We start from the raw sequence: 144,179 nt of genomic DNA on the forward strand, positions 1-144,179 counted from the left end.
GACATGTACCCCAAGGAGGTCACTGACTTAACAAAAGAAAAAAAGATTCCACGTACCACAAAATATTTATGGCAGCACTTTTTGTGACAGCAAAGTTGGAAACAAAAGAGATCACTGGGAAAATGGCCTAACAAAGTGTGGTACGTGCATATAATGGAATATTACCTGCTGGAAGAAATGACAAATATGATGAATACAGAGAAACATGGAAAGATCTGTATAACGATATGAAGTCATCAGACCTAGGAAAATAACATTTTTAATGACTGTTGTTCAGCCATTCCCCAATTGATGGGCATTCACTAGTTTTTCCAATTCCTTTCCATTGTGAAAACTGCTGCTACACATGATGAATATGGAAATATGTTTAGAAGAATTGCACGTGCTTAACCTGTATCACATTGTTTGTTCTCTTAGAGAGAGAAAAGGGAGAGAAGGAAGGGAGAAAGAGTTGGAGCCCAAAGTTTTGAAAAGTTAAATGTTGAAAACTCTCTTTTCATGCATTTGGAAGAATAAAATGCATTAAAAATAACAAAAAGAGCTGCTACAAGCATTTTTGCTCATATGGGTCCTTTTCCCTTCTTTATTATCTCTTTGGATACAGATCCAGTAGAGACACTGCTGAATCAAAGGGAATGCACAGTTTGATAGCCTTTGGGCACAATTCTAAATTGCTCTCCAGAATGGCTGGATCAGTTCACAACTCCACCAACAATAATGCTTTATAGATTTTAAAGAAAATTAATAATGAAAACGATGGCTAACTTCATCTAATCCAACACTGTCATCATTTTACAGAGGAGAAAGGTAAGGCCTAAAAACCACTTGTCTAGCCTTTCCCGTCCTTATTGAGTCCAGAGCACTTTGGATCTGGAAGTATAGTGACAGCTCACAAATGCTGATCTGAGGAGTCTGAGAATTGGGAGGACTCAGACTCGTAGTGATTTGGGCAGGAAGGACATCTTGGGGAAAGCAGCAGCCGCCAGCCACCTTCTTAATTACAGAGCAAAGGCCAAGCCGGGGAGGGGCAGTGAAGGACTGATCACAGCTGAGCCTCCCCCAGCTCCGCCACCAACTTCTGTGCGTCTCGGTGCCTCAGTTTACCAGGAAGACGAAGGATCTGGGCTGGTGGAGCTCTAATTGCCAACACTGACCCCCCGGAGCTCCTTCAGCCCAAGCTCCAAGTTCTAAGATTCCTTCTGGCTTTGCCAACTCCCCTAACACGCGGAGGGCACAAGGAGGAGGTGGGGGGGAAGGGCACAAGTGCTGCCCTGCTCCTGGAGCTCGGGAGCTGCTCGATGCCTGCGTCCTCCCTGCGATTGGACACACGTCTCAGACTCCAATCAATCAAGTGTTTGTTATGAGCCTGTTGTGGGCAGGGCCTGGTGGAGAGACAGACAAAAACCATCCCTGCCCCAAGATCCCGTCCTTTGGGGGAAACACAAAAGCATTTGGAAATAGGAACAGAGCAAGTCTATATAAACATGCATGACTGTGGGGGGGCCAAGAAGCCTCGTGGAGGAGGAGGCGGTTTGAGCTGGCGCTCGAGGGCACCGAGGGCACCTGGGCACAGGTGGGGAGGGGGGTGCCCTGGGGTCCTGTGGGAGGAGCAGCAAGGCCAGAGGGCCCCAATTAATGCTAGAGTCATCTATGTGAGTGGGAATGGCAGGTCGGAGGCAGGGCGTGGCAGGCTTGGCGAGACCTGTACTGGACCCCAGAGGACCCTGAGCCGGGAAATGGCCCGGTCAGACCCGTGCTCCAGGGAGGACGATGGCGGGCGGCTCAGGACACAGAGCCTCATGACCGACGGTCAGGCTGGGGGAGATGAGACTCAGCCTGTTTTCCCATCTGAGAGGCAACAACCTCCCCCTGTAGCCCTTGTCCGTAATGAGTTCCTGGCTAACCAGTGACGGCTCTGTCATGACTGACGGGGAGAGGCTTGTGGCCGTCCAGGCTGGGGGGTGGACAGCGGGCCTTCCCCGGGGCCGGGCACACGCACGAGGTCACGGCTGTATCGGCAGGTCCAGGCTCGGCCTCCTTCCACCCTGGGTCAGGACCAAGGCCAAAGGCCAGACGCTTCTGTGAGGTTCTCCCTCAGGGTATCGGCGCCCAGGGTCAGAGGAGGAAAATGCTCCTTCTTTGCTGAAAGTTAAGGGGGCGCAGTGAACCCCCCGGAGGGCTCCTCCTGCTCGGCCTGGCCGGATGGCCCGGCTCTCCTTAGCTGCTCAGGAGGAAACAGGAATTCCCCGGGAGCTCTCTTGTAAGGGGCCTGAGGCAGGGTCATAGTCTCCTGGGCTCGGGACTGGCAGGAAGGGGGGGGGTTTGGCGCATTACTCTAAGGGTAGGTGGGCATTGTGTGGGTGCCCAGCGAGAGCAGTGGGGGTAAAGATGATGGCGGTGGGATGTGCTCTTTGACATTTTCTTTTAGATTTTGGAGAAATGAACAGAAATAGCCTATGCTTTATAATCTAGGTTCACCAATTTTCCTATTATTTTGTAGACATAAATAGCGTTTGGGGAAATCAGGAGGAGCCTCGATGGCATTTTAGTTTCTACTTGAATACTGACGAAGTGTCTCTTCACTCTGTGAAAACCTGTCGTGGGCAGCTCATTACCACCAAAGCAGGTCTGACCCATTTCTACTGCCCTGAAGCGGCCTATGGAGCTGCCAGAAGAGCCTCATAGAATCCTTTCTCTGGCTGTTTCCCTTCTCTGAACGGCGGGAGTTGGGCTAGATCATTTCTCAGGACCCTTCCGGATCCCCCCTTAGCTCCAAATTCCACCTCCAGGGACAAGCAAGATAAAGCCAAATCCTCTCAGGACAAGTCTCCTGTCTCCTTCTCGGTCTTTTGTTCCTTTACTTGGTCTCCCGAGGGCCCATCTCCGGCCTTCCTCTTTTCATTTTCCTTGGAACAAGCAAGTGTTAAATAACATGACCACAACCATAGCCGACTCCATCCAGTCTGATGCAGAAAAAAAGATTTATTTTAAGGATGATTTCACTTAACAAAAACCACCACAATGTAACATGATGCAAATAGGGGAGAGGAAACAAACCTGTTGGCCAACTCCAAAAACTATTTTCCCCTCACCCAGGGTTAATTCCATACAAGTCTAATAGAAATATATATTAAAAAAATAATTACAAAAATAAGCCACGATGGTTTACACAGTGTGTCCTTCAAGCCAGGGTTCTGCAAGCTAGTTCTCAGCCTGGAGGTGGGTCTGGAAGGTCAGTGGGAGCTCTGGGCTTGGCCCCTGCTGCTGCCAGGTGGACTCCTCCCGGCCTACCCCAGGCCCCCTTTGGAGAGAGGGGCAGCAGGGCCCTGTGACATTGGTTCAGTGCACATCACAGACAGGCCGGAGAGGGAGGGAGGGAGAACATGATTCTGCTGCGTCGGGGACCTTGGCGCCAAGCAGCAGTCTCTGTATTTACAAAGGAGCAAATGGGAAAAGCAGTCATCATCTTTTAGGAACGGAGAGGAAATCAGACATCAAGAAGATGACTACTTTTGGGGAGCTCCAGACATCTCGAGAACAAAAATCTCAGGGAGCCTTTGTCACTGTGTAGAAAGTTTAAAAACTTTGGTTTTTGGCCACAGATCCGAATGACTACATATCAATTTCAGTTCTGTAAATATTTACAAAATCCTTTAGGAAAATATGAGAATGACCAAAAGGAGGGGAAAAAAACTTGTTACCTAAAATCTTAAAAAAATTTTTCCCTAGTTCTTTCTTAAGGCACATAAGACTTGTAGTAATTATTTTCCACTGAAAGCTCCCTCGAAGGTCAGTGTGTAAGAGCAGGGAGGTGTCCTCAGAGGTTCTGCCCTGCTGTGAAAGGCTCTAGGTGATGATGGGGAACCCAAAAACGGGTCAGAGAGCTCAGCTACTAGGGCAGTCTGGCACCTCTGGGCTACGGCCAAAGAACTGGTTCCAAGGACTGGGGAGAAGCCCCTGGCCCTGCTGCTTCCTTCCATTGGTGGCTCTTCTGCAGGGAAACTGTTGTAGAGTGTCATTATGATTGTGTGAGAACCCTACCGTAGAAAACCTCGCCTGTGCTTCTAGTTTAGGTGTCTGAGAACCTGTTAGTGTCCCGGGGCCCGTGATGAAAGAGGTCACAAAGCAGCCCAGTTCCTCATTCTGGCCCCAAACCTGAGCCAACAACTGAAAAATCAAGGGGAGATGACAAGATTATATCATGTACCTGAGAACCCTTCAGCAGCCCCAAACATATTACTGGGTAAGAGAAAGGAAACCACAATGCAAACTTGTGAGCGAAAAAGGAAGCCTGCCATGCTTCCTGAAAAGGCCTCCAAGGGCGAGGAATATGTTTTCTGGTTTTAAGCCAGTATTGGTCAAGATTCGGGCTGTAGATCTGCACCAATGTGCAATGTCCCTACTCTGATGTCAGTAAAAGAACAGTTTTCCCTTTATCTTTTTATTTTTGCTCAAATGTAGAGGGAAGACGATCATACTCCCTTCACAATCCTGAGAAAATGCTCCATTTCCACCACTTCATGCAATGAAGGGATTTGAATTTATCTGTCTTTGTGGAAGGTTCCTGGTCGTGGCAAACTGCTCTCCTGCAATCAAATTCTCACCAGTTCAACACAAAAAACCACGAGCTTCCTATGTTATTTGTCTAGGGTGCAGTTAGAGAGCCTTATGAGAGACGGCGGGGTAGTTACAAAAAGTAGCCCAGGAGAGTGACTCAGTCTGGCCAAGGCTGACCGAAGGCCCCGTCTGGGGAGGCGCCCCCACCCCGAAAGGGACCCTCCTCCCAGCAAGTCTAGGGCGTGGACTCTTCACCTTGGAAGGGGGAAGATGGGAGATGGTGGAATTCCAAATAATCTTTATGGTTTTTAATGTGGAGTAATTGAAAATCAGGCTCTTCTGCCAATAAGGCTACTTCTGGCTGACTCAGTCTTGCTTAGGTAATCCCAGCTCTCTCCCTTCTTTCCAAATTGAAAGTCATTCTAGGACTCCTGGGGGTGCTTCTGGGTGACAAAGGGGGAGCCCAAGGCGAAGGACCCAACCCCCACTTCTTGGAGGAGCCTTCTCTGGAGTCTGTGCCAGGAGAGGAAGGGGAAGGGACTGGCCTCAGGGAAGAAGCTGAAGCAAAGGAGATGAGCCTTCCCAGGGCAGTCAGGCTGTCAGCGGGCAGAGGTCTCCCTGGCCAGTGACAGCAAAGTGACGGAGTGAGATGAACGAATACTGGCAGCCAGGCACAAACGTCAGGTGCCGAGTGCTAGGGGATGCTCCAGAGGAGCCTCATTGGTGGGGAAGCCTGGTCTCTTCCCCCTACCCTTGGATACTAGGGGAGGGCTGGGGAAAACAAACACAAACAAACTTTCAAATCAAAATGAGCAGAAGGCAGGGCACCCTGGCTGGACCTGGTGGGTGGGGGCCGCGGGCCACCTTAAGGCCAGTGGCTCCCAGAGGGGTAGCTGGGAACCGTGGGGTACTCGGGCAGGCTGCTGCCCGAGAAGTTGCTGAACTGCGCCTCCCGGCTGGGCGGGTTCTTCCAAGTTCCGGCGCTCCACTCGTCCTGGGCCTTCTGAAAGCTGCCGCCAGAACCACGGTAGAACCTGTGCACCTGCAGGAAAATGGGACACAGAAAACTGCTCAGTGCTGAGAAGCTCTAGGCTGCATCCTCAGGGGCACCAACCCCCAAGGCATCAGGGTGAATTTGGGTGATTTTGTGCAAGAAAAGGAGTTACCCCACTACAAAGAATTCCCAATCCCTCTATTTTTGTCCACCTGAATTTTTGAGTTCCTTCACAGGCTAATTGTACACTATTTCAAAGTCTGATTCTTTTTGTACAGCAAAATAACTGTTTGGACATGTAGACATATATTATATTTAACATATACTTTAACATATTTTACATGTATTGGTCAACCTGCCATCTGGGGGAAGGGGTTGGGAGGAGGGAAATGTTGGAACAAAAAGTCTTGTAATTGTCAATGCTGAAAAATTACCCATGCATATAACTTGTAAATAAAAAGCTTAATAAAAAAAGAAAAAAAGAAAAGGAGTTAACCCAAGATAGACTGAGTATGTGCTTCTTATATGTAAAGCTCCGAGCTGCTTGTGTGTGAGCGTGTGTGTGTGTGTGTGTGTGTGTGTGTGTGACTGTGTGGGTATTACTCCAATAGATTGTGCAGAGAGCCATGTGTGTCCAGAAAGAGAACTATGGAGACTGACTGGGGATCAAAGTATAACATTCATTTTTGTTGTTGTTTGCTTGCCTGTGTTATTCTTTCTCGTTTTTCTTCCTTTTGATCTGATTTTTCTTGTGCAGAATGATAAATATAGAAATACGTTTAGAAGATTTGCATCTATATTGGATTTCTTGGAGAGGGGAGATAGAGGAGGGAGAAAAGTTTGGAACAAAAAGTTTTGCAAGGATGTTATAAACTATCTTCGTATTTATTTTGAAAAATAAAGAGCTATTATTATAAAATACTCAAGTCTTCCTACTACAAAAAAAGAGATATACAGAAAAATGAAAGGAAATGCAGCTAACAGAGAATAGAATATTAAATAATATAATTGCCCTGAAAGAATATCAGTGATAAAGCTCAGGATAAGCTTTTTAGAAGCTGGATTAGAAACCAAAGAACAAAGAAAAGTTAGGAGTAATGATAATAGGGGATGAAGAGGAGATAGAACTGAACAATTCCTTTTTTGCTTCTGTTTTTCCCTAAAAAGCAGAATTATCTTCAGGACCAAAAGTGGTTAACAAAAAACTGAAAGTCAAGACAAGTGAGGAGAGCTGGTTATCAGGTCCAAATAAACCATATTCCAGAGCAAGGGAACACAAGGGAGCTACAGATAGTCTGGTAGGAGACCCAACATCATTCCAAGAGTGCTCAGAGATAAAACTGCCAGGAGGACAAAGAACAGGTGGCAAATGGAGAAAATACATCAGTGCCAGAGGAAGTTTCACAGCAGGACCCTGACAGCTCAGGCCCTCACAAAAGCAAAAGCCATCTCAGGGAAAAGAAAATGTCAAAAGCTGGGGAAAGAGATCTCAAATTACCTTACTGCCTACAAAGACAGGTGAGCGAACTTTAACAGGTACTGTTAAACCATAACCCTTTCTCATCTTTGGCATTCTTTAAAGAATAGTCTCCACAGAAATTGCGGGCATTCCTGGACAGAAGCACTTTGACAGGCCAGACAAGCCAGCCCCTCTTCTGTCCAGACAAGGACAGCCCATGTCCAGTCGCTGCAGAGCAACATGAGGACCCAGTGTCTGTGGCTCAGAAAACAAAACCCTTGCACCCTGGGCTCAGCAACTAAAGACATCACTTTAAGTCAATGGGGCTCTTCCATGCAAGAGCCCAGCCCAGACAGGAGTCTTTCCTAAGTGCAGCCCTAGGAAGAATTCTCTTCAATGATTCCCAAGTCAGTGTCCAGGGAATCCTGCACCAGGGAAGCAGAGCATACTTGTGTAGGATCAATGGAAAATGGCGAGATCTTCCTGCTGGAGGCCAGTTCGACCCATGATGTCTTCAGACAGAGAGGAAGGGAGAGAGAGAATTTGAAACTCCAAATTAAAAAAAAATATATTAATAGATTTTAAAAATAAAAAAGATTCACAGTAAGCACAAGGAAACTGCAGGGAGAAACAGTAGCTCCTGCCCACACCAGGCTCCTTATCCTCTCTGTGTCTCAGTCTCCTCATCTGTAAAATGAGAGGATGGACGAGATGGTCCCCACGGTCCCTTCCAGCTCTAAATCTATGAGGACATACGGCATACACGACATGGTCCTCTGCTCCTCTCCACTTTGGGGAAGGCCTCTGGCAGGGAGGAACACCGAAGGACCCGAGTGAGAATCTGGCAGGGGCAGAAGCTGCAGAGGGTTTATACCCTCCCTCCCTCTGGTGGGGCCTGAAAGCCCCAGGGACCACCAGAGACTTACCTTCACAAGGAGCACGCACATGATGGCTGCTGAGAGGGTGAACATGATGGCTGGGAAGAGCATGAACACGGCAGCCGCAGCATTGGTCTGGAAGAAGAAGATCGCTGACCACCAGCCGCTGAAAGGGAGAACAGGAGACGGAGGGCGTGAGCGGGAAGCCGGGTCTGGGGCTCCCACAGTGCACGGGACCCCTAGAGCTGGAACCAGGCCTTCTGCCGCCTACACAAGCACAGAGAAAGTAAGGGGGAGGGGGCTGGCCTGGCCTGCAGCCGCTACGCCAAAATGGTGTCATGGGCACAGCATCGAAGGGGACACACGCAAGGCTCTGCCCCCCAACCCAGTGAGCCACACCATCACAGCGGGCCCCGGGGATGGAGGCCTCTGAGCCTGTGTCCAGCCGCCCATAGAGGCATAGGGAGAAACTATCCACTCCTGTGGAGGTTCTGTAAAGAGACAGAACAGGCACAACAGGAAGGAAGGAAACAAGCTTTTAAGAGCCGGCTACATGCTATACCCATACAAATACTGTCTTCCTTGATCCTCATAACAGCCCCCATTTTATGGCTGGGGAAACGGAGACAAAGGTTAAGTGATTCTCCAGGGTCGCACAGATATTAAGTGTCTGAGGCTGGATTTGAACTCAGATCTTCTGACTCTAGGCCCAGTATTCTACCCAATGTGCCACCTAGCTGTCTCCAGGATGGTATTTGCTCTAGAGCTGTACTACAGGCTTGAATGAGGCATATGAAAGTAACAGAATGTTATTTTGGGCTGTGAGAAATGATAAAAGGGAATGTTCCAGAGAAATGTGAGAAGATTTGTGTGAAATGATGTAGACTGAAATGAACGGAACCAAGAGAACAATTTATACAATATAATATTATAAAGATAAATAATTGTGAAAACTTTAAGCACTTTAATTAATGCTATAATCAGCTATGATTCTAGGATGGATGTTGAAGCTGGCTGTCCTCCTGACAGGGGGAAGATGGGCTTTTTGGAAGGATAGGGCCAATGGGGAATTTATTTGGCTTGAGTACACGTATTTATTACAAAGGTTTGTTCCTTCATTCTAAAGGGAAATGGGAAGGTGAGAAGACCAAAAAAATTAGATTTCAAATTAAAATGTTGAAAGTTAGGAACTCTGATCTTGAGTCATTGTAGAAATGACCCAAGATAATTCAGCTCCTCTCTCTAGGACCGGTTTTTTTTTTTTTTTTTTTTAATTTTTAATTCTTTTTTTTTTTAATTTAATAGCCTTTTATTTACAGGATATATACATGGGTAACTTTACAGCATTAACAATTGCCAAACTTCTTGTTCCAATTTTTCACCTCTTACCCCCCCCACCCCCTCCCCTAAATGGCAGGATGACCAGTAGATGTTAAATATATTAAAATATAACTTAGATACACAATAAGTATACATGACCAAAACATTATTTTGCTGTACAAAAAAAATCAGACTCTGAATTATTGTACAATTAGCTTGTGAAGGAAATCAAAAATGCGGGTGTGCATAAATATAGGGATTGGGAATTCAATGTAATGGTTTTTAGTCATCTCCCAGAGTTCTTTTTCTGGGCATAGCTAGTTCAGTTCATTACTGCTCCATTAGAAATGATTTGGTTGATCTCGTTGCTGAGGATGGCCTGATCCATCAGAACTGGTAGGACCGGGTTTTGCCATCTCTAAAATGTAGGCTCTAATGGTAAGCCACCTGCCTCAGTATTATTATGAGGCAAGTGCTTTGTTCTGTTTTAGAACTTTTTTATTCTTAACTTAATACCAATCTCTGTTCTCCCCCTACACTTCATATACGTAACAGAAGAGGAGGAAGGTGCATAAAATAAGGGATCTGTCATGTACAGTTTGCTTCTCTTTTAAACTACAAATAGATTTGATTTCTAACTTTTCAAGCTGAAACAAGGACTTTGTAAACTGTGAAGTGCTCTGAGGATCTGAGTTATGATGATGACAGTGGATGACAGTGGGAGGAGGAGGAGCAGAGAGCTGGGGGGCTGCCATTCCTGCTTACTGAGGCCTCCATCTCTAAGCCTAGGACTGCTGGTGACCATCATGCTGGCAGCACAGGCCTGGGGCTGGGTGCTTGGGGCCGGTGGCAGGACACGAAGCCACAGAAGGGCAGCCAGTGACTTGGCACCTCACTAAATCCATACCAAAGTAGGGAGCACCTGCAGACCACCTGACGAGGGCCAAACCAAGTAGGCCAAAGCTTCCGTGCCTGTCAGTTGTGAGGGCCAGTGATTGGCCCTCAAGAAGTTGCTGCCCTCTACCTGGGAAGACAGGGCGGCTCCTCTGGCTGCTGGCCAGTGGCTAGCTGATGTTGGCTACTTGGCCCCAGTTCCACCCACAGTCCCAAACTCCATCTACAGTGCCAGAAATAACAGGAACTACTGATTCATCTTCATTTGAAAATTTTACATTTGGCAAAAGCTTTGGGTTCCCACTCAATAAAAGCTACCTATTAAGTGAATCCCATAAATGAGCAGCCGGCCTCCTGAATCCTAATAAGACAGATTTCATTTATTACTTTAATTCAGGCTCAAAAGATGACTTCATTCAGTCTCTGAATAGGCGTGCAACAAAGGCCAAGTGAATCAGCTGCAAACTGTCACTGAAATGAATGATGACGGCCCGGCTTTAATCACGGTTGGGGCCGCAGACACTCTTCTCAGAGCCGGCTGCTTCCACTACCCCAGGAGAACAGGCGGAGACAGAGTCCACAGTCCATTCCTCTGATCACAGGAGATAGGCTGGCCTAGCCTGTCCGGCAGTCTGACTTCATCCTTCACTTATTTAGAGGTTTGCTTGTTTTTCACCTAAGAGCAAGCCCTCACCCACTGCTCAAAGGGAGATGAGCCACAGAAACCTGCTCCCAGTGGAGGCCCGGCCGCTGCCCACCGGCTGCACTGAAGAGCCAGCTCTCCCTTCTGATTCCCGAGGTCTTGACACCCACAAAGCTTGCAAGTCCAGGGGGCCGCCTGCCTTGGTCCTGCAGGGTAGTGACCCCCTCTTCCTGCTGCGATGCTGGCACAGGTCTCCCCCCACCAACTTTAACAGGCTCCTCCTTCACACAGCCCCCCCCCCCCATCCTTTCTCTCTGGGTCTCCGTTACTTCCATAGGATTGATCCCCCCTCAGCCCCAGGGCTCTCCCGACTCCCCACCAGCCTGGCATGATGCAGTGGAGGCAGGGGGTGGGGGAGGTGGCCCTCAGTGACAGGGAAGTGACGGCCTGCAGGTCTAGCCTCCCAGAGCCAGGAGGATGGAGGGTGCCCCACCCCCAGCTGAGCCACCTCTCAGGACTTTCGGGATCCCGCCTGTTCTTCAGGAAGACTCTCATCACTCTGCAAACACAGCCCACTCCCTTCCTCCTGGCTGCCCTTGTCATCCTGCTGGCTCCCAGTCAGCCCTGACCCCTCTCTGCCTGGCCAAGTTCTACCCATCTTCTGTCAAAGCCCAGTGTAAGTAGGGCCTGGGAGCAGCAGGGAGACCCTGGACAATTGCTTTCCTCACTCTTAAAAGGGCCTGGCTCTTCCTCTCTCCTTGGGCCCCAGGCTCTGGTAGGTGACTGTTTGATCTTGGCTAGGACTCCAATCTCTACTCGACCCGACTTCTCTGGCCGAACTCCCCTATACAACACGTATGTTTAGCAGAGAGGAAACTCTTTGAGGGCAGAGCTGTCTTGCTTGCTTGTGCTTATAACCTCAGTGTTTCACTGTAGCTCACCCTTGGTTGCATTCACAATCTAAAAGTTGAGACTCAGGACACTATTTTTCTTCCTCACAGCAGGATCTCAATGCTACATTTATGGAATAAAATGGAAGGACCCCTCCATAGAAAACAGCCCTCTGGACATAATTTTTAGAACCTTTTGTTTTTGTTTTTTGCCCTTGTTTTCTTTTCCCTAAATAGGATGTGAGCCTCTTAAAAGCAGGAACTAGATTTTTAAAAAGTGCAATTTAACAGAATAAATGTAAAACCTTAAACTTGGGATTAGAACACCCCCTACTTCAGTACACAATAGAGAAGGAATGGCTAGATGACAGATCAGGGACTTCAGTGAATTGTAAGCCCAAGCTTGGTGCTCCAAAGCAGCAATCTGAAGCTGTAATTAGGGGGTGGGGAGAGGGATGAGTGAAGGTGCAGCCAGAGCTGGGAAGGGCGGCTGTGTCATCAGGAGGGAATGGAAGAAGAGAAAGAAAAGGGGTGGGTACTGATGGAGCAAGCACCCCAAAGACATGTGACATACCCACTGGGGTTTGCCCTAATAAGACTGTGCCTGGAATTCTGGGTTTAGTTCTAAACACATTAGGAAGAATAGCATTAAACCAAAATATATCCAGGCAGACAAGTCAAGATCTTGCCATACAAAGATGGGCTGGAGGAATGGAGGAGAGTTCATCTGGAGAAGACTAATATGTATGGCGGGGAGATGAGAATGGGAGTCAGTTGTCTCTGGGCAGTTGGGAAGGCTGTCTTGGAGAAGATGTTCTCTGCTTGGCCACAATGGGCAGAACAGAAACAAGGAAAAGATCAGACAGGACTTCCTCAACTCAAGGGAGAATATCCAGAGAGCTTTCTCAAGTGAAACATGGTTCCTATAAACAGGAAGACTTCAAGGAAAGGCTGGTAATGACCAGTTGCCCAGAGAAATGATACATTTTAGAATAAAAGACTTTTGAGGCTTCTTCCTCTAGGTTTCTTGTTCATCTATCTAATTTCCATTGAGAAATCTAAGCAGTGTCTTGTACACAGTGTATCTACTGAATGAACAAAACAAAGTATTGTTATATTCCAAATGGTTGAGAATAAGGTAACGGGGAACAGCAATTTGAGCTCTGAATTTGAGGTACCTCTGGCACTGGGCTTCATTCAGATATCCACCTGGCTTAGTACCCTGACTGCTCAGAAAACTCCTGAATTCACATAATCCATCAGCCTCAGCCTCTTTAGGAGCAGGGCTCAATGGCTTGTGCCATCATGTCTAATGCCCAGGTACTTCTTTAAGAATCCAAGTTATATACTTAGTTGACCATTCATAGAGATAAAAGGCGCACGCTAAAAAGTCCCCATATTGATGAAATTACAAATCTAGTGTTCCCCTCCCTCAAAGAACTTTTCCCTGGGAAATCAAGCTGATATTTTGGAGTCACTGCTGTGTGATAAACATCAGTTGTTGGCAAAGTGACAAATGCCAGAGTAATTTGATGTTTTTGCCTTCAAACACCAGTCTTAAATTAAGTGCCTACTATGTGTCAGGAGCTGAAGGTATAAGGACAAAAATTAAAATCCCTTTCCCTGATGGAGCTTACATTCTGATGGGGAGACAACATGTACCCATGTAAACATATCAAATAAATGAAGTAATCTGGGGTGGGGGAGGTACTAGGTCAGGACCTCCGTTTCCTCTTCTATTAACAGGAGGGGAGATGGACTAACTATGTTCTGAGGTCCCATCCATCCCTAAGATCCTATGACCAAACCCAAGAGTCCTTTAAAGGTATCCAGTTATAGGCAAGAGGAATCTTGGAAGCAGTCCAGGTCACTGTGGATCACGGGTCTTCTAAGGCTATTTTCTCTAACAAGATCAGCAGAGCCCCAGCAGAAAGCATGGCTCAATGCAGGGCACTATGGCCTCAAGGTCATTAGGATATGGCAAGTCAGCACTGTTCTGGAAAAACAGTGGAGATCCCTCCCCACAAAGGAGCTTCTTCAGCTCTACACTCAAAATGTAGACTCTATTAATGGCAGGGTAATATCACCAGCTTTATGTACCAAGAAGAGCATGAATACTAACATTTAAGAAAGCAGTCAATGAAAGGGATAAGTAGCAATTGTATTTTTTTTAGCCATATAGGACTAGAAATAACTCCTATCGGCAAGCTGCAGGTATAAGGTGTCAGATTCTCAGACAAAGATAAATCAATCAAGAGCCTCATAATATTGGAGAATTTGGCAAGTACTGAAATTTCAGTAAATGGTCGGAGCTACCCTGTGGGATGCAAAGGAAAGGGGGTGTTGAAATTTTAATCTACTTTACCTTACAAGTCATAAAAAGCAATAAACCCCCAAACCTTGGAGGCGACCTGTGGGGCTGCTCGCCAGACCAAGACAACATGCAGGATAACTCCCTCCTGGCCGGGGTGAGTTTCTCCTCTGATCTCCCTTCCATTCTGCCTGTGCATTTAATTGCATTCTCATCTAAGTTCCTCTTACTTCCCAGGTCTCACTGCCCTGAGCAGAAGGGGCAAAGCTGGAAGCTGGCGCAGACCCTGAAATCATCTAGTCCCCTGGGTAACACAACTGAAAAAAGGGCTGCCCTCGCACCAGCCATGGCGATTCAAATTCAGGATGGATTCCGAGGCCGGCAGGCAGGAAGGCTCCTCCCCTCCCTCTAGTGGCCTCTTCCTCAATAGCCAGTCTTCTGAGCAAGGGCCCTTCATGGGAATCAAGCCTTCCTCCCTGGCCCAGCGGCTCCGGGGCACAGGGCACTGCAGAGAAGCCCACTGCGTCCCCTCATTGGACAGAGACCCAGAGAGCGCCAGTATCTCAGCAGCCCTTGCAGAGGTCTGGCTGGAGCTCCCCAGGAGGCACCCCCAGATGTCCTGGGCCCAGGTCGGGCTCTCCTAGAGCACACCTGGCAGTCCCTCTGGGAGTCCTGAACCCCAGCACATATTATTTGGATATTAAATTCTTATTCAAATTTCCAAAAATTTGAGCCTTTCCCCCTCAACAAAAACAGAAGCTCCCAAGGGAGAGGGACTATCCCAAACCCCCATGCATCTCCTTGTGAGGTCTAGGAGGTCTGACCCTGCAGTCCTGGCCATCTTCTCCAGCACTGACCAAGCACCGCTCCCCCTTCTCTCCATCACAAACACTCTGATCCTGGAGAGGAGGTTGGAATATTCCCAGTTAGCCAAGAGTCAATTCCAGACTCTTTTTGCTGAGACCAACTTCTCCTTAGAAGTTTATGCCATTAAAATTTTGCACCTTATTCAGGCTCTGATGGCCATTAGATACTTCCTTTAATCTTTACCTTCTTCCTGACCCACCTGCTCCTTTGCTCTTATCCATTTCTATGCCTATTTCTTCACCCAAACCCTCCCTGACTTTTGTCTCTTCAGCTCTCAGCTCATGTCTTTCTCTCTTTCTCAGCCAAACTCTGTCCTTCCCTCCTGGATCCTTTCTCCTCTCTGGGATTTTGTGATATTCCCCTCTGCAGATAGGGCAGATAGGAGGCTGCCAGGCCTAGAGTCAGGAAGACCCTTCTTCCCGAGTTCAAATCACCTCACGCTGCTTGCCTCAGTTTCTTGTCCACATAATGGGCTGGAGAAGGAAATGGCGAGCCGCCGCAGCGTCCTTTCCAGGACAACCCCAAATGGGGCCAGGAGGAGCTGGAAAGACAGAAAGACTACGGGGGAATGAGAAACTGTCTTCTGGTTCTGACGTGAACATTCCCCACGGCTCTCTTCCCTATATCCCTCTCTTCTTTGGTGACCTTCAGGCTGATCTATCCACGAAGTGTCTCCCCCTGCTTCCGTCACAGCTCCCCTCTGGCTCACTCCAAGGTAAACATCTCGGAGACGCCCCAAGTGACAGCGCAGCCAAAGGCACCACCCTCAGCCCCACAACCACTACCTGCTGAATCTTCCCATTTCTCTCGCCCTACATCGCTCCCCTCCCACTTCAACACAGGCCCCACCGCCTCTGTTCTAATGACCACGATGCTCCTCTTCCTCGAGTCCCTGTCTCCAGTCTCTCCCAACCCCTGTCAGCGAAGTAATTTTCTTACAGTGCAGATCTGCTGTCACTCTTCGACTTAATAAACTCCAATGACTTCCCATTGATCGTAGGATTAACCATAAACTTGTTTCGCTTTTAAAGCCAAAGACAATGGGGCCTCCACCAAGTTTCTCCAGCTTCCTTCCATATTACGACTCTTCCCATATTCGGGGATGCAGCCACAAGAGTCTCTGTTCCTCACTTAGAACTTACTCTCTTCTCCACACCTCGGCCACAGCCAGTCCTCACACCACAGTCACCTCTCTCACAGAACCCCTTTCTTCCTTCACAGCACAAGCATCATCTTTTATTGGAAGCTTTTCTCCCTCCAAACTAGCAACCCTGTAACTAGGTACAAGATATAAAAGAATAAATCTAAAGCGTATTTATTTTTTTGTGGGCTATCTCTCCTCATTACAAGGATGGCTCCTTGAGGAAGACATTGCTTCTTCCCTGGTAGACTGCCTGCCTGCCTCTCAGAGTTAATGTCAAACATGCACCTTGTTCTAACAGGATGTGAAGAGCACAAAGAAAAATAAATCTGTCTATCCCTAGATATATGAGGCGGGTTTCTATCTCTGATCTAGCCATATTGTACCATCCTTACTATTACTGGAATAACTACAAAATTCTCACTACTGCAGCTACTTTCTAAAATAGTTTTGGTAAAGTTTTTTCCCAAACATTATTTATAAATATAAACATTTATGGAAAATTATAAAAAAAAATCCCTTCCTTAAATTCTCCTATGAGCAATAATACACCAGGCACTGGGCCAAATAATTTTTGATCATTATCTCTCTTCAACCTTACAACGACCCTGGGAAGTAGATGCTGTTATACTTTCCATTTTATAGGGGAGGAAACTGAGGCAGGTAGAAGGGAAGAGATCAGTGTGGGAGGCCAGAGTGAACTCAGATTTTCCTGACTAGGCCCAGCACCGGTGCCTCTATGACTCCCAGCAGTATCTCACAAGCTCCCGGGAGCAGACAAGAAGCCTGAAGCTTGCCAAACCTGCTGTGCATGGAGGCCAGGCCCAGCCAGCGTGGGGCAGACAAGCGACAGAGGCCCAGAGAGCAGGGACGTGTCCACAGCGACCAAGGCGGCACAAGGGGCGGTGCTGGCCTGGCCTCCTCACCAGTTTTTGCATCCGTGAGGCCTCCCCCCAATCAGGGTGAAGCTCCTCCAGCTCGGCCTCTCCCCTCGATATCCTGCAGCACTGTGCTTCTGCACAAGCACATGGTGGGCTTGCCCTTCCAGCTCCCAGAAGGCAGCCCATGAAGAAGGGACACAAAGTCACTTGCGATCCAGGCCGCCATGCCAACCCACTCGGAGCGCGCTGTCTCAGGCCCTCAGCTAGAGGCAGCCCAGAGGGATGGGGTGTGAATCTGAACGCCTGGATGTTGTCTCCTCTGCCAAGGGGCAGGGGCTGCCTCCCTGTGCCAGCTGCTTCTCCTGGGGTGAGCCCAAGGCTCAGGCCATTCCATCACTCGGGTGGTTGGACACTGGCTTCCCAACGCCCACCCAGAACTAAGCACATCAATACCAAGAGAAAGCTTTAAATGATTATATTTGTAATTGTGGGGAAAAAGTGGGGAGACAATCAGTAGGCTAACATGGCACTCAAGGTGAGGGGTGGCAAGGGCTTGAGCTTGCCTGGCAAGATTGTAAATGGGAGAAGGCTGCAGATGCAAGAGATGCTAAAAGGATCCATCAGCGGAGGGATAAAGATAATGCCCCGATTAGGAGATGAACGAGGGACAGTCAGGTGAACAGAGGAAAAGGAGAAGGTCCTGCCAGAGTATCCAGGGTTTAAAGCTGCTGGGGTCAAGGAGGATGAGCTCTGGGAAAGGTTTACTGGTAAGAAATGATTGTTCAATGCCTTCTGCTTTGGAGGAAAAAGGACACGGATGAGGGAATAGCTGGGGAAGATGCTGAAGCATCGAGAGCAGGAGACGCATCTGGCAGTCTGGCAGTAGCTGAGTGGCTAGATTCAGGATCATGGCTTGAGGAGATTGCGGGGTTATAGGTTATAGCATAGGGGAGACATGGACCTGTTTGTAGGAAGGAGGACGAGTGCTACTAGAAAGCAAGACCTGAGGTCAAAGAAAAGGAAGAAATTATTGCTGGGTTAAATTCCAAGAAATTGGAAGGCTGAGAGCAGATCAAGCTTGATCTATAAGGCCCATTTCTTTGTCAGAATCAAGGAAGGAAGAAAAGGACAGGCAAAGGAAGAGAGTTTCTGAGGTGGGAAGAAGTGGGGACGAGGGAGCTCTGAAGGCAGTCTCCATTTTCTCCTGGGAGGAGCTAAGGTCACCAGTCCTGTGTGCAGAAAAGAGGGAATATTGAATAAAGAGAATGCCCTGAGATGCAGAGGATGCACCAACACCAGTGACACTGGAGGAGACACTAGGGGCCCAGCTTTACGTGGTACCCAGCAGTCCAGGAGGAAGAACAGAGAAGGCAGCTGTTAGGGACGGAGGACTGGGCAGGGAAGGGATTCAGAGAACTGGCAAATTACAAGGTTAGGGTCAGAGAGATGCAAATGAGGGCCGGAGAGGTGGACAGATTCAGAGATCAGAAAGAAGCTGGAGGGCACAGCGAAGAAGGAAATAGATCTAGGATGAATCCTGAAGGCTCCAAGTAGGAGGATGAAGGTGAGCTGAATAAGACAATGGAGATGCATTTTATGAAGTAAGGACAGTGGTCTGTACTCTGGTAAATCTCAGCCCAAGCATGTGCATAGGGAGACAGAGACTGACAGGGCAAAGCTCAAAGATGGAGGTTTCCTAGGAACCATGGTGGAGGAAGGGTCTGGGGCAAGGAGAGGAGAGAGCCCAGCACTAGGGGAGGCGTTAAGAGGGCAGAGGATCTTCTGGGAAGAGCCATGGAAGGAGAGCAGAGCAGCAGCAAGGAAGGTGGCCTGGGGCGGGGGTTAGCGCCCGCCACTCTCCTACCCCCACTAACAAGGACAACCAGCAGCCCTCACAGAGGGCCTGCCACCTGACGGGTGCTGTGCTAAACAGTGTGCTCTCCCTTGATGCTCATCACAGCCCTGTGAAGGAGCTGCTACCATCTTCCTCATTTTTACAGGAGGAAATTGAGACAAACAGAGGGTAAGGGACCCCTGCTGAGGCTTAAAGACATCCCTGCCACTGACAATTAAAGCCCTTCCTTCAGCAGGTTGGAGGATCAGGTCCAACTAGGCAGAATGAACGGCAAACCCAAGTACCCAAGATAGCGCACCATCAGGCGGTTCCCAGAACCATAACGGGATCTGCTCCCAGCTTTTGGCCCAGGCTCGCTCCTGGGGAGCTGCAGCTCCTGGGGAGGAAGAGAGGGCCCCACGTGCATTCCTGGACCTCTGGACCCTAGAACAGTCGGTCACAACTACCTGTTGGTGAATAAAGCATTTAAGTGGATCCCTGTCTTCTCCATGTTGCCCCTGACGCCACAAGAGAGGAAAGGATCTGGAGCCACAGAACGAGGCTCCCCCTTCTCCAAGGCAACCTTTCCATTTCTAGGAGGCAGTTCTCTTTTCTGGGCCTGGTATTCCCACTTCTTTTAATCCCTCTGATTTCAAGACTCCTTGGCACCTCAGTCTCCCTCTTCCAGCCTCTCGGAAGGAACACTATAACTTCAATGTTCAAAAAGAATATTTTGGAAGAGTCTGGCTTACCATGCTCCCCACTTGGGGAAACCGATTGCTTGAAAGATGGTCAGGATAAACTGTGCGCCAAAGATGAAGAAGAATGCCATAAAATTAAAAGAGCTGTCAGCCCTGCAAGAGAACACAAAACAAACAATAGCTTTACTATCAAGTCGGTCATTTAAAACTTCAGTTTTCTTATCTACAAAACGGGAGGGGACCCAGATGACCAAGGTAGGGGGCCTCAGAGGTCAATGGTGAAAGAGCAGCAGGGGGTAGAGAATGGAGCCCTAGACTCCAAGTCAGATCTGCTGCTAATTGAACTGAAGGACCCGAAGGCTGCACAGGAGAGGATGCTGGTGGAGTTCAAATCTGACCTCAGACACTCACTAGTCATGGGACCTTGGGTAACTCACTTAACGCTGTTTGTTTGCCTCAACTATAAAATGGGGATGACATTACCTACCTCCTAGGGCTGTTGTGAAGATCAAATGCAGCAATATTTGGAAAGCGTTTAGCATAGTCTCTGGTACATAGTACTACATAAGCTCAAGTTCATGAACTTAATTTTTAAAAAATATTTTACTTACTGTATCTCAATATAACTGGCTTCCTTTGTAATTATATATTATTTTAAACTATTATTCTGAGAAGTGGTCTAAAGGCTTCACTATAGTTCCAAAGGGCCTCGTTAGTCAAAAAAGGTTAAAAACCTCAATTTCCTTATCTATAAAATGGAAATACCATTTCACTGTTAACATGAGAAAGATGCCATGAATGAACCATAGCTGCAGTATCCAACCCTGAATTCCAATCTTTGGAAGTAACAGATAATTGATGATTGTTAAGTGAATAGACCTATCCTAACTGTCAATTCAATTTAGAAAGATGAGGTAATTTTTTTTAAATGTTCTTTTTAACTAAATATATACAGGCTTTCTTTACGGATATCCAGGTGTAGCTCTCTCCAGAGTCCCTCTCATGGGGACATACCCAGGTCAGTAATAAAACCTTAAGAGAATAAACAATTGTCTAAATCCAAATAGTTCCCTCCCTTCTGGATGTAGCTTTACACAATTCCCCAGATTTCTATGACTAACAGATAGGCAGACCTTTTAAATCAGTAAGGTCTTGCAGCTTCCTCAGTCCTTTATGGTCCAAGGCTTTGACAGAACATATATTGCCCAAGACATTCATCAAATAGGGACAGGAATGATTTTAGAGGTGACATTCTGTACCAGGACTAGAGAGTATATATAAAACACACACACAAAAGCATACTAGTAAAGTTTTAGTAGTTTTAGAGAAAGCAATTTCAGTTGAGTGATTTGTCCTGAAGTGAGCATATGAGGGTTAAGAAGAATCAGAGGAAAGGAAGTTGCTGTCATCTTCTCAAGGAGTTTAATCACAAAAGAGAGGAGAGCCAGCTCAATAACTACCACGGATTGAAGGAGGGTTTTATGAGAAAGGGAGATGTGGCTGTCTTTATAGGCATTAAAATAGTAGCCAGGAGACAAGGAGAAATGGGAGAGTATTGAGAAAGGAGATTGACACCGGAGTAATCTGCTGGAGAAGGCGCATTTGCACTGGGAGGAGAGAAGCCAGATGAATGGGATTTTTATGAAACAAGGATGCTTTTCATTATTGTTTTTGAATCTCCTGCTATTAGCACAATATCTCATACCCAATAAGTATTTAATAAATATTTGCTCAATTGCAGCAAGGATAACATTAGTGATAAAGATGAAAAACTACTGTTACAATTACAGATTTTGAGTCAGTAAGTATTGAAGTCTCCTTCTCTAAAGAATACTTTCCAATGAATTCATTTATCTATTCAACACTTATTAAGCAGCTATTATTATGTCCAAATTCTGGTGCATGGCATTGAGGATTATATGACAGTTTTCCTTTCTAAAATAGATTTTTATTGATATTTTTACTTTTTTTCACGGTCTAAATTTTTCCCTGTATTCCTCCTTTGCCCAGAAAGCCATCCCTTTCTAACAAGAATTAAAAAAAAAAAAAAAAAAAATCAGCAAAATGGACCAAAACATCAAAGAAAACCCCTAACATTATATATTCAACATTATATACTCATGCCTCCCTACAAAAGAATGGGGGGTGAGGGAGTGAGGTATATGCACAAAATGGTGCTAATGGAAGCTTTGCCTTCCAGAACCTTAACTACGTTCAGAGGTCTTTAAACTTGTTATTTTTAAAATACATATTTTGAAAACTATCTCAATAGAAGTGGTTTCCTTTGTTATTCTCAACATTTTATGTTATGATTTAACACCACGATTCTGAGAAGGACTGAGGACGCGGAAGAGTTATGAATGCCTATGGCAGTGGAAGGAAGGCCCCAGGTTCCTCCAGCGAAGGGCCAGGGGTGCAAGAGCACCCTTCAGCTCTGGAAATCAATCCCCCCATAAGTCACTTCTGACCTTCCTGCCCAGTTTCTGCCTCTGCACAAGGGCTGACATCTGAATAAATGCTCCCCCAAATTCTCGCCCGCTCTTACATCCCAAGACCCTCCGTGGGGAGTTCTGACTCGTCTGTGTTGGGCCCTCCACCTATGAGGTGTTGCAGGACCCGGTGAGAAGGCTCTCTCTGTCCCCGTTACTGAGCTGCCCATTAGCCCGCTTCCCTCCAGCTGTCTCCGGATAACCAGAGGGCCGCACAAGCTCCTGCTCCTCACAAATGAAGCACTAACCAAGCCGGTCTCCTGTGTCCTTCCCAACCACCTGCCATATTCATGTCTACCCCTTGGCTGGGGGGGGGGGGGGGGGGGGGGGGGGGGGGGGGAGGGCAGAAATTGGGATCCGCACCTGGGCCTCAGCTCCCAGCCCAGCCACCTCCTCTCCGACTAGCGTAATCCTGCTCAGCTATACCAGGACAGCCACAAATGACTAGACCAGGAAAGGGTCCTTGATTCTGTCTGAGAATCCTCCCTGATTCCCCACTGCCTGCTCAATCAAGTCTGGCCTTTGGCCTCCCTGCACATCACTTGGTGCCCCCTCAGCCATGTCCGTCCTGCTTGGACCCGAGCTCCAACCAATCCAGGCTGCTCGTTACTCCTCGGGCAAGATGACCCCTAGCCTCCCGTGCCTCTGTACCCACACAGCTCCATCAGCCGAGATCCTGGCGGTCCTCTCTTCCCCGAAGCCTTCCTTGACTCCCCAGACCAATAATGGTCCTTCACCAAAAGATCTTTCACCACTGCTCTCATTCCTAGTGTCCTGCTCTGTCTCACCACTCTTTAGGGCGTTTCCCCCACTGGATGGGGGGCTCCAGGAGGGCAGGAAGCAGCACCATCACTGCCCACTGCTCTTTATGAAGAGACCTCAAGACAGAGGCTCTGTGGAAGAGCTGAGCTTTTCGTCTTTCCTCCAACCCCCCCCCCCCCCCAGCTCTGCCTCCGCCTCCACGCCCCTGCAGGCCCGTGCCATCTCCCCCGGCAGAGGCAGAGTGCTCTTCACCACCCTGCCCCCCCAGCCCCGCTCCCTCTGGCTCTCCCATTCTGTAACTCCAGGGGACATTACCTGAAGGCTTTGTAGGCTGGCCGGAACCAGCATACGTAGCTGCAAGGACTGAAGAGAAGCAGCCAGAGCATGGCCAAGCCAAAGTTCACTCCGTCGCCGCCAGCAATCCACCAAGCAAGGCAGGCCACGAGATTCACCACCAGGGTCACGCAGTAGACTGGAGGAAGACAAAGAGCACAGGGATGAGGCTCTTGGGGAGCCTGACGAGCAGTAGGCCGGACTCCTGGCTGGACCCCCCCTGCACATGCCCCCCACAACATGCTGACCCCTAACTGCTTCCCCAACCACCTCCAGGCAAGGCCTCCCTCCCCACCCGTCTTCTGAACGGGACTTCCCAGCTGAGAGACTTCAGGGGCCCCCAAAGGCAGCTGCAAGAACCCCTCAGCTTCAGGGTTTGGCATTTCAGAGCCCTGGACAAGTGGCCTGGGCGACCTTTAGGACCTCCCTTCCGCACTTGCCAACTCCCCACTCTATGCTTTTGCCCTGGCTCCCTCCTCCCCTCCAGCTCTACTTTGTACATGGAGCCTTTTCTGTCCCCACTCCCCAAGTCCTGCTGAGCCCCCCCCTCCCAAGCTACCTCATGGTGGTTTTCTATATATGCATATAGACCAAATCCTGTGTCAGACCCTTATTAGCTAGGTAACCCCACGTCAGTCCCGTAACCTCTCAGCCTCAGCTTCGTCATCTGTAAAATGAGTCTAAAACATGGCATCTGGGGGCGTCGTGAGGAGCACCGTGAGACTTCCCATTATAGCGCTTGGTGAACACTGGTGCCCTGTTGTTGGACACTGTCCCCCTCAATGGAAGGCAAGCTCCCCGGAAGCAGGGGTTGCCTTTATCTTTGTATTCACAGTGCCTGGCACAAGGCAGGTTATTCCATAATGTTTTCTGGTTATTTAAAAATAAGCTCTCTTGAATATGGAAAAATTAACCAAGGTCAAATTTCCTGAGCTGTCTCTTTTCAGATTATGTCTCAATGGAGGACCCTCACCTGGGCAGAGTGAAGGATCAGTAAGTGGTTATGAGATATTAAGCAAAAAGAGGATTAACAAAATTTCTTAAATGAACAGAAGAAAAAAAAAGCAGAGGGCTGAGGGTAGAACTGCAGGAGGGCTGCTGCCCTCAGGGTCCTTCCTAAGTCTAGCCCCACACAGTGAGCCCCCAGGGAGCCTGGCCCAGGTCACAGAAACAGGCGGTCTGAGCTTCTGCGCTCATCAGTGCTGGGATCAGGACTGGCTAAGACAGGAAAACCCAGTCTCAAAAAACACTGCAGGGGGAAAACTGTCCCACTAGAGATCTCTGTGTGGGCGGAATGTTCCCCAAACAGGAGACTATAATAAGAAATGCCCTGCTTTTAAAATTATCCCCAAACGCAGCCGTCCCAGATTGTGAATAGCTACTAAAGCTGGCTGCCACAGCCTGAGCTGGAGGTGCCATCTCTCTTCCCACCACCACCAGCCCCAAGCCCCTTCCGCTCATTCCCAGACACAGCAGCAGATACCACCCTTTGTCCTCTCTGCTCCTGGCAACTCTGTGCAGCTTCCCCGACTGACCCACGGCAGCCTGGCAGGGACAGCTGCACTTATCCCCCCCCAACCTTTCCAGACTCTGCTTCTTGCCGGCTCTGCCAGGGGACGGACGTGCCCCTGCTGCCACCTCCCCTGACCGTGGCTGGGTAGCTCGGGGATCTCGGTGCCCACTTTGCAGCACTGTGCCCTGAGTAGTGGGAAACCCAGGAAGGAGTCACACTGGGACCCTACGACTGCCTGGAGGACTGGCTCCCTTGCCCCATGCTCTCATTAAAGCACTCGACCAACTGCAGAGACCGAAGCGATGAGAAGCTGCAGCGTGGGACATCAGGGGGGAGTGTGTGTGTGTGTGTGTGGGGGGGGGCAGCGGAGCCCTGGGGAGAGAAGTCTGGCTCTGGGCTCACACCGCACACTTGTGAACTCTGACTGGGCAAGTCAGCCCAGCCCTCTGGGGCCCAGCTGGCCAAGATGGCCTCTCCGGTCCTCGGGCTTTAAGAGGAAGGCCCCACAAGACTGGGCCCTCGGGAAGGCCAACCTGGTTCTGGCCCGAGCATTCCCATCCGGGCCTGTCTGCTCCTCGCCCAGACCCCCACGGCCCCCGATCTCCAGTGGCCACACGGACACCAGCACAACTTCGGGCACCCCACAGGCAGCCTGCCGCCCTGTCTGCTGCAGAGAGCCAGCCTCCAACCTCATCTGGCCCCCACTGTGGCTGGCTGAGCCTCCTCTCTGGGCTCTAGGCCACCTCTGCTGAAGCTGTTGCCTCCATACCATGAATTTCTCTATCAGTGAAGCTACAGCTCAGTCTTTCTCTCACATTCTAGGAAAAGGGAAATATTTTCTCAAAAGCTGTCTCCTGGTGAGATCTTTGGGGCTAATTTGGTTAAAGATGCAAATTATTAAAGGAACGTACACAAAAACCTGCCATGTGGAACAAAGGTTCTGGCACCTGGATGTGGGGGTGGGGTCAGTTTCTAAACTGTTAACACCTGCCTTCTAAGACCTGCACTGAAATCCAAACATTTCTGAGGGTATTAAGAGGTGAACCAGCCAGGCCGTGAACAACATAACCAGAGGCCAAGAGCCCAACTCCCACTGCAGACCCCAGGGAGAGCCCATGTGTGCGTCCCAGCTGGGGTGATGGGGGAAGCTTTAGAGGGGAAAGGGCTCTTGAACAAGGGGGAACAGAGCAGAGAATGGGGGAGAACTCCAGAGGACACAGAGAGTGGCAGGAGAACCTGAGGTTGCTGGGACCTGTGTAGGGGCTCAGTGTGGCCGAGGGCAGCGGGGCGGTTGTGGGAGGACTGAGCCCTTTGTGAGCTCCAAAGCACCATTGGCGAGAAAATCCAATGCCAAATAAAAGGCAAAGTCTGCAGTGGGGCCACTGTGGTAGGATTAAAAAGGGCCAGACATGTTTCCTGACCTGAGAGAAGTGTTATTTCATAGTATTCCCTCAGTGATGACAGGAATAACAGGGATCTCAGAATCAGAATCATGGTGATTTTGTGGGGCGGGAGTCTCAGGGGAGCCACAGCGAATCCAGCCTCAAAGAGACTCTCTACCAGTCTACCACACTCTTTCCCTTGAGTTCTTATATCGAAACTGCTCTAGCTCCCAGCTTCTTAGACTATGATAGCAAGCCCATACAGGGTCATGTAACAATGTGGGGACTGCAACTTATTATCAGTGAAAACTTGATTTGCATACCTGTTTTATATCCTTATATGCCCAAGGTCACATTAAAAACCTCTTGGGCAAAAAGGGGTCATGAGTGGAAGAAGCTGAAGCAGCCCTAGACTAGGGACCCCTCTATTCTCGCCTTCTCACATCCACCTTCAGACAAACACGTAGGGCTCCCCCTTTTCTTTGCCAAGGACAAGCCGCTCTACTTGTGGCCTGGCTTGTACCCGCCTCCCATCTCCTTGTCTCTCTCACTCACTCCTATTGTCAGGCTCTGTCCCTGCTGCTCCTGTTCCATTCTGCAACCTTCCATTCTGCTCTGGGCTCTGGAAAATGAACTGACTTCTTTTGCTCCCCCTCGCCCTGCCCCATTTTGATAATACATGCAATGTTTTATAGCCACAGCCCTTCATTTCTGAGACCCTGGAGGAGGGTGCCTTCTGGACCACACCAGGCCACCAGACCCTACGACACACTGTGCTTCTTTCTGCGGAGGGCTTGCTTCTGCACAGCTTCCTTTTACACAAGTAAAGACACTTGGAAACACTTTTTCTGGAATTTCACTTTGCATTGGTTCATATAAATCTTTTCCCATTTAAAAAAACATCTTCATTGGCCCACAAATGATCATCCTCATTTGGGCTCCGCTCATAGCCAGACCCCTAGAAAAACCACGGGGCCTCCATTCCAGATCCCCCCTTCTCATCCTATCAGCCTTTTTTGCTTTGCTTGTATCCCCAGGACTGAGGCATAATCTATCTAAAGCTCCTGAATGTGTACTTTGGGACCACTGCTCTGTAATGATATCCTTTCTCTTTCTTTCCTTCATCCCTCCCTTCAGTAGGATCTGTTTTTTGGGTTTTTTGCTGAGGCAGTCGGGGTTAAGTGACTTGCCCAGGATGGCACAGCCAGGATCATAGCCAGATTTGAACTCGGATCCTACTAACTTGAGGGCTGGTGCTCTATCCACTGCACCACCCAGCTGCCCCTGGAACAATAATTCTTAAAACACACTGAACAAATGGTCCTCTGGCTTCTACTTGAAGGGATGGGAACTCCCAAGGAATGGGAGCTACTACCTCCCATGGCAGCACATTCCCCATTTGGACTTCAGATAACCTAGAACTGTCTCCTGCTGCTACTTTTGTCTTCCAGGGCCTAAATAAGTGAATGAATGAATATTCTTCTAGGAGACAATCCCATTCACTCCTGCATCAAGTTATCTCTCAGGGCCCTGCTGACAGGAGCAACCCTGAAACCGTCCTTTGATTTTGGGGGGGAGAAACTCTCCTCTGGGAGAGGCCTCCCTCAGGGAATCAAGATCAAGTGGCTTTCTGTTATCTTGGTGGGACTAGTCGCACCTTTTAATAAGCTGAAAATTAGTCCTTATTAGCTCACCCTTAAGTGGTCTCCTTCTATTGGAAATCTAGGCCTGGGGCAGGAATCTCATTCAATTGATCTCTCATAAAAAAAGGCAGTTTTAAATTCAGAATTTGCAGAGGTCCAAAAGTAGGACCACACCTTGTCAAGGAACCTCTCTCTTTGGCTTTGCTGCCTGCAGGACCCCTGCCCGCTGTGAACACCTTCTCTTCTCAGTGTTAACACCTCTGTTTATCTCTCTGCCAGGACGTTGTCATTTGGAAGTCAGTCTTCCTAGCAAAAGCTGACTTCTCAGGGCCAACAATAAACTCCCTTTTGCCAGTCTAATATCTTGGGTTCGTGAATTCTTTCTTGTTGGACCTGCACTGACCAAAGAGGGGCTCCCACAACTCTCCGCACTGCCATTAACTGCATCACTCCCAGTTTCAACAGTCGATGCTCTAAAGGCCGTCCCAGTTCTGTTCTTCTGAGTTCTAAGATTGCCCCTCCCTCCCTTTTTCCTTCACCCCCTATCTGATATTGTATATTCTAAGGTCTCTTCCTGCTCCGATAGGTTATGTAATATCCCTAAGTCTTAGCTGTGTCAATCCACATGGTTTACAACAGTTCTTTGGAACCAAACAGATGTAGTTCATTGTTCTTTCTACTTATCCCACCAGGGTTTCCTTGGAATGACTCCAGTAAGTGCTTACAGATCCATAAATGGTAAATCCTTTTCACGATGAATTGGTGGTCTATTGGAATCTCATCAGAGAAGTTCTGGTAGAAGCAGGGCTTCAGAGGGATGAACTTTGGCAGTGGAGGAAAGTTGTTAGCTTTTTCTGTGAAGACAAAAACAATTACACCTCCTTAGAATCAAGATACTGAACTCTGAGAGCTTCACTGACAGCAATCTAAGTCTTGGAACACATTTACATGGCCAGGAGTAACGTGTGCACCGCAAGAAACTGGAAGCTGAGGGGATGCCCATCAATTGGCGAATGGATGAATAAATTAGCATATGAATTAATGGAATATTATTGTTCTATAAAAAATGATCAGTAGGAGGATTTCAGAGAGGCCTGGGGAGATTTATATGAACTAGTGCTAAGTAAAGTGAGCAGAACCAAGAGAACGTTGTACACAGCAACAGCAAGGCTATGTGATCATCCACTGTGGCAGACTAAGCTCTTCTCAGCAATGTCGTGACTCGAGGCAATCCGATAGACTTGGGATGGAAAATGCCATCCACATCCAGAGAGAAAAATCTGTGGAGACTGAAGGCAGATTCAAGCAGAGTATTTTCACCTTTTTTGTTTGCTTTTTCTGGTTTTTTCCCCTTTGAAGGGGACTGATTGGATGAAGTATTTCTCAAGTATTGAGTCACATGATCCCTTTTTCCCAGAGCTGGGACCCTGGGGGGTGTCACATGATCTCTGGAGGGATGAACTTTGAACCCTGGGATACATGAAATTGCAGGAAGTGATGTGATCTGTGGGAGGCAGCCAACATTGGTGACCATTGGTCAAAGATGGCTACATCCTTTTAATCCACCCAATGAGAAGGCTCGGGTCTTTTACTTTTAGGTCCTGGACAAGCCAGAACTGGCCAGGTTCCAGGAGCACATGGCAGGAGTTGGGATGGCTCCCAGGTGTGTCTGGGCCTCTCCCTGCAGGGAGTAAATAAATGCTTTCTTTGTACCTGAAGATGTCTCTGGTTAGTTAGTAGGGAAAGGGGGTCTTGCACCCATCCCCCACACACTTTTGGTCTGATTTCCTTGCACAACACGACAAATGCATAAATGTCTAAAAGGATCAGACATATTTAACCATTATCAGATTGCTTGCTATCTTGGGGAAGGGGGAGGTAAGGAGAAAAATGTGGAACACAAAGTCTTACACAAATGGATGTTGAAAACTATCTTTACCTGTATTTGGAAAAACAAAATACTACTGAGGGAAAAAAAAGAAACTACATATCAGGACTAAAAAACTCCTTGGTCCTTCCTATTTTTTCCCATTTCCTTTTATTCCGAGGCATTATTCTTACATTTAAGTCAATATTTGATGGTGGTATTCACATATGACATAAGAGAATAACTTCATAGTTCTCAAGAGCTTCCCAGAGGAAATCTCGGGCTGCTGCCAATGCCAGTCCTCATTAGAAGGCCGTTGGATGCTTTGGTTCCAGCCTCGGTGCCATTATTGCCCCTGTTCTTCCTGGTGCATGCCCTGCTCCTGTGCCCTGAAGCCGCTTACAGACCAGGGAACAGGGCCCCACACTCAGTAACAGCAAAGCTGCTCCCCGGACCTCTGGCTGACTTGGGGGGAAAGGGAGGAGGGGCGGGGTGCACCTGCACAGCCTGGGCTGGTCGGTGTTCCACTCATCCCCCAGTGAGAGGGACCTTTCCTACAAACCTCCTGAGTTGTCCTGGGCTGGAAAATTGTTTTGCCCCAATCTTCGTTGGCCCTTCCGTGCCATAATTCAATTTGAGGCATTTTAAGAGTTGGAGACATGTGAGGTGGGGCCCAAATGTCCTGAAGAGACAGGGAGGCCCCATGCTGCAGACCCTCAGGCTTATGTTCAGAAGTCCTCCCCACAGCCACAACACGGGGCCGGCCCTCATCCACCTTAGCTCTGGCTATGGCAAGGCTTGCCCCCGTCTCCACCCTGGGCCCACGCCAATCCTCCCTACATGATTCTCAAGCTGGTCTTCCTAAAGTCGAAAGGCGCCCTGGCCCCAAGCCAAGCCACCCCAGATTCTGTGAAGCCCTAGTTTGGCTTGTAAAGCCCTCCAGGGCAGGACTCTGGGGATGCTCCCCCCAACTGCTGCTCCCACAAGATGCTCCCCTGGCTGACTCTAACCACGAGCCTGGCACTCCCCCCTCTGCAGCTTCACCTTCTGGCTTCCCTGGCTTTCTCCAAGCCTCAGCTAATGTCTCACTTTCTACAAGAAGCCTTACTCAGCCCTCCCTAATTTTAGTGCCTTATCCTCTGAGAATATCTCCAGCTCTCCACTGAGGGATCTTGCTTGTCCATAGTGGTTTTAACATGGTCTCCCAAGTTAGGAAGTGACTGCCTTTGAGAGCAAAGACTAATTTGTTTTTGTCCTTTCTTTGCATCCCTAGGGCTTAGCAAAGCACCTGGCACACAGTAGGTATTTAGTGAACACCGTGTTTTGGACTAAGAACTGAAAACAACAAAAAGATAAAACACATCCTGGGAAAACCTCCAAATAGTGAGAAACATGTAGAGACAAATTTCTAACTTGTATCATATTAAAAATATGTAGGATTTTTTTTTAAAGCACTTTTAGCTTTCATATTTATCATGCTTGTAATTTAGCAGAGAACTACTACTAACAATAACAAAAGCTGACACTTTATATAGCACTTCAAAGCTTAGAAAGTGATTTTTATACTTTACAATATTTAAGCCTCACTCAGTTATACCAAGTGCTCCTCCCACTGCTCCACCTGGCTGCTCCTGAGCTTCTCAACCTCATGTTAAAAGCAGATATCTATCATACTTGTTCACATTCTGGCCCATTGTAAAAGGCTTTTTTCTCTTTGCCTCCAGATCCAGCTTGAAGTGACTGATCTCCCCTAAGACCTGTGTGGCACTTAGGTTAGCTCTGGCCTCTCCACTTCCTGCATTTGTCCTCCTGTTGTTTATTTGGGCCCATGTCTTTCCCAGCTCTCCATCTTCCCACAAAAAAATGCTGGCAGCAATAACATCTCCATCTTGGCATGCCCCGAGCTCCTCACAAAGTGTCGTCCTTAAGGAGGCTCCCTTTCATCTTATCAAGAACTCCCATGTCTGGAATGCCCTCCCTCTCACCTTGATCTCTTGGAATCCTTGGATGTTTGTCCCAAGCCAGCTCAAGGGCCCCTCTAACAAAGACTCTCCTCCAAATGACCTACAATTTATCTTGTGTGCACTTTATATCTGCTTCCATGCAAATAGGCTGCCTCCCCCTACAGAAGTGAGGACCCATGATGGGTAAGAATTGCTTCTGCTTCGTCTCTGAACTCCATGCTTGTCACCCTCCTACTGGGAGTCCCTCCAATCTGGCTGAAACCTCACTTTCTGGGTTTTCTTTATATTACTTTCCAACCCTTAGTCCTCATTTCAGTCAAGTGGAATGGATGGATGGTTTGCTGCTCTTCATCCTGTAGACTTCCTCTCGGGGTCTCAGGCCTTTGTATAGGCTGCCCCCCCCCCCGCCCCCTTGCTTTGAATGCACTTTTTCCTCTTTTCCAACTTGTGAAAGTCCCTTATTTTTTTCCACAACTCATTTCAAGAGCTAATTCCATAAAGGAGGCCTTTCTTGATTCCTAGACAGCTAATATTCTATCCTCTAAAATAACTTTGTTTATATTTTCTATTTAAATGGTGTTTTCCTCATAGTGTCTAATCTCCTTAAAAAGGGGGCCTCAACTTGACACATAGTAAGGGCTCAATAAATGCCTGTTTATCAAATAAATGCTAAGAAAGTAATTAATATTAAGTTAGTAGAATTAAAATTGAATAGAATTAAGTTAATGCTGAGAAAGGAGACAACAGTTCCCATATAAGCTGCCTTAGTCAGACTACATCTGTTGCACTGTGTGAATCTCACAAATTGCTTATATTAGAATATCTTGAAAGAAGGGTGACCAGGGTAATGGGAAGGTTTGTAAATCTCTAGGCAATCAAAAGGGAATAGGAATATTCATATAAGGGGCTGAGAGTTCTTTGGTTACTAACTAATGCCCTTTGTTAGGTAAGAACACTTATTGATGGAACAGCCCCCTCAGAACTAGGTATGAGCAAGACAAGGACACTTCCCTAGACAGTCTCTTCAGACTGGATGAGGAAACCCATCACAGCAGGAGGTTTACAGAAAACCAGGGCTGGTCTGTGGGATCTGCATTTTGGGCAGGGGAGAGGACTGAGCAGACCTTTGGTGAGGGACGGGAGGATGCAAGTGCCCCTCTCGGCCCGGTCTCCTCCCACTCCCCCACATCCCTGCCACTGTGGGCCGGGGCTCAGGGGCTGGCAGCAGTATCAGGAGCCAAGAGCAAACTGGGCCCTGAGGAGCGAGCGCTTCAGAACCTTGAAAGGAAACCCTCACCCACCCTAAAGGGAGCATCTTGAGAACTTCTTCCAGGAGCCGGAGAGACCCCTCTCCCACCTGTGCTCTCTGAGCTGGCAGAGGCGGTCACAGACCTTAGGGGAGGGAGATGGTTTATAGCCACTGTTCTTACTGGGAAATACTCCTTTTCAAACGCTAACTGACAGCACTGATGAAGAGTGTGAGGACTCAGACTACAGCACTGGAGAGCCGACCCTCAGGATTAATCTCGGTTCGGGAATGTGAGGGACAGCTGGGACAGTCACCCCAGAACATGTGTTTCAGTGGAGAAGGGAAAACTCGGGACGTCTCTTCAAGAAGGAAAATGCTCCCATGTGGTAGAGATAAAACTTGTTTTCTGAGGCTCCAGAGGATAAGGAGGAACAAGGATCAGGGAGGCCAAACTGTGTTTAATATAAGCGAGACTTTTCTCACAATCAGACGTCTGTCAATGCAAAAGTCCCCTCTGTGAGGCAATGGACTCCTAGTTACTGATAAAGCAGTTTGTTCAGAGATGCGTGCTGCAAGCAGAAACGGACCCGACACTCAGATTCACTCCAATTTTAAGATTCTGATTATTGCTAATTACACACCCTATCATAAAAAGTGATCTTATAAGCTATGTACGGGTACGCATGTTTGCATCATTGTGCTATCATGCAGACTGTAAAACAAAAAAACAAACAAAACTAAAATTCTGAGCTTATAAAAAGTAACAAGATCCCAAACTCAAGGACAGTCCCATTATTTTAATGAAGGAGACACAACTAGTGTCCAGTCATATTTCTGAAGTTTAAACTCTATTCCTGGCCCAATTCCAACTTCTAGAAACTTCCCGTTTTGGTCTGGACCTGTGATTTCACTAGTGTTTCACTAGCACAGAACGGCAAATCCCAAACAACTGGGTCAGCAGGTGGCCAACCCGCCGCAGCGCTCTCCAAAGGGAGGACCTTGACCTGACCCCCGGGGCAGCCAGAGGTCCCTGGGATGACACCTGACCCCTACTGCTGTGTGGCCCTGGACAAGTCACCAGCCCCTGGCCCCCAAACACAGAGGCACCACACCCTGGGTAGCTGGCTTGGTCACACGTGGGGCCTGGGAGGGGAGCCCTAGGCTTTGGGGTCTCTGGGGAGAGTCACAGTGCAGAGAGTCCTAGACCCACAAAAAACCCGGCCTCTAAAACAGGGAGCATAACAGCCCCTCCCTCCTCGAGCTGTTGGAGGATCCCATGAGACTATGTCTGAAAAGAACTCAAACCTGGAGGTGCTCCCTACACACTGCTGCTCCTTGTCACTGGGTATCCCTTCGAGGCAGAGCGGCCCTCTGCGGGAGGCCGCCCTCTCCGCCTCAGGGTCTGTGGGGCGTGGGCAGGGACAGAAGCCCCCAGGCCGCCGCACACCCACAGCCAGGCTGGCAGTGGGCCCCTCTGGAGCGGGGGGCAGGGAGCCCTTCCCAGCTGCCAGGACCTGTGGGAGCTTGTGCTCCATGCCCGGGCCTCGGTTCCGGCCACACAGCTCCGAGTCAGGCCCGATTTTCTGGGCCCCCAGGCCCTGCTGGGGAGGGAAGCACAAGCACTTATGCAGGGAGTCCTGCCTGCAGGAGGACTGGCTGGAGCCGAGGGGGTGCTTCAGTCCCAGCGGCCACTGGGGGGAGCAAAGGTTCAGAGCCTGGGCGACTAAGAGAGCAGCAGGAAATGACGGATCGGGGTTAGGCAAAGGCCAGCAAAGGCCAGCCGGGCCCCGGGGCCAAGTCTCTCCTGAGGGGGGCCTACTGGTCCTTCCTTTGCCTCCAAGGAACACACCTGTTCAGGGACTAGACAGTGCTGCCATTTTACAGACGAGGAAACTGAGGTCAACAGCCGGAAAAGTGCTGCAAGTAAATAGAGCTATTCTTAGCTCTATAAGGATCCAAAACAATAGAGAAGAGCTTAGGATGAAAAATGCGCGCCAGCTGCAGAGAAGGAGCTGACGGAGTCTGAATGGAGGTCCAAACATGGACCTCATTTACTGTTTTTGGTTTCTTAGTTTGCATTTTCTTTTGCATATCGGCCATATGGAAATATCTACATGGCTGCGCATGTGTGAGCCATAGCAGATTGCCTGCCTTCTCAAGGACGGGGGAGGGGAAGGGAGAGACAATTCGAGATGCAAAATTGTAAAGAAATGTTAAATTTTTTTGTTGCCACATAATTGAGAAAGCTTTTTTAAAAAAAATAAATAGACTGAAGTTGAACCTTTAAGATACAGAAAGCAATCCTGGAGAGTTGTTGGTCACCAGGAAGGAAAAAGATGCAACAGCAACAGGGGAGATCAAAGTGATGGATCAGCCCAGAAACAGTCAGAACCCAAGGAGGGAGCCCCCAAGGCAGGGAGGGACCAGAGTTCCAAGCATGGCTCAACTTTGAGGAAGGAAGAGTCCAGGAAGGTAGCAGTGAGGCCCAAGAAACCTTCCTTTGGCATAATGATCATTAGAGTGGGCTGAGCACCCCTGTGATATGGTCCAGTAACTTCAAAGGCAGGGGCGGCTCGGGGCAACAATCTCTGGCCCCGCTACAGGGGTAGAAGACCCACTCATCCTCAGTTTACTCATCTATAAAATGAGGAGTTGGAATCTAAGGTCCCTTCCAATTTTAAGCCTAAATTTCCCTCAAGTGAAAGTGATTTTTGTGTTGCCATTTTCCTAGATGGTTTGGTCGGTCTGCCCTTTGCCGCACCAAATGCTCCCACGAACAGCTCAAAGTCTGTGGACTTGGAAGCTTGTTGAGGAGACTCTTTATATCCCCAACACTTGCACACAGTCAGGCCCAGTAGCTGAATTAACGCATGAATCACCAGCTGAGCCAACAGAACATGAGTTTCTCACTGCTACTCAGTGTGGACCGGGAGCATTCCCACCTCCACAAAGGCCTAGACAGGGTACCTTCTCAGGGCACCTGCAGACTTAAGAAAGTCAGTAACAAACCCTGGCACTGCTGTCCGACTTCTTAAACAGTGGGCAGAGAGTGCATATGGGGTTGTGTGAGTGAAGGTGGGGTCCTGGAACACTGATCTATTACCAATAAATTTTTTTATTTGAATACTTATTTTATATTTCTCCATATCGAGGGTGACACGAAAATTTCTCAGGTGAAAAATGGTTGCAAGTGGAAAAAGTGGAAGAAGCTCTGCTGTGTGTGATAGTGTTCTTTACCTGACATAGTTGTTCCAGGTGCTCCCACGAGTCAACGGGCAGGTGAGGAGGGTGACCCTAGGAGACAAAAAACAAACAAGTCACGCCCGGCCACGAGCTGCGCAGGGGTCCTGCTCACATAAGCATGCACTCAGCCGCCAACCGCACAAGCGCCTCCCCATGCACAAGTGCCTCCCCGCGCACATGGAGACAATTTCAGGCTCTTTCTGCTGAACATTTCCCTTTTGTTTCCAACCCCCCAGAGCGCTCCCCCTGGCCTACCAGCACCCCCATTCTCTCATACATGTCACGGACCAAAGCCGGGCCCCCACACCCAGCCCCTCCCCTGCCACCGTACACATTAGGACATTGAGAGAAGCTGTGGTCTGTCACCTAACCCTAACCCCACAGGGCAGCTGCGACGGGCGCAGGATTGGAAGCCAGCGTCACTGACTCTAAACCAGGCCTTCCTCCCATTGTCCCACACTGTCTCTGGGCCGGCTTACGATTCCACCCAGGGCACTCAGAAAACGCTTAGCCCCTGCTTTCCAAAGGAGACCCCAACCAAGGGACCTGGCCTAGTTGCCCAACAGGCCTTGAACCTTTTAGTCTCTGCACCGTTCCTTCACCCACAAAGGCTACCCTGACCAAATCCCAAAGCCGGACTCGTTTCCTCCCAGGAAAGCCGGAGAAAGACTGTTTGAGACCCCATCTAACACTCAGAATTTGCTGCTGCCTCATACTGCCAACCATTTCTCCCTCATTCCTCTTCTCACTGAGGGACGCCCTGCACAGATCGGGTGCACCAAGTGGTGTTTGGTTGGAAAACCACTGCTATGATGCACACCTGTATCGCTAGCTACAAAGCTCAATCGATAACCATTTATTAAACATCTACTATATACATAGCACTGTGCTAAACACTGGAGACACAAAGAGACAAAAGACAGCCCCCGCCCTCAAGGAGCTTACAATCTATTGAGGAGACAACATGCAAACAAATCAAGCCATAAACCCTCATTTACAGATAGGAGAATGTAACTTTCTGTGATGCTTCTAACAGAAACGGGGAAGAGTTAGAATTTAAGGCAAATGTTTTTGGGAGAAGACAAGTACTTCAAGTTTGTTGTCTAAAGTTAGACAAGAATCAAGTACTTTATCATTCAAAGATAACCCTAATTTACTTTTTCTAATACAGCTTAAAACTATAACTTACTATTTAAAAATAGAATTAGAAACCTCAATTTTCCATGGATAGAACTATTGATAAAGACTTTTAAAACATTTTTTAATCATCAACAGTAAGTTGAGAAATACTGAACGTTTCCTATGTACCAGGATTGGATAAGGTTAAATGGAAGATTCTCCCCACCCCCCAAAAAAGACAAGAAATTTAACTAGGACATGCAGCTACAACTTGTGCCACCAAAGTTTAGAGGGTGCTAATAGCACATGAACTTTAGCAGGCAGAAAAAAATGAATATAGTGCCTAGTTAGTAAGAATATTAGCTAACAACAACACCTAACATTTATGTAGAGTTTTAAGGTTAATAAAACACTTCAGAAATCTCTTTATGACTTCAACAACTATGGGAGGTAAGAGCTATCATTATCCCCAGTTTACCTAGATGCTGAAACTCAGAACTTAAGTGATTTGCCCAGGGTCATACAACTAATACATGTCTGAGGCCAAATATGAATTCACTTGAACATCTCACTCCCCAGGACAACTATAAGCACTGAAAAGATCCTGGATTTGGTGTGTTAAACTGGATGTGAACACAATTCTACCACTTCGTACTGGCCTATTAGCTGTTCCTCTAATGAGATCCTCTCTCTCACACCTCTCATGCTACCCCATGCCTGAAACGCACTCGTTCCCAAATTACGCCTCTTAGAATCCTGTGTGTCCTTTAAGGTTCAGCTTATGGGCTATCACTTACATAAATTCTTTCCAAAATGTTTTGGTAGTTATTTAGCAGCTACTGATCAGTAGACATGATATATCACTCTAACAAAATGCTCCTTATTAGGAGCAAAGATTATTTTATTTTTGTCTTCTATTCTCCACGCCTAGCACAGAGTCTTATATGAAGTCATTGAATAAATGACTGGTGATGGGAATTGTCAATGCTGAAAGCAAGCTGTGGGAAATGGATGCACTAATGCATTACTGATAGAGCTGTAAACTGGTAAAATCATTTTGGAAAGAATTTTGCAATTATTCAGAAAATGCATGCCCTTTGATCCAGAGAGACTCCACTGCTAGGTACAAGGCCTAAGGATTGTTAATGAACAACACCAAAAAAAAAAAAAAAAAAAAAAAAAAAGCTTCATGTCCACCGAAATATTTATAACTTTTTTTTTTTGTGGGAGCAAATAATTAGAAACAAAGTAGATATCCACTTATTGGTGAATGGTTAAACAAATTGTGGTTTATGAATATAATGGACTTTTGTAGTGCTGTGCCAAACAACAAATAATGAACACAGAAAAATATGGAACAACATATGATTCAAAGGAAAATAAGCAGAACGATGGAAAAAAAATATATACAACAGTAATAACCAAATAATTGGAAATGAATGTTTCAAAATTACTTGGAGCCAAGCTTGGCTTCAAACAAGAAAGATAAAAAAGGTATTTTTATATAAAGAGATATGTCAAAAATAGTATTGTTAAACAGTTACTCTGTCAAGCTCTAGAGGGATAGAAAAATAAGCAAGATAGTCCCTACTCTCAAAGAGCTTCCATTCTAATGTGGGGCAGATAGTTCCTTCCCACTTCATTACACAAGCGATGGGACCATGAGTGTGGAAGACTGAATATGTGAGATAAATTTTTTTTTGCCATGATAGTTGGTTCAAGAATTTTTTCTCCTTTACTTCTCTCTTTTTCTTCTTTATTATCACAAATAGCTCTTTGGGGGAGGCTTTCGGAGGGAAAAGTGGGAAACAGAAGTGATAAAAACATTGTCAAAGAAAATTTCTTTTTAATTAAAAAAAAAAAAAAACGTTTACTGAACTGAATTCAACTTTGATCTAACAAGCTCCTGGGTTCTACAGCAATCTCCTTTCCACACATGTGGAATTTGTGCTTCACAAATGCTCCCCAATTTGACACACTGCTCAGCCTCACCCACTGCTTCATGGAGATGGTACATCACAGATACTTAGGAAATGTAATTAATACAGGTATGGTTGTATGGGACCTAGGCCTCCTACATTTGCATGGCACTTGAAGATCTGCAAAGTGTTTTTTCCACAGCAATCCTGCGAGGTAGATAGTGCAAGTACTGACACACGAAATATCTCAGAAATAAAACACTTTTGTCCATGTTTATGATGATTATTAAATTCTGGCAATGATCCAAATTTATTTATTTTCATTTTGGTATTTCAAGGTTTGTTTTTCATAATTTGATTTAACAAAAGACAATCATAGTTATTATAAAAAGTCACACCCAGGATTTCCAAGATTTAAAAACAAAGCAATGGTTCTCCCACTTTATCATGCTGCTAGAGGTCCTGTTACACTCCAACAAGGACCCCCAGTTTGGAATGCTCCGCAGAACAAGCTCCACCCAGACAGCCACAGACTGAATTTGCATGATCACAAGGAGGGCATGCAAACAAATTATTTTCCAGGTGAAATTGGCCAGCAAGAAGTCTAGCCACAGCCATAAACATAAGAGGTGATGTTCTGAATCCTCACCGAATCTTTGTCTTAAGTGACAAACAGCCAGATCATAAAAAGAGGGGGCATGAGAACGGCCACGTGGCAGCCCCTAAGGGTAACTAACACCGGGAAGACAAACGGAAAGTCTCCAGGCCCCCTGGGAGAGACGGGAACAGGCCTCACTGTGCTGGGATGGAAAAAGGAGTGGGAGAGGAAAAATGCAGGCCACTCGGAAGCCCGGCTGTCTGCTTAGCTCTCTCTGAGCAGGGAACAGCACTGGTCCTCCAAGATGCCTCTGAACACCTCGAAACGGTGGTTGAGGTCCGGTCTGGTGTGAATCTTGAACTTGGTGCCCAGCGCGCCGTCGGGCGACGCTGCCCCGTAGAAGACCCTCTGAATCCGGGAGTGCACCAGAGCCATGGCGCACATGACGCACGGCTCCCTGGTGACATAAAGGTCGTAGCCGGTGCAGATGTAGGGCAACCCGTCGTCTCTGGCTTCCAGTTTCCGCACTCTGCCAGCCCGGACAGCCTTGGGGGCCGGGGCCTCTCTGCTCTCTGGCGGAGAGAAGGTGCAAGCCGGGTGAGCCTGAAAACTGTAGGTGCCCCTGCCCTGCCCGTGGGCGACCAGGTCGATGCACACCATGGTGGCGTGCAGCAGGGGGCGCGCGGCACTGCTGCAGTCGTGGCCCACTGCGAGCACGGCCTCTGTGGCCGGATCCACCACCACGGCCCCGACGGCCCTCATGCCCTGCTCTGCCCCCTGCCGGGCTGCCCCGATGGCTCGCCTCATGTACGCCTGCATCTTCACCTGCTCCTCCCGGGAGAAGAGGCGCCCCGCGAGGGCACTGGTGACGTACTTGTCCTCGTGGAAAGCCGTGGGCCAGTGGAACTTGGCTTCCTCAAACTGCGTCCTCGTCAAAGGGGGGTGGGCAGGCACGTGCACCAGGAAGGGCTCCCCAAGGCCGCGGCGGTCCACCTGCTCGTCGGGCAGGAGCTCAGAGAGCGTGCGCGGGCCTTCGGCCTGCTCCTTCCCAGGCCTGGCTAAACAAACCAGCATCTCCAGCGGGTGGGGGCTGGCCTCCTCTGGGCAGGCGCGCACCCTTTTGAGATGCTGCTGGCCCTCGAGGGGGTACAGGGCGGACACCTCCTTCACCAAGCGAGAGGTCTTCTTCTTGTCCAGGATGGGCACCGCATATGCCAAGGCCAGCTCAACGCCCTGAGACTGCTGATCTGAGAGCACGGGGAAGATCTGCCAGGGAACCGCTCTGTGCTCCGTTACCGAACCCTTCTCTTCACCACGATCCCCCGGGCACAGGACACGGTCCATCTTCCTCGCTGAGAGAGTGGGCCGCAAAGACTCTGACTGTGGGAGACAGAGATCGGAGGAGAGCAACATCTGTCAGTTGGAGGAGGACAGCAGGTGGGCCTAAGTAAAGCCACGCTCACATGGAGACAGTGCCACAAAGTGGCACTGGGTCAGGAAGAACTGGGTTTTCAATCTCACCTCTGACACCAATTATGCATTAGGGGTCAAGAGCAAATCGTTTCACCTCTCTGAGTCTCAGTTTCCTCATCTGTAAAATGGGGACAGCAATACCTAGTTCCCCAGGTTGCTGGGAAGTTCAGCTGAGAAAATGTACCCAAAATGCTCAGCAATCATTAAAGGAGATGGGACCCCCAATTCTTCATAGGGTCTGCTCACTGGTGGCTGAGTCTTCCCAGGGCCTGACCCCTTGTGGCAATGAGCCACAGCTCCCATCACTCCTGTTCACAGCTGCATCCTAATTCTAACTTGGCAGGGACTGGAAACAATCTGTTTCCATGCTTGAGCCTCAGTTTCTCCACCTGAAAAACGAGGGAGCTAGTCTAGACGAGCTCTGGGACCCCTTCCAGCTCTGCAAGTGAGAACCCAGCTGGGGAGGACCAAGTCTGAGCAGACACAGCCAGCGGCCTCCTTTACAGACGAGGACGCGGATGCCACAAGAGCTTAAGAGGCTTGCCTAGGCGCAGAACTAAGGCTTCCCTGACCCGAGGCCCCACGTCCGCTCGCTTAGCCGGAGCGTGGCCTGCCACCTGGTCTGCAAACTTAGCTTCAAGGACTCTACCTTTCTCTCTGCACTCACTGCCTGGCTCCTCGCTAGCATCTATACTAGCAGCAGCCTGGAAGTGACGCTGTTTACAGCCAGCCCCAGATCGGACAAGACCCACCTGGAGCTTAAAAATCCTCATGGCTGCTTCTGCCTCTAGCAAAAAGCACTCATGATGCTCCCCGACCCAGCCTTCGCCTACACTTCTACGCAATTCTATCTGGGTCCCCTGTTCCACCCAAACTGACCTATGGACTCTTCTTCAGACTCGACGTTCCATTTCCCAGCTCCATGCCTTTGCCCAGGCTGCCTCCCAAATCTGGAATCTTCCTTCAAAGCACAAGCAGTGTTACTTGTTTATTCAAGTCTTTCCTGATTCATCTCTCCACCCTGTTAGTGTTTTCTTCTCTCTCAATTCCCCTGTATTTACTTGCCCATGCATATTTTGAATCTAAGAGAATGTCCACTCCCTATTGTGTTTTGATATTAACAATGTCTTGCACTTTAAAAATGTTTGCTGAATTAAAATTGATATTTCACAAGGCCTCTCAAGTTATTCTTGTAGAAAAGAGGGGAGAAATGTGAGCTAGATGATCATATAATTAGGCAAATCAAAACTTGCAGACTACATCAACTTAGACCGTTTCCAGTATAGTGTCCCAGGTAGCTAAACTTGGCCTTGTACTGTTTCCACACCTTTTTCAATGATTTAGATAAAGGCATTTTCAAATTTACAGATAACAGCAGGAGAGAGCGTGCTAGTTTAGAAGTGTCAACCACATTCTAGATCAATTAAGAGGAAAATGATAAAAGTTGAAAGCACTGAGGGGGAATGAAACACTGATTTGGGGGGGAGCTGGAGATCAGTCAAGCTACTTTGGAAAGCAATTTGGTAAACTGGGCATACTCCATGGCCTAGGGCCACTACTACTCCTAGGCCTATATTCCAAAGACATCAATCAAAGAAAAAGGGAAAGGGCCAATGTATACAAAAATATGCAAAACAGCAAAGAACTGATAACTAAGGAAGTGACCATCAACTAAGGAATGCACAAACAAATTACAGTAAATGAATGTTTTTGGTTTTGTTTTTATTATTAAAGCTTTTTATTTTCAAAACATATGCATAGATAATTTTTCAACACTGATCCTTACGTAGCCTTGTGTTTCAAATTTTCCCCTCCTTCCCCCTCTCCTAGATGGTAAGCAATCCAATATATGTTATACATGTTAAAATATATGTTAAATCTAATATATATGAACTATTTGCTGTACATTAATGTAAAAGAAAACTACTGTACTGTGAGAAATGATAAGATGGATGGCTTCAGGGAAAGCTAGGAAGGCCTATATGAATTGAGGCAGAGTGAAGCAAAAAGAACCAGGAAAATATTTTGTATAGTAGTAACAGCATCAGAAAGGTAAATAACTTTAGAAGATAGTGATCAATGCACTGGCCAACCATGATTCCAGAAGACTGATGATGACGCACGTTAGCTACCTCTGAAAGAAAAGTGATTCAAGACGAAGAATGAGACATGCTTTTTTTCCCAGACAGCAAATTAAGTGAATTTGTTTTGCTTGACCGTACTCATTTTTTACAAAATATTTTCTTTTCTTTTTTTCAAGGCAAGTGACTTGCCCAGGGTCACACAGCTAGGGAATGTTAGGTGTTCAGAGTGGATTTGAACTCAGGACCTCCTGACTCCAAGACCCAGTACTCTTATCAACTATACCATCTAGCTGCACCTACAAGAGTATTTTCTCATTAATTTGTGAGAGAGGTGGAAGGGGGAGAAAAACATAAAATAAAATCAATTAAGATTAAATTAGACATTGATAAGATGGAGGCCCTTAGGATAGTGAAGGGCCTAAATGAGGACTACTTACAGAGCTTAGGTATTTTTAACCTGGAGATGAGAAGATAGAGAAGACACATGATAATTGGATTCAAATACTGAAGGGCTGTCATATGGAAAAAGAATTCGAATTATTCTGTTTGCCCATGAACTGGGGAATGGCTGAACAAATTGTGTGATATATGACTATGATGGAATACTATTGTTGTGTAAGAAATGATAAGCAGGTAAATCTCAGGAAAAAACTGGAAAGACTTACATGAACTGATGCAAAGTGAAGTGACCCAGATTTGGAGAACACTGGACTCAGTAACAGCAACACTGTGTGATGATCATTTATTAGAGACTTAGTTTTTCTCAGAAACACAAAGAGCCAAGACAATTCTAAAGGACTTTTGATGGAAAATATTATCCACATCCAAAGAAAGAACTGATGGAGTTTGAATATAGATCAGAACACACTAGTTTCACTTTCTTTATTTTTTCTTTTTTGCCAGTTTTTTTTTTTCCCCTTTTGGTGTATTTCTTCTTTCACAACATAACTAATATGGAAATACGCTTTATATAATTAATTATACATACATCACCTATAACAAACTCCTCACCATTTTAGGAGGCGGGAGGTAAAGAACGGAGAAAATTTGGAACTCAAAATTTCAAAAAACAAAGGTTAAAAATTATCTTTATATGTAAGTTAAAAATTATCTTTATATGTAATTGGAAAAAATTAAAATACTATCTAAAAGATATTTGGTGAGATATAATTAAGATAATAGCTAGAGAAAAATTGTGAAATAAATGTATTCTAATTCTGGATTTTTTTTAAAAAAATTATTCTTTTGGCCCCAGAGGGCAGAACCAGGTTTATCTTCAAGTAAGTTAGAGTTCTTGTTGTCAAGAGGATTCTCATTCGGATTTGGGTTGAAGGACAAGATGGTTTTTGAGGTTCCTCTCTATTGAGGAGATTCTGCTAATGATAATAGAATGAAAAGAACTGAAGAGTCTAGGAATCTGGAGGACTGAATATAAGTCTCAGGTCTGAAAGGCTCCGAATTTCACGCCCATCTTTATTAGTTAAGTGTGACTTTAGTCAAATCCCCTTAACTATGAGTCTCAATTTGCTCAGATGTAAATGGAGATAATATTTGCACTGTGTGGTTTTTTGCAAGATGCCCTGTAAAACTTAAAAGTGCTATGGAAGGGGTAAAGGGATCATTATTATTTTACTTATTAAGTAACTACAATGTACCAGGCTCTATGACTGCTATGGGGATATAAAGACAATAGTGAAAATCTCTACTCTTAGGAAGCTTACTTTCTACTAGGAGAAACAATGTATGAAAGCAAATGAAAAATACATACAAAGTCATTTCAAGAGGAAAAGAGTGCTAATAAGTGTGGAATTTTTCTATTAAGATGACTGATAAAAGAATGCTCCACATCACTAATAAGAGAAATGCCCAAGTCCAGACATTTCAATTCTTACCCCACAAACTGGAAAAGATATTAATGATAGAAAGTACTAAGAAAATGACAGACACAATGACCATTATAATGGAAATGGAAAGAACCAAATAAAATAAAATAAAATAAATAGTGCTGGCTAATACGAAAATAAGTCTTGTGCAACTTTGCATGTATAATCTATCAAATTGCTTGCCTTCTCTCAAGGAGGGTGAAGGAGAAAATTTGAAATACAAAATTTTTTAAAATGACAATTTTTTTACATGTAATTGGGAAATATTTCGTGAAATAAGTAAGATTTTTTTTTAAATAGGCAAATTCCAAAGAAGCTGTATGAGAAGATACTTTCCCTTCCCCCACCACTCTGCAGAAGTGGGTATCTACAAAGCTGGGATTCGGTAGGGATGGTCTGCCAGATTTTTTTGATGTATCAGTTTTACTGGTTTCTTTTTTCTCTTCTCTTTTTTTCCTTCCTTAAAAAATATCTACTTTATGAGATAGTGGGGAAAAGTAGTGGGAAAATTTTTGGTTATGTAAAGAAAAATTAAAATTAAAAAAAGGTAGTAAAAAAATTTTTTTAAAGATGATTTGATGATGTTGTCAAAGCCTGAACTACCAAAAAGCCTAAATCATAAAATGTAGACCCAGAATAGGCCCTAGAAGTGATTCAGTCTAATTTCCTTATTTCACGGAGAAGAAAATGAGTTCCAGAAGAGGCAAATGACTTGGCCACGATGCCATAGCTTCTGATTACCAGCCTCCATCATCGCATGTGGATTATTAGCCTGAGTTTCTAAAAACTGCGCACATGATTCTAGCAACAGCCAAAGTCCCTTGAAAGATCTGGCCCAGCCCTTAGCCAGCAACATACTCAGCACACAATAGGTACCATCACAGCTGAACACAACTGAGTCAGCATGACTCAAGCATATGCATCACTCGTTGAAAGGGTCCCTTTGAAATCTGGGAACTGCAAAAAATAACCAACCTTCTCCTTTCTTTTCAGTTATTTTTAGTTCATTAGAACTCATTTCTCTCCAAAGCAACAATAGACATAAGGCCTGCCCTAGTTTCTTCCTTAAATTTCTACTTTCAACCTTTGTGAAATGCCAGGGTAGGCTAATTATTGAGCACTGCATTTCCCTCAGTCCTCCAAGGATTTGACAGAGCTGGCCAGGTCTGCTTCCTTTATTTCATGGCACCCCAAGCCTGGAATACACTTCCTTCCTCCTGACCCTCTCCAGTCCTAGAGCTGCTTCTGCTGCCCACCTGGGCTTCTGGAGGACAGGCACCCAAGGCACTTGCAGCATCAGTGCCCGCACCATCCTGAGCACATCACCCAGGGAAGGGCTTACGCAGAAGATGCTCTGCTCAAGTTATTGCCCACTGAGCAGCAGTTCCCGGGGACAATTTCACAAGCCCCTCGCAGAGGATGAGGTCAGTTGGTCGCCCTTCCAGCTATCGGGTCTGGGCCAGGGAGCTCTGGTTCTGAGGCAGTCTCCTTGGGCCTTCTCCTGGGGCTTCTCAGTCTGCTTTGGGGGCTCGTCCCAAGGGGGCCCTCAGCACAGCACAGCACAGCACAGCACAGCACAGCACAGCTGAGGCGGGACCATTGGTCTGTACTGCACCATCAGGCCTGCTTGTCCCCAGCAGTGGAGAGCTCAGTTCAGAAGGGCTTGTTTTTAGGGTTAGTCTGGCCAGTCCGCTTCAGGACCACGTAATCACTATCCACTCAACACCCAAGGTACTTGTGCCAATGGGCTCATACACTGACAATGGGCCTACAGGGGCTTTGCAAACATTTGGTAAAGTGCCTATTTTATATCCAACAAAGGGTTTGCAACATGCCGTCAGCCTGCCCTGATTAATCTCTGGTTATCACAATTTTCACAAACAAATTGCTTATATTCTCCAAGTGCTGGGGCACCTCTATTGAAAATTCAAGATGGAGTCCCCCTTTTGCCAACCTTCCTTGATCACCTCTCGGTAAAAATGACCTTTCCCTTCCCCTTACATCCCATTCTGCTTGTAAACATACTAATTTGTCTATTTAAGTGATTCTCCCCATTAGAGTGTGATTTCAATGAAAGCAGAAACTATAATTTTTTTCATCCCTAGGGCCTAGAATACAGGGTCCTGCACACAATCCAGACCAATGGCATTTAATGATCCTGAAAAGAATTAACAACAATTACAAATTAAACCAATTTCTGTAGGAAACTCAGAACACAATTTAAAATCATCTTTAATGTTATCAATTAATCAGCATGCATTTAGCAAGTGCTTAGTATGTCTTGACATTACGTTAAGTAGTGAGGTATAAAACCCCATCCTGTACTCTAGGAGTTACCATCAGTTAAGGAGACATAATGGACACACAAAACATCAGGGCAAAATATCATGAAGAAACTCTGTATCTAAAATTCATCGGAGGGAAAGTTACAAGGGAGGGTGGTGGGAGCAGCTTAGATTATACACCACTTCAAGATCTTCAATAATATGGTGAAACCACATGAAGAGGCAAAATAATGGTCTTCCTCTTCCCTAGTCACTTAACTAAGAAGCATCAAAGTCTAAATATAAACCCAGATCTCAGTTATTTTGTAAGAGAGTGATGATCTCTGGTCTGGACAGAATGAAAGGTACCCATTAGGAAGTTGTGAGAAATAAGGTTGTAGGAGCTAAGCAGGTAGGAGAAAGAATCAGCTGAGGAGAAAATGTTAGCTCCCTTCTTTCTTTGTGGGGAGCCAAGGGTATGGAACACCACATACACAGTCAGCTGAGGTACTGAACTGCTTCCTTTCCCTTCTTTTTTATTGTAACAAAGGACGATGTCACTCTAGAGAGATGCAGAAAGTCCTTAAAGCCTCTCCTCCCATCCCCCAAATGAGCTGAAAGACCATTTTATCTGCTCCCAGAGAGAGAGGACTGTGGGCACTAAGGGGGGAATCACAACATAATATTCTCACTCATTGTTGTTGGTTGCTTGCATTTTGTTTTCTTTCTCATTTTTTCATCTGATTTTTCTTGGGTAGCGTGATGATTATGGAAATAAGTATAGAAGAATTGTATATTGGATTACTTGCTGTCTAAGGGGAGGGGGTGGGAAGAAGAGAAAAAAAATTAGGACACAAGATTTTGCAAGAGTGAATGTTGAAAATGATCTATGTGTATGTTTTAGGGGAAAAAAAACTTTAATAAAAAAAAAAAAAGACCGTCTCAAAGGACAAAGAGAAAAACAGATTCACTGTTGTTGCTTTTTTGTTCCCACCAAACGCCTTGAAGTCTGATTTTGTTAGCATTTAAAAATATTTTAATAATTATTTCAATATATGAAAAAAACAAGCATCCATTAATTATACATCAGGTAGTGTGCAAAGCACTTTACAAGTATTATTTCATTTGATCCTCACAACCACCCCAGTGGTTGGTACTATTATTATTATTATTCCCATTTTTTACAGAGCTAGATAAAGGTCAAATTGCCCAAATAATGTTTGAATTGCCCAGTGTCATGCAGCTAATTAAGTGTCTGAGGCCAGGCCCAAAGCTTTATCCACTGCATCACCTAGAAACTAATAATTTCTTATGCGTTTAAAGCCACCCTCCTGAGAAGAGGTCCAAGGCTTCACTAGCCTTGTCAAAGGGGTCCAGGATTCCCTCAAAGTCAGGAATCTCCGAATCTCTGATGTAGGCCCAGAGAAACAAAATGAGCTACAGGGGTTGGTCACAGGGGTTGGGCTGGGACCTGTTCTTTCTCACCAGAGCAGTTGGCCTGGAGGGAAAAGCAGCCAGACAAGGAGTAACAGCTCAACTAAAGGGCTGCTCTGGGGACCAAATCTGAGAGTGAAGGCTAAGCCATCTTTCTGCCCCATGCAAAGCAGAGCAGCCACCCGTGGCAGGCCCAGGACAAAAATAACTCAAGGGCATAACTTGCCTTTGTCTGGGCAAAACCGAGCCCTGCAAAGCCCCAGAGTTTGGGGAGTCTTGGCCAGCTGGGGGCTTCCATCCTCACTATGACGGCCACCTGCAGGGTCTCCTTTTTCTCTCTCTTCAGCAGTATTCTACAGATGGGCACTTCTTTAGTCATATAACCGACAGTACTCACCAGCTACTGACCCTAAGACTGGGTTTATTCCAGCAGATGCTGCTTTGAAGCTCTTCTACAAGAAAGTATCTCCTGAGCATATTATTTTATTTTCAGTCTTTTTTTGGATTTTATTAGAATATAGGCACTCTCAACATTTTCCATATGGATCCATATGGATCTTCTCTTGCTGTCAATAATTTTCTTGGGGTTTAGTTTCTTTCTTTCTTTTTTTAATAGCAGCTTTTTTATTTTCAAAATATATGCAAAGATAGCTTTCAACATTCACTTTTGCAAAACCCTATGTTCCCAATTTTTTCTCCTCCCTTCCCACACTCCCTCCGCTATCAACCTGCTTATCATTTCTTAGGGAATAATTTTCCATAACATTCATATACCAGAACTTATTCAGTCATTCTCCATCTGATGGGCTCCACTCAGTTTTCCTGGGCATATTTTAAAATCAACATGAGGTTTTTTTAGGTTTTTTTGAAGCTGTAACAGGGGTAACTTTGTGGGACCCTACTTTGACCAGTAACATCAAAGGAAGTAGAAAGAGTCCCCCAAGATGTCCTCACTGCTACAGAGGATGACCAGTGCAATGTCCACACTGGTAAAGATTCCTTAAAGAGCAGTGGTTCTTATGCCCAAATGGATATCAAAATGTGCATACCCAAGGAGGGAAAAGGATCCACGTGTGCAAAAACGTTTGTGGCAGCCCTTTTTGTAGTGGCTAGAAACTGGAAACTGAATGGATGTCCCTAAGTTGGAGAATGGCTGAATAAATTATGGTATATGAATGTTAGGAAATATTATTGTTCTGTAAGAAATGACCAGCAGGATGAATACAGAGAGGCTTGGAGAGACTTACATGAACTGATGCTGAGCGAAATGAGCAGAACCAGGAGATCATCATACACGGCAACAAGAAGATTATGTGATGATCAACTGTGATGGACGTGGCTCTCTTCAACAATGAGATGATTCAGGCCTGTTTCAATGATGTTGTGATGAAGAAAACCATCTACACCCAGAGAGAGGGCTGCGGGAACTGAGTATGGATCACAACATAGCATTTTCACTCTTTTTGTTGTTTGCGTTTTGTTTTTTCTCATTTTTCTTGTTTTTGAATTGATTTTTCTTTTTTTTTCATTGAACCTTTTTATTTTCAAAACATATACAAGGATAATTTTTCACCACTGACCCTTGCAAAACCTTGTGTTCCAATTTTCCCTCTCCTAGATGGCAAGTAATCCAATATATGTTAAATGTGGTTAAAAATATGTTAAATCTAATATATGTATACATATTTATATAATTATCCTGCTGTACAAGAAAAATCAGATCAAAAAGAAAAAAAATTGAAAAAGAAAAAAAAGAAAATAAGAAAAAAAAAGCAAAATAAAAGTGAAGTGACTTATCCAGGGTCACAGAGCTAGTATTTTATTGTTATAATTCATCTGTGTTTGGGTCTCATCTAGCAGACTCTACTAGGAGTCTATTTCTTCTCCCAATTCTCTGCAACCAGATAATCTGATATATGTTTGATGGGTAATTAATGATTAATTAATGAATGAGGATGGGAAGCAGTAGAAATGAAAGACTGTCCTCGGGCATAAGTCCTGTGGGAGCTGCCCACTCCTTGGCGCAACAGCAATAGCTCACACTTCCAGAGCTCTCTGAAAGTTTACAAAAAGCTTTCTTCATCAAGAATCCTATAGGGTAGACATTGCTAATCATTACCTCCATTTTACAGAAGACAAAACTGACTCTAGGTTAATCAGCTGCTTTAGGGTCACACAGCCCCTGCCAAAAGTCCCAAGTTATCTGACTCAAAGGGAAGACACTGTCTATGACAGCAAATCTCCACACTAACACAAGCAAGAAGACATTTTAAACTACATTCCAAAATTTCCTGGAGAGTAGAGGGTTTTTTAGCATGAAAAATATGCATGTATATTAAAATCTTATTAAAAAGCATTTTTTTAAGCAGCTACCTGCCCTCAGTTCCCATTCTGACCTTCCACTATCAAGATGATTCAGAATTTCAAGTTTATAAAAAACTCAAAAATCTGAGAGTTGAGAAAGTATTAATACTCCCATTTCAAAGGTGAAGAAACGGGTTCAGAGAAGAAATGCTTTGTCTATGGTTATACACAGCCACTAAGTGGCAGTCAGATTAAACCCAGGTTCTCCAACTCTAAATTCAATGCTCAACAAAGGGTTATCAAACTGTGCATACCCTTTGATCCAGCAGTCTACTGGGCCTGTATCCCAGAGATCATAAAAAGGGAAAGGGCCCCACATGTGCAAGAATGTTTGTGGCAGCCCTCTTTGCAGTGGCCAGAAACTGGAAACTGAGTGGGTGCCCATCAATTGGGGAATGGCTGAATAGGTTGTGGTATATGAAGAATATTATGGAATATTCTGTAAAAAAATGACCAACAGGGGCAGCTAGGTGGTGTAGTGGATAGAGCATCAACCCTGAAGTCAGGAGGACTTGAGCTCAAATCTGGTCTCAGACACTTAATATTTCCTAGCTGTGTGACCCTGGGCAAGTCACTTAACCCAAATTGCCTCAGCAAAAAAGAAATAAAGAAAGGAATGATCAGCAGGATGATTTCAGAAAGGTCTGGACAGACTTACATGAACTGATGCTAAGTGAAGTGAGTGGAAACAAGAGAACACTGTATACAGTGCAATAATCAACTATGACAGACTTAGCTCTTTTCAGAAATACAGTGATCCAAGACAATTCCAACAGACTTGAAATGAAAAATGTCATCTGCATCCAGAGAGAGAACTATGGGTACTTAATGTGGATTGAAACATAGTATTTTCATCTTTTTTTTTTTTTTTTTTGTCAGTTTGCTTTTTCTTTCTTCTGGTTTTTTTTCCTTTTTTGGTTTGCTTTTTCTTGCACAACATGAGAAATATGGAAATACATTTAAAAGGAAAGTAAATGTTTAACTTATATCAGACTGCTTGCTATCTTGGGGAGAAGGGAAGTAAGGAAAGGAGAAAAATATGGAACACAAAGTTTTAAAAAAATGAATGTTGAAAGCTATCTTTACATGTCTTTGGAAAAATGTTACCGAAAAAAAATGGATGTTGAAAACTATCGTTACATGTTTTTAGGAAAAAAAAAGCAATAAATTCAATGCTCTATCTCCCAAATTGCTCTACTTCTCCTTTACTACATCTATATGTGAATACACTTACAAACTTTCAAACATGAATTAATATTGAGATGTAGGAAATCCCCATGAAGAAGAAACAGGCCATTGATGAAGTACAGAAGACTCACAAGTACGGATGTAACTCAGGAAACAGGTGCCCTATAGCTTTATACTAGAGCACGAATGGGCATACTTTCTAAAGAGAGGAAAAGACAGATGCTCTGCCTCTGGTCCTGTGAGCACAGGCTTGAAGTATTGTTGGGTTAGAGAGCCCATTTCCTTTATGTAAAGCTCAAATTATTAGCTAGAATTTCTCCTATTGGGCTGATATCTGCTCTGTGTAGCTCCATTGCTCTAACGAACATAGTTATCCTAGGTCCAAAAGAACAGCCCCTCCAAAATCTGAGGGCAGCAATCAAGTGCCCCAGCCTTCTCTTATCCAAGTTATGTAGTCCTAGTTCCATCAACCAAATCTCTTTTTGTCCCAAAAGGCTGGTTAATAATACTTTTTTCATAAACTGATTGACTTCCTAGCTGCCAAGGTTGCTGGGCATAGTGACAAATGACTGGAATGGATGATTCATGGAAACATCTTTTTCAGCTGTAGGTTTCTCATATTCCAATTAGTCTGTGAAGACCTGGAAATATTTCAAAGCAATACTCATTTACTGGAATGGCAATAATCAACCCTGTAGAATGGATCAACTGTTTTGAGGCTAAGGCACTATATTTAACACTAGATAAAAGGAAAGATTATAGTTGCTGAAATTCACAGCTCACCAAATACACATGTTGAAAACAGTACATTCAGTTTCTACATTTAAATCATTATTTCCATTCTTACTCCTGGGTGTGAACATCACTTCTCTAAATGGCTCTCCACCTCCCTTCTTTACTCCAACTGATGTTGGAAGAGCAAAGGAGATACAAAATCCTAAATGTTACTTGGAAAAACAATGTCTTATAAATGTAAGAAATCATTGTTGCTATTAATTACAAGTCAACGGTGTTCTTACCAATGGGGGTATTCCCTCCATCACTACCAACAAACCACCCCCATCTCATCTTGGACCATACTTAAAAAGTCCATGTTCTCCCAGGCATCCTCCACAAAGGCTCAGCTCTACATTCTGCAGCAAGTCTTCTTCCACTACTTACATTCTATTTAATTCCATGGGTACCAGCAACTGGTTCTAGGCTATCCCTGACTTTGGCTACAAAACAGATGCTTAGAAAAGTAAACGTATTTATATGGACAGGTAATAATGGCATCTCTGAATGTGTGAGGGTTCAAATAAAAGGATAAACCCCACAAATACTTGCTTAAGGAGTGGGGAGAGGGAAACAACTAGAATGCCCTCAGAGTACAGAAGATTGGGAAAATCTAGAAAGAAAAAGTTTATTTTTCAGTGAAAAAACAGCCATACTTGTAAAATACTTTTCTTGTATGCATAATTTCATATTTAACATTTCAGGGGTGGAAAAATACCATTGGTATTGAAACATGTGCATAAAATCCCTTAGGACTTCCTGGGATAGCTTAGGCAACATTGATTTCCAGAGTCCTTTCCTGGGGTAACATCCTATATCTAAGCAGTTTTGGTTCATCGAATAAAGTTCACAAAGCATGAATACCTGACAAGTATTTTCTGAAGAGTACACGGTTTTATTTGAAATGTGAAGGAATTGGATAGTTACACGACTGTTGGCTCTATTAGAAATATGTTGATACTAATGTCCAAAAGACCACCATGACCAAGACCATGAGGAAGCCTGACCCAGGCTTGAGTGTGGTCAAATCGTGGCTCAATTGGTCACTTCGGCCTCGATGAGCTCAGGCAAGTCCGTTTCTTTACCTACAGAATGGCTAGCTCAGTGATTCCCGCTGTCCCCTGATCCTGGTCCTTGACATGATCTGGACCTCTCTCCACTTCCTCCTTCTGCTGACTGAATAAAAACCAGGCCTTATGTGTCTGCACGTCAGTCCTTGGGGTCCCATAACTCAGAGCAACACCTCCTGCAAAAATGGCCCCCAGAGCCAACCAAGGGTGAGAGACCTTAGGAGATTCTGGGATAGGCTTTCAGAGTTGGGCTCACTCACAAGGTAAACCCACTTAGAGGTGTTTCTCTTGTGTTCTATGAATGTCTACAACCAAACTTCTTTGTGGCAGGGGTCAAAGTCCTCTCTAGTGTTATGTCCCATATCAGGTTGGGGCCTGGGACATCTAGGTAGTGGAAAGAACCCAGCTTCCCATAATTACCAGCAGTTTAGTTCTGAGCCTGTTTCCTGACCTGTAAAGTGCAGGGGTTAGCCATAAGGTCCCTCCTGGCTGTTAAGCCTAGATAACATGAAGATGACACCACATTGCCCATGAACCCTTGGAGAAATGGCCTGGCATATTGGAAAGCAAAGGAGATTGGCTGAACATTAAGATTTACAACTAAAAAACTGCTAGAAACAATTCACAACTTTAGCAAAGTCACAGGATACAAAATAAATCCACATAAATCATCAGCAGATTTTTTGTTACCAACAAAATCCAGCAGCAAATGATATAAAGAGAAATTCCATTTAAAAGAACTGTAAATAATACAAAATATTTGGGAGTCTTATCTTTCAAGACAAAGTCAAGAACTATATGAACACAATTACAAAACACTTTCCATACAAATTAAGTCAGATCTAGTCAACTGGAAAAATATCAAGTGCTCATGGATAGGCTGAGCTAATATAATAAAAATGACAATACCATCTAAATTAATCTACTTATTCAGTGCCATGCCAATCAAACGCCCAAGAAATTATTTTACAGAGTTAGAAAAAACAACAACAAATTTTATCTGGAAGAACAAAAGCTCAAGAATTCAAGGGAATTAGTGAAAAAAAAAATGCAAATGAAGGTAAACTAGTTGTACCAGACCTAAAATCATATTATAAAACAACAGTCATTAAAACCATCTGATACTGGCTAAGAAATAGAGTAATTGATCAGTGGAATAGGTTAGATTAGGTTCACAAGATGATAGTCAATGACTACAGTAATCTAGTATTTGACAAACCCAAAGGCCCCAGCTTTTGGAATAAGGACTTACTATCTGACAAAAATTGTTGGGAAAATTGGAAATTAGTATGGCAAAAACTAGGCACTGACCCATACCTAACATCATATACCAAGATAAGGTCGAAATAGGTTCATGATTTAAACATAAAAGAATGATACTATAAGCAAATTAGAAGAACAAAGGATAGTTTACCTCTCAGATCTGTGGAGAAGGAAGCAATTTGTAGCCAAAGAAGAACTAGAGCACATTATGGAATACAAAATGGATAATTTTGATTATATTAAATTAAAAAGTTTTTGTATAAACAAAACCAATGCAGAAAAAATTAGAAGGGAAGCAACAAACTAGGAAAAATTTTTTTACATGCAGGGGTTCTGATAAAGGCCTCATTTCTAAAATATATAGAGAATTGACTCAAATTTATAATAATTCAAGCTATTCTCCAATTGATAAATGATCAAAGGATAAGAACAGACAATTTTCAGATGAAGACATTAAAACCATCATAGTCATGAAAAAATGCTCTACATTATTGATTAGAGAAATGCAAATTAAAACAACTCTGAGGCACCACTACACACTTCTCAGATTGGCTAAGATGACAGAAAAAGAAAATGATGACTGTTGGAGGGGATGTGGGGAAACTGGGACACTAATACATTGTTGGTGGAGTTGTGAACGGATCCAACCATTCTAGAGAACAGTTTGGAACTATGCTCAAAAAGTTGTCAAACTGTGCACATCCTTTGATCTAGCAGTGTTTCTACTGGGCTTATATCCCAAAGAGATCTTAAAGGAGAGAAAGGGACCCACATATGCATGTTTTGACAGCCCTTTTTGTAGTGGCTAGAAACTGGAAATTGAATGGATGCCCACAGGGAGAATGGCTGAATAAGTTGTGCTAAATTGTTATGGATGTTATGGAATATTATTGTTCGATAAGCCTCCAGGCTCACCAGCCAGGTGTTCCTCACTCTCCTGCCCCACACAGTCAGCCAGTGATCATCTCGATGTCCAAAACATCTCTTGGGTCTGTGCCTCTCCCTTCATGGCCGCAGCCACCACCCTCTGTCAGGTCATCAGCCATCACCACATCTTGCCTGCAATACTCCCACAACACCCCCCTCCATTTCAGCATCTCTTTTCTATATATCTAAACATAAGCATTCTGTACTTTGTCTCCCAGGCTAGACTGCAAGCTCCTAGCACAGTACCTGATACCCAGAAGCCATCTAACAAAGAAAGGCCTGCTGGCTGAATGGCTTGTTTGCTACATATGTTCACTAAGGACTAGACAAGGGGATGAGATTCCAGACAAAAGAGTTCATGCATTGTTACAAAAAGTCCTATAGGGGCAACTGGATGGCACAGTGGATAGGGCAAAGGCCCTAAGTTCAAATCTAGCCTCAGACACTTGATACAGAGCAAATCACTTAACCTGAATTGCCTAGCCAAAAACCAAACCAAAACTGTCAGGGCCAACTCCGGTTCCTGAATGGGCAGTCCTGCACAGGTCTGCCGCTCCCTTTATTCTCTACTCACCAAGATCCATGTTTGGAAAAAGACAACAGGGGACCTTTTAGGCCTTTCAAGACACACTATCTTGCCCCATGGTCCCTAAGGCAATTCTGGGGCCTCCCTGTACTCCTCTTCCTAAACAAGCATCTTGACATGATCTGATCACCAAATCACCACTGACCCTCAGCCCTCTCCAACCACTCCAGGCACTGAATCTGGTTGTCATCCATGCCCCCTTTAGCGCCTGTGAAAATTCCAGAGGAGGCTTGAAGGCCAGAGGAAGGTCAGGGCTTTGCTGGGGGCTGAGAGGAGTTGCTTGATATGATTCCAGTATCAGTCCCAGAGAAATGAATTAGGAGGAAAATAATGATTAGAATAAAAAGGACGAATATTCTGTCAATAATTCAGATCCCTTAAGGAGGAGTCTATGAGCAACACTCTTTTGGCAATAATGCCAAGAGCCAGTAGCCCTGCTTTTGTCCCTGGTCTCCTCCCAAGAGGAACAATCACGCCAGCTGTGCTGAGGGGCAAAGCTAAAGCCTGTGACGACTCGTAGCAGCTGTTGACCATTGACCACGGCTGTAGCAGCCAGAATAAGAAAAAAGGCCTCAGAAACCACATGGATGGCACTGCAGTCCCCCAAACCTGCCATCAAAGCACAAGCAAAGATATTAACAACTCTCCAGTGTAAAGGGGTGGGGGTGAGGGTGGGGGGGCGGCTCAGAACCCCACGGTGTGGGTGAACAATTTTCAAATCTTCTCTTCCATGTGCTTTAACTATTCTTGATTCAATGCAAACTTGAGTGAGTGTCCTGAGATCCCCAATACCAGAAGGCCCTGTCCCCCTTTATCCTCAGGGACTCAAAAATTTTTAGCCCCTCTTGTGTCCACGGAAAAAAACGGTCCAAACAGGGGGACTAAAAACAAGAGTGGAGAAAAATACATCACCCAAACTAAATACTTCCTTCAGTTACTCAGATCTTGAGAAAGGACTCACTGGCTTCACCAACCTAGCTGTCAAAAAGGTCCAGAGCATAAAAAGGGCGAAGAAGCCTTGTTCCAAAGGATTTTCCTTAGTATACCTGGGAGGAACCCAGCTCAATGCCTTTGATCTCCCCAACCACCTCCTTACTGACACAGCGGGAAAGTGAGAGACATCATAAGGTGCCCAGTTACCAAGGGGCCGATTCTGAGCAGCCTGCCTTTAGAATCTGCTGCACCCCCAATACTGGCTGGCTAAGCAGAGACCTAATTCTCCAAAGGAGGGGCATTATTTACTCTACTCCAGGTGGAGTCTTAGTGTTGCAGCAGAAAACGAAAGGTCAGGGCTAATGATTCTTTTACGCAGCAGCCGGCCCCACTCAGCCTCTTAGGATCTGCAGGACAATCTCAAGCAAGTTCCACCCTGCTTCTGATCCCAACATGTATTGAGGACCTACATTTTAACAGCTGAGCCAGTAACGATTACCCTAAACCCAGTAAAGGCACCAGAGCAGGCCCCACAGTACTTATCTTGTAGTCAGTGATTATTTCTCTTTTAAAACAAGGTATTTCTTCTTGGAGCTTGAATTATTTCAAGTAATTTGGAAACACTCTAAGAAAGTAACTAAAATGTCCAAAACCTCTTACCCAGGGATCCTGCTGCTAGGCAAATACTGGTAGGGAAAAAAAAATTTCCATATATACCAGAATATGTAGAATGCCCTTTTGTCGCAGCCAAACCCTGGCAACAAAATAGATACCCGCCAACTGGGGAATAGATAAGTATATTTTTTACTTTATTAAACTGGAATATTATTGCATCAAAGAATTGAAGAATATGAAAAAACAGAGAAAACTGAAGAGATTTCTACATACAAAGATTACAATGTAAATGGAAAGAACCAACAATTCTAGACTGAACCCTGCCCAATGATAATAACCAAGGCCCTAAAAGAGGTGAGAAAGTGTACTTCAATCCCTTCACTAGAGAGGTAGGAAACTATGGAAGTAGAATACTACATATATCGGCAATCAGTTAAGAGTTTATTTTGAGGAACTTTTTTTCTCTTTCTTATTTTATTACAAGGGATTACTTGCTCTCTGGACAGGAGAAGGAAGAGAAATTTTTGTAAGGGGATGCAAACCCAAAAGATATTAATTTAAAAATTTAAAGATAAGACATATTGTTACAACTACTTCAATGCCATCAGTTTTACCTCCTTTTTTCCCCAGACTTTTTTTCTTTTTAAAAAGTTCTATGTGTAAGGGCCTTCGATTCAGGAGAACCTGTGAGTTCAAATACAGCCTAAGACAACTGACACTGGCTGTGTGACTCTGAGCAACTCAATGCCAATTACCTTTAAAAACCCAAATCAAACTAAAAACTTCTTTGTTATAAGGGGTGGCTCTGTGGGATGGGTGTAGAGGGAAAGATACAGAGGGAAATGGAGGCAATGCAAAAAGATAATAATAAAAATCTAGTTTTTAAAAAAAAGTCTGAAGACTATATTGCCATTTGTCCAAATTCCTCCATTTAGCTTTTAAAGCCCTTCCACAATATGGCCCCAACTTATCCTCCCATGTACTCTGGGACTGGCCGAACTAGCCTTTTCTAAGTTCCTCAAACACACCACTCATTTTTCCTCCTCCACATTTTTGCACCAGCTCTTGCCCTAGAATTTACTCCCTCCTCACCTCTGCATTTGAGGTCACAATCAGCCCCACCTTCCAAAGGAAGCCTTTGCTGCTCCCTCAGCTACCGATGCCTTCCATCCCAAAGTCTCTGTATTTAGGGACTTCATAGGAATCCTCTTTATATCTAACCTATATAGATTTGTAACAGCTGTTGTCTCTCATTAAACTCCATGTAAATAGGAATTATTTCACTGTATGTCTCTAATATATAGCATTCTGCCTGGTACCTGGCAACTGACTGATTTCCAGTATTCCCTAATCCTGCCATTATTTTAACTCGTAGCCTTTCAAATGCACAATTAGGGATAAATTCTGCATAAGCAGTGAGGTACCACAATGAATAATCCTGCCCAGATGGCTCCTACCTGTATGATCCTGGGAAACTCAATTAATTATATTTTGCCTCAGTTTCCTCATCTATAAATGGGGATAAAATAGTCTCCTAGGGATGCTGTGAAGATCAAATGAAATAACAAATGTATTTTATAAACCTTCACATATTTTATAAATGCTAAGTTATTATTATTACTACTTCTATCTACTTCTCAATAGTGTTGACTGTCATTATAGCTAAAAGTGTTTCCTTACATCAAGCCTAAATTCTCTTGTTATAAGAAAACACTAATATATGTAAATTACTTTGCAAACTTCTTTTGTTGTTCAATTATCAGCCCAAACTCTTCATGACCCCATTGGCCATGAACTGGGGTTTTCTTAGCAGGGATCCTGCAGGCGTTTGCCATTTCCTTCTCCAGCTCATTTTACAGATGAGGAAACTGAGGCAAACAGGGTGAAGTGACTGGTTCAGGGTCATACAGTCAGTGAGTTTCTGGGACCACATTTGAACTCGAGTCTTCCTGACTTGGGCTCTCATCCCCGGGTCACCTAGCTGCCAAGCAGCAAACCTTAAAGCATTCTATAAATGCCATTATTATTTGCTCTCCTTATGGAACCCCAAAGACAGCCTCTTTACCACAGCATTTTGGGCCACAGCTTACCAGCCTGGGTAGCCCCAAAGATATGCTGGCTCTCATTTCCTCTCCACCACCCCCTCCGCCCCACCACGGTAAACATACTGGGCCCTAAAACCTCTAGAGAAAAGCCCCAGCTGTTCTGCCCTCAAGCCAGAGCCACTTCCCAGGACAGGGCCTTTGCTCCTCCCTGGGGGCTCCAGATGCCTGATGCTCTGATGCGCTTGGTCGACTGATGAGTGCGGGCCAGGCCGTGATTGTTAAAGCCAATGAGACTTTACTCCATGTTTAACCCTTCAACCGCTGAGAATCAGCACCAGCCAAGCTCTTCCACACCCTCCAGGCCGGGGGTACCTGTGGGGCCCTCAGCCAGGCTCATGGGAAAAATACCCTGACAGCCTGTTGGCCTTCTTGTGAGGACCCTGCTCTCCAGCCGCTGGGCTCCTCTGTAAAATGGGGCGAATGCCGGCTGTCCACAGAAAGAAGCTTCGCTAACACCCCCAGAAGGCCTTCCCCACCTTGTCCTGGACCCCCTGGGCAGTCAGTCTGATGAGGCCTATGGAGTCCTTTTCATGCTTTTAAATGCATAAAATAAAATACATAGGATTACAAAGGAAATCAATTGTACCAAAATAGGAACAAAAACCATTAAAAAGCAAGTTCAGGTTAAACACCTCCAAGCTAAAGAAATGAGACTAGCTGTTTATAAAAATTAAAGGCTGTCTGGTGCCTTGGGAAAGGACATTGGTCAAGAGTCGAAAGATCTGGGCGTTTTGTCTTGCTGATTATGAGCAAATAATTCATCGACTCCCTGGGTCCATTATTCCATCTGTTCAGTGGGAAAGAGATAGCAATACTTGACCTAGAGCTGACAGGGCTGTCTGCAAAGGGTGAACAACCACTCACTTTAATTCGGTATCAGCACTACTGAACAATACCACTGAATGTTGGCGGCTAACTGTTTAAGCCGAAGGAGGCAGAGGGGAGACTGTCTTCAGTTCTCAGCTGCCTAGCCCAGCCAAAGAGGCAGCTCCACGTTTCCACAAGTGCTGACTCTGGGACTTGTCCTGAGGGCGGGCCCCTGCCTGGTCCTGGTGGCTGGGATTCCCAGAATGAGCGTGGGCAGCTGTCCTAGAGCAGGAAGGAGGGCCTCCGCCAGCTGTCAGCTCCCAGGCAAGTGGCCGGCAGATGCGAGCCCCACCCTGCCCAGAGTTACAGAGCACAAGGGAAGGAATGCACAGAAACAAGACAGCGCTGAGTCCTTTGGTCCTCCTCTGAGGCAGCATGGAATCATGGACAGGGCACCGGATTCAAGTCCACCCCAGTTATTTTTTAGCTATCTGGCCCTGGACTCAGCTTCTTCATCTGTAAAGGGAGGAGATGGGACTCAAGGGGCTATAAGGTCCCTTCCAGCTCTAAATGTGATCCTAGAGTAGTCAAAACCAGTTTTTTAATCACACAATCACATCCAAGTCCCTCCGCCTGTCCTAATGCAACCAGGGCAGACACCTTTCAGAATAATGTTGGAGATGACAAAGCTCAGAAGGTGCTAGCAAGGACAACGAGAGCAACAGAAAGTGGCTTTTTCTGTTCCGGAAGGAAAAGAGAAGGTCCAAGGCAGGGAGAGGCTGGCTGCTCAGGACAGATGGAACAACAATAAGGATAACTAATGAGCAAGGGAGAGAAGGCAAGGAGGCTCAATTCCTATTTTAGATCTGGTTTCTCTGCGGATAAGAATAAACCCTGGACTGGAGAGGACAGAATCTAAGTGACTAGTAGGGAGTTGATATTCAAATAAGTGAGAAGGTCCTGTGACAGCCCCTTGCTATTGCTGCTTGTGTTGAGTTTGAATCAGCCCACCCCAGGTAAACTGCATCCTTGGGCTTTGAAAGAATTGGCAGCTGTGACAACTGAACCAGTGCCAGTGATATCTGAAACAGGGAAGAAAACAGGGAGGTATCCCTGGGATGAAGAAGGGCACAATTTTCCAAAAAATAGAAGGGAATGGAATTGTAAACCAGCAATCTTAAGCTTGATTTCCTGGCAAAATTCTAGAGTGTCTTATTAGAGAGAGAGCTGGCAAACATCCCATCTAAAAATAAAAAAAGGAAGCAAGGATCGAAAAGAGCCAGCACAGCTCTACTAAGAACAGGTCATGCTAGGCTTATTGTATTTCCTTTTTTGATAGGGTTACTAAATTGGTAGCTCAGGGTAATGCTAGGTTATATGGTTGAGACTTTTAAAAAATAATAATAGGTTTTTTTTTTTTATTTTTCAAAATACATGTAAAGATAGTTTTCAGCAAAACCTTGTGTTCCAAATTTAAACATGTGCAATTCTTCTAAACATAGTTCCACATTTACCACACTGCATAGGAAAAATCAGATCAAAAGGGAAAAAGATGAGAAATAAAAAAACAAACAAGCAAGCAACAAGAAAGGTGACAATAATATGCTGTGATCCATATTCAGTCTCCATGACTCTTTCTGGATACAGCTGTTTCTCTCCATCACAAATCTATTGGAATTGTTCCGAATCACCTCACTGTTGAAAAGAGCCAAGTTATATGGTTAAGACTTTAAGCAAAACATATGCTAAAAGTCTTCTGTGCTATCCTTATGGACAAGATGAAGAGGTGTGAGTTCAATGATTACAGTTAGAAGTTAGAAGAATTCTAAACTGGCTATATCCAAAGAAAAATCATTCAATGGATTCCCATCAACTTCAAAGCATGCTGGGGGAGGCTGAGCCTTGAGGATCTGTATTTGGTTCAAGGCTTTTCAATATTTTTATTAGTGATTTTCAGGGTTCTTCACCTAGGATTGGTGCTTCCCCCCCCCCAAAAAAAAAAACAGTGTTTTGATTACTGTTTCAGTAGAGTGGGTTTCCTTTGCAAATTTTTTTTTGTATTTTATAAGCTTTGTTTTTCAAAGGGTCCTTAGGTCTCACTAGACTGACTGTCAGGCCTGGGACAGGTCAAAGGTGAAGAACTCCTATCCAGTGTCAAATCTACTGAAGACAGACTTAGCAGGTAGGGAACCTGGCTGATAACCACGATGGTCTGGGCAGGCTGGAATAAGAAGCTTGAATAAGATGCAATTTCACAAGGACAAATGTAAAGCTTCAGACAGAAAACTGACTACACAGATATAAAGTATAGGAGGGTCAGAGAGCAGTTTGCTGGACAGAGATCTGGAGGTCTGGGGGGCTGGCAGCCATGGAGACCTAAGCCATGTTGGGCTGCCCTGAGGTGCTCTTCCCACATCCTATGCATGGGTCAGACCACAAGTGGTCAGCTCTAGGCATCGTGGGGGGGGGGGGGGAGGTGGAGGAGAAAGGGGAGACAGCCAGAGAAAAGCAGCTAAGATGGAGAAGGGGGCTGAACCCACACCATGGAGGAAATGCTTGAAATTTAGAATGGACTTGAGAACACTCAGGGAGACTCCGACAGCTGCCGTCAAGCATCTCCAACAGAGTTCTGTGGATGTGGGATTATGCAGACTTGTCCTGCGTGAGCTCAACGGGCAGAACGAGGAGTTAGGGATGAAAGTTGTAAAGAGGCAAAATTCAGTTGGATGTTGAAAATTTTTTTCCAATTATAGAAAAGAGCAGTGGAGGGCAGTGAGGGGCAGCATATGGCCTCTCACTGGGAGAGGCCCAACACGGGCTGAATAACTCATACATTATACAGGGAGAGAGAAGGGATTTTTTTTTTTTCCCCAGGAAGGGCCTGGATGAGGCCCTTCCATCTCTGAAATGCTGTACTTCCTTATGAGAAAGCTGGCCTCAAGTCAGCAAAGACTGGAAATCTGACCTCCTGAGTGAAGCTCTATGACGATTATAAGATATTCATTCCATAGTATGTATCTGTGAGCCCTCATCATACTTAATCACTTTGGAGGAAAAAATGTCCCGAGTACAAATACATTTCATAAAAAAGAACCAGTACTGGTTCCCAAAATTCATCTATTAATTTGCAGATATTAAATCACCATATTTGAGTCTTACTCCATTCTCTTCTATATTTAAATGGGGGAGACACTGAGATTAGATAAGGCAGGCTAACTGCCCTAATGAATCAGAGTCTAACACAGACAGAAGACACAAACTTAGTTTTGGTCTAAACAGATTTAATCAGGATTTGACTTAATTGGTATCATGGGCTTTACCATCTCCCTCCCCAAAAGGAACATTCTAAGATTAAAAAATTAAAAAAAAATTTTTTTACATTGTTTTCTTTTTTCCCTAGTTATACATGTACATTAATTTTTTAATACACCTTTCTTTATGAGTCATGTTGGGAAAGAAAAGTCAGAACAAAAGGGAAAAACCACAAGAAAGGAAAAAAAGGGAAACATTTTAACTTTTTTTTATTGTCTAAGACTATAAATTGCAGGACAGCTACCAGTCTGCAATGGGGGGATGGATTTCCTGAGAGGTACAGTGACTTGCCCAGAATCACACACAGTCAGCTACTATTTGTAAAATAGCTCATTTGTTCCTCACAACTCTCTAAAATGGGTGCTATTAAGATCCCTATTTTACAGGTTAAGAAACTGAGGCAAACAGGGTCATACATCTAATAAGTAACTGAGGATGGAAACAAATAGGGTTTGAGGCTCAACACTATTCTATTTTTTTAATTAAAGCTTTTTATTTACAAAACATATGAATGGGTAATTTTTCAAAATTGACCCTTGCAAAACTTTCTGTTCCAAATTTTTCCCTTCTTCTCTCCACCCCCTGCCATAGATGGCAGATAGTCCAATACATGTTAAATCCAATATATATGTACATATTTATACCACTATCTTGCTACATAATAAAAATCAGATCTAGAAAGGAAAAAAAAAAACCTGAAAAGGAAAACAAAATGCAAGCAAATATCAACAGAAAGCGTGAAAATGCTATGTTGAGGTCCACACTCAGTTCCCACAGGCCTATTACTGAACAACTGGAACTGTCAACTTTCTCTCTATGGAACTACCCACCAATCTCAAAACCAAACAACTCCCAACTCCCCCCCAAAAAAGGTATGAATAAAAATAATAAGACTTTTCAAAAAGAAAAAAAAAACACCTTCAATAAAAGAACTTGGGAGGAACACAGAATCACAGGATTAGGAGCTGGAAAGGAACCTCTAACCTTTCCATTTAAGGAGGAAATGCAGACCTAGAAAGGTTACAGGAGCAGGTCACCACCATTCAGCTTCAGCACCACATCCAACAAAGCAGCTCATTTTGTTACAGAGGGACTCTTAATTATTAGGCAATTTTTCACATCGAGTCAAAATTGACCTCTCCCAAGCTGTGCTAGAAGTGAAGAGTGTTTCTACTGCCTCTACTTAAGAAAGATGTTAAAAATTAAAATGAGCTAATTAAGTGCTTCTGATTCTCCCCTCACCATTGGATCTGGAAAAGCTTACCTGTGGACTGAAAACCCCCAAGATGGGGTATATCACTTCCAAACTTTGTAAACTAATGTAAACACAAGAAAGGCTTAATTGCTTTAATTCATCCAGGTTGCTAGGAGGCACAGCAAACAGGACGCTGGACTTGAGTTCCAAAAGACCCAAGTTTGAATCCGATCTCAGTCCTTCACCAGCCTCAGTTTCTGCATCTTGTAAAAACAAGCATCATAACAGCACCCACCTCAAAGGGTGTTCATTGGGATGGAATGTGATAAAATTTGCAAAGCATTCTACAAGTCTTAAAGCATCATATAAATGTTAGCTATTGTTATATTTTCACAGTGATCTCTATAATCTATACCACCTACAATATTTTTTCCTGGTTTTTTTTTTTTCCAATGCAGAAACTCTTTCACCAGGAAAATGAATCTGTAACTTCTAGGCCTCTTAAGGTGCTCAAGGCTCAGGGCTTCCTAACTCCATCCCTCCACCTATGCTTCTACCCTGCTTCAGAAATGGTAAAATCGGCTATTGCTATTTGTGCAGGGAACAGGGCTTGGTCTGAAATCCAAGTTTCTCTCTAGCTGATGGGAAAAGATGGAATACCATCTACTCCCTACCACATGATTCTCCTGGTACACAAAAGCAGCCCTAGCCTCCATGAAAGCAGCCACTGTATCCAAGTCAAAACACAAAAACACCCTTATTTGTCTTCAGCAGAATGTTAACTTCTCCCCTCAACTTAAAATAAAAATAAACAAACATTATAAGAGACAGAGGTCTCCTGATTCAATTTCCTGCAGGTAAGAGAAAAATAATGGGGGATTAAAAAGTTCAGTGCTCCCCTTCTCCCCCCTTTCCTTTCAAGCTCCCAGGGGATATAACCAGCATCTTTATTCTGACAAATATAGTTTGCACTAGCTTTGCTCTCTCCCAAGAAATAATCTAAAGAACTCCCATGTGACTCCCAGTTCAGGGAACTTTGCATTAGGCCACATTGCCTGAGAAAACTCACCTTCAGGGGGTGGAAGCAGCTGCCTCCTTCTCCCCCACCCCATGCCCTGTATCAAGGGAATACTAGCCAAAATATTAGTTAGGAACACAACTGCAGACCTGGAGAGAGACAAGTCAGAAGAATATAGCCTAATGATGCTCTGCACGTGTGTTTTAATTAGTCAGAAAACCACCTAGTGAGCCAGCTCCTTGTGCCTGTTCCCATCTGCCTTCCCTGCCTATTGTACCAATTCACCCGCTTACCAGCATAGCTGTCTCTGCACCCACATGTTGGATTTTCAGCTAATTCTGAAACCAGAAGACCTTGTACCATGCAGGCTATTTAGTTTTGCTTAATTTCATCAGCCTGCAAGCTGAATCACTGGTTCGCAGTTGAGATACACGAGAAGAGAGAGGCTGTGGGTGAGTCATTTTGCCTGAAGTAGCTCCAGAGTGGAAAGAGGGCTGGCTGAAGTCCCGGCTGGAGCCTCCCTGGGCCTTCTTTAAATAAAGGGTTGACCTAGGTGATTTCAAGTCTGTTCCAGCTTAAATGGTACAGGGATTAGACCACCTCTCTAAGGCTTACGACCTGAGCAGTCCCTTAACCTCCGGGGGCCTGTTTTACTTGTGTAAATGACGGGCTTGGCTTGGATGTCCCTTAAATCACAAATGATTCTGCCTCCCACCCTGAAGAAGAAACATCTTCTAAAGCTATGGAGGAAAGGCAATCCTTCAACCTCCACTGGAAACTCACCAGTGACAGTGAACTCACTGTCTAGTAATGCAAATGAAATGTTCCATTTTAATGCTCTTATGTCCACCTACCAACACCAATTAAGCAAATACAATATGGTGAATCTATCCAGAAAAAGAGACAAAGTTAAATCCCAGCTCCCATCTTCATAAAGTTCACAGTTAACATGGGGAGAAGGAGGTGAGAATAACATACATACTTATATATCAACTGATCTGTAATCTTATCAATGAGGTTCTCTTTCCCATTCACACACCTGGCTATTGGGATTCTTGCCCTTAAGCTCCAGCCCAATGTCTTGGGATCTTTCCTCTAGATTGGGGATTCATAACCTTTTATGTGTCAGCCTGGTTAAGCCTATGGGCTTTTTGGAATTGTGTTTTTAAAGGCATAAAATAAAATTAACAGAATTAAAAAGGAAACCAATTATATTCAAAGTTATCAAAATATTTAAAAAAAAACAAATTCCTAGACCAAAATTTCCAGACCACAGGCTGAGTCTTTTTTAAATCTGTGGGTACTGGTGCTCCAGAAGCTTGGACCATCCACCCAATCTTATGCCTTTCTAGTATTTTCATGATGGGAGCATCTCCTTTGTTCCAACATAAACGTGACAATCAGGAAGGCTACACAGATAAAACCCTTCACAATGGCCTACAAACATCTCAGTTTTTTTATAGTTTACAATGACCTACAAACATCTCAATAGCATCAAGAAACAGTGCAGCCAGAGGGTTCTGATGAGAGCCCTTTCCTCTATTTTACTTTGGGAGCTGCAGCCCCCACCTTTCTACCTCCTTTTCACCAAGTTTCATCCCATTGGAAAATAAGCTACTGAAAGTCAGCGAATGTCTGGTTTTTATTGCTCTCCCCAGGATTTCGGCTTTATCTAAATATCCATCTACAGAAAGTTTCTACTAGCCTAGGGTTCAAGTCTGGTCCAAGGCACAAAGACCCAGTGACCTGGAACCAAGCATCCAAGGCTAAAAAGGCTTAGACACTCAAAGCTGAAGAACCAAGGCCATCTGGATGGGCAAGTCTGCCCACAGAAATCAGGACCCAAACAAGAAAAAGTTTTCACTTTGCCGATGAAGAAACATACTTTGCACCATTTATCCCCTATAAGCTGGAATACACTACCTCATCTTCAGCTTCCCTGCCTTCCTGCAAGCATCAGCTCAAACCCCATCTTCTCCAGAGACCCTGTCGCCCCCACCCCGGCTGCTGCTAGAGCCTTCCCTTCTACAATGGTTTTCCTGCATTCTGCACAGTTCCCATTTTACATAATTTTGCATTACACAAATTTGGCTTTAAATAAAAAATTCTACATTCAAACCCAACCTACCTATATAAACTTTACTGTAGAGTTCTGTCTCCACTCCACCCCAAAACACTGGTGTTCTACATCCTTGTACGGCCGACAACAAAAAAGAAAAAACAACAAAACCCTTCCAGTGAAAGTAGAACCTACAAGAGCCCACAGCTGTGGGGGGACGTGGCTGGGGGGGTTCAGAAGGGTGATCTTTGCAGTCTGCCCGCCCACTGGGTGTCTGGCCCGTTTCCATCCTGAGTCAGTCCATGGTACCACGTATCTGTCCCCCGCTGTCTATGTCCACATCCTGCCTCCGAGTGTATCCCCAGCGTGTTCTTCCTCTAGCTTCAGGCCAGCCCTCCATGTTCCTCTGCCTGCGCCAGACTCTGTTCCAGGCCCCCAGCAAGAGTGTTTGAATCATGCGCTGACTCCCTCCTCTCCATCTCCCACATTTTGCTGGCAAATCCATACCTTAAAAATCATTTTACACAGAGAATCTGCCCAAGTCTCCTCAGATAACAGGCTGTCTGCACCTAACTATATACAAGCAGGCAGCTAGGTGGCAGAGTGGATAGAGCACTGGGCTGAGTTCAAATCCAGCCTCCGACATTTACTACTAGCTGTGTGATTCTGGGCCCGTCACTTAGGCTGTTTGCCTCAGTTTCCTCATCTGTCAAATGAACCAGAGAAGGGAATGACAAACCACATCAGTACCTCTACCAGGAAAATCCCAAATGGGGCTTCAAAGAGACGACTGAACGATCTCCCATAAGAACCTAAGCTTCTACTTAAGAAAAATGCTATCCGCGCCCAGAAACCAACTCATGAGGTCTAAATACGGACTGAAGTGTACTTTTTTACTTTATTCTTCTTGAAGTTTTTTTTGGTCTGATGTTTTCTTCTACAATATGACAATTACGGAAATGTTTTGCTTAACTTTACAAGTATAACCTACATCGAATCGCTTGACTTCTCAACGAGGAACTCAAAAGTTTTTTTAAAATGTTAAAATGACTAAATAAAATCGGAATAAACCAAGGACAAAATGAGTGTAAGCTTCTTTAGGGCAGGGGCGCGTGTGTTTTTTCTTTGCTTTTCTAGTGCTTGGCGTAATAGCTCAGCATGCGCAGGTTTGACTGATTGTCTTAATAGATTAAAATATCATGTTGCACATCGTATTATGAAATATTTAATGATACAATGATGCAAAATACGTTGTAAGTGCCTTTTCTTTCATTCATTCACGGTTCTAACGAGAGAAGAGCATCTCAAGTTAGTCCAAAGGCTACCTGAACGCGAGGCGGAAGTAGCTCACCTGCAGCTGTCATGGGGCAGATGGTGGGAAATCAGCAAAGAGGGGCTCACAGCCAGGGGGAAGAGAGAATCTTCAGAGACGCCAAGAGGGAAGGATGCAATACCTCCTTCCCAGGTGGTTCCCGTGGGAAAATGCCTCCCCTCAAGAATCCCACCGGCAGCCCGGCCCCCCGGAGCCCGGCCCGGCCCCCCGACCACGTGTGCGCGCAGCCGGCCCCCCGGCTCCGGAAGGAGTTTCGCCTTTTCTTTTCGCCCCTCCTCCCCTCCCCACCTCTTTGCTCCCCTCCCCCTCTCCATCCCTGATCCATCCCCTGCTTCCTCCCTCCTCCCTCTTCCTTCCTCTTCCCTCTGTCCTCCCTTTTTCCTCTCTTCCCCTCCCCTTCTTCCTCTCCATCCTCTGGTCGCTCCCCCGCAGCCCCTCCCTCCTCTCCCAAGACCCTCCAGGCCGGGACCCAGGCCCAGGCCCAGGAGGGGCCAAGCCGTGAGGCAGAGGGGGCGTGGCCCGTCTCGCGGCTGCATTGAACCTACGCCCCCTCCGCCCCCCACCCGCCGGACAGGGGTTTTCCGCGACCTTACCTGAGCGCAGCCGGAGCACAGAGCTTCCTTCGAGGCTTAGCAACAGGCAGTAAGCTCGCCGGCTGCCTCTCTCCTTCTCCTCCCCCCCACCTCGAGCTCTCTTCTCCGAGGCCGCGGGGCACGACGGGAGTCGTAGTTCCGCGGGATCCGATGTGGGCCTACGGAGGCCGTGCCGGACTACAATTTCCAGGTGCCCTAGCCGAGTTCCCGCCCCCTCAGGCGGTTCTTTGCTCTCGTGACGGGGGCGTGGCGTTTCTGAAGGCGGTTAAGGGGCAGTCGAGGGAGGGGAGGATGGAGGGGTGGAGTCCCTCTGGTGCTTGGCAGTCTGCCGAAAGTCATCCCTCCTGCCTTGGGATACCTCCAGTGGATGGGGAGCTTATCACCTATCAATAAATGCTGTTCCATTGCTTTCAACACTTGTTCGTGAGGGGACTACTTTCCTAACTACACGGGCCGGGCGCTGGGTGTTAGTATTAGTATCAATCAGCAAACGTTTATGGAGGAGTGTCAGGTGCTGCGCTAAGCCCTGGAGGTAAAAATCAAACCCCAACACTTGCCTTCAAGGAGCTTGCAGTCCAATGGCAGGGAGGGAGGACATAAAAAACGGAGCAGACCTTTTAACCTTAGAGGTAGCTTTAGTAACAGGACCGGGTCGGTAAGGCAAGAAATATCAAGCACCTACTATGTGCCGTGATTTAGGCTAAGCACTTAGTATGCAAAAGAGGCAAAAAAATAGTCCCTGACGCCAAAGAACTCGGTCCAAAGTGGAGGGAAACAAACAGACCGACCGCGTACAGAATAAATGAGTAATAAGAGGGGAGACACCGGAAGAGGGAAGGTTTAGGAAAAGGCTTCCAGTAGTAGAAAGTGTAATTTTAGGCAGAGCCTGAGGATGGAGAGCTTTCCTCGCATGGGGGAGAGCCAGAGAGAAGGCAGGGAGTCAAGATTTGGTGCTATATCCAGGAGGACAGTGTCACTGCATAAGAGAGTAGAAGAGTGGAAAGCTAGAGCTGGGTGATGGAAACTTTGTATTTGATCTGAAGGAGATGAGGTGAGATCTTTCTAGACAGTTGTGAAAATCGAGTAAGGCTTCATCTATTTCAGAGCTGGAGTAGGCCTGAAGGACTTTAAGCATTAAGTCAAGGGCATACTTAAGTCCCCTCCCTGCGATCCTCCTGAGGGCATACTTAAGTTGTCATCCTCCCTATTTCAGTCAAATATGGGCAGCTATGTCCTTATTGGTCAAGTTCCATTTCTTGGGTAGTTCCCGAGTTTAGAATGTAAGACCCTCAGCCAATAAGGATGAGAGTCAGTGGTGGGAGGGGGCATTTGCATTAGGGATTAAAAGTATTGACCCTGCCCCCTTCAAGGTGCCTTCTCCCTTCCATTGTCTGTTCGATGGGTGGGACGCCCGATATAAACTCCAGCTTTTTTTTTTTTTTTTTAAATGCTGACTGAACCGCACAGTTTGATGACATGATAATACATGATAGTATCTTTGCTTTAGGGAAATGACTTTGGGAGAGACTCAGCCAAGCAGCCCCAACCCACAGGTTATTGCAGGAATCCAGGGGTTTGGTGATGAGCTGCTACACCAGTGCAGGGGTGGAGTCAGGGAGAAATACATTGTATTCCAGAGATGATGCAGATGTGAAATTGACAGGTCCTAGCAACCGTTTGCAGCCCAGGTGGTCCAAGTAGAGAGAGTACTGAGCCCGGAGTCAAAAAAGCTCATCCTCTCAGACACTTATTAACAGTGTTATTTTGGGCAAGTCACTTAACCGTCTGTGCTTCAGTTTCCCACTTGTCAAATGAGCTGGAGAAAAAAATTAATAAACCACTTTACTAAGAAGGGGGTTTACTAACCCCCCAAATGGGGTAACCAAGTGTCAGACACTACTGAACAACAATGAACACCTGCTTGGCTTTAGGGAGTAGGACTGTGAGAGAAAGGGAGAAATCAAGAATCGCATCTAGATTGGGATCCTGAGAGACTGTGAGGAAGAATACAGAGAGGAATGAAGTTTAAATCTGAGTCAGTGGATATTGATGACAGCCAAAATTGTATTGGACAAATGAACAAGAAAATTCTAATTACAGAAGAGACTATAAAGAAAGATGATGATGGAAGAAGATTTATTTAGGTGTCCAACTCTTGGTGGCCCCATTTGGTGTTGGAGTGGTTTGCCATTTACTCCTCCAGCTCATTTTGCAGATAAGGAAACTGAGGCAAACTGTGTAAAGTGACTTGCCCTGGGTCACACAGGTAGTGTCTGAGGTCACATTTGAACTCTTGACCAGACCTTCTGACTCCAGGCCCAGTGCTCTATGCACTAGGGCACCACCTAACTGCCTATAGAGAAAGATGCTGCTTGCCACATCTCCACTGATGAAATGAATGAAAAGTCTTTTAAAGTCACTCATTTTGGGGAGGAGAGGATCACATAGATAAAAACTGTATGACCGTTTGTTTTGCTTGATTCTTTTTAAATTTGTAAAGAAATGTAAATTAGCCTGATCTTGACAGTGTGCATTTTAGAAAAATGGAGAAAATTTTACTTTTTTACACAAATTCTTAACTACAGGTGAATAAAATAGGTCGTGTTGCCAAAAAAGGGCACTTTTCTGATACTACATCTAGGCCAGGTTGCAAATGGTTCTCAACTGCTAGTTTCATCTTTATTTTAGTGCTTTGCACATAGTAGGTACTTAATAAATGCCAAAACTTTCTTGGTCACATGCAAATGAAGTTTCATTAAGAACTGAAGAAAATGTCCAATAGTAAAGTACATTTTATAATTAATATTTAAATCATTTACAAGTAAATCAGAATTTGAGTAAAGTATTTTCAAGTTATTTGTAATTTGTTTTATCATTAATATTTATAATTTATAATATAATTAATATTTAAATAATTTACAAGTAATTAATTGCCTCTGAGGCAATTTTGCCCCTGGAATTGAACCTTCTTTTGTAATGAAGAAAAATGGTTAAACAAAACCAACTGTGCATAACTACAATGCTATATATAGATATAGATATCTTTATATCCATATATCTCTATCTCTAGCTATCTAGAGAGAGAGAGAGAGAGAGAGGGAGAGGAGGGGTGTGGGGAGAGGAAGAGATGGGAGGAGGGAGGGAGAGAGGAAGAGACAGAGCGCTATATAAATTTTTCCTTAGATGGAGCTAATATTTGCCTCTTTGTCATTCCTACAATTTGCACCTATTATAGTTCTATCCTTTGGAGCCAGGTAATTAATGATAAGGGGAGCCCCAAAACTCTAAAGCTCCTTGAAAGAGAGATTCTTCTTGAACCTGCTTCTATGAGACCCACCCTAGGAAACCAAGATAAAGTGGTTTATCTTGGTGGGACTAATTGAAGATTTCTATTGACCCCTATTATTGGCTCAGTAAGTGATCTCATCTAGGCCTGGGGGCAGTGACAGCATTGAGGGAATCTCATTCAGTTGAAACTTCTGTCTCAGATTTCCTTATAAAAATGACAATTTTAAGCTCAGTCCTTGCAGAGTACCTAATATGCTATCTCTGACATAGCAGCAACCCTCTGCCCGCTGGAATGATACTCTCTTTCAGCATTACCCTCTCTTTATCGTTCTCACCTATTTCTCTACCAAGACTTTATACTTCTCTGTTGGGATTTCTCCACTAGAAACGTTACTTCTCTGTCAGAACCTTGCCAGTAAGGATTTCAGTCTTTCTATTCATGCACAGCAAAGGCTGACTTCCCAATGTCAGTAATAAACTTCTTTTTCCAGTCCAGCTTTTCGGGTTTGTAAATTCCTTTATGAAGGATCTCTGTGCTGCCAGAAGGGAATCCCCACAACTCCCTGCCATGTGCCAAATCCTAAGGAGATCTAGGGGAGCCAAATCTCTTCATTTGGTTCCCTGAACCCCGAATCTGCCACTAACCCCATCATTTAACTCCCTGACCACCAGGAACCCTAATCTCATCATTTCGTTTCCTGACCAGGAACCTTAAAATCTAGACCTCATCACTACCACCTTAATTTACCACCTCTAGTCTAGGCTAGGGCAGTTAGGTGGTGCCATATTTCAGAGTGCCAAGGGCCTGCAATCAGGAAGTCTCATCTTCCCAAGTTCAAATCTGTGAACCTGGGCAAGTCACTTCACCCAGTTTGCCTCAATTTCCTTATCTATAAACATGAACTGAAAATGGGAATGGCAAACCACTCCAGTATCTTTCTCAAGAAAACCCACCATGAAGTGTTGGGCAGGATTGAAAACAACTAAACAAAAAGCTTAGATTATCAAAACAGCCTCTTTACTGGTTTCCCTACCTTAAGTCTCTTCCCATTTTAATATATTCTTCTTTGTCATTTTCCTTAGATCTTAACTATATCATCCCCTTATCCAGTAAACTCCAGTGACTCCCTATTGCCTCTAAAATCAAGCATCAACTTGTTTGCCTCTTCATTTTATTTTCAGTTTTGAACTCTCTCCCTCTTTTCTTCCCCCTTTGATCCCTTGAGAAGGCCAAAAAACACCTCCCAACCCCCAACAAAATGAAACAACCTATCATACAAGAAGAGGTGGTCTTATTTTCTACCAGTGCACACCATTGTACCTTCACCACCTAACCCACTCCGTCTTATTTCCTCCAGCAGTTGCCTCTGACATTCCTATTCTGTCAGTGATCTTCTTTTTTAACATTCATTTTTAAAAATCTTGAGTTCCAAATTCTTTCCCTCTTTCCTTCCCCTCCTCTCTCGCTGAGAGAGTAAGCAATTTGATATAGGTTATACATGTGTGGTCATGTAAAACTTATTTCCATATTAGTTATGTTGTGAGGAAAAATACAGACAAAAAAAGGAAGATAAAGAAAATTTTTGAAAGTGCTTTGAGCCACATTCAGATTCTACCAGTTCTTTCTCTAGAAGTAGATAGCATTTTTCATCATGAATACATCAGAATTGTCATTGTATTGCTGAGAATAACTAAGTTATTTGCAACTCATCATTATACAGTATTGCTGTTATTGTATATAATGTTCTCCTGGTTCTGCTCACTTCACTTTGCATCAGTTCATGTAAGTCTTTCAAGGTTTTTCTAACTACATCCAGTTTATCATTTCTATAGCACAATAGTATTCCAGCACAATCCTATATCAGGACCTGTTTGTGTGTAAATGGGTGTGGATGTGGGTGTGTAAGGAGAGAGAGTGAGAGCAAGAGAGAAAAAGAGAGAATTACACCTTAAATTGTGACTTCTTTGCTATGAGTTCTTCTGTTTGAACTAATTTGTGTGTATGGGAGAATAGAAAATGTCATTTTTTTTTTTTTTTTTTGTCTTCCAAAATTAGTGATGCTAGCAAATTGGGAATTGGACATTTTTATTTCACTAATAGATTATGTGCTTTCTATTAAACAATAATACATTCTCCATAACTTTGTAGTTTTCTTCTATAATCATTTGAATAATTCAATGATATGACTTTCAAAATTACAATTAGAATCTCTGCTCATTGTTTTCTGGAAAAGATCTCATATGATTATCTTGACTGAGTGCAACTTTTTTCTTTATACTGGATATTTTACTTAGTAGAAAGGAAGGAAATGGGCATTCATTAATCACCTACTATGTGCCTGTTACTATGCTAAGCACTTTGCAAATATTACTTCATTTTATCCACACAACTACCCTGAGAGGTGGATGTTATGATTAACTCTATTTTTACAGTTAAGGAAACTGAGGCAAATGGTAATTTAGTGACTTATCCAAGGTCACACAACTAATACATATCAGTAGCTTGATTTGAATTCAGATCTTCCTGACTTCAGACTCAGCACTCTCTCATTGCACCACCTACTTGCTTTGACTTTTTCAATAAATATCATTTCTTTATTTAATTGTCAGCTTATTTTTCATTTTCTGCAAGTGAGAAACAAAATATTGCAGGTGAATATTGTTCCAAAAGAGGCTTTTCTTCCAGATTTGGAAACATTCTTAACCTTTTGAAAATTTGAATATCTTTTAATATTTAGTTCTTTATAGCAAAGTGTTTTTTAGACAATACTGTAAATATAAATAAAAGCACTCCTAAAATCAAGAATGTGAAATGTAAGCGGTTGAGCCAGATTATAACTCAGTATGTAAGATTAACAAAAGCAGCATTAAAATTTGTAGTTAATGAATTTTGTCCAGAAAGCACTGGAATCTTCCTTTAATCTCTGCAATCATAATGAAATATTCTTAGGGGAAATAATGTTTCTCTTTGGATGGTTGTAAATTAACATGATTTGCAAACATAATTATTTGGACAGTTAATGTTTAGGTTCTGTCTGAAAGAGGTCATGACCAAAATGAGCCTGGGACAAAGGTAGTCTTGACTTTTGTCTTACCACTTTACTGCAATTACTCTGGAGGAAGCTCTGACTCACTTAAATCCAGTTTATTCATAAGTCAGGATATCACTGTCATGATGTCATTGGTTCTCTTGTCCAAGGAAGGACAACGAATAATATCACAACTTGTTCACCCATTCTCCATTTAATGGGCATTTGCAATTCTTTGCTATCACAAAAGGAGCTGCTATAAATATTTTTGTATGTTGAAATCCTTTTCCTTTTCCTTCCCTTTTATTTATTTTTTTTTATCTCTTTGAGATATAGACCTACTAGTGGTATTTCTAGGTCAAAGGGTATGCACAATTTTATAATCTTTTGGGATAGTTCCAAATTGCTTACTAGAATGGTTGAATCAGTTCACAACTTTACCAACAGTGTGTTAGTGTTCCAATTTTCCTATATCTTCTCCAATATTTGTCATTTTCCTTTTTTTGTTGTATTAGCCAATCTGTTAGATATGAGTGATACTTCAGAGTTATTTTATTTTTTCTGTAATCAATAGTTATTTGGAACATTTTTTCATGATTATAGGTAGCCTTGATTTCTTTTTCTGTAAATCTTTTATTCATATACTTATTATTTGAAACTTTCTATAAAAACTTTTTACCCCAATGCAGATTAGATTAGAATGAAAGCAAGAAACTGAGGGGGAAAAATTTTGCAGCAAGTAAATTTCTCTATTTCTCAAATATATAGAGAACTGAGTGGAATTTATAAGAATACAAGTTATTCTTCAAATGATAAATGTTCAAAGAATCTATCAATTATCTTTAATCTTTGCATATCTACAGTAGCCTTCTGGTTTTCTATAAATGTCACCTTCCCTTGATTCTTCCATCCCATCTTCCATCCATGATCATCCTCTATCTCTTCTGCCCTTTGTGATTAAACACTTTGAGACTTATCTGTTCTCATCATCCCACTAAAACTGCTCTCTCCAAAGTGATCTCTTGGTTGCCAAATCTTATTCTCTTCAAGCTCTCTGCAGCTTTTGATACTGAGGAATATTTACTCTCTTCTTGATACTTCCCCCTCTCTCTTTTTCCCGGGCACTACTCTCTTTTCATTCTCTTTTTATATCAGAACACTCCTTTGCTTTTTTCATCCAGGTCATGCCTTCTTCTCTTTTCCCTCTACGCTGTTTCATTTGGTGATTTCATCAGCTCTCATGGATTTACTTACCATCTCTGTGCTGATGATTCTCAAATCTACTTATTCTTTCCTACTCTCTTAACTGACCTCCAGTCTGGCATCTCCAATTGTCTTTGAGACATAAAGCACCAGATGTCTAACAGATATCTTAAACTCAAAAGGTCCAAAACTGAATTCATCTCCCCCCCACCCCAATAAACCTTCCTTTCATACTACTTTTCCTATTAAAATAGAAGGCAATACCATTCTCCTCATGCTCATAACCTAGGAATCATCCTGGATCTGTCACTGTCTCTCCCTCCATCTCCTCCCCAATTTGTGACTGAGGCCTGCCGATTTCCTTTTTTGCAGTATCTCTTGAATAAGTCCCCTTTCTTCATCGGCTCACACCTGGACTATTTATTGCAATAACCCGACCATGTCAGCTCCTCCACTCAAACTATAGTGGCTCCCTATTGCCCCCAGAACCAAATACAAAGTGCTCTTAAAATCAATCTTAAAATGCATTTAAGGTCCTTCATAACCTAGCCTTCTTTTCCTTTTCCAATCTTCTTACTTCTTACTCCCCCAGTACCTCTGGCCTCCTGGCTGTTCCAAAAAACAAGACACCCCATCTCTCGGTTCTGGGCATTTCCCCAGCTGGCCCCAAGCCTGGAATGCTTTCCCCGCTCAGCTCTACTCCTTCTCTGACTTCCTCCATGTCCCAACTGGAAGCCTTTGCCAACCCCTCTTAAATCTAGCTCATTCCCTAATTATTTCCCATTTACCCAGTCTATACCTTGGTTTGCTTGTTGTTTCTTCCACTAGATTGTGAGCTCTCTAGCAGCAAAACACTGCACTGCCTTGGGTCTCTGTAACACTAGTTCTTAGCACAGTACCTGGCACATGGACTAACAGTGATCAATTTGATTCCTACAGGGGGATGTATTGGGGAAGGAAGGTTGGAAGCAAGGAGAATAATTAGGAATCTGTTGCAGTTGTCGTGGCTGGGATTATTAAGTGGAAAGAAGGGGATGGATGTGATAGACAAAACTTGGCAGTTCATTGCACGTGGGTAGTGAAGCTAGGAGCCAAAACTGACTGAGACATTGTAAATCCTGGTAAGGCAAAAGATAATGGAGAAAAATAAAGGCACTTTCTAGCAATCTGAGAATGTTTATGAAGTACCTCCCAGGCACTGGGCTCAACCCCAGCGATCCAAAGTCCACTCCATGTCTGTAACTCCATGTCTGTCCGTCAGACCTTTCTTGTACTTGGAGGTAAAACTCAGTTTCCTTTTCTTCCTCCATGAAGCCTTCCCTTATCCTTCAGCTAAAAGCATCGATCTTGTCTAGATTTCCAGTTTACTCCTATCATATTCTGCCATTTCCCATGGTATATGTGATGAATCTTCTATACTAGATTTAATGTAAGTATCCTGAGGGAAGGCTCTGTGATTTTGAATCCTCAGCATTGTTCCAAGGCTTTACATATAATTTACACTTAATATTTACCAGATTGGTGATTTGTTGCATCAGTGCTAATGCCATGTGCCTCCCCTCCCCACAGTGAGTTTCACCAGGGTTAGTCATTTTGTGGGTTTGGCTCAGTGTCTACATACTACTACACCGGAGTTCACAACCCCCGGTGATGTTTTCTCTTAACAAACCAACATGCGATTTAAAGCAAAAAACATTTAATCAAATTAGATAACACAAACATAATTCCCCTAGACCACAGGGTCTGCCATAGGTGGTCAGCCACCATGGGGGAGCTGGAATATACCGTGAATACATACATGACCAGGGAACATTCACAGGGGGGTACCAATGATCAGGAATAAAGTTGGAGGAAAGCTGCTCAGGGAACACGTGGTACGGAACACATGTGGAAGGCACACACGTAGGGCACAGACATGGCTAAGGCAGCATCAGTTGTATGATGCCCTCTTGAGACGCAGCTATTCCTTCGGCTGATGCTGCGGGCTGGCAGCTGCCTTTCTGTCCCTTTTCTTTGCTGCCCAGTGCATCTCTGCCAGGTGACGGACCATCTCAGCTGGCAGTTTTTACTGGTTTCTAGCTGCTGCATTTATTTGCTGAACTACTCTTCAAGAGCATCAGCTACTCTTCAGTTCTTTTTTATGTTACTGATTGCTGGGGGAAAGCAATCACTCAGCTTTCCCCTGGTAAGGGAAGGCTGACATCTTGACAGCCACACCCAGTCAGCACCCTCAGGCTGGGATGAATTCTGCTGTTCTGACTCATTCCAAAGTCCTTGGTCCCAGCCTACTGCCTGACTTGGGGTTAGAAAACTTACATGTCCATCCCCCGTCCTTCAGCTCTTCTTGAGGATCTTACACAAGCAAAACACTCAAGGAGCTGCATGAAACAGGATCCAAGGCTTCTTCTAGCTTCCCATAATTCCTTAGGTTGGCAGGCAAATCATCATGACGCAAGGAACAAAAATGCTAGATGAAGTGACATGGCCATATGCCTCTGGCTTAGATTATTCGTTGGACATTCCTGTTTAACTGCCAGCTACAAAATCATTGGATTTTATTTAAGATCCCTATCATCCACCAAGCTAGAGAAACCTCTTTGGTCTTCCTAAATCAACAAGAAAAGGCTAAATTATGTTCAGTGACCTCTGCTTAAGAAGGCAAAGGATATACTTATAAAAGATGGCCACACAAAGTAGTTAAATTTTTTTAATTGGGCATTTTACTAGACATATTTATTAACTTGGAAATATTATTTACAAAAAAATCTCAAAATAAGTCAAAAGATGTAGGTTTCTGTCACCACCTCTAGGCTCTGACAGGCTCATTTTGTGACCTTGGACTTCCCCTCTCAAACGATATTCCCTTATCTGCCAAATAAAGAAGGGTGAAATAGGTGTTTCCTAAATTGTTTCCAATTCTAATATTATAGGAGTCTATAAGTAAAGCACATCTGTGTTTGTAATGAGGACTAGAGAAGAGGACAAGGATTCCAGAAGGGTACCAACTGATGTGGAGAGGAGGGTGCCCTTCCAGCTCTAGATTTCTGAGATTATCCTATGAGAGCAAAAATCCATTAAGGGTCAAAGCTTATGTAACTGATGTATTTTGGAAACTCAGCTGTTTCTCCCCAGGCAAGCAAAAATATATACATTCAGTGAAGGTTTTTGTTTTCCTTTTTTAATGGAGTTCTAAGTTTTGCAAGAGAAATACGATTGATGCTTAGTAGTCTTGAAATGGGCTTGCACATACAATTCCACCAAACCTTTATTCCTTTCTGACCATGTTTTGTTTTTTTTGGTTTTTTTTGCTCTTGTCCTTTGGAAACTGAAGACACCAGCTGATTGGGGAAAAAAAGGCCAAGGTATCATTTTCACTAAATTTTAATGAGGAGCTGACATGATACTTATGAGAGGCAGGATGAGACAGGAGAAACAGTACCAGGCCAGGCATCAAGGGACCTAAATTCTAATTCTAGTGCTATCATTAGCTACTTGGGTGACCTTGAGGGGACCTTCCCCTCTCCCTTGCCTGTCTTCTCAGTAACCTGGACTTTTTCCTAAGATGTCTCTCTTGAAAATGGAAACCTCTGTTTCTTCTTTCATAAGATGACTAATAGGGAAATTTGTTTTACATGATTGCACATATATAACCTCCATCAAATTGTTGGCTGTTTTAGGGATGGAAGGGGAGGGAAAGAGAAAAATTGAAAATCAAAATTTTGTAAAAATGAATATAAAATTATTCTTACATATAATTGGAAAAAATACTATTAAAAAAAGAAACATGCTAGGGTCCTCTTCTACTTTAGGTGGACAGCTATATGTCACAATGGATGGAATACCAGACATGGAGTTAGAAAGATTCATCTTTCTGAATTCAAACCTGGCCTCAGATACTTACTGGCTTGTGATCCTGGGCAAGTCACTCTTTGCCTCAGTTTCCTCATATGTAAAATGAGCTAGAGAAGGAAATGGCAAATCACTTTGTCAAAAAGAAAAACACCAAGTAGGGTCACAAAGAATTGAACATGATTGAAATTACTGAACAACAAAAAACTAAACCTTTTCTACTTCAGGTTCTGATCTTTCTTGGTAGGATGATGTCTCTTTTAGATTATGGACTGTCTTATTCATCTCTGTTCTCTGCTCAGAAAAAGAGTGCATGGCCCTGCCCAGAGCAGGTACTGACTGTTTGCTAAAATGTAAGGATCAAATGAGATAATATTTGTAAAGCACCCATCACTGTCTTGCACAAAGTAGATGCTCTGTTGAAGATTTTTCCCCTTCCCTTCCCTTCCCTAAATGAACGAGGGTAACTGAAATCCAGAAACCAAAACCCATACACATCCCCTCCACCCAAAATTGGAGCCATAACTAGGATGGACCACTAGCGTTTTGCCCCAGAATCTAGAATTTAGAGTCTTCTAGCAACACCCAAATAACAAAGTTTAGCACCTAATAAGCAAAAATAACTAGTAAAAATAGGAAGGTAACAATTTATATGCTGGGCTTGAACCTCTCCCCAATCCACCCAGCTTTTCCTCTCTCAACTGAGGGCATTCTTAAAACCACTTACCCAATGGCTGGGCACAAGCAAAAGAACTCCTAGTTATGGCTGTGTCCGTAATCCATTCCTTGAATCATGGGGTTTTTGTTTTATGCACTTAAAAACATTATTCTTAGAAAGTCACTAAGCTTCCCCAGAGGATAGTTAGGAAGGGTAGTGAATAGAGCACTGGCCCTGTAGTCAGAAGGACAGCTGCAGACACTTACTAGCTATGTGAGCTTGGGCAAGTCACTTAACCCTGACTGCAAAAACAAAACAAAACAAGACCTTCACCAGAGGCCCAAGATTGTCTAGGACGCAAAGCAAAAAAAGGGTCAAGAAAGAATAGCTTTCCTTAGATTGCGGAGATTTCTGTCACTCTTACATGGAGGAGACTCTTTTTGGCTTGGACAAAAGACCAGGATACTGGCCAGACACTTGGCAAGGTGTTGCCTTTTCCCTATCTGCAGATAAGCCTAGCTCAATCAACAATTCCAGGGGAAAGGAGTCACTAATTGCTTCCTTGTCTTTACTAAGATTTTTTTTTCTTCCAATTTGCAAAATATTTTATTTTTCTTCTGGTACATTTTGTGCAAGAGACATCTCTCTCTTCATGAGCTACACCCAAGGAAAAGGTTTCCTTAATTCAAGAAGAATTCAGACAATTTTTTTCTTTTCTCTTAAAAAAATAAGCATTTTCCTTTTCTGGTAATCCATTGACAAGAGTCATCACCATCAATTCACCAAATAGTTTTCTTTAAAAAAGATAGATGTTACAATCTGACGAGAAACATACAACATTTAGTGAGAACAAAGGCAACTCCCTTTCACCCATACATAGAAAATATCATCAGCAATTCCCTCCTCTGACATTCCCTGTGCAAGGGTACAGAGTGGGGAAAAGGACAAGCAGTTTCAGGAATCCTCCCTTCTCTCCAGTTTGAGAAAAAGAAAAAAAAAGTAGTCAAACTCAGTAGTTTCTTAATGTCCTTATGCTTTGCAACTGACATATAGGCAATATTCCTTCATATAAATACATAAGTGACGATTTGTACTTACATGGAAATCTTTTAACTTTTCTATACAATATAAAATATGCAGAGAATATATTCTCATAGAATGGGAGAAAAATCCCTTTAAGTTTTGGTAATACAGTTCCTTTTGTTTAAGGTTCAGAAATACAATCAAAAGAGAGGTCAGTCAATTTTCCAAGCATCCCTTCCACCCCAAAGGAGTGCAGTAAGCTGTGATTTCGCCAGCTCTCTGTGGAATGATCAGTGGGCCCCAAGCCCTTCCTGGGATGGCTCCTCTCAGATGCCTGATTTGGTTGGCTAGTTGCCTTCAACTTGACCACATGTGGAAAGAGCCTTGGCTCTGAAATCAGGGCACCTGTGTTCCCACACAGCCTCTGATTCTGTCTGTGTGACAGGATGGGCTTCCTTCCCACCCAGCCTGAGATATCTGATCCACAAATATCTATCTCCTGCAGGAGTCATCGGTCACTCCCTACTGGGCAGCAGCTTCCCACCCACAGCACCTGGGAGGGCTCAGAACATAGGCACAGAATTCCCAAAGATTGCAAATCCTGGATTTCTGAGTCTTTTTAATGGGATGCTACATATTCAGTTTCCTCCCACAATTCTTCATGCTTCATTGTGTGCAGTGTGGAGGTGATCCCCGGCTCTCAAAGACTGAGGCCTTTGGAGGAGAAACTACTGCAGATCCAGCCAAGCTGGAGATATTTACAGCCAGGCCCAGGGAGAGAGTATGTATCTGTCACTCAAGGACCAGCTCCGTGAAGTTAGGAGAAGCACATTGCCAGGTTGGCTGCTGGCTGACGAATTTTTTTCAACCACAGCAATCCCTGAAGACCATGTACAAAGGCAAAAAAGCATCACTGTTCACACTGACAGATGAAATAATTAGAAGGGGGAGAGGGTTGTACATGTGTGTAATGCATATCCCAAGTAGCAAGGAAAGAGTCATAACAATAACCATAATAACAGCTCTAACAACAACTGGTATTCATACGGCGCTTTAAGGTTTGCAAAGTGCTTTACAAATATTATCTCATTTGATCCTCACAACAACCCTGTGAGGTAAGTGCTATTATTATTATTATCACCATTTTATAGCTGAGGAAACTGAGGCAGACAGAGTAAGTGACTTGCCCAAGATTACATAGTTAAATGTCTGAGGATAAATTTGGATTCGGGTCTTCCTGAGTTTATGTCCAGCATTCTGGCTATCAAACTGCCTCCTTCCTATCCTTATGGCAGCAATGAAGGTGGGGTATGGCTGCAAGTCCCAGACCTTTTCTTGCATGGGGCTGCTCTCATAAAATCCACAGCAAAACATGTGACCTAGGGTATATATTCAATAGATGTGTCTGATAATTTCATCTTCTGTGTTCTAAGATTGTTATCAGTTCTGACAACTACATATTTGAAGGTCCCTTCTAGTTCTGACATTTTGTGTTTTAAATGCCTTCCCAGCTCTAACGTTTTATGTTCTAAGAACTCTCTTAAGTCTTATTCTGTTTGCTGATACCCTGGGTTCTAAGGGCCCTCCCAATTCTGACCTCCTGGGTTCTAAGGACCCTCCCAGCTCTGACATCCTGGGTTCTAAGGACCCTCCCAGCTCTGACATCTTGGGTTCTAAGGACCCTCCCAGCTCTGACATCCTGGGTTCTAAGGGCCTCCCAGCTCTGATTTTCACTGATTCCAACACTATATGTCCCTTAAGACAAGAAGCCCACAACTTGCTTAGTGAACACTAAGGCAGAAAAGGATATCTGTCTGCGTATATGACTGCAAACTCTGACCTATTTGCTATTTTAACAGATGGAGAACATACACACTCTAAGCACTCATTCTTTCTTCAGTTAAAGTAGTTTCCGTTACCCTCTGTGTAAATGGCAAACAAACAAAAAAGACTTAGAAAGGAAGCAACATTTGGAACCCTTGCAGAAGCCTGTTATGATCACTAATAAGACAGGTACCTTCTTCCCTAATGGGGCAATTCAATCCAACCCATCCAGTCCCTGTAAGGGATGATGTCATGCCCAGTGCTATGCCACAATACAAAGGGCATATTTGGTATGAGAGTCAGCCTGGTATAATGGAAAATAACTGGAGCCAGTCCGAAGCTCTGCTGCTGACATCTTATGGGATAAAACTTATTTTACAGATGAGAAAAATGAGACCCACAGAGACCAGTCCAAGATCCCATAGCTAGTCAGTGGCAGAACTGGGACACCAACAGAAAATGTAAATTCCTTGAGGGCAGGGACATCTCACTTTTGTGTTAGCAGCCTTCAGTGTCTAGTCAAAACTTGGCATGAGCTGGGTGCTTAAGGAATGACTGGAAGGATGCTGATCACCTAACCTGTGCTCTTTCCATTGTCTCACCCCAAATCTTTTAGTAAATCCCCTGATCTTTCCTAGGAGGTCTTTCTGAGGCTAACAATTCCATCCATCAAAGGTGCCCTGAAAAGCTAAGAGCAGTTAATTCTTAGCAAGCTCAACCTTTGAGTTCCACATTTGGGGCTGGCCAGGAGCAGACTTCATCCTTCATAGCATCATTTGACTGTAGTGTATCTGGGGAAAGATTGGATAAATCTAAAGAAAAAGTAAGCAAATGCATTTTGTTTTCTTTCACATTTTTTCCCCTTTTTGATCTGATTTTTCTTGGGCAGCATGATAATTATGGAAACATGGACAGAATTACACATGTTTAACATATATTGGATTACTTGCCATCTAGGGCAGGGAGTCCGGGGAAGGGAGGGAGAAAAAATTTGGCCCACAAAGTTTTGCAAAGGTGAATGTTGAAAACTATCTATGCATATGTTTTGAAAATGAAATGCTTTATGCAAAAAAAAAAGAAGAAATGAAAAGGCAAGCAAAGAATTCTGGGGCTCTTTTGGAAGGCCCGTTACACTGCAGGGGTGAGGGAAAGTCTTCCTTTTCTCTTCCTCCCAAGCACATTTACTTTTCCTCTAGAAGTGAATCACATTCTTTAGACAAAATACATGCTCTAACGTGTCTGGTCTCTGCCAATATTAGGTGATAAAATTATAGTCACAGAGCTGGGGTGGGGGGGTCACTTGTCCACCTATACTAATTTAGTCCAAAACACAATTAAGGAAGCATAAAAAAGGTGGAGATCTGGGGATGAACAATATCGTGGTACAGCTTCAATAGACACTCCTTCACTCACTGCCCAGTTACTCATAATTTGTATACAGTATGAATGAGTTTGGTTATATGATTCTCTAACTTATATTAGAAATAGGAAAGCTCAGGAGTTTGAATTAAGCCTATAGTCATTGAGGAGAGGTGATAATGGATACCAGACCAGAAAAAAAGACAGAAAACTATAAAGAACAGATAGAAGGTCTCAAAGAGCCAGCAGACTGGGGAAGGGGTAAACAGCTCCACATAATTGCCCAACCTCTGAAGGAATCCCTATGTTCCTGGGAAGTATATTTTTAGTGATCCTCGAAATGATCAGAGATTCAGAATTGAAAGGAATCTCTGAGGACTCTTGTCTCTCCCCTATCTGTAGCACGAATTGTCTTTTACCTCCATCCCCTTAAAATATCCACCTGCTAACGAGGACAAACTCACTATCTTTTAAGGCAGCCCATTCCATTTTTAGACAAATCCTGCCTAGCTCATCCAAAAGGAAAGACAAAAAAAGGTTATATTCTGTTCGGTCTCCTCTATTTTAAAAAAAGAGAGATACATAACCTATTTTTAGAAAGATTTCCCATCCACACTAATGAAAGTTCAAAAAAAATTTTGGTGGTTACAGGAATTGGGTCCAATTTTTTCTGGCAGTCTCCCTGAAATGTGGGGTACAGCACCAAGGAGTGGACCTCAATCTAGTCTCATTTCGGAGCAGGTAGCTGGCACGGGGGATAGAGCAATGGCCCTAGAGTCGGGAGGAATTCAGTTCAAGTGCAGCCTCAGACATTTGACACATCCTAGCTGTGTGACCTTGGACAACTCACTTAGCCCTGACTGCTTCAACGCCAAAGCCAAAAAAACAAAATATTCTCATCTCATTTTCTAGCCCCTGAACTGTCATATGCAAGGCTCAGGCTCAGCCTGTGGATAATAACACTGAATGACAGAAAACTAAGAACCCCGGGGCAAGAATTGGAAGTCTGGGGTTCAAGTCTCTGTTGAATTAATTATTATATGACCCCCAAGCAAATCCCTTCCACTCTCTGGGCCTTGGCCAAAATGAGCTGGCTGGACTAGGTGATCTCTTAAGGTTCTTTTCAGCTCTGGACCTTTTGGTTAGAAAGCTCTAAGTTCTAAGGCTACCTTTAGAGTCTGGGAAATTGCAAGAACAATTAGGACATTTTATATGTGGGTGTGTATATACATATATATCCATGCACACATACATGTATGAGTACATATATATACATGCATATGCATAGGGACATGTGCATATGAAGAAAAGAAGGTGGAGGAAGAGGAGAAGAAGGAGGAGAGAAAAAGAGAAAGAAAAAAAGAGAGCAAAAGAATAAAAGAGAAGAGAAAAAAGAAGAAAAGAGAAGAAGAGGAAAAAAAATTCAGCCTATGTAGGTCCATATCTGACACTTAGCTGAACTCAAGGAGGGAAGCTGTTCTTGGGTTGGGATCTCCCAAGGTTTGGGGCTGTTGGGATGACCCAGTTCCCAGAGAACTGTAACAAAGTAAAGAAAACACTGGAGTACTGCTTTGCCATTACACAATTTCTTAGTTTCCTTCTCTATAAAATGGGGTGATTGAACAAGAACCTAAGATCCTCTGAGGATCCTAATAAAAAATACTTTGTTTCTAGAATACTTTAAGCTTTGCCAAGCAAAAAATACCCAACTTTACGAAGCAGGTAATGAAAATTAGTAGCAATGTGGTATAATGGATAGTGAACTTGACCTTAGAGTAAGAAATGTGTTCACTTACTCTCGTCAGAATTGGCTCAAATAGGAAATAATATACATATTCAACATGGGTGTAGGTAGATTTCTATATTTTACCCTGCAGGAAAATAGGAGGGGAATGGGATATGGTAAGGAGAGTGTGTGATAAAAAAGAGGACATATTGGGGAAGGGAGTGATCAGTAGCAAAACACTTCTGAGGAGGGACAGGGTGGAAGGAGAGAGAGAATAAATAAAATTAACAAAAGTAATCGTCAAAAAGTTTTCAAAGCAAGCTTCTCTGATGGAATCTTATTTGTTCTCTGGGAAATGATGCACAGGATGCTCTCGGGAAAAAAAGAAACTTGGAAAGTCTTCCACGAACAAAGTAAAATATACTATATACAAAGTGATAGCAATGTCCGGAGTTGACCAGCTGTAAATGACTTTGTTGTTCTCAGGAGTATGATCATCCACAACTACTCTGAAGGACTTATGATGAAAAATCCTACCCATACCCTGAGAAGGAAGGAAGTGATCGAGTTTGAATACACATTGTATTCTCTCGCTCTCGCTCTCTCGCTCTCTTTCACTTTTTCTCTCACTCTATTTTCAACTTAATTTTTCTTGAAGGTTTTTATTTTCCTTCACAATTTGACTTTTATGGAAATGTTTTGCATAACTCCACATAGAGTTTCTTAATTGTGGGTGAGGATAAGGGAGAGAACCTTGAACTCAGAAATCTTAAAAACAAATGTAAAAAAAAGAATTGTTTTGAAAGTAACTGGGGAAGAATATTAAATAAATTAATTTTTTTTTTTTAAAGAAATGGACTCTGTCTCAATTCTGGCACATACTGTGTGATCCTGGGTAAATCAACATCCTAGTACCCCAAACAGTTCCTTTAAAAATATAAAATGGAAAGATACTCCTGTGGATTGGAAGAAAAGGTTTTCTTATCAAGTCTTTTGTAGAGCAACATTCTCAAAGTGTAGGCCCATGGCCAGGGTACCTTTTAGGAGATCCTTAAAATCAAATCTGTTTTTATAATAATACTAAGATGTTATTTGCCTATTAAGATACTCCTTGCTTTTCCAACTTCATAGCTAGATGAAGCCAAATTTTCTTCAACCAAAACAAACATTGCAACAGATCAAATGCAGAAGCAGATAGGAGAATCTAGTTGTCATCTATAAAGTCGGACATTAAAGAGATTTACAAAAATATGTAAAATACTCCTATGCCTCTCACTAAATTTTGTTTTGGAAAATAGAATTACTTTTCATTTAAAAATGTTATCTTAACATATAATGGGCTTTCCTTTGGAACAGTCTGCCACTGGCATTTTGCTTCCTGTGTCTTTCCCCATAACCTTCCCCCATAGCATGTGGTATCTCCTCTTACTCCTCTATGCTTCTCAACCCTACTTCCCCTCCTTACAGCTAATTAATTCTTTTAGGGTACTAAGTCCCTTTCATGATTTAGCTTGCCAGCTAAGGGCCTGCCTCAACCTCATGGGGTGCTCCCTTAATTATGAGTTCCACTGAGGAACTTGTCTTTCATATGCTTTCCCACTCTATTTCAATTGTATCTCATCATTTTTTCTGTAATCTCTTTCCTAAATAAACCTGCCTTTTGCCAATAAAATAAAATAAAATAAAATAAAAACAATGAACACTATATAATGGACTTATTAATATTATTTTAATTGAATTAATAAATTTTAAAATGTATGTTTTGATGTCCAATACTTAAATTTTTGATAGATGTAACCTATAAAAACAAAGCTCTTTACAGATTTCGATCTTTTTTTTTTAAGAGAGTAAAGGGGTCTTAGGATCAAAAAGTTTGAGAGTCTGTCCCGCAGTAATGGAATTGTAACTACAAACTTGAAGACACAACTGAGACTCAGAGGATTGAAGTCACTTGCTCGGCACCACACTACTGGGATGTTGGAAGCAGATTATGAACCCAGGTGCCTGACTGAGAGTCCAGGACTCCAGTTACTAGACAGATTATGTGAACGCCCTCTCCTTAAATATTTTTTGGGGAGAGAAGGGGATCTAGGGGTGCTTGTTCATATAGGTTATAATTTCTGTCCTAAGAACATTCCCAGCTCCAATATCCTGGGTTCTAAGGGTCCTCCCAGCTCTGAGATTTGTGTTCTAAGGGCCCTCCCAGCTCTGACCTCCTGGGTTCTAAGGGTCCTCCCAGCTCTGATATTTGTGTTCTAAGGGCCCTCCCAGTTCTGACATTTGTGTTCTAAGGACCCTCCCAGCTCTGACCTCCTGGATTCTAAGGGCCCTCCCAGCTCTGACATTCTGGGTTCCAAGGACCCTTCCAGCTCTGATATTCCATGTTCTAAGGGCCCTCCCAGTTCTGATATTCTGGGTACTAAGGGTTCTCCAGCCTGGATATTCTATTACACATACAAAGAGAAAAACTTACACATACTCCAAAGTTGTGATGAATTGAGGGGCCAGACATACCCCAATGATGGTGTCACAGCTGAGACCTGACCTTCAGAACCTGTGGCACATTCATGCTTTGGATTAAGCTTTGTCCTTTGTGGGTGGATCTGGATTTTGGGAACTGCTTCTGGTGAATAAAACGGAGAATCCAACTGGGGAATTCCAACTGGAACAACAAACAAACTGGGTCTGGTAATATGAATAATAGATACTTGCACAGCACTTTGCTGTATGGGTTAATGGAATATTTCCACAACCATCATCTCCTCTGATCTCCCACCTCCGTGCATTTGCATTTCTCATGCTTAGAATGCTCTCCTTCCTCATATCTGTCTCTAATAAACCCCTAATTCTTTTAAAGTCTCAACTCAAATGCCATCTCCTACAAGGGGCCTTTGTTATTAGGTATTAGTGCTCTGAGTATCTCTCTCTCTATAAATTTACTACTTCTCAGGTCTTTTCCATCTCTCCGCCTGTGATCTTACGAATTGAACAACCCTGTGATATAGGCAGGGCAGATTATTACTAACTTCATTTTATTTTAGCAACCAGAAACTGAACTTAAAAAGGGCAAAGGCTTTAAGGCCACACTGTGAGTCAATGCTGAACCACAATTCCAATCTCATCAAAGCCTATGTAAGGAAATGGCTTCTATTATGTGGTTTGTGCACTGGTTCCAGAAACTATTCCCAAAGTTTCATGGGAATCCGATGAAGGCTAGGGAAGAGGACACTGCTCTTATTTTTATGGCCAAGTTCTGCTCTACTTGTAAAAGAACCGGTCTTGTTGACTGACCCATGGGCCACAGGGTTCCACTAAACTCAGTGTAGTGTCCCTTCCAGGGCTTCTTTGCACTAGGAGGAAGTTTCTTTTAGTCTAGGCTTGCTTTGATCTAGAACTGATCCAGAACCTGAGAACTTAGATATGAGACCAAACGGACCCCTCAGCCTAACTCTGCAGGGGATGATTCTGTGACTGACTCCCCTCCCCTTTCCTCCTCAAAATCTCCACAAAGTCATCCATCCTTAGAGCTTGAGCCCCCTTTAGAGGCAGAAAACAGCAATGGACCCAAGAAGGACCTTTGGATCCGGAGTCCTCCCCCTAAACACAAGAACTCCTCCCTTCCCTGCTTCCTTGGCCACCGGGAGCTACAGCAGATCACAGAAGCCAGAGCCGATATCGGGGAGCCTAGAGACCACCGAGTGGATGGAGAAACTGAGTCTTAAAACAAATTCATTTTTTCACACACACATAGGACACATACGAGAGAAATCAGGAGCAACTAAGCTCTGGGAGCTGGCAGGGAATTTAGGAGTCAATTAGTCAGGTAGATGGCGAAATGGATGGAGCGCCGGCTCTGAACTCGGAAAGCACTTACCGCCTCCTCACAAAGTAAGGCGCCCAGTCAGTCCGCTCCCGGCCACCCATTTCACTGAGGGAGAAAGTAAGGTCCGAAAGGGTGCAGAACAACAGGAGGAGTGCTGGACGTGGGAAAGGTTTGGGGTGCAGATCCGCGCCCCCAGATTTGTGACATACATGAACTCGGGCAGATCCCTCCCTCTCTCGGGGGCCTCAATTTACTCCTCTGTAAAATGAGGAGAGTGAAATCGCTGGTCTCTAAAAGTCTCTTCCAGCTCTAAAGCCGCAGTCCTGGGAATGGGTCCTGATGTCCGGCTCCCCAAGCGGCCCCATCTTGTCTCCCTTGGGGGCCGCTCCCCACTTCCCGTTCCAGACAGCCTCGGGGGGAGGACAGCGGGGCTCCATCCTCAGCTCCCAGCGCGTGAATCTAGGTCAGCCTGTTCTCACTCAGAGAACGTCCCACAAAGCCTGGCTCTCGCAGAGAAGTTCCCAGTCTGGGGGTGCTCCCGGGCCGAGACACCTGGGGCTCCTCGCCTTGTCCGTCTGCCAAGTGGGGAGGGAGGCCTGGGCTAGGGACTTAGGGGTCCCCGTCCGGCGCTCTCGGGAGAACTTGGGCAGGGGACGGCTTTGTCCATCACTTACAAGGTCCTCCTCCTCGGGCATATCCCCCTTACATCCAGCAAGGGATGCTCCCCTCCCCAGCTACTCCGAACCGTCAGGAGGGGAAATGGAGGCACCGGGAGCGAGCGGTTGCTCCCCCTCGCCCCCCTGCCTCTCCCTCCCCACGGCCCTTACTCTCCCTGCTCGGGCGGAGGTCCCACCTCTGGCCTCGCCCCCCGCAGCCGCGGAGCATCCATCCACCTGCCCTCTCCTCCTCCCGGAGACGGCCCCGCGGCCTCTAGCTTTCCCGGAGGGCGCTGTACTGGAGCTCCGTGTTGAAGACCTCCTTGTAGAGAGGGGGGAAGAGGCGGGCTGTTTCGGGGTGCAGGAGGCGGAAACACTCCAGCTTATCCAGGTGGAGGCGGCAGATGGCCTTCAACAGGGGCAGCTTGGAGATCAGCTGCAGAGGAAGAAAGAGGGAGGCCATTAGGGCGGAGAGCAAGAGGAAGGAGGGACGGCGGAACCTCCGGTCAGCCCGGCCAGGCGAGGCCCGGGCCCTGGGCCTTTGCAGGGCCTGAGCTCAAACGCGCATTCAGGCAGTTATTAGCTGAGTGACCCTCCCTTACCTCTGTCTGCCTCAACTTCCTCAGCTGTAAATAAATAAGTATAAAACCATAAAAATAATAAAATTGGGTTAATAATAACATCTATCTCCCAGTGAGGATATTTGTAAAGTTAAGAGCACATAGCGCATACATTTTATTAAGTACTATTTACTACTTATTGGACCAATATGAAAATGTATTGATTGAAAAATTTGCTGATTAGAGAGGAAGGGAGAAAAATTTGGAACACAGTCTTATAGAAATGAACGTTGAAAACTATTTTACATAGACTTAGAAAAATTTAATATTATTGGGAGAAAAAAAAGAAAAAAATTGTTGATTAAAAATAATTTGGATTTTAGAATTCTGAAAGCTGGGTTTGAGTTCAAAGGTCCACTTTACTCCCTGAGAACTGAGAAAGTAGCTTTATGTGTCTTGTACTTAGCGCAGTGCTTAGCACTTAGTAGGTGTTTAATAAATAAATTTAATAAATAATAAATACATATTGACTTGACTCTCTGAGCCTTGGGTTCTTTATCTGTAAAATGGGGAGCCCTCTCTACCTCACTGGGCACTTGTTATGGAAATCATTTCATAAATCATAATATATTATGTAAGTTGGGCCATTCATTCTTGTAAACAATGATCTCGAAGCATTGCTAAGTGAATAATAATGAAGAAGACAAGATTTATGCCCTTAGGTGCTTCCAGTCTAGCAATGGGGTAGGAAGCATGTAATAGAAAATGGTCCCCCTAAGTACACAGCAGGAGGCGGTGGGTGAGACTGGAGCAGGAGATAAAGCTTGTTGCCGACCAAGGCCTTTAGGGGAAGTATCCTGGAGGAGGTGAGATCTGGGCCGAGTCGTGATGGGTGGGCAGGATTTAGCAGGAGATATCGGGATTGAGGGTGAGAGGAGCAGAAGGGGGTGACATTCCACACAGGAAGAGCTCATTTGAGATCTGGTTGGTGAATTGGGCCCTAGAAGAGAATACCGGTGCTGAATCTGGGTTTAGAACAACCTTCACAGAGATCTGCTAATGGCCCGCTGGCGCCCTGGGGTGGCAGGTCGCTTGAACCCCCTGGTTCAGCCCCCCCAAGTCTCTATGCCCCTACCCCACAAGAGCTCTACCTTGGACAGCCTGTCCTCCGGAGAAGGCTGCTTCTGGATCTCGTGCTGCAAAGCGAGAAAAACCTGGTCCTGGAGATTCTGGACCTTCTTCGCTTCAAGAAGCCAGGGTCGGTCTGCCAGGTGCAGGGTGGATAACCACAGGGCAAGCAGAAAAAAACACATCATTAAGCGCTTTGAAGAGTTGGAGAACAAGAAACCTGGCTCCTAGTTAGTACCTCCTCTGCTACTGACTTGATAAAAAATGTTAGATATAGCTCTAGTCTTCTGTGGGACTCAGTTTCCCCATTTGTAAAAATGGGAAGGTTGGGTGCAACCAATCTTCTTTGAATCCTGGACTCCTTTGGCAATTTGGTAAAGCTTCTGGACCCCTTGGCAGAATAAATATTTTTAAATGTCTTAACTACACAGGATTGTAAAGGAAATCAAATGTATTGAGATAAAGTTATCAAAATATTTTTTAAAAACAAGTTCATGGCAAATATGGAAATATGTTTAAAATGATTGTACATGTATAACCTATATCAAATTGTTTGTTGTCTTGGGGAAGAGGGAGGAAGGGAGAAAATAATCTGGAACTCAAAATCTTATAAAAATGTATATTGATATTGGATTGCTTGCCATCTCCAGGAGGAGTTGGGGGAAGGGGGAAATTGGAGCACAAGGTTTTGCAAGGGGTCGAGGTTGAAAAATTATCCTTCTATATGTTTTGAAAATAAAAAGCTTCAATTTAAATCTATCTGTATATGTAATTGGAAAAATAAAATATTATCGAGAAATTTAAAAAATAAAAAGCAAGCTCATGAATTTGTTAAAAATCCTTGAATGAGATGGTCTGAAGTCCCTTCCAGCTCTAAGATTTTAGATACTAAACAGTTGAAAGAAATTAATTTGGAGTCTTGGGCCCTGAGTTTGAATCCATGTTCTACACTGACTATCTTCAGCCTTATCTGTAAAATGAGGAATATGGACTAATACCTAAGAGATCTTTTCTGGCTCTAGGAAAAAAAAAAAAAGCTGAAATCTTATGATCTTTATAGAGTAATAATGCCAAAGATGGGGAGGTGGGGGGGGGAGAATCAGAATTGTTGACCCCATGTAAGGTGTCCCAAGTAGGAAGGACCGAAGAACTGGGATGTGTCCTCAAGAATAAATAAAAACAAAAGCTGGCAAGCTTGTAATAGGGTGATCACAGAGAGGAAGAGGAGCATTAGAGCGGTCTTCAGGTGTCCGAAAGGCTGGTTTTTTATGGTCCCAGTGGGAAGAATAGGGAGCAATGAGTGGAACATACAGAGGGGCAGATTTTAGTTCTTTACATGGAAAAATGTCTAACATTAGAGCTTGGTGAAATGGAAAAAGCTGCTTCAGGACCTAAAGTGCAGGATCCTCACTGTAGGCTGGATATTGATTTATTGGGAATATTGTGGAAGGGAATTCTGTGCAAGTACAGGTTGGATTAGATGGCATCTGAGGTCTCTGCAAATCCAGAAATTCTATGATTCTGATGTGTTCCCTCCCAGCTCTGACATTCTATGTCTTAAAGGTCCTGTCAGTTCTGATATTCTCTATTCTAAGAGCCTTCCCTTTATTTTCAGGACCCTCCCACCTCTGACATCCTGTGTCCTAAAGGCCCTCCCAGCCCTGACATCCTGGGTTCTAACGGCCCTCCTGGCTTTGACCTCCTGGGTTCTAAGGGCCCTCCCAGCTGACACCTTATATTTTGTGAATAACTGTAGCTCTTCTAAGGACTCCTCATTACCTGGGGACAACAGGACAGCTGCCGTGAACAGAGCAATTTCCTCGTCTGACAGCTGCAGTCGACACAGGCCCCTTTCCAGCTCAAAGATGGCTCCAATTAAGTCATCACAGGCTGGAAGAGGCACAGACCAGGGACAGGGAGCATGGGTAGAAGAGAAGAACATGAGTTCTGGGCCTGGTACTCCCTTCCTGTGCTGATTTCCAGCCCCTTTGAGGGTCAGATTTCCCCCTGGCTCCATCTCCAGGAAGGAGAGGAAGCAGGAAATGTTTGTCCCCAATCTCCCAAGGCCAGGGGTCCCAAGGGTCAGTGGGATAAAGTGGAAGGAGCACGGCACTAGAGCCAGGGCAGGAGCTGGATCCCAGTCTCCGTTCTGTGTGATCCAAACACGTGCAGTGTGCCCTTTCAGCAGGGGCTTGCTTTTTGGCTTTCCAGATCTGTGCTGATATAAGTGGATGCTTATGGGGGCAAATGCCCCTTCCAGATGATACAGGTATACCCTCTCCTTGGCTAGAAAGGGGCAGGAAGCACAGCAGCCTTTTAGCTGTAGCTAGGAGAAGCCCACGTTCACTGACCCCATTTTGAAGGCTAGTTGGGAAGGTCTCCCTCAGCCCAAGAGGCTTCCTTACCCAAAGCCTTGAACATCTGCATCCCACCAAATTTGCCGTCAAAAAGCACAGTATTATTCAAAGGGTTGAAGACCCGAACCATGCGGATCAGCAGCACTTCCAGGCAACCTGAGACAAGCAAAGGGAGAGAAAAAAGGGAAGAAAGGGAAGGAGCTGACCCCCACAGCCCAGCATCCCCCTCCTCCCACCCTCCCTCCCAGAGGCAAGATCCTTTTTAAAAATTATGCTTTGATCTGGAATCTAAATGTATTTGAAAGAAGGAAACCCCTCTCCCCGAAGCCCTAAGAAGCATTTGTTAAACACCTGGAATGGGCTAGGGGTGAGGGATGGGGGGGGGGAAGCTCTTCTAAATTGTGGATGGGAAGAAAGAAGGGAAATCCATGAGCTATCTTTGAGGAAAATTAAGTGGGGGGGGGGGCGGGAGGGGACAGAGAGAAGACTGACTCATACATAGAAAAAACTATTTATTTAACAACACAAGACACTGCAGAGTTAGGGCTGGGGTACGCAAAAGGCACTCAGTAAATACATTGCCAGGACTGGGCAGTATGTACATAGGCAGGGAGATCTCTGTCACTGGAAGTATTAAAGCAAGAAGCCACCAGAAGGCGGTAAAGGGGCTTTCTTGCAAGTGGAGCCTTTAAGGCCCCTTACAATCCAGAGGCTCCCTGAAGGAAGGGGAGAGAAGATCTGGATTTTGGAGCCAGAAGATCTGGATTTTGGAGCCAGAAGACCTGCTTTTGAGCCTTGCTTCTGTCACTGCCTGTGTGACCATGGATAGTCATTTCCCTCATCTATAAAATGAATGAGTTGCACTGGATGATCTCTAAGGTCTCCTTCCATTTCAAAGCCTGAAGATCCCGGGATGCCGGTAGCTACGATCCCAGGCTTCCCAGCCAGGAGAGGAGGAGGATCGGGGCCCAGGCCTGCAGTGATTCACCTGCTTTGAGGAGGATGATCTGGTCATTCTGATCAAGATCCATGAAGCCGCAGATACGCTTGGCGAACTCCACCACGAACTGGATGGCATGGGAGATCTGGAGGGAGCACTGCTGCCACAGGACCTCGCAGGGCTGGGGAGAACCCAGGATGGGGATCAGGCCCCAGGCTCCCCTTCCCTGACCCATCCTGATGTCCTCAGGCCCTGGGAACACAGGCCTAGATTCTAGATTTCCGGAGGTTCTGTACAATCATTTTTATGGGCTCAAGGATCTTGGATTTTATTGGTCTGACATGGCTTTGGATTTATTTAGGAAACTTTTGGTGAGAAAACACCCTGTAATTTATAGTGCTGAGAGATTGTCCTGGCTCACAGAATGTATGTCAGAGGAGGGTCTGAAACTCAGGTCTTTCTAGAATGAAGGTGAGGGACTCAGGGTCCAGAATAAGATATTTTTCTAGAAATGGTCAATGTGGGAATTAACTTTGCTTAACAATGAATATTTCTTACAAGACTTTTGTGTTGTTTTGTTTTTCAATAAGGTAAGAAAGAAAAAAAGATTTTTTGTTAATTAAAGAATTAATTTAAATTTTAAAAAAGGGACAGAATCCACAATAGCCAAAAAGACAGCAATCCCCCAAGCCCTGCCCCCAAATTCCTCTGAACATATTTAAATAATGCCATTAAACAATTCCTGGAGCAGCAGAACCCTGGAAAGGTTGGGGGTAAAATAATTTCCCAAACACAACTAAAAAGGTCAGCAGGAAAGGTCTGTTGCACAGTCCAGTTCAGGCCAGATCAGCACAGCCCCAGCCCCAGCAAGTCAGAAGTAGGCACTGGGAGCCGCTGAACTGGCAGCAGCTGCTTCCAGAGCTCTCAGCCACAGACAGCAAGGGGGTCACACAAGTGGTCAGAAGGAGAGACCAGGAGCCTCTCTGTTAGCACTGAGGCAGGGCTGTGTTGCCTTGTCCATACTCAGACCCGGGATGCGATCCTGGCAGTCCCAGGGCAGGGAGGAGCACTAATGTGCCAGAGTTTGTGGCCCTTGTCACACTTCCAGGGCAGAATAGAGTGCCTGTGGTCACTCATATACCAGACACACTTCCCCCTAGATCATACTACCTTGGAAGAACCAAAAACATTACAGCTTTTCAAAATTACCCCTGAAAACAGTCACACAAAAACCCTGAAGCTTGGAACAATGTCCCTTCCACCCTGGAAGCAAAGCCCTACTTTAACAAAGAGTTAAGTCTTGACAAATAAATGTCAAGAAAGATGTTGGGAAAATGGGCAAAAAAAATTCTAACCATAGAAAGTTACTATGGTAACAAGGAAGACCAAGAAACACACGCAGAGAAGATAATAAAGTCAAAGCTCCTATCTCTGAAACCTCTCAGGCTATAGAAGAACTCCAAAAGGACTCTGAAAATCTCAAATATGAGAGGTAGAGGAAAAACTGGGAAGAGAAATGAGAGTGGTGTAAGAAAATCATTAAAAACAAGTCAACAGCCTCCTACAAGAAACACACAAAAAACGAGAATTGAGCAAATGGAAACTAATGACTTTATGAAAAATCAAGAAACAATAAAATAAAACCAAAAGAATGAAAAAAGAAGACCATGTGAAATATATTACTGGAAAAACAACTTATCTGAAAAACAGATCCAGGAGAGATAATTTAAAAATTATTGGACTACCTGAAAGCCATGTTGGAAAAAAAAAAGTCCCTAGACATCATCTTTCAAAAATGATCAAGGAAAACTGCCCTGATATTCTAGAATTATATTAGTTCAATAGAAATTGAAAGAATGCACCAATCATCTCCTGAAAGAGATCCCAAAATGAAAACTCCTAGGAATATTATAGTCAAATTCTAAAGCTCCCAGGTCAAGGAGAAAATATTGTAAGCAGTCAAAAAGAAGCATCTTGTAACTATAGTCAGGATGACACAAGATTTCACAACTTCTACTTGAAAGGATCAGAGGGCTTGGAATGATATTTCAAGGATATTCCTAGCAAAGGAACTAGGGTTACCACCAAGAATCATCTACTCAGGAAAACTGAGAATAAAGGATATTCAATGAAATAGAGGACTTTAAACATTCCTTATGAAAAGACAAGAATAGAAAATTTGATGTTCAGAAAATACAAGACTCAAGAGAAGCATAAAAAGGTAAACAGTTAAGGAAAATCACAAAGGACTGAATAAGGTTAAACTTTACATTCCTCCATGGAAAGATGATACTTGTAACTCATAAGAACTTTCTCATTAAGGCAGTTAGAAGAATTATACAGAGACAGAGGAAACAGTAGTGAGTTGAATATGAAGGGATGATATCTAAAAAAAATTAAATTAAGGGACAATAGATGAATACAGTGGGAGAAAGAGAAAAAAGAGAAGTAAAAGTATCTCACAAAAAGAATCAAGAAAAAGCTTTTATAGTGGCAGGGAAGAGAGGGAGGAAGGTAAGGAAGAATGAGTGAATCTTACTCTCATTAGAACTGCCTCAAAGAGGAAATAACATACACACTTAATGGGGTATAGAAATCTATCTTATCCTACAGGAAAGTAGAAGGTAAAGGGGATAAGGAAAGTGGGGAATGATAAAAGGAAAGGCAGATTGGGAAAGGAACATTATTGAGGAGGAATGGGGTAAAAGGGGAGAGATAATAGAACAAACAGGGGGGAATAGGATGTAGGGAAATACACTTAGAAACAGTAACTGAAAAAAATTGGAGCAAGTTTCTCTAATAAAAGCTTCATTTCTCAAATATAGAGAACTGACTCAAATTTATAAAAATAAGAGCCATTCCCCAAATGAATAAAAGATATGAACAGTTTTAATATGAAGTAATCAAGGCTATCTATAGCCATATAGAAAAAAAGCTCTAATTCATATTGATTGGAGAAATGCAAACAAAACCAATTCTGGGGTACCACCTCATATCTATTTAATGGGATAATAGAAAAGAAAAAGAAATTGATAAATACTGAAAGGGATGTGGGGAAAATGAGACATTAATGCTTTATTAGTGGAGTTGTGAACTGATTCAACCATTTTGCAGAGCAATTTGGAATTATACCCCAAAGTGTATAAAAACCATGCATATGCTTTGATCCAGCAGTATTACCTCTAGGTCTGTATCACAAAAGAAATAAAAACAAAAAGGAAAAGGATCTATATGTACAAAATATTTATAGCAGTTCTTTTCTGTTGGCAAATAATTGAAAACTGAGGTGATGCCCATCAATTGGGGAATGACTAAACAAATTGTGATACGTGATTATGATGAATACTATGGTGCTATAAGAAATGATGAGCAGGATGCTCTCAGAAAAACCTGGAAAGACTTACATGAATTGATGCAAAGTGAAATGTACTATGAACAGAGTAGCAGCAATATTATAAGATGATCATTGTGAATGACTTAGTTACTCATAGCAATACAATGATCCAAGAAAACTGGAGGACGTATGAAAAATGCTATCCATCCTCAGAGAAAGAACTGATAGTCTGAATACAGATTGAAGCATACTTTTTAAACTTAATTTTTCTTAAGGGTTTTCTTTTTTGGTCACAACATGACTAATATGGAAAAGTTTTATGTGACTATACATGTGTAACCTATATCAGATTGTTTGCCTTGTCAATGAGGGAAATTAGGAAGGAAGGAAGGAAAAGAATTTGGAACTCAAAGTTTTAAAAACAAATGTTAAAAATTGTTTTTATCTAACAACTGGGGGAAAATAAAATACTAAATAAATTTTTAAAAATTAAAAGTAAAAAAAATGCTGGATCTCCTTCCCATCTTTGAAAAGTTGAGGGTATAGGGACTGATAAGTCAAGATGACTGGCTCTGGAGTCAAGAGTACCTGAGTTCAAATTTGGCTTCAGACAAAGACTTATTAGCTGTGTGACCCTCAGCAAGTCACTTAATCCCAATTGCCTCAAGAAAGAAAAATGTGTTATGGGAAGTGGCTGGTAGTGTAGCATATATTGGAAAATGGAAGTGAAGAAAAAAAATAATTAAAAAAAGAAAAGTAAATCAGATCTGGTTTTGAATATGAGCTTTGTCTCTTCCTAGTTCTGTTATCCAGAAAATGCCTTTCTTGTTTCTGAGGCTCAGTTTCCTCCTCTGTCAAATGGGTATAATAATCCTTGCACTCTCAGAGGAGATTCACCCACCAGTTACTTAGCCCTCAAGTTGATAACTAGAGGCTATCCAGACTTTCATCAGGAGGACTGAGATTGGAATCCCTACTTATTTACTGGCTGTGATTTTGGGTCTCTCTCTTGGTCTTTATTTCCTTTTAAATGAAATGAAGGGATTAGGATTTTTAGGTTCCTTCTGGTCCTGGATCTATGATTCTATGATCTGGTTGATATCAGGCTTGGAGTCAGGAGGATATGAATTAGAATCTTGCCTCATACACTTACTACCTGAGCAAATCAGTTAATCTTTTTGTGTCAATTCCCCACCTGGGAAATAGGGATAATAATAGTACCTACTTCCCAGGATTGTTGTGAGGATCAAATGAGATAATAATCATGAAATACTTAATTGTGGTACCTGGCACATAGCAGGTACTTTAAAGTGTTAGCTATTATTATTAAATGTTAAATATAATATGTTATAATGTCACTGTTTGGGGGCAGCTAAATTGCATGGTGGAGAGGGCAATGAACTTGGAGTCTGGAGAACCTAAATTCAAAATTAGTCTCAGGCATTAACTGTGTGACCCTAGGCAAGTTACTTAACCTTGATTGCTTAAAATAAAAAAGAGAGAGAACTTATTTTTGCATTTAAAATTAAATGAAATAATGAATGGTTCATTTTGCTGACCAGGTTTTCCTCGTCCCTTTTCTACTTTTTCTTCCAGGAAACAAAAGGAACATACAGTTTTTGGAAATGAACATAATATTAAAAAGGTTAAAAAAACATTAAAAGAGATTCAATTATGGTTTTTAAGATAAACAGATATTAAAACTGTATAAGGTCATAAATGATTTCATTGAAAAATATCTTTTGATCTTAGTATGTCATAGGATTACATTATCTTGGATGTTCAACATTTCTAGAAAAATTCCTTGTTTGATCCCACCTGGATGCTCTATCCCCTCCTCCCAAGGCTGAGGAAGGGAGGATGAGCTTCACTACAGGAAAGAAGAGGAAACATGGGCTTGGTAGCCAGCCCGGGAGGTCTAGGACCAGGTTCAATGAGTGCATGTGTACCAGGAAGCACTGAAGGAATACTCCCTCTGACTGCTCCCTAGGACTTCTAATGATCCTTTCAGTTGTAAGGTTTTTTTGGAAGGGTATAAGGAAACCTGTGAATTCAGTGGGTAAGGAAGCTCCTGGTGAGAAACTCCCTCTACCAAGCTAGCAGGACCTTAGATGTCATCAAGTCCAACAGCCTCATTTTAGGTGAAAACTGAGTCCCAGTTTTAGGTTTTAGTTTAACTTCTTTAGGTTAAGAGTCACTGGGGTCACACAGGCAGTATATGTCAGTGGGGGGCCTTGGACCCCAGGCTGTCTACTGCCAGTACTCTACCCACTAAACCACACTGTCCGCCTCACTCTCATCTCTGATGAGTGGCTAAAGCAACCTCGGCTAGCGAGTGATGGGAGGAGGCGGGGGCCGGCAGGGAGAGGGCAGGAGGAGAGGTAGGGGCTCTCTGTACCTTTGCCTGCAGGCTGCACAGCTCCTCCTGGGTGTACTGGGCCCAGGCTAGCCTCTTCAGCTCTTCTGTTGTATACTGGCAGGTCTCCCGGTGGGACCTGATGACATTTTGGGCCACTCGTTCTGTGGGGGGAAGGAGACCCTTATATGAACATCCTTCCATGCTTTGTCAACCCCGTCATCTCTTCTCATCCTGTGTGACTCTGCCAATGAAATTCCCTAAATTCTTCATGGAGATCTGCCCCCTTCCTCTGGTCCCTCTTATCTTTTTTAGATTTATTAATATCAAGAACAATGGGTCTCTGAGATAGCCTACAAGATCTTGCATAAACCATGTCATTGGTTTCTCCCCTAGGCAACTCTCTTAAGATTGCTGATTGCAGAGAAAGTGCTATTGTTAGAGGGGGTTATCACTAGGGGACCTTTACACAGATGAACTCATAAGTCTGATTAAAAAAAAAAAGTATATATATGTATATATATATATAATTATATCAACCATAATAATAGCCATTATATCAAATTGCTTGCCTTCTCAAGGAAGGGGGAGGAGAGAGAAGGAAAGAATTTGGAACTCAAAATTTATAAAAATGAATTTTAAAAAATTATTTACATGTAATTGGAAAAAAACTATAATAATAGCCATTTTTTCTATAGTATCTTTGACTTTACAAAGAGCACTAACTATCCTAGGCAACTAAGACTAGCAGCAGATAGAATGCTGAACTTGGAGCTAAGAACCAAATTTCAATGCTGCCTCAGACTCTTATTAGTCATGTGATCCTAGGTAAGTCATTCAAATGATTTCCATCTCAGTTTGCTCATCTGTAAAGTGGGAATAAAAGTAGCATCTGCCTCCCATGGTCGTTGTGAGAATCAAAGAGGATAATATTTGCAAAGTGCTTGGTAAACCTTACAACACTTTACAAATGCTAACTGTTACTATAATGGTTTGTTCTGAGGAAGATAGTTTAATTTTCATCCCACTTTTTTTGAAACTTTAGTTTTAGAGAGAAGAGATATTCCCAGAAAAGTCACATAGCAAGTCAGTGGCAGAACCAGGATAAAAAATCTAGACTTCTGGCTGCAAGATCCTGACTCTTTCAACTACATCATGGGACACCGAAGACCCTTTCGGATGCCCTTGGACAAGGTGGGAGCAAACTGGACCATAGGAGGCTCGGAACTGTCCAAGGTGGCAACAATTTCCTAGGAATAAGATATAGAGGAGAGCTGGATTGCAGTCAGCAAATCTTTTAAGTCCTATCTCATATTTACAGATATAGACAAAAGATATACCTATAGCTACAGATGTAACTATGGATGGATATGGAAAGATTGACATTGTTTGTGAAAGAAGGTGGAGAAAAAATATATCTTGTCTTTCTCAATATCTCTAACTGAAATTTGGCATTTTCTTTAATTATTTAAAAATATTATTTTGAGAAGGGGCCCATAGGCTTCATCAGATTGCCAAAGGGGTCCAGGACACAAAAAGGGTTAAGAATTCTTGTTCTAAGGCCTTAAGTTAAAAAAAAAAAAAAAAAAAAAAAAAAGGTTTTTATCTACCTTGGTAGGAAAATTTTTCTTAACAAGGAATATTTTTACTCCAAGGAAATCACAGATCCCAACCCTCTCCCTCCTCAAAAAGGGGAATGTATAAAACATTACATGAGGTGCTGGAAAGATACAGATAAAAAAAATTCAACAGTCTACTTATAAAATGTAAACTTACTATCTACTTATCTAATAATCTAATAAAAATAAATCTAATTTATGATGAGAAGAAAAGGGACAGGAGTGGATTGTCTTGAGTAACCCCTTCCCCCCATACACACACAAAATACTGTTCAAAGAGTCATTCTTTCCACTTCTGGCATATACCCCCCAGATTTATCCTTTGCCCTGCTATCCAAGAACCTTGCTCTAAGTGATCAAGTAACTGTTATTTTGCCCAGAGTCACACTCTACCCTACTTCACTCCATTCTTTTTAGCTTTCTCCTATTAGGTTGTAATCTCCTTGAGGCAAGAATAATTTTGCCTAATTGTATTTGCATTTTTAGCACTTAGTTTAATGCTTAGCACATAATTAGCAATTAATGAATGTTGTTTATTTATCTATGTATTTATCTACCTATCTCTATTTCTTTATTTCTGTGTTATCATACATACATACATATCCACCCACCCATCCATCTATCTATCTATCTACCGACTTATATTTATATCCATCTATCCATCCATCCGTCTGTCTGTCCCTCCGTCTGTCTGTCTGTCTGTCTGTCTGTTTGTCCGTCTACCCAATCTTAGAGCTATCATTAGCCTATCACAGTGGTACTGTGGAAAAGCGCCTAGATTGTAAAGTGAGTTCTTGGCTCCAGATGCAGCTCTATTATTATATCCCTTCTACTGATTTATATCCCTTCTGCTCTCAATATCTCAATTTTCCCATCTGTAAAATGAGAGAGTTAGATAATAAACGGTTTTCCTCTCAGTTCTGATGCTATGATCCACTGGCCTCTCAGTCCCTGGCACTACTAGGTGCCCAGGTGGCTTCCCTTCATGGTTCCCTCCAAGGAGGATCCTAGACCCCAGCTCCAGCCCTCCTAAAAGTCCCATATGTCAACAGGGGATTTCTTTTAGCTTTGTTTCGATCTATTTATAATCTCAGCCTGTCCTATCTCAAGTTTATTCCCTGCTGGGTAAGTAGGACAGTCAGAAATATGTCCTAAATTTTCTTCTTTCAGGCTTGAAGAGGGGGGTGGTGGCGTTCATCCTAGAACTATGGGACTTAAGAAGCAAGGTCATGTCACCCTTGTCATCATCTTTGCAACTTTTACAAGTTCTGTGGCCTTGAAGATAAGACATTCCTTCTCTCTCTGGATCTCAGTTTTTGCTCAAGTCTAAAAAAAGGTAATTAGACATCTTTCAAAACCTCTTCTAGCTCTAAACCTTGAGGCAATAAATTTTAGACTTTAGTCCTAATGGCCTTTGAGACTTTGGCTTTTAGGTGAAGGAAAACTCTGAGTTAGTCTGTCTCCGTGTGGCAGCCCTGGGATCACAAGAGCTCCTGTGCTCTGACCTGTACAGAGAGTAATAAGGGGACAACCAGTCCAAACCTTGCTATGTGAGGGCAAGTACCTCCAGGAGCTGGGGGAAGAGGAAGGCAATGTCTGCCAAAAGGACTCTGGACCAGGATCTGGGAGACCTTGAGAGTCTTAGATAATATCTACTGTCCCAATTCTAAGCTTGTATAACCTGATCCTCACTTTATGATACAAGGAGTAAGAAATAACTTCATTCTGGAACTCATTTCATCTGGAAAATAATGGGGTTGGACTTACAGCTCTCTTATAGCTCTGACATCCAGGGGTCTAAGAATCTCCTAGATCTGACATTCTGAGTTCTAGGGTCCCTCTATCTCTGACATTCTGTTTTAAGAATCCTCTTAGTGTTGACATTCTGTAGTCTAAGAATCCTCCCCATTCTGATATTCTGTGTCCTAAGGGTCCTCCCAGCACTGACATCCTATGTTCTAGGGGCCCTCCAAGCCCCGACATCTTGTGTCCTAGGGACCCTCCCAGCCTTGAAATTACCCATCCTACAGCTCTGGTATTCTATATTCTAATGTTCCTACCCAGTAATGTAGTTCTAAGATTCTCTGCACTGGGGAATGATAGAGACAAATCTTTATTATTATTATTATCATCATTATTATTGTAAATGCATTTTGAAGACACCGATCTTCTATGGCCTACCATAAATAGCCTGAGCTGGACATGGTAGGAGATATCAGAAAACCAGGGCTTTTTCCTAGAACCTCACATTTGTCTGTTAGACAATGTCTCAAAGGCAAATAGTTGGAAACCAAGGAGTTAACTCCCCCCACCCTCCCATCCCCCCTGAGCTGATGCTAAACAGCCCTGTGTGTCCTTTCATACAATGAGCTTAGCCCCATCCCTGAGATACAATGGGGAGGGCTTGTTTCTCCCCTTTCTATATCTATTCCCTCTGCTTTTGCCTTCTACCTTTGTTCCTCATACCAAGAATGCCTTCCTTCTTTCCCTTTTCTCTTACAGTCCCTAATCTCCCGCAAGACTCAATTGAAATATGACCTTCTTCATGAGAATTTATCCTGATAACATCCCCCAAATAGCCCTGTAGTGATTTTGTATGTAGCCACATGAGCACATGTTCTCTCTCATAAATTCCCTAATGGTAAAGACTGTTGTTACTTATGAATTTGTATCTCCAGTGCCTCAAGAATTGCTGGATCACAGGAGGTACTTAATAATATATATTTTGCTGAGGCAATTGGGGTTAAGTGACCTGTCCAGGGTCACAGAGCTCGGACACGTTTGAACTTGGGGCCTCCTGACTTTAGGGCCGGTGCTCTATCCACTGCACCACGTGGCTGCCATGTGGCTGCCCCCTATAAAGATGCTTCTAAAATTCATCTTTGTTCCAATGTGTCAGAAGAGGGTGCAAGGCTCTTGGGATCTGACAGAGGGCAAGAAGGGCACCTTTCGGTGGGCACACCTGACTTGCCACGGCCATACTCCTGTGACGCCGGGCCCCCAGACCCTGTCCCACCTTCAAGGGGGAGACCGGGGATCCCACTGGAGACCGGCAGCGGACGATCTGGGCATTCTTCCCACCCTTTCCTAGAGAAGACCCGGAATGGAGGAAGGGAGACGGGACCAGAAGCGCATTCCCCAGATTCCGCACCACCCCTGCGGTCACTGACCAATATCGCGATCCGACGGCATCCCGGGAGTTCCGCCGTGCACCAGGACACCGGGGTCCAGGCCCATCTCATACAGTGTCTCCAGGCCCGGGGGCTCCGGGGAGGGCTGGGCCGAGCCCAGCAGATCCAGGGTATAGTAGGGGGGGACCGCCGCACCGGCTTCTGCCTCTTCCGGGCTGAGCGGCATGTCGAAGAGTAGCCCGTCCGGCAGGCCCGAGAGGTGGTCCAGGTCCGAGAGACTGCCGGCCCCGTGGGCGCCGTCCCTGGGAAGCAGGCCGCCGCCGTCCAGGGCCTGGCCGGCCTCCTGGTTCTGCTGGTGGCGCTGCACCTCCGCGTAGAGGCTGTCCCGCTGCTTCTTGGACATCCGGCCGAACTTGACCGCTGCAAGGGCGAGGACCCGAGATCAGCCCAGAGCCCCGGCCGCCACACCGGGCCCCGGGAGGCCGACGCCAGGAGGAAGCGTGGGATCCTCGCGGGCAGAGCTCCGCAGAGCAGACCCAGCTTCCCCGGGCTCCGCCAGAGATCTGCAGATGACGGGACTGGCTTCTGCCCGGCTCACACTGTTTCCTCGTTTATAAAATGGGATTGACAGCTCCAATGGAGCAGGAATGAACTGAACCCGCTACACCCAGCAAAGAACTCTGGGAGAGGACTATGAACCCCTACATAGAAGTCCCAGTCCCTCTGTTTTTGTCCGCCTGCATTTGTGATTTCCCTCACAGGCTAACTGTACGCTATTTCAGAGTCCGACTCTTTTTGTACAGCAAAGTAACGGTTTGGACGTGTATACTTACTGTATTTAACTTTAACATATTTAACATGTATTGGTCATCCTGCCATCTGGGGGAGGGGGTGGGGGAAAGGAGGGAAAAAATTGGAACAAAAGGTTTTGTCAATGCTGTAAAATTACCCATTCATGTAACTTGTAAATAAAAAGCTATAATAAAAAAAAATAAAATGGGATTGAAAGGGATACTAAGATCCCTTCCAGGTGGAACATTTTTGATTCCAAAGTAAGTTTAATGAAGCACAGAAAAAAAATATTGAATTCATACAACCATTCTTGACATATCGGTTATCTATTGGTTAGTTTTGCTGAATTATTCCACCCTCATCTTTAAAAACAAAAAACTATGGGAATTGGAATTTGGAATTAGAAAAACTCTCTGGAAATTTTAGGAATAGGGGAAGTGTAGCAATATATTTGAAAATGAAGGCTATGTAAGAAAAAAGAGAATCAATAAAAACTTAAAAAAACAAGTCAGATGAAAGAATGTTACAATCTTAATATTAAGAGAAATGCAACTCAGAGGTTTCACCTCACACCTTACATCTTGCAGCAAAACCAGAAAAACAAAAATAGTATATGGTGGACAGGCTATGGGAAGACAGGCACATGGATGCACTATTGGTAGAGCTACTTATTGTTCTAGATATTTTAGAAAACAACTTGAAATCATAATTAGAAACTCGGTTAGAGTGTGAATCCCACTACTTGGGATCTTAAAAATCTCAATTACAAAGAGAAAGGTCTTAAAAATACAAAAATATTTATAACAACTCCTTTCTTTTGGTTATAGTCAATAACTAGAAAGAAAGAGAGTCTCGTTTATTAATTGGGGAAGCTTTCAAACAAATCATGTTACATTAAACAACAGAATATTATTATATTATAAGATGATAAATAGGAAGAATTCAAAGAAATTTGGGGAGATATGGATATAAACACATACATATGTGTGTATACATATGTATATAAAGGATATGATATGCTCATACATATGTAAATATAAAAACACTCACATAGAGTAAAGTAGAACCAGGGGAAAATGGCACAAAAAGACTTTAGAACTCTGATCAATTGAAAAGAGCCATCTACACACAGAGAGAGACTGTGGGAACTGAGTGTGGATCACAACAGAGCATTTTCACTCTTTTTGTTGTTTGCTTGCATTTTGTTTTCTTTCTCATTTGTTTTCCTTTTTGATCTGATTTTTCTTGTGCAGCAAGATTATTGTATAAATATGTATACATATATTGGATTCAAAATATACTTTAACATTTTTTAACATATTTTGGATCACTTGCCATCTAAGGCAAGGGGTGAAGGAAAAGAGGGGAAGATTCGGAACACAAGGTTTTGTAAGAGTCAGTGTTGAAAAACTATCCATGCATATGTTTTGAAAATAAAAAGCTTAAAAAAAAATAAAACAAAACTATGACCAAAAGTGATCATTCCAAGGACCTGAAGCATCTCTCAGTAGAAAGGTGGTGAACTATATAGATGTCAAATGAAACATACAATTTCAGACTTAGTCACCGATTTGTTTTGCTTGGCTACATTGATTTGTCACAAGAAAGGGTCCTATTTGAGGGATGGGAGAGATAAATTTCTACTGGTAAGGGCTATTTTAATATTGCCTTTGTATCCTAGTAATCAGCACAGTGCCTGGTAGATCCTTATTAAATGCCTGTTGATTCATTGATTGGAAAATTACAATGGTTTAAAAAAAGAGCACCAAAGAAATTTCTTTAAAATTAAGAACTACTAACTCATGCACAACATGACAAATATGAAATATGTTTTAAAAGATAGCATATATTTAATCTTTATCAGATTTCTTGATTTCTTGGAAAGGAGGAAGATAAGGGAGGGAGAGAGAAAAATTTGGAACAGAAAGTTTTACAAAAATGAATGCCGAAAATTATCTTTACATGTATTTGATAAAATAAAATATTATTGAGAAAAAAAAAAGGAGTCAGAGGAATTGAAATCTGCATTGATGGGAGAAATACCCTTCCCAAGAAAAATAACAAATCCCTGAAATACAAGAAGAATTGCTCTTAGTATCATTATTATGATTCTGTTTCTGGAATTCTGTTTTATTTTTTTATCTTCTTAAGGCCCATGTCAGCTCTGACCTTCTGAGTTCTGAAAATCCCCCTCACCCTGACGTTCTCGGATCTTAGGGCCTTCCCCACCCTGATATCCGGGGGCTAAGGGTGCCCTAGTCCTGATGGACTCCATCACTCACCATCTCGCGACATGCCCAGGGCGAGGCACTTCTGCAGGCGGCAGTGCTGGCAGCGATTCCGGCTGGTGCGGTCAATGGGGCAGTTTCGTTGGCGTGAACAGGAGTAGCTGGCGTTGTTCTGCTGGCTCCGTCGGAAGAAGCCCTGCGGTCCAGAGGAAGGGGTGAGGAGGTTGGGGAGGGGTCGGGGCCGGACCTCTAGGCCTCCCACCTTAGCCAGGATCGGCCCCTTGGTGGTCATGCCCCTGGTTCTTTCTCCCTTAAGCTGGATATTGAAGGGGGAGACAGGAAACTATGAAATGGCCACAGACCTGTCACAGCAGAATGAAAGTCAGAATTTCCACAATGATGGCCCAGAATCCTCATGAGGCAAAGGGAACATCATGGTAAGAAAAGTAGAGAAATAAATCGTTTTAGTGTGTTTTTGTCCCAAGGAGTTGAAAATAAATTACTTGGTACAAAAAAGGGTTCTACTTTACTCTCAATGAGTGTTTTTATAGTTTTACCTATCTCTCTATCTATATGATACACATGAGAATATCATACATGTGTGTGTACATGTAAAACATATATGACATGTGTGTGTATCTTCCCACATTTCTTTGAATTCTTCCTGGGACTTGGACTTTGGGGTCCTGTCTTCTTCACCATGTCCCTCCCTCTCTCCAGCCCCCACCCCTCTCTTACCTTACAGCCTTCACAGGTGATGACACCATAATGGATCCCCGAAGACTTGTCCCCGCAGATCTTACAGGGGATCACTTCAATCTGAGCTGCAGGGGGACATGGCCACACATGTAGCAGAAAGTGTGGAGCAGGACAAGGGGGCTCCCCCAGCCCTCACCCCTGAAGGCAGGCGGTTTTCCACACTTTCAGGGGGCTAGTTCTATATGGGTTGCCAGAGAGAGCTGGGTGGGTGGGTTCTGTGTGGGACAGGACTTCCTGGGACAAACAGGTTCTGCTTCAGCTTCTTCCAGTGACTGGCTACAGAGCAGAGGGGAGCACCAGCTTCTCCTGCCCTCAGCTTTTTCCTCTGAAAATGAGGCTGACATAGCTCCCTGTGCACCTGCCTCTCAAGGTGTTCCCTAAAGGTGGGCTTTGGGCCGTTAGTCTCAGGCTGTAACTAAGTCTGGGAGAGCACGTGCTCCCAGAGGAGGCAGGGTCCCCTTTGTAGACGGTTTCCCGGAAATTCCTCTTATGTTTTGGTGCCTATATTGCTCCCCTGGGCCCAGAATCCCCAGATGTGGCTGTAATTCTCCCAGTGACCAGGAGATGCCGCCCTGACACCATTCTGACCTGCCCCTGTACCCCACGGACCCCAAGTTCTGAAAGAAGGGAGGAAATCTCGGCTTTCTTTCTCATAGATCTCTAAGCAACATCGAGAAATCGCCTATGTCAGGTGGGTACCATGACAGCAGTATGTAGTTAGTATGGAAAAAAACAGGAGGCTCCTCCCAACTGGACATTCTGTGTCCTAGGACCCTGTCATTCTATGTTCTAAAGGTTCTCCCAGCTCTGCCATCCTGGGTTCTAAGGGCTCTCCCAGCTCTGACACCCTCACTTCTAAGGGTCCCCTTAGCTCTGACCTCCTGGGTTCTAAGCTCCCTCCCAGGCCTGACCTCCTGGGTTCTAAGGGCCCTCCCAGCTCTGACCTCCTGGGTTCTAAGGGTCCTCCCAGCCCTGACCTCCTGGGTTCTAAGGGCCCTCCCAGCTCTAAGTTCTGTTTCTATGACTCTCTTCTCTCCTCCCTCCTCCTTTTCTTCCTTTCCCCTTTCATTGACTGACAGACAGAACCTTATAACTCTAGCTTGCCTGTGATTATATAACTGCAGTTATATAAAGGACAGCTGTTAAACCTATCTGTGACATCATTCTGAGAAGGAGGGGAGGGGGAGAGGGCGGGCCAGATCCTGATTGGGCCTCCAAGCTGGGGGAGGGCGTCCTCTGGCCCAGCTGTCCTACCCAGTCACTTACCCACTCACTGTCCCACTGACACACTTCTGCCAGGGACACTGCTTGTGTAACAGGCACTGTGGGAGATTAACCCCATCTTTCCCAAGACTCAGCCAGCCACGTCTGGGGTTGGAGGAGACTTCAGTAGCCCCCCCCCCTTTTTTTTTTTAAACAGCAGAGGATACCCAGGGCCTGAGCTCAGTATTTCCTACCTTATCTCCAACCTGAGGGAAGTGTAACTGCTTGTAGGGCAGGAACTAATTTTCCCCCACTACACAGTGTGGTTGATAAATATTTGTTGAGTGAGATTGTCCTGAAGAGATCTGGAGGTCCCTGGGGTGCTGGGCTGAGCTGGCCAGCTCACTTAATTTCTCTGGGCACTGATTTCCTATGATCACAGACGTTACCCTCCCGAGGTTTTTTCCACAGGACCATCTCTGCATCTCGGGTCACAGAGTCTGCCCTTTATCCCTTAGTTTACAGAGCAGGCTTGTGCCTAAGGGGTCGGCCTGTGGAGGGTCAGATCCAGCCCCAGACACATTGTAGCTGGGTGACCCTGGCCAAGCCAAGCCTACGAGCTGTTGCCCGGACTCTCATACAAAGTAACCTTAGCCGTCATTCTACCCTCTATTGTGCTCATGAATGGCTCTTTCAGCCATTCTGACTCAAGAGATTTTATGACTTTTTGTTGCCTTGCTTAGACTCAGGTTCCCCATCTGTAAAATGGGAATGAAAGCTGGATAGCAATTACTCCACCCCACCTCCCCAAACACAAAACTAGAAAGATGTAGGTTTCCAGTCACAGGGTCTGAAAGGAAGGATCCTCATAACAAAGTTTTTTCCAGGTTTAAAGGTGACACCCCAAAGCTGGCTCATCCTAAGAATTGCACACGTTTAACCTATATTGGATTACTTGCTGTCTAGGAGAGAGGATGGGGGAAGGGAGGAAAAATTTGGAACACAAGGTTTTACAAGAGTGATTGTTCAAAACTTTCTTTGCACGTATTTTTCCCCCTGAGGCAATTGGGGTTAAGTGACTTGCCCAGGGTCACAAAGCCAGGAAGTGTTAAGTGTCTGAGGTCAGATTTGAACTGAGGTCCTTCTGACTTCAGTGCTGGTGTTTTATCCACTGTGCCAGCTAGCTACATCACTTTCCATGTATTTTGAAAAAATATATATATGAATAAAATATATAAATATAGATATACAAATGCATAGTATCTTTGGGGAGAAATCTTGGGAGTTTGGAGAGCCAGGTGGGAGGGGAAGGAGAAACATCATTGAAATCCCCAAATTGGACTGGACAGATGATCAACAAGGTTCAATCTAATTCAAATCAACAGTCATTTAGTAAATACTGCCAGCCCTGTGCTGGCAGTGACACTCACACACACACACAGCACAAAACCAAGAAGCAGCAGAATCATGGAATCAGAGAGACTCATCTATGGGCAGTGACCTCAGGGGGCACATAGTACTCCATGTGCTTTTGGCTGAATGAACAGGTGCTGTTAACCTGCTTTCAGTTGAGAAAACTGAGGCTTAGAGAGATTGAATGATTTGCTCAAGATTTCAGTTAGCAAGTGTAAGGTAGGATTTGAACTCAGGACTTCCTAATTCTAGGCCAGGGCTCTGTGGCTTTATCCACTACATTTCCCAGCTTCTTAAATTTTGGTTCGAACCCTATATGGAATCTCCTAACTGAATGTAAGGGTCGAGAAATTGTGATTTATTATCAATAAATGTTTGATTTGTATACTTATTTTATATGCCGGGGGTCACATAAAAATTTCTCAAATGAAAAGAGGTGTCGAGTGGAAAAATATTTTAAGAAGTCCTGCCCTACAAAGGTGAAAGTTGCCTCTCAGAGTCTCCTAGAGGTCTGTAAGGAGTTGGGGGAGGAGGAGCAAATTGTGATCTAGGTTTGGAAGGGCCTTAATTCCTTCTTCAGGAAGCCTTCCTTAGGCTGCTAGTAATCTGTGACATCTCACATGAGTTCAGTGGCTTTGGTATATTTCATTTGGTCCTCATCCCGGAGTGAGGTTCTCACTGTTATTATCACCTTCCCACATTTCCTCATCCAACCTCACCTTTATTTCTCTGATGCACTCACTATGCAATAATGTATTATAATGAAATAGATTTGTGTCTCCTCACCCTCCCAGCCTCTAAACTCCCAAAGAACAAGGACCTTTGTTTCAGCTAAATTCTATCTCCCCCCCCCCCCCCCCCCATCATAATCAAGGACTTTCCAGTGTTCATTGAATAAATTTTACAGTAAATGTTAGACCTGAGGAAAGGGACCTTAAACAGACTCAGATAATCAGAAGTAGCTACGCCCCAGAGGTCATCCAGCCCATCCATTTATTTTATAGATGAGGAAACTAGGCCATAGAAGAGGAGGCTCGCCTGTAGAGTAGTCCAAGAAAGCACAGCAAGTGAGGGGTCGTGCTGGGAGTCAGATCAGCACTCCTGCTTCCCAGGTCAGGGTGACTTCCGTCTCCCCATGTGGTCTGGAAGCCGTTCCTCCCTCTCCTGGGTGGGGTCCCCAGTTCCCTGTGGGCCCTGACAGAGTGAGGGCCTGGGAGGGGTGTACCTGGCCCTGCACCAGAGGCTGACTCCTGTTGACGTCAGGAAGGCAGAGTCCTTGGGTGAGAGGGAGGGGGAACCCCCATGCTGAAGAAGAATGGATAGAGAGACTCAGAGAGTCTAGCTACTTCAGCCTGGGCTAGAAGGCCCTGGCCTGGGGTACCATCTTGGAATACTCTTCCTTCTCGTATTTCCAAGGAACAGAAAGAGTCCTAGAATTATAATCAGAAGACCTGGATTCAAATCCTTCCTTTTCGGTGTAAAACTTGTGAGATTCCCTTTTTAGGGTCTCAGTTTTCTTATCTTAAAAATAAAGGGATTAAACTTTAAATTTTCTTTTTCCTTCTAGCTCTACACCCCAAAATCCCTCTCTGAGCTTCTGTGGGGACTTCAAAAAGCTTATATTCCAGTAGTGTAAAAAACATGTGCACATATGAGCAAACGAAGGCTCTAAAAGTTAATTTTGGGGATGGGGGCCTGATAGGGAATCTGAAAAGGGCCATAGCTAGTGAATGTCTGAGGCTGGATTTGGATTCAGAAAGATATCTTCCCTGACTCTAGCCCCTGCACTTTATCCACAATGCCACCTGAATAGATGGCAGAGTTTTATAAACTGTATATGTGACCCACAAACCTGAGTATTAGCCATCCAGGTGAGCACACTTCTATGACACCTGTGTAGGTGAGCTCACACGTATCTGTGTCCAATGGCTGAATAGGCAGCCACATGCATATAGGCAGCCATGTGTCTGTGTGCTTTTAGGTGAATGAACAGGTGCTGTTAACCAAAAGGTCTTCAAAACCCTGATCAGCTCTTGGACAGACATTTATGACCACAGATTTCCTTCTTGGGGAACACTTTTCCTTCTCACCTCCACCTCTTAGATTCTCTAGTTTTCCTCAAGGCTTAGCTCAAGGGTTACCTCCTTCCTACCTGAGGCTTTTCCTCATCTTCATCATACCCTCTTCTGTATCCCTAAAACAATTGAGGGTTTCCTCAGATAAATCCTCAACAGACCTCCTCACGGACAGGGACCGTGTCTTTTTTTTTTTTTTTTTTTTTTTTTAATACAATAAACATGGACATCTTGTAGTGTCTAATAAATGCACATTGCATGACTGTGTGGGAAATTAAGGCAGGGTGGAGTGAGGAGATCAATTAGGAAATGGCTGAACACATTATGGCATGTGGATATGGTGGAATATCATTGTTCTGGAAGAAATGAGGGAAAAGATGGTTTCAAAAAGATCCCAAATACTTTGTTTGAACTGATGAAGAGGGAAAGAAGCAGATGGGAAAAAAATTTCAACTATAAGATGGATTTTAAACCTAAAATGAATGAAGAAGCCATATAACATTACAAAAAGAAACAGTGAAATAAGTAGAATCAGGAGAATTTATGCAATCATAATAATATCATAAAGACAATTTTGAAAGCTCTAACAACTATGATCAATGCAAAGTCTATCTATGATTCCAAAAACTAATGATGAAACAAGCATGTCACCCATCCCTGAGAGAGAAATGATGGATCCAGAGTAGTAGTTGACATATATATTTTTTGAACATGGTCAATGAGGGAATTTGTTTTGCTTGATTATGAAAATTTATTACAAGAAACTTGTTTATCTTTTTTTTTTCTTTTCCAATGGGGTGAGAGGGTTTGGAGGGAAAGAAAATGGATTTTTATTAATTAAAAAAAACCTTTTGTTAAAAAATTTTTAAAAGCTTGAGCAGGAAGAAAAATGAAAGAATATTGGTGGAGATGACCCCTCAGGACCCCTCAAGGTAAGAAGCAGAGGGAGCCTGGGGAAATCCAAAACTGGTAGAGAAAGGTGAGAGAGACAATGTTACATCATAAGAGTGGGGGATGAGGAAGCAAAAGATTGAAGCTAGGTTATTTTCCTCCTCTATAGTTCAATTTCTTTATCTGTAAAATGGAGATATTAATATTGACACAAAGTATCTTAAGGAAAGCATTTTCCTTAAAGTACTACATACAAGTCAGTTACTGTATATGATTATTGTCCTTTAGGTGGAGGGAGGGAAGAAACAGGATTAAGCAGTGATTGTCATGCAGGAAGTGCTTAATAAATGTTTGTGAACCAAATGAATGTCTCAAAGGGGCCTTAGAGCATAGATGTCTGAACTAAAAATGTCCCTAGAACCCAGGAGGTCAGAGCTGGGAGGGCCCTGAGAACCCAGGAGGTCAGAGCTGGGAGGGCCCTTAGAACCCAGGAGGTTAGAGCTGGGAGGGCCCTTAGAACCAGGGAGGTCAGGGCTGGGAGGGCCCTTAGAACCGGGGAGGTCAGGGCTGGGAGGGCCCTTAGAACCCAGGAGGTCAGGGCTGGGAGGGCCCTTAGAATATACTATGTCAAGGCAGGGAATGTCCTTAAAACATGGAATGTCAGAGCAAGAAAAATCCTTAGAATACACAATGTAAGTGCTAGGAGGACTATTGAGATCATTTAGACTAACTTCCACAAAAATTGATTTTTTCCATGTTAAACATAGCTGCCCTTATTCATTTTAATTAAAGTCCACCTAAATTAGGGTTCTAATTTGGGGTCCATTCACTTTAAATATATATATATATATATATATATATATATTTTTTTTTTTTTTTTTTCTGACAAGTATTTCAATAGAATTCTTTTCCTTGGTAATCCATGTTATTTTATACATTTAAAAACATTATTCTGAAACACACACACATACACACACACACACATATACACACACACACCAAAAAATGTTATTCTGAGAAGAAATCCCTAGGTTTCATCAAATCACAAATGACACACAAGAAAAATTAATGCTCCTTGACCTAAAGAAAGAGAGAAACTGAGGAGGTAGGAAAGTTCTCTTCTTTCCCGTACCCCAATGTAGCAATATTGGAAGTCCCAGGTTCTCAGGAACAGGAGGAGGAAGAGGAGATACCGTCAATGTTGACTTTTCTTAAATGAATGAATAAGATCATGGCACTCAGTCATCCATTCAAAACCCAGGCTGGATGTAGGCTCTGAGAACACAGTCCTTGTCCTCAAGGAGCTTACAAGTTCTCCGCTGCCTTTGAGAAGCACTTCTGGGAGGCCAGAGCTGGCCCTGGAGCCCCCCAGGAAGGCAAAAGTAATCTCCCAATTATCAGGGAAGGCCGGCCTGCCAGATGTGTCCTCATATGCCCAAGCTCCCATTTCCCAGACAGCCGGCAGCTTGGCCTGCCTGGCCGGGAGCCAGGCTCTGGGGAAAGGTATCACCCCCCATCCCAGCCGGCCCCCTCCCCTGCCCCATCCCTGCTCTGCCCTCTCCCTCAGCCCCAGAACTAGGTCACTAGGCCAGGCTTCGGCTTAGCCCCTCGCTGCCAGGCTCTTCCGGAGGCCCGCAGGAGGTCAGTAAAGCCAGCGGGATTAGAGCTGGAGGGAAGTGGGGAGAGGGCCGGGGGAGGCAGGTGGGACCTAGGAGGGCCAATGGGGAGGGGGTTGGGGAGTGGGGGGGGGCAAACAGCAGCCAAGGGACAGAGCCAGCGCCCAGGAGGCTTTGGATGCAGCACAGGCCGGGCCTGGCTGCTCTTGGCGCTTACCCTGGTCCCTGGGCCAGATGTCGGGACTCCCAGTGCTTTCTGGGAGAGGAGAGTTTGAGCCAGACGGCAGCGAGTGTGTGTGTGTATGAGTGAGTGTGTCTGTGTGTGTGTGTGTGAGTGTGTCTGGGTGTGTGAGTGTGTGCATGTGTGTGTCTGTGTGTGTGTGTAACAGTATGTGTGTGAGTGTGTGTGTGTCTGGGTGTATGTGTGTGTGTGTGTTTGGGTGTGAGTATGTGTGTGTGCAACAGTGTGTGTGTGCATGTGTGCGTATGTGTGTCTGGGTGTGCATGTGAGTGTGTGTGTGTATGTGAGTAAGTGTAAGTGTGTGAGTCAATGTGAGTGTGAGTGTGTGTCTGTGTGTGAGGGTTGTGCATGTGTGTGTGTAACAGTATTGTGTGAGTGTGTCCGGGTGTGTGTGTGAGTGTATCTGGGTGTGTGAGTGTGTGCATGTGTGTGTCTGTGTGTGTGTGTAACAGTATGTGTGGGTGAGTGTGTGTGTGTGTCTGGGTGTATGTGTGTGTGCAACAGTGTGTGTGTGCGTGTATGTGTCTGGGTGTGCATGTGAGTGTGTGTGTCTGTATGTGAGTAAGTGTAAGTGTGTGAGTGAATGTGAGTGTGAGTGTGTGTGTCTGTGTGTGAGGGTTGTACATGTGTGTGTGTAACAGTATGTGTGTGAATGTGTCCGGGTGTGTGTGAGTGTGTGCGTGTGTGTGTGTGTAACAGTATTGTGTGAGTGTGTCTGGGTGTGTGTGAGTGTGTGTGTCTGGGTGTGAGTGTGTGTGTGTGCAACAGTGTGTGTGTTTGCACTAGTGTATTTGCCCAGGTATGTAATGTGTGTGTTCCTGCCTGCAGTGTGCACGTACACAGTGTGCGTGGGCTTGCAAGCGTGTGTGTCCATGTGCATTTACATGTGTGTGAGGCGTGTGCCCTGCGGGGGGCACACCCTGAAGAGGGAACACGCATGCAGGAGACATGACCGCATGGGAGGGCGGTGTGGGCAGCCTGTGCCTGAGACGCCACCTTCCCCTGTCTGCCGCCCTTTACTGGGGCTCTCACTCTGCAGGGGCCCAGGGGGACAAGCTGGAAGCCCCCCTGGAGAGCCCAGGAGCCCAGCTGCAGGTGCCAACGTGCCGAGTGCAGTCTGAGTGACCTGGGGAAGGGGACTAGGGCCCAGCCCTGCAGACCTTGGAAGGGGGAAAGGAGGCGATGAGGGGGACATGTCAGGTCACAGGATCCCAGGATCTGGGAACAGAAGAGACCTGAGAGTGGGGGTTGTTAACCTGAACTAGATTTTGAGGTGGACGTGAACTTGGGGGGGAAATGTTGTCTGTAAGGCTCAAAGGTCATTGGCAAAAGACTTCTGCTAAGTGGAGACTGACAATTCAAAGTTCCTCTGGGAGCTGGGGAGAGCGGGAAAGAGGAGAGAGCCTGGCCTCCTGGTTCCACAGCTTTCTTGTCACTCATCTTTGATCTCCCTTATAATTCTATCATTATAATTTAAAAACATTATTCTGAGAAAGATTTCCAAGACTTCACCTATCAAAGGCCAAGAAGCCTGCATCGAGATTGTCTGGTTCAGCTCGTCCCTGCATCTTACAGATGAGGAAACTGAGTCTTACAGAAGTGACTGGTGCGAGGCTAAGCAGCAAGTCGGGTACAAAGCGCTGCTCCAGGGGGGTCCAGCTTCCCACTGCCAGGAAGTTTACCTCTAATAGCTAGTTCTAAGCATCCTTATCCATCCTCTGTGCTGTAGATGCAAAGGGAGCTATGACAAAGGTTCTGCTCTCAAAGGGCTTACATTCTAATGGGTAGAAAGACAGACGCCTATAGTACAAGGGAGAGTGAAATCAATGAAAGGAGAGACTTAGGCCCAGTACTAGGAGAGGTTGGGGAGAAGAAAGACATGTTGTCAAAGGGAGAAGAAGGAAGTCAGGAAAGGCACACAGTGAAAGCAAATGGGGAGGAAAGGGAAGGAAGAAAAGAAAAAGGAGGAGTAAGAGAGGGGGAGAGAGAAAAAGAAAGTGAGAAAGGAAGTGGGGATAGAAAATAAAATGAGGAGAAAGAATGGGGATGGACTGATAGAGAGGGGATGGAAAAGAGAGAGAAAGGGGAGAGAGAGAGAGAGAGACTGAGAGAAGATAGGGAAGGAAAAAAGGATGAGGGAGAAATGGGAAGAGGATGAAAGGGAAGGAGAAAAGAAAGATTGAGAAAGAAAAGGTGGGCAGGGAAGAGAAAAGAAAGGGATAGAAAAGAGAGGAAAGAAGGGGAAGGAATAGGAGAGAAGGGGGAGAGAGAAGACTGGATGGGGAGAATGATGGGGGGGAGGAAGAGAAATGACAAATAGTAAAGGAGGAGGTCGTATGAAATGTCAGATTGCCCGAACATAAGGACTCAGGTAGTTAATGAATCGATAAAGGGTAATAGAGGAAAGAAGAGCTGGGGAGATTGGGAAGAGCACCAAAGGGGCAGGGAGCAGAGGGCAAGGGAGGGGGAAGACAGCCTGAATGGGAGGGACCCAGGTCCCACGTCCGCACTTCCCGCCTGGGCACGCAGAGGGTGAGGAAACTGGAAACCCCTCCTAGCAACAAACAACTTGAGCAGTGGAAAATATTTTTTTCCTGAGAGCTGGCTCTTCTTATGGCTGGCCCAGCACATATAGAGGGTCCCAGGCCAAGGTGAGGGTAGGGGAGAGAGACAGAAGCAAAGAGAGAGAGAGAGAGAGACAGAGAAAGAGAGAGAGAGACAGAGAGACAGAGACACACAGAGACAGAGAGGCAGAGAGAGACAAAGAGACAGAGGCAGAGAGAGACACACACACACACACAGAGACAGAGACACACACATGGAGAGGCAGAGACAGAGAAAGACAAGGAGAGACAGATATATATATATATATATATATATATATATATAGAGAGAGAGAGAGAGAGAGAGAGAGAGAGAGAGAGAGAGAGAGAGAGAGAGCTGTCAAAGGCTGGGTGCTTGTCCCTGGCTATGGGCTACTCTGCTTCTCTGTTCTTCCTCTCTGCTTCAATCTTTCTTCCACCCTCTCCTCATCTCCTGCCCCTCTCACTTCTCTTCCTGCCTCTTTTTCCCCTCCCATTCTTTCCCTCCTCTCCCTCTGGATTTCCTATTTCTCATCTTTTTTTTTTCCTTTCTCCCCATCTCCTTAGCTTCTCTCCTCTCTCTCTCCTTTTCCTTCCTTTTTTCCCCTTTCCTTTTTTTCCTCCTCTTCCTTTTCTTTTCCTACTTCCTCTCCCTTTCTCTATTTCCTTTCCTCCTCCCCTGATTTTCCTTTCTCTACTTTTCATCTTCTTCCCTTCCTTCCCCTCTCCCTCCTCTCACCTCTTTCTTCCATCTATCCCTTCCTCACCTTTCCCTCCCTTCTTCCCCTCTCTTCTCCCTCTTTCCTCTACCCCAATTCTCACTTCTCTTTCTTCCCCTCCTTATTTCTCCTACCTCCTTTTCCCTTCTCCCTCCTTTCCTCCTTTCTGTTCCTATCTTCTTTCCTTCTCTCCTTCCTCTCCTCTCTCTCCTTCCCCTTCCCTCCTCTCCCTCCCCAGAGTACGGACGGGGCCATCGGGGCGGAGTAAAGGCTGAGCTTTGAGGAGGGGCCTCCTCCCGCAGCTCGGCTGCCCCCTCCCGCCCCCCACGTTGCAGACCCTCCCGCCGGCCGGCCTCCCTACCTCTCATGCTGCCGGCTGCCCGCTTACCGCCCCTTCTGGAGAACGGACCCTTAGGGACGCGCTGCTGGGCAGAGAGCTGGGCCGGGCGCGCGGCCGGCTCTCGGGCTCGCTTCGGGCTCCGGGACTGTCGCTCCGGCGTCCCCCGCCTCCTCCCTGCCAGAGCCCGGCCCGACCCGGCCCGGCTCGGCTCCAGGACTCCGCTAACCTACTTTCCCAGAGCAGAGGTGGCCAATGTAACATGTGGAAATTCACATGATGGGCCCGGCTCCTCCGCTCCGCCCCAGCTGTCAGCCCCGGCCCCGCCCCGCAGGCCCCGCCCCGTCTCCCGCCCCGCCCACTTGCTAGGGACAGTTTAACTTTTTGTCTGCTTTCCCTTTCCGAAGGTACCCAGTCAGTCATCCCTAGCGACCGTGCGATTTAAAGAAAAAGTCCTTAAGTCATCCCACGGATGGGGAAACTGAGGCTCAGGCAATCCGATGTCGGAGTGAGATACTAGGTGTGGTCCCACAGGTCCAGTGCTCTGTCCCCCCACAGAACCCACCGGCCAGATGGGTCTCTCTCCCCCAGGGGTCCCTCCTCTTTTCCACCCTTCCTCAGATCAACCCAGACGGTGTGAATTGCGGGTGAGGTGCCAGGCAAAGGTCCCTGTACTGAGGGGCGGGAGGCCGCGTCCTTTGTGGCTCTGCCACAGATTCCCCCGTGACTGCCTTTCTCTGTTTCCTCGGGTGCATAAGAACAATAATTTGGACTCTTCTGACTTCCTGGGTTGATTGAGAAATGCCTTTTGATAGATTGCAAAGGGTATCTGCAAAAAAATTACTTTTATAATGTTCTAACCTTATTGGCTTGCCTGTGTTTGTATTATTAACACTGAACATGGATTTTTTTTTTTTTTTGGCATCCTATCACGTATTTCAATGATTTTTTTTCCTGATTGCTTATTAAATCCTATTGCAAGCCTGAAACACACACACACACACACACACACACACACACACACACACACACACACAACTGCAAAGGGAGAGGCAGGTAGGTAGCACAATGGACAGAGCACTGGCCCTGAAAGCAGGAGGATCTGAGGGCAAATTTGGCATCAGATGCTTATTAGATGTATGACCCTGAACAAGTCATTTAATCCCCAATACTTTCCCCAAACAAAAATAAATATATTGCAGAGCCAGAACCAGCTGGATATTGAGAGAAAGCACTGGAATCAGGAAATACTAGTTCAAATCTCAGGTTTTCAAGTCAGTCTTTAAATGTAAAGGCTGGAAAACATCTTTCACCTCCTTACCCTACAAAAACCTATCCCTTTTTCTCCCTGAACATTACGCCTTCTCCCAAAATATATTAGCTTTTCCTTGTTAAATGCTTCTCTTGATTTCTGGGGAATTGTGTGGATATGTGTGACTGTGAGCAAATCAGTTAACCTCTCCGTACATCAGTTTCCTCCTGAGCGAAATAAATGGGTTGGATTTAGACACAGTCCCTCCCAGTCCCCCACACTGTAAGCTCTAGCTCCCTCTGAGTAGTCATTCTGTGTCCTCTGGGCTCTTACATTATGCCAGCCTCTAGTACTCTGATTAGGTGTGAGCTAATATTTAGGAGTCTTGCAGAGAAAAGGACTTAACAGATATTTTGAGGAGGGAGAAAGAGGAAGGGATTTAGGGGATACTGGGGTTGGTGTGAAGCTGGAAAGACAATTGGATTTCTTCCTCCTCTTTCATAAGAAATCAGGGCACAGGAAATTGTTACTTCCAGATACTTCCTTTTGCCTGCCAGTCTCCTCTCCTTACCACTCCACCCCACCCCCACCCCACCCCACCCCAAGCCTGAGCAGGTGCAATGCTCCTTCTTTTGACCACTTGATCCTCCTTGGAGAACAGAGGGTTCACTTAATCCTCCGATCTGTGGGATTTGCTACTGTGGCCAACCCCCCAGAGTAGGACTGGGGGGTCGGATCTCAGCTCTCCTTCTTCCCAAAGCCCTTGCCAGGCTGGCCCTCTGGCTTTTCCCCATTCATAGGCTCGGGGCTTTCTCTCAGCCCAGCAGGGCCCGGCATTTCATCCTGGCCAATTCTTCTCAATCCAAGTGCAGCTGTATGTTTGCCGCCCCCAAGAATCCTTACCTGATCTTTATGCTCTTCTTGGTGGGCCTTTTAACCCCTGACTCTCCTTTGTACAGATGGCCCAGATTGGTACTACACTTATCTTCAGTTCTCAAAAAAATTCAATTAAATTCAACAATAAGTTTTATATTGGTCTTTGTACAATGTACTGTGCTAGGAGGAGGGATGGGAGAGGGAGGGAGAGAGAGACAGAGAAAAATAGAGAGAAGGAAGAGGAGGAAAAAGAGAAGGAGAAAGAGGAGGAGGAGGAAAAGGAGGAGGAGAAGGAGGAGGAAGAGAAAGAGAAGAAGCAGGAGGAGGAGGAGAGAAGGACAAAGAGAAGGAGGAGGAGGAGAAAGAAAAAGAAGAAGGAGAGGGAGGGAAGGCGAAAAAGAAAAGAAAGTAGGGAGGCAGGAAGGCTGGAAGGCAGGAAGGCAGGAAGGAAGGAAGGAAGGAAGGAAGGAAGGAAGGAAGGAAGGAAGGAAGGAAGGAAGGAAGGAAGAAAGGAGAGAGGGGAAAGGGAGAGAGGAAGAAGGAAGGAGAGAGGGGAAAGGGAGGGAGGAAGAAGGAAGGAAAGGAGGGAAGGATGGAGGGAGAGAGGGGAAAGACAGGGAGACAGGGAAAGCTCTCTGTCCTTAAGGTGTTTACATTCTACTTGAAGGAGAATATAGAGCTAAGTAAATATATAGAATTTTGAGGAAGGATTGAGATTAGATTTGTAATTTTGGGTACTACACTAGATAGATCCTGAGGCCTAAAATCAGGAAGCCTTGAGTTCAAATCCAACCTCAGACACTTAAAGTGTCTGGGAAAGTTGCTTAACCTCTGTATGCCTCAATTTTCCTATCTGCAAAGTGGGAATTACAATAGCACCTATCTCTCAGGTTTTTGTGAGATTCAAATGAGATAATATTTGCAAAGTACCCAACACATAGTAGGTGCTATAGAAATGCTAGCTCTTATTACTTCATTACTCCTTTATCCCATTAGAATTATTGGAAATTAGTATTATCATATTATTGGAAATTCCTGAATTAGACCGACACCATCTCTCAGGCACCTATAATCTTAACGCTGTGTGGAGCTGTAATAGCAAACTAAGCAGAAATGGATCCTCGTAGGCGGCAGCTGCCTTAGAAAACCACAAATTAACATTATCTAGGCTGTAGCACACTCGCTTATTTTGTTGAACGTTTCCCAGCTCCATCTAATCCCAGCGGTGCTGGAGGGTTCTGCCGCTGCTTGCTTCTGGTGTAGAGCTTTGGGAGGGCAGGGGATTTTACTGCTTATGTAACCAGGATGTGTCAGAGACAGGCCCTGAACGAAAGCCGGCCCTGAACGAAAGCCAGCCCCGCACCCCTGCGGCTTCCGCTGCCGAGGCCGGAGAGAGAGCACTGATAAGTAACAGAGGACATCAGGGAGGGCTTCCTGCAGGAGACGGCAGCACAACTGAGCCTTAAAAGGAGGGGGTTCTAACAGAGAAATGAAGGGGCGAGCAGATCTCAGGCACAGAGGAAGTTCGGGTTAAGAGAAACAGGGAGAACCCAAGAGGTGCACAGAAAAAGGAAGAGAACAGTGTACCTGTGTGAGCAGGAGATAACAGTTTTAAATGCTTTATAAATCTTTTTTTCTGCTGGTTTGATAAACTCAATTTTGGACATGTTGAATTCATAATATCTGCTGGGGCTTCCAGTTTTTTTTTTTTTTATTATAGCTTTTTATTGACAGAACATATGCATGGGTAATTTTTCAACATTGATCCTCGCAAAAACTTCTGTTCCAACTTTTCCCCTCCTTCCCTCCACCCCCTCCCCTAGATAATGCTTTATAAATCTTAAAGCACCAGTTACGGTTATTAACAAAAATAAAATTGGGAGGCACTAGGAACCGGGAGAGTCAAAATAGGCCTCCTGCCAAAATGATGCTCTAAGAATTTTTTCTTTTTTCCCCCCCCAGGTCAAGTCAATTTTATTTTTTGTATTTTTTCCAATTACATGCAAAGAACATTTTTAAATAAAAACTTGAGTTCCACCTTTTCTTTTCCCCTCCTCTCTAAGACAATAAATAATTTTATATAGGTTATATAAGTATAATCACGTAAAACCTATTTCCATATTAGGATACTTTAAAACTTTAAGAAAAGGAGGGGGAGATATAGAAGGCATGCCTTCTAGTCGTGGAGGAATCCCATGCAAAGGCAAGTAATAGCTAGCATTTATATAGTGCCTTAAGGTTTGCCAGGCACTTTGAAAATATTTTTTTCACATGATCCAAACAATAACCTTAGGAGGAAGTTATTATTATTACCCCCATTTTATAGATGAGGAAACTGAGGTACAGACATTGTGTTTTCTTGGCTTTTTTTTTTTATTTAAGGCTTTTTATTTTCATCAAAACATACGCATAGATAATTTTCAACATTTACCCCTGTAAAACCTTGTGTTCCAAAAAGAGCTGCTACAATTTGGAACTATGCTCAAAAATTTATCAGACTGTGCACACCCTTTGACCCAGCAGTGTTACTACTGGGCTTATATTCCAAAGAGATCTTAAATGATGGAAAGGGACCTGTATGTGCAAGAATATTTGTGGCAGCCCTTTTTGTAGTGGCCAGAAACTGGAAACTGAGTGGATGCCCATCAACTGGAGAATGGCTGAATAAATTGTGGTATATGAATGTTATGGAATATTATTGTTCTGTAAGAAATGACCACCAGGATAAATACAGAGACGCTTGGAGAGACTTACATGAACTGATGCTGAGTGAAATGAGCAGGGCCAGGAGATCATTATACATGGCAATAAGACTGTACGATGGTCAATGTTGAAAAATTATCCATACATATATTTTGAAAATAAAAAGTTTTAATTAAAAAAAAGAACTGCTACAAACATTTTTGAACACATAAGTCCTTTTTTCCTTTTTTATGATGTCTTTGGGATGCAGGCTCAGTAGTAACACTGCTGGATCAAAGGGTATGCACAGTTTGATAGCTTTTTGAGCATAGTTCCAAATTGCTCTCCAGAATGGTTGGATCTGTTCACAGTTCCACCAACAATGTATCAGTGTCCCAGTTTTCTCACATCCCCTCCAACATTCATCATTATCTTTTCCTGCCATTTTAGCCAATTTGACAGGTGTGTAGTGGTATTTCATTTGCATTTTTGTCTGAAACTCTGTAACTCTGTATGCCTCAATTTTCCTATCTGCAAAATGGGGATTGTAATAGCATCTACCCCTCAGGGTTTTTGTGAGGTTAAAATGAGATAATATTTGCAAAATGCCTCACACAAAATAGGTGCTATAGAAATGCTAGTTCTTATTACTACATCTTATTCCATTACGATTATTGGAAATTCCTGAATTAAAGGACACTGCCTCTCCAGTAGCCTATAATCTTAAAACTGTGTGGAGCTGCAATGTCAAACTAAACAGAAATGGATCCTCTCAGGCTGCATATTGACTTAGAAAATCACTAATTAACATTAGCTATATTGCATTATGTTATATAGTGGATGTTGGATCCACTACTTCACCTAGCTACCACTCTGTGAAGTGGAGAGAGATAATTTCATAGCTTGTAAGCTAGTTGGAGAGGACTTTCACACGTGTGAAAGGCAACAATGCCCAACAAATCTGGAAGAGCAATCTGGAACTTGACAGCAAAGTCATGTTAAGTCAGTAAGTATTGAAGCTTTCTACAGGCCAGATATTGTGCAAAGGGCTTTCAACATTAAAAAAAACAAAACAACAAAAAAACACACACACACACACACAGAGTAATTGGAGCAGTTAAGTGGCTCATTGCATAGAGCATGAATCTTGGAGCCATGAGGACCTAAGTTCAAATACTTATTAACTGTGTGACTCTTGGTAAGTCACCTAACCCCATTGCCTTCCCCCATGCCAATTAAAAAACAAACAAACAAACAAAAAGAATTGTTATCTAATAAAAGAGTAGATAAGGAATCTCTGGGTCTTCTTAACCTGTGCTTTAGGAATCTGAATTTGGCATTTATGAGGAAGATGGATTGAAGAGAGGAGGGAACTGGAGGCAGAGAGACCAAATAAGAGGCTATTGAAATGGTCCAGTGCAGAGATGAGGTCCTGAACTGGGGATTGGATGCCTCGGTGGAGAGAAGAGGAAGATGTGAGAAGTAGAATCAATGAGTGGCAACTAATTGAGTATGAGAGGTGAAGACGTAATCAAAAGTCCCAGAATCCTTCTTTTCCCTTGGCTTCCATGACATCAGGACTTCTTGGTTCTCTTTCAATCTTTCTGATTGCTCCTTTTTAGTCTCCTAAATTCTGGGAGGGGGAAATGACCAACAGTGTCTAAAATTGCATTGATGTCAAATAAAATGAGAGCTGAAAGAAAATCACGAGGTCCAGCTGCTAAAATACTTTGAGGAAGATATCTTAAAAGAGGGGAAGGGACCCACATGTGCAAAAATGTTTGTGGCGGCCCTTTTTGTAGTGGCAAGAAACTGGAAACTGAGTGGATGCCCCGCAATTGGAAAATGGCTGAATAAATTGTGGTATATGAATATTATTGTTTGGTAAGAAACAATCTCAAGGATGGCTTTAGAGAGGCCTGGAAAGACTTATGTGAATTGATGCTGAGTGAAATGAGCAGAATCAGGAGATCATTGTACATGGCAACAAGATTGTACCATGATCAACACTGATGGACATGGCTCTCTTCAACAAAGAGATAATTCAAACCAGTTCCACTTGTTCAGTGATGAAGAGTCAGCTACACCCAGAGAGAGGACTATGGGAACTGAATGAGGATCACAACATAGTATTTTCAAGCTTTCTGTTGTTATTTGTTTGCATTTTATTTTGCTTTTCTCTCTCTGTCTCTCTCTCTGTCTTTTTCTCTCTCTGTCTCTGTCTCTCTCTTTCTCTGTCTCTGTCTCTCTCTGTCTCTGTCTGTCTGTCTCTCTGTCTCTGTCTCTGTGTCTGTCTCTCTGTCTCTCTCTCTTTCTCTCCTTATTGGCTTGATTTGATTTCTCTTGTGCAGCACTATAATTGTATAAATCTGTATGCATCTATTGAATTTAACATATATTTCTACCACATTTAACATAAAAACATATGTAATGTAAAGTGCTTTGCAAACTTTAAAACTTTTCTTAATGCTTAAAAAAAGAAAGTAGAATATTTTAAGGACCAGAATTTCAGTGGTGTGGGGTAAGAAACTATATTTCAAGCGGGAAGTAATCAGAAGGAAGTAACAGTTGTGTAAAAAGAAATAAAGAGTAAAGATGACTCTTTCTAGGAGTTTGACTTTGAAAAGGAAAAGTAATATTAGACTATAGATTGAGAGGATGGAAGGTCCAATGAAGGTTGCTTAGGATATAGGAGACCTGCATATTGTTCATAGGAATAGCCAGGAGATAAGGAGAGACTAAAGATGAGTGAAACAAAGGGAATGATTAAGAGAATGGGACGAGCCACCTCTTCCTCGGAGACTGAAGTAAAGGAAAAAATGGGACATAATGTTTGAAAGTGTGGAATAGAAAAGGAGTGGTGATGGATGGATAGCTTCTATTGTCTCAGTAAGAAGGGCCCATCACCTGTTGAGAAGATGGAAAGAAAGAGTGGAATAGGAGTCTTGAGAAGAGAAGATGAGGAAGAACAAATATGATAGAGAAAGTATCCAGGAGGATAGGGTTGACATCTAGAAGGTAGAAATATGGTTCTGGTGGAAATGAAGGTTGGCTGGCCTGGGACCCTTTCCAAAATGGAGACACCAGAAGGAACTCACCAATGGGAGAGGAGTGCAGGATTGGCTAGAAGGATGTCTCTACATCCCAAAGAGATAATCAAAAAGGGAAAAGGACCCACATGTGCAAAAATGTTTGTAGCAACCAGGAACTGGGAACTGAGTGGATGCCCATCAGTTGTGGAATGGCTGAATAAGTTACAACTGGAATGGAATATTACTGTTCTATAAGAACAGGCTGATTTCAATTTCAAAAAAGTCTGGAAAGACTGACATGAACTGATGCTGAGTGAATTGAGAAGAACCAAGAGAGCATTGTACACGGCAACAACAAGATCATGGGATGATCAATTCTGATGGACTCAGCTCTTCTCAACAATGAGGTGATTCAAGGCAATACCAAAGACTTGGAATGGAAAATGCCATCATGATCCAGAGAGAGAACTATGGAGACTTAATGTGAATAGAAGCATAGTGTTTTCACCTTTTTGTTGTTCATTTGTTTCCTTTCTCATGTTTTTTTTCCTTTTGGACTGATTTTTCTTGCACAGCATGAAAAATATGGACATATGTTTAAAAGAATTGTGCCTATTTAGCCTATATCAGATTGCTTGCTGTTTTGGGGAGGGAGAAAGAAAGGTGAGGATGGAGAAAAATTTGGAGCACAAAGTCTTCTACAAAGGAATCTTGAAAACTAAATTTGAATGTGTTTAGAAAAATAGAATACTATTGAAATTTTAAAAAAAGAAAAGGCCATCTACTGCATCCAGAGCCATCTCCAAAAATCCTAATCTGTGTCTTGCCCCTGGACCCCGATGGTGCTAGAGGAGAAAAAGAGCCTGGTAAGTTTGCACAGTCCTTCCTCACATTAAGTCCGATTCACTTATACATCATGGCAGCATGGTCTTCTTCGAGAACAAAGGACAAACAACAAGCATCAAATGCTTTCTGTCAAGGAAGGAAGTAAGGGAACCTCATACAAGTAGTCACAGTCACTGTATATTAGTTCTGTTCTCCTATTGATTAAGTGATCTTGAATAAATCCCATAATCAGCCTGGGGTTTTATTTCTCTGCTTTGTGAAAAGGGAAAAATAATTTCCATCCAATGAAACTTTCCTGGCACAGATTTATGACGTGGGTCCACTGAGACCTCAGGGTCATAGGTAATGAGAAAAGCCCTTTATCACTCATCCTATTCCCTCTCCTCATTTTACATATAGGGAAACCAAGGCCCAGGAAATTTAATGATTTGCTCTAGGTCACACAGGTAGCAAATACTAAAGCTAAGATTTGAATTTACATCCTCTTATTCCAAATCTAAAACTCTTTTCATTAGAACACGTCTTATCATCTTGTCTTTAATGAGTTTGTCCCTAATAAGTCTGAAACATAATGAGTTTCAAGTGTTTTGAAAGGTATAAAGCATTATCCCTTATTCTTTTGTGCTATCTGCCTCACATCTTGCCAAAACCCAAACATTGATAATTCTCAACATCTGCCTCCTCCACTCTTAATGGCCAAGTTGTTAAACAGAATTGAAGGAAGTCAGAGCTGAAAGAATCATGCTGACTAAATTCACCTCAAATTTAGGCTGCCTAATTTCACCTGGGCTCTTATTGCAGCAAGGAAATCCTTTTACCCCCTGCTAAGTGATGTTCTGCCCTATTCACAACCTTTTATTCTCTTTTCACAACTCCCACAGCACCACCTTCTCCAACTTTCTCAACTGAGGACTTCACCTCATATTTTATGGAGAAAATCAAAGCCATTGGCTTCAACCTCCCTCTTCTCCCTTCTTTCTCATCTCCCACCTCCCAAGTCATCCCCCACTTTTGTTGTTCGGTTGTAACCCCATTTGGGGTTTTCTTGGCAGAGATACTGGAGTGGTTTGCCATTTCCTTCTCCTGTTCATTTTATGGGTGAGAAAACTGAGGCAAGTAGAGTTAAGTGAAATGCCCAGGGTCACACAGCTAAAAAGAGTCTTGAGACCAAATTTAAACTCAGGTATTCATAAATCCTGGCCTGGCTCTCTATCTACTTTGCCACTAGCTATTTCCAATTTCCCTCAAGGTCCAACTTTTTCAATCTTTGATAAAGAAGTGGTCCTTTTCCTTGCCAAAGAAAACTTCTCTGAGTATACAAATGATCCCACCCCTTGGGTCTTCTGCAGATTTCCCTCACTATTATCCCTGCTCTCTCACTAATCTTCAGTCTCTCTATATATTCTTTTTTCCTTTTTTCTTTCTTTCTTTCTTTTTTCTTTTTTTCTTTTTTTCTTTCTTTCTTCCTTCCTTCCTTTCTTTTTTTCTTTCTTTCTTTCTTTCTTTCTTTCTTTCTTTCTTTCTTTCTTTCTTTCTTTCTTTCTTTCTTTCTTTCTTTCTTTCTTTCTTTCTTTCTTCTTTCTTCTAATGCAATTGGAGCTAAGTAACTTGCCTGGGGTCACACAGCTAGGAAGTCTTAAGTGTCTGAGACCAGACTCAAGTCCTCTTGACTTCAGGGCTGCTGCTCTACCCCCTGCACCACCTAGCTGCCTCAACCTATATTCTTTTTTTTCTCCTGCTGCCTATAAACATTCCCAAGTAACCCTTAGCCTTAAAAAAAAAACAAAAAAACCCTCACTTGATCCCACCATTATCCTACATCTATCCTTTCTCTTTTAGATGAACAAGCTTTATTAAACACTTACACCTTCTCATTTCCCATCATTCCAGAAGGTTTCTGCCATCAACTCCTTCACTTTTGTCTCACCCAATAAGGGAACCATTTCTTTGACAAGATCATACTCTTACTGGTCTTCAAATTCTCCTTACATACTAGCAGTTCCCCTACAATAACTGTCAGTCATTAAACATTTATTTAGCTCCTACTGCATGCCAGTCACCATGCTGAGCACTGAGGATGGAGAGAAAGGCAAAAGCAGTTCCTTCTCTTAACGAGTTCACAGACTAATGGGAGAGAGAACTGAAAACATGCAAATGAATACACGAATTGGCAGCTAGGTGGCACTGCAGCAGATAGAGGACCAAGCCTGAAGTCGAGAAGACTCATCTTCAAATACTTACTATGTGACTCTTGGCAAGGGACTTAATTCGTCTCAGTTTCCTCATCTGAAAATGAGCTGGAGAAGGAAATGGCAAATCAGTACCTTTGTCAAAAAAAAAAAAAAAAAAAAAAAAACAAACCTCCGAAAGGGGTCATGAAGAGTTGAACACAACTGAAAAACAACAGAACAACAATTACATATAAACAAGCTAAATACCAGATTAATTAGAGATAATCAGCAGTAGAGAAGGAATCAAATTTAAGCTTCTTATGTAATGTGCTGGGACTTGAAGAAAGCCAGGGAAGTCAAGAAGTAAAGATGGAGGGAGACTATTCCAGGGATGGCAGACAGAGAAAATGCCCAGAGACAATAGATGGTGTCTTGTTTAAGGAACAGCAAGCAGGTCAGTGTCATCTAATCCCAGAATATATGGTGGGCTGTTTGTTTATTTGTTTGATTTTTCTTTCTCATGGGTTATTTTCCCTTTTTGGTCTGATTTTCCTTTTACAACATGACAAATATGGAAATATGTTTAAAAGGATTGTATATATTAACATTGTACATGTTTAACCTATATGGGATTGCTTGCTGTCTTGGGGAGGAAGGAGGTGAGGAAGAGAGAGAGAAAAATTTGGAACTCAGTCTTACAGAAATGTTGAAAACTATCTTTATGTGTATTTGTAAAAAATAAAATACTATTGAGAGGAAAAAGGAGTATATGGTGGAATATAAGGTGTGAAGACTAGAAAGGAAGGGAGAAAGCAGGTAATAAAGGGCAAACAGAAGATTTTCTATTTGATGTTCATGTTTTTCTCATCCTCAAAAAAACCCTCACTTGTACTATCTATTCCCACTAGCTATCCCCACTCTCTTTCCTCCTTGTGGGGGCTCAACTCCTTGAGAATGCCTTCAATTAGTGCCTCTACTGTCTTTCCTCTCTCTGTGTTCTTCATTTTCTTCAGTCTGGTTTCTAATATCATCATTCAACTGAAACTGCCCTCTCCACAATTACCAGCAATCTCTCATTGGCCAAATTGAAAATCCTTTTCTCACTCCTCATCCTTCTTGACTTTTGATACTTTTTTTGATATCCTTCTTCTTGATATTCTCTTTTATGACACTGCTCTCTTCCGGTTCCCCTGAAACCTAGCTTACCCTTCCCTTTTAGTGCCCTTTGCTACATCTTCATCCAGGTCATGTCCATAACCATAGGGATCCACCGAGACTCTATCCTGGGAGCTCTTCTCTTTTCTGTCTACACTATTTTGCTTAGCAATCTCATCAGCTCCCATTATTCAGTTATCATCTCTTTGTCATTGATTCTCATATCTATTTATCCAGCTCTTACTCATATCCTAACCCTCAGACTTTCATCTCCTGCTGAATTTCATCCCAAACTGGATCTCCTACAGACATCTTAAGCCCAGAATGTTCAAAACTGAACTCATTATCTTCTGTCCCAAATCCTACCTTTTCCACTAATTTTCCTATTACTGTCAAGAGCACTATGATTTTCCCAGTCCCCAAGTCTCACAACCTGAACATCATCTTCCTAAAACCCACATCTAACCATGTCACTGCCCTACTCCAGAGATTTATCACTTACAGGATCAAATATAAACGCTTCCATTTGTCATTTAAAATCCTTCATAATTTGCCCACCTTCCTACCTTTTCAGTTTTCTTACATTTTAGACGCCCCCATTTACTTTTGATCCAATAATACCAGCTTCCTTGCTGTTCCATCTTTGGACTCCCCTACATTTTTATTGACTGTCCGCCATCCCCCAGTAACTCTCTCCCAAGCTCCATAAATTCTAAGTACTTTAAAGTTCTCTAAAGCCCACCCCAATTCAGACCCTCATCATGCCACATCCAGGCTATTACAATAGCCTGCTAGGTGGTCTTCCCAACACAAAAATCCCTGGATTCCAGTTCATCCTCCATTGACTTGCCGAAGTGAACTTCCTAAAATCCAGATCTGAACAGGTTACCTCCTCCCCCAATTCTTTATACTCTCATGGTTCCCCAAACTCTCTATTTGGCTTTTAAACCCTTCGTGACCTAGTCTTTTATCTGTCCAGTCTTCTTACACTTGAATCCCTTCTTTAAGATGTTCCTCAAGCAAACATTAAGGTGTATTTTCACTGGTTGTCCCCCATACTGAAAATGTTCTTCCTTCACTTCACCACTTTCTGGCTTTTGTTAAATCTCATTCAAAATTCCACGTTCAGCAAAAAGCCTTTCCTCTTTAATTCTAATGCCTTCCCTCTTCGGATTAGTTCCAAGTTTTCTTGTAGGTAGCTTGTTTTTGCATAGTTGTTTGCATTTGTCTCCCCCATTAGACTGGGTGCTCCATGAGGACGGGGATTATTCTTTATCTTTCTTTGAATCTCCAGCTCTTAGCCCAGTGCCTGGCACATAATTGTTAATATTCAGTGCTTTCAGCTGTTATTTATTCATTTTCAGTCTCTTTGTGACCTTATTTGGGGTTTTCTTGACAGAGACACTAAAGCAGTTTGCCATTTTCTTCTCCAGCTCATTTTACAGAAGAGGAAACTGAGGCACACAGGGTCTCGGCTAGTACATTTCGAAGAAGAAATTTGAATTTAGGTCTTCCTGACTCTAAGCCCAGTGCTCTCTCCACCTGGCACCCTAGCTGCCCACGAGGGGATTAATAGTGCCGCTACCATAATTGTGAAGGCCTGAAATGCTTGCACTTATAGAATCAGTGTTGCTAATGCTATTCCCCAACTAGATGGAATGAGCTGACAAGTCCAGGCGATGGGTCATAACTAACTTTGTATCTTCCCCAGTGCCTCAGGCGGGGTTTTGCATACAGCTGACACCTCATAATGTCTGTAGTCCCTATTTTGGTTGCTTTTATCACTACTACACTCCCTTTTACTTTCCAGTAGGAGCCTTCTTGAGAAAATACCTTGTAGAAAAAGAGGGAATGGAAAAGGGAAATTCCGCTTTCTTGGCAGAGGGATATCTGGGCCTAAGGGAAACTTTCTCCTACCCTTCTCTTAACAGAAAATATCAGAACTGAAAGGGGAGAAAGTAGGGAGAAAGGTCAGGATCCTCCCAACACCTTCTTTTTCCCCAGGAAAAGCAATAAAATAACAGTGGTTTTAATGTTCAAAGAGGGCCCTCACACACACAATTGATCATTAACCCCAGGCCCCAGAGAGCTGTAAACCCAGGAGGAGGGCAATTTGGAAAAGGATCCTTTGGGGCAATTATAAGACAATTGGTTGGGGATGATTGAACAAAGGACTGAGCACAATCCCCGGAAAGCTATTTCTGAGAAGGCAACACCTAAAAATAAAGATTCCCCTGTCTGCCTTCTCAAGGTTTTTTTTTTGTTTTTGTTTTTTTGGGTTGTTTTATTTTTTGGATGAAAGGGCAATGAGGGTGTTAGGGGAGAGGATGGAAGGAAAAAAGATGTTGATACCTTCAAACAGGGACCTCGGACAACATGGACTGCCTAGTTCTGCCACTGACTAGTTATGGGATTTGGGGCAATTTATTTTCCTCTCTCTGAGCCTCGCTTTCCCTATCTTTAAAAACTACCAAAACACTTGGACTCCATGATTTCTGTGGTCCTTTTCAATGGTGACATTCTGCTCTAAGAGCTTTTCTAGCTCTGATATCGCCTTTTAATGGATTTGTTGTTATTCAGTTTTTTTCAGTCGTGTCTGACTCTTTGTGACCTCATTTGGGGTTTTCTTGGCAAAGTTACTTGGAGCGGTTTGCCATTTCCTTCTCCAGCTCATTTTACAGATGAGGGAACTGAGGCAGGCAGGGTCAAACGACTTGATCAAGGTCACACAGCTAGTAACTGAGGCTGAATTTAAACTCAGGGAAGATGAGTCTTCCAAACTCTAAGCCCAGCACTCTATCCAGTCTGGCGCCATCTAGTTGTCCATCCAGCCTCCTAATTGATCTCCCTATTGTCCCTTTCTTGTACAATCCATCCTCCTAAGGGCCCTTCTGGCTTTGACATTCTATGTTCTAGGGTCCGTAGGCTTTATGATATAATATGTCCAAGTTAGAAAGGTCACTAGAACACAATATATGTCAGGACTAGAAGGACCTTTATTATAAAGAACCTTAAAAATCCATAAAGTTTCTTGGAATAAGAGCACATACTAAGTCATGCTGACCCAGGGACAGAAGACGGAGGACCCAGACCCGTCTGACTCTAGTTAGCTATGTAACTTTCACTTCCTCTTTCCAAGTCTCAGATTTTCCATCTGTGAGATGGACATGAAAACATTGCTTCAGCTGTCCACTACCACAGGAGCTTATTGAAATGTAAATATTTTAAAAAAACAAACTCTATAAATATTACCTGGAATAAAAAAGGGAACAGTCTGTTTTTTAGATTCTCTCTTAATAGCTTTAGTGAATCAAAATGGCTTGCTGCCTACTTCTGAGCCAGTCCTGGAAGAATAAAATCTAAAAGGAATATTGAAATTGGCTAGAGTACCAGCCCTGGAATCAGGAGGACCCGAATTCAAATTCCACCTCAGACACACTAAACTGTGTGATTCTGAACAAGCCACTTAACCCCAATTGTCTTTCGAGAAAGAAAGAAAAATTGGATTGAGGATAGAGCTAGGAGACTATATCTCATTCCTTAGCCCCCAGTTCCTTTGAGGAAGTAAGGGTCCACAAGTGAGGAATAGTATCAGATTAGGAAGGGATTGATTGTTTTTTATTGATTTTTTTTTCTCTTCTTTTACAAAATAGTCTTTATTTTAAAGATTTGTCCTCTGGAAGAGGGAATACAAGCAGTGCAAAACCAAAAGATATTAATAAAAATCTTTTTCAAAAAATTAATTTGGGGGGAGAAAGAATGGACTCAAATCCTTGAGTCCAGGACCAACATTTTCTTTTGCCATAATTGGCTTCTATGAAAGAACCTAAGACCTGGGTTTGTAGGTTCATACATCAAGAAGTAAAAACTAAAACAAAAACAAAAAACCCCACTACACTTAGAGCCCATCTACCCCAATTCTCATTTTACAGATGAGGAAACTGAGGCTCGGGGACCTTAAATAATCAGTAAAATGCCATCCAGGGGGCAGACACCAGAGGTAGGATTCAAACTCTAGGCCGGCTGGGTTCTGAGCTCTTTTACTCACTCCAGGAAGTTGCCTCACATAGCCAGAACTTAAGTTTTCTCATCTGAAAAATGGCACCACTTGGGCTACCTCCCTCCTGGAGGGGTTGCTGTGAGGACAGCATTTTTGTAGGCGCTTAAATAGCCATTTAGCTGTGGGCTGTTTTCACGAGAATTAGCCCAAGCCTGAAGCTGCCCGGGGAGTCCAGGGAGGGGACCTCGGCTGCGCCAGCCTCCCGTCCTCTCCCAGAGCAGTCTGGCCAGGGGGAGGGGGGCCTTCCGAGGCGCCTCTGCCAAAGGGCCCGGAGGTTAAGTGCACCACTGGCTCCCGGCTCCGCAGGCTTTTTGGCCCAGTTCTGGGGGGACTGGGGAGGGCCAGAACACTTGCAGGCGCCTCTCGGTACATTAAGCTTTGCGAGGCGCCGGTGGGGGCCGGCCGTGTCACCCTGGGGCACTTAAGGGAGTGGGGGCGGGGGAGAGGGAACAGGGAGGCCGCTGGGCAGGCCGGGATCCCTTCTAGCTTTGGTGTTTGCTCTCTACTCATTGATCTCGCTCGTTTTCTCTCCTCTGCTCCCGGGAGGATGTGAAAGTGACTCAAAGCCCTGCAGCAGGAGCCAGCTCTGGCTGCTCCCGGGCCCGAGTGCAAATCCTCTCCCACCCTATTGCCCCAGGAAGAGACCCCAGCGACATCCACGGCTGAGAAGAGAGGGAGTGACTGTGGACAAAAAGATCCCATCTTCTGAGAGAATCCGTTAGCAAGCCATGGCCAACAAACCCGGATCCCGGCTCAGGCCTGGATTCCAGGCCAGGGGGAGGCAGATTTTTATACGTGAAAAACAATTACTTAAATAAGGTCAATAAATTAAAAGCAAACAATTAGCTGAGATATAACATGAGATAAGCTGATTTGGGGGAAAGATTAAGGGCCTTTCAGGTTGGGAAGGGAAGAGTCAACAGGGACAGTTCCCTGAATTCAGAAAAAGAGATGTCCCACTCCCCCAGTGTTTGCATGCAAAGGAACGTGGAAACAATAGCAGATTTCTCAGTAAGGATCAGTTTTATTTTTATTTATTTTTGCTGAGGTAATTGGGGATAAGTGATTTGCCCAGGGAGGCCGAATTGGAACTCAGCTCCTCCTGACTCCAGGGCTGGTCCTCTACCCACTGCACCCCCCAGCTGCCCCAAGAAGGGTCAGTTTTCATAGAAAACATATGAGTTGCTTAAAATGTATCACTGTGAGAAAACTCTTTGGCTATGACTGGGTATCTGGTCAGCATAATTGAGGTCCTTAGATAAGGGTCCCTAAAGCAATAAGTAGAGATGGTCCAGCTTTTCAGCCACACAAGGCTAGGTTCAAATAATGCAACAAAGTTCTCTCTTTAAATTTTCTTGCAAGACGGAAATTGGACTAGACCTGTAATTGAATAGAAAGGGAACTGAACTAGCTCCAGAACTGAGTCACAACCTGGAATCACTGTGGTTCCCTCAACTCCCACTCTCACTTGGCGTTCTAATCCCTTTTAATTCCCTCACAAAGTAGTAGATCTCCAATTCGGATTTTGGAAGATCTGAGTCCAAGTCAGAGTCTTATGAATTGTTTGACTCTGGACAAGCCTTTTTAGCAGGATGATCAGTTTCTTTTTCTGTAAAATGGGATAATAAACACCTACCTCCAGGTATTGTTATTTGGATCAAAAGAGATAACGTATGTAAAGTGATTTGCATATCTTCAAGGCTCTATAAAAATGTGAGCTATTAGTATTTAAATAACAGCTCAAGGGGACTGCTCGGTGGCTCAGTGGATAGAGAGAGCACCAACCTGGAGTCAGGAGGGCCTGAGTTCAAATGTGGCCTCAGACACTTAACACTTGTTGGCTGTATGACCCTAGGCAAGTCACTTAATCCTAATTGCCTCAGCAAAAAAAGAAAAAAAAAAGAACTCAAACACCTTATCTCCCATGGTTGCCTTTCAGATCTTAGGTCTTAGATAGCCTCTTATTTCAGCACTTCTTCAGTGGACTCATCATGGAATCATCAGTATGTCTTTTCTTCCTACTAGATTGTAAGAAAAAATGAGAATGATGCAAAAGGAAATACAAAAAGCTAATGAGAAGAATGCCTTAAAAAGCAAAATTGACCAAATGGGAAAGGAGGAACAAAACCTCACTCAGGAAAATAATTCCTACTGGATTGTCAACTCCATGAGGACAAGCATTATTCCTTGTCTAAGTTTTCTATCTCCAAAGTATTTCAGATAATTCTTGGTATTCAGAAATTGAGTAATTAATATTTGTTTGGGGGGGGGGGCGGGCTGGGGATTGGTTAGAACTTTTTGGAAAGCAATTTGTACTCATGCTAAGCAAATGACAACAATGTTCATATTTTTGGATCCATAGATCCCATTACTGACATAAACATCCCAAAGAGCTCACTAATCAATCTATCAATGATGACAGCAAGCATTTATTAAGTACTTGCTGTATGTTGTGCTATAGCAGGGAGAAGCACGTAGGGGTGCAGTGGATAGAGTTCAGGGCCTATAGTCAGGAAGACTAGAGTTCAAATACAGCCTCAGATACTAGTTATGTGGCCTCACACAAGTCATTTAACCATTAAACCTCCCTGGGTAGCCTCATGTCCCAAATAAAATCTTAGAAAATCTTAGAAAAAACCTTTTCCCAACCCTTCTTAATTTCAGTGCTTTCCCTCTTGATTACTTCCAGTTTATCCTATATGTAGCTTGCTTTGTAAATATTATTTGTATATGTGTTTGCGTGTTGTCTTCCTCATTAGACTGTAAACTCCTTGAAGGCAGAGATTCTTTTTTGCCTCTCAATATCCTCAGCACTTAGCAAAGTGCCTGGCTCATAGTAGGTGCTTGATATATGCTTATTCCCTCCCCCTCTTTAGGGATACAAATAGAAAAAATAAAACCATCCCTATTTGCAAGATGCTTACAAATTAAAATTAGTACTTTAAATATTTTATTTCTTTTAATTACTTGTAAAAACAGTTTTTAACTTTTTAAAAATTTGAATTCCAATTTCTCTCTCCCTCACTCCCTTTTCCTTTCATTTAGAAGACAAGTTGACATCGTGTGCAGTCATGTAATATTTATTAGTCATGTTGTGAAGGAAAACACAGATCAAAAGAAAAAAAAGTTTGAAAAATGCTTTATCTACATTCAGACTATCAGTTCTTTCTTGGGAAGCGGATATATTTTTCATCATAAATCCTTCAGAATTGTCTTGGATTATTGTGTTGCTGAGAAGAGCAAAATCATTCACAGCTGATCATCATGCAATATTGTTATTACTGAATATAATGTTCTGGTTCTGCTCACTTCACTTTGGATCAGTTCATGTTAAGTCTTCAAAGATTTTTCTAAATGCATCCAGCTCATCATTTTTTTTTGATAATAATTTGTAATTATTATCAAAGCTTTCTATTTTCTAAACATATGCATAGATATTTTTCAACATTCACCCTTGCAAAACCTTGTGTTCCAAATTTTTTTCCTCCCTTCCTCTCACCCTCTGTCCTAGACGGCAAGTAATCCAATATATGTTAAACCTGTGAAATTCTTCTATACATATTTCCACAATTATGCTACAGAAGAAAAATCAGATCAAAAAGGGAAAAAAAATGAAAAAGAAAATAATATGTAAGCAGGCAACAACAAAAAGTGAAAATTCTATGTTGTGCTCCATACTCAATCCCCACTGTCTCTCTTTGGGTGTAGATGGCTCTCTTCATCACAAGACCATTGGAACTAGCCTCACTCATCCCATTGTTGAAGAGAATCATGTCCATCAGAATTGATCATTGTATAGTCTTGTTGTTGCCATGTATAATGATCTGATTCTGCTCATTTCATTTAGCATCAGTTCCTGTAAGTCTCTCCAGGCTTTTCTGAAATCATCCTGCTGGTCATTTCTTATAGAACAATAATATCCCATAATATTCATATGCCACAATTTATTCAGTCATTCTCCAACTGATGGGCACCCACTCAGTTTCCAGTTTCTAGCCACTACAAAAAGGGCTGCCACAAACATTTTTGCACATGTGGGTTCCTTTCCCTCCTTTAAGATCTCTTTGGGATATAGACTCAGGAAAGAAACTGCAAATTGTTCTCCAGAATGGTTGAATCAGTTCACAATTCCACCAACAATGTATTAGTATTCCAGTTTCGCCATATCCCCTCCAACATTCATCATTATCTTTTCCTGTCATCTTAGCCAGTCTGAGAGGTGTGTAGTGGTATCAGTGGTATCAGAATTGTCTTAATTTGCATTTCTCTGATCAATAGTGATTTAAAACACCTTTTCATAGGATTAGAAATGGTTTCAATTTCTTATCTGAAAACTGTTCACATCCTTTGACCATTTATCAATTGGAGAATGAATTCTTATAAATTTGCAGCTCATCATTTCTTATAGCACAATAATATTCTATCACAATCATGTACCACAACTTGTTCAGTCATTCCCCAGTTGATGGGCTCCCTTCAATTCTCAATTCTTTGCCACCACAGAAAGAGTTGTTATAAACATGTCCTTTTACTTTTTTTCTTTTAAAATCTCTTTGGATTGCAAACCTAGTAGTACTATTGCTATTATTATTTGTCCTTTGTTTTCTTTTTCTTCTTTCATTTCTAATGGGAGTTGGGATTAAGTGACTTGCCCA

At 43.9% G+C, this 144,179-nt stretch overlaps 3 protein-coding genes across 3 annotated transcripts; all 3 read right to left on the reverse strand.

Moving 5' to 3' along the window:
• Nucleotides 1-2,957: 2,957 nt before the first annotated feature.
• Nucleotides 2,958-70,815, reverse strand: SCAMP4 (secretory carrier membrane protein 4). Its single transcript, XM_003760793.4, has 7 exons — nt 70,732-70,815; nt 35,810-35,866; nt 28,218-28,346; nt 22,937-23,093; nt 19,422-19,523; nt 7,937-8,054; nt 2,958-5,599 (listed from the first exon to the last, which is right to left on the reverse strand). The coding sequence occupies exons 2-7, from the start codon at nt 35,814-35,816 to the stop codon at nt 5,423-5,425; spliced, it is 690 nt and encodes a 229-aa protein (XP_003760841.1). The 5' UTR covers nt 35,817-35,866; nt 70,732-70,815; the 3' UTR covers nt 2,958-5,422.
• On the reverse strand, nt 38,322-70,796 carry ADAT3 (adenosine deaminase tRNA specific 3). Its single transcript, XM_023496847.2, has 2 exons — nt 70,732-70,796; nt 38,322-40,831 (listed from the first exon to the last, which is right to left on the reverse strand). The coding sequence occupies exon 2, from the start codon at nt 40,793-40,795 to the stop codon at nt 39,716-39,718; it is 1,080 nt and encodes a 359-aa protein (XP_023352615.2). The 5' UTR covers nt 40,796-40,831; nt 70,732-70,796; the 3' UTR covers nt 38,322-39,715.
• Nucleotides 70,816-91,035: 20,220 nt separating the features above from the next.
• On the reverse strand, nt 91,036-123,641 carry LOC100917048 (nuclear receptor ROR-beta-like). The gene is made up of 10 exons (XM_031948127.1): nt 123,475-123,641; nt 112,353-112,438; nt 111,669-111,810; nt 108,634-109,014; nt 103,887-104,008; nt 98,203-98,335; nt 97,263-97,370; nt 96,637-96,747; nt 94,881-94,993; nt 91,036-93,605 (listed from the first exon to the last, which is right to left on the reverse strand). The coding sequence occupies exons 1-10, from the start codon at nt 123,479-123,481 to the stop codon at nt 93,444-93,446; spliced, it is 1,365 nt and encodes a 454-aa protein (XP_031803987.1). The 5' UTR covers nt 123,482-123,641; the 3' UTR covers nt 91,036-93,443.
• Nucleotides 123,642-144,179: the final 20,538 nt, after the last annotated feature.

This window comes from Sarcophilus harrisii, chromosome 1, assembly GCF_902635505.1.
Source record: "Sarcophilus harrisii chromosome 1, mSarHar1.11, whole genome shotgun sequence".
Classification (NCBI taxonomy): Eukaryota; Metazoa; Chordata; class Mammalia; order Dasyuromorphia; family Dasyuridae; genus Sarcophilus; species Sarcophilus harrisii.

Coding starts and splice junctions, on each gene's coding strand:
- SCAMP4 (XM_003760793.4), bottom strand. Junction 8,055..19,421: donor TTCCCCAAGTGGGGAGCATG/GTAAGCCAGACT, acceptor TCTCCCTTTCAG/CGGCTGGTGGTCAGCGATCT. Junction 5,600..7,936: donor TGTGCGTGCTCCTTGTGAAG/GTAAGTCTCTGG, acceptor ATTTTCCTGCAG/GTGCACAGGTTCTACCGTGG.
- ADAT3 (XM_023496847.2), bottom strand. CDS start 40,795: ATGGACCGTGTCCTGTGCCCGGGGGATCGTGGTGAAGAGAAGGGTTCG.
- LOC100917048 (XM_031948127.1), bottom strand. Junction 97,371..98,202: donor GATCATCCTCCTCAAAGCAG/GTGAATCACTGC, acceptor TGCTTGTCTCAG/GTTGCCTGGAAGTGCTGCTG. Junction 93,606..94,880: donor CGGAGGACAGGCTGTCCAAG/GTAGAGCTCTTG, acceptor CTTCCTCTGCAG/CTGATCTCCAAGCTGCCCCT.